General features: G+C 49.2%; 5 protein-coding genes across 8 annotated transcripts; 2 read left to right on the top strand and 3 right to left on the bottom strand.

The window, feature by feature from the left end:
• Nucleotides 1-1,617: 1,617 nt before the first annotated feature.
• PSMD2 (proteasome 26S subunit, non-ATPase 2) lies at nucleotides 1,618-10,897 on the bottom strand. Its single transcript, XM_036767301.1, has 21 exons — nucleotides 10,704-10,897; nucleotides 9,688-9,744; nucleotides 9,005-9,169; nucleotides 7,764-7,885; nucleotides 7,450-7,674; nucleotides 7,199-7,357; nucleotides 6,965-7,109; nucleotides 6,775-6,835; nucleotides 6,442-6,588; nucleotides 6,244-6,350; nucleotides 5,906-6,033; nucleotides 5,731-5,818; nucleotides 5,128-5,290; nucleotides 4,918-5,019; nucleotides 4,423-4,568; nucleotides 4,238-4,321; nucleotides 3,171-3,339; nucleotides 2,954-3,048; nucleotides 2,671-2,797; nucleotides 2,067-2,185; nucleotides 1,618-1,948 (listed from the first exon to the last, which is right to left on the bottom strand). The coding sequence occupies exons 1-21, from the start codon at nucleotides 10,893-10,895 to the stop codon at nucleotides 1,766-1,768; spliced, it is 2,784 nt and encodes a 927-aa protein (XP_036623196.1). The 5' UTR covers nucleotides 10,896-10,897; the 3' UTR covers nucleotides 1,618-1,765.
• Nucleotides 10,898-13,501: 2,604 nt separating this feature from the next.
• Nucleotides 13,502-63,428, bottom strand: LOC118856641 (endothelin-converting enzyme 2). 4 transcript variants are annotated; one of them, XM_036767050.1, is made up of 20 exons: nucleotides 63,254-63,428; nucleotides 57,812-58,095; nucleotides 45,158-45,244; nucleotides 42,688-42,823; nucleotides 37,792-38,013; nucleotides 34,042-34,166; nucleotides 33,725-33,871; nucleotides 33,504-33,569; nucleotides 24,252-24,440; nucleotides 23,537-23,679; nucleotides 22,784-22,898; nucleotides 22,110-22,220; nucleotides 21,869-21,967; nucleotides 20,545-20,622; nucleotides 19,903-20,006; nucleotides 19,611-19,721; nucleotides 19,365-19,432; nucleotides 18,321-18,511; nucleotides 18,062-18,157; nucleotides 13,502-14,689 (listed from the first exon to the last, which is right to left on the bottom strand). In XM_036767050.1, exons 2-20 carry the CDS (start codon nucleotides 58,001-58,003, stop codon nucleotides 14,513-14,515), a joined length of 2,457 nt encoding a protein of 818 aa, XP_036622945.1. In that variant the 5' UTR covers nucleotides 58,004-58,095; nucleotides 63,254-63,428; the 3' UTR covers nucleotides 13,502-14,512. The 4 variants fall into 4 exon arrangements, with proteins under 4 accessions (XP_036622945.1, XP_036622942.1, XP_036622943.1 ...); XM_036767047.1 differs by lacking the exons at nucleotides 57,812-58,095; nucleotides 63,254-63,428 and adding an exon at nucleotides 46,905-46,933; XM_036767048.1 differs by lacking the exons at nucleotides 57,812-58,095; nucleotides 63,254-63,428 and adding an exon at nucleotides 46,722-46,782.
• On the top strand, nucleotides 54,199-55,047 carry CAMK2N2 (calcium/calmodulin dependent protein kinase II inhibitor 2). Its single transcript, XM_036767051.1, has 2 exons — nucleotides 54,199-54,367; nucleotides 54,977-55,047. Exons 1-2 carry the CDS (start codon nucleotides 54,199-54,201, stop codon nucleotides 55,045-55,047), a joined length of 240 nt encoding a protein of 79 aa, XP_036622946.1.
• A 2,452-nt stretch (nucleotides 63,429-65,880) lies between the features above and the next one.
• On the top strand, nucleotides 65,881-69,572 carry ALG3 (ALG3 alpha-1,3- mannosyltransferase). The gene is made up of 9 exons (XM_036765840.1): nucleotides 65,881-66,091; nucleotides 66,784-66,883; nucleotides 66,989-67,136; nucleotides 67,651-67,811; nucleotides 68,239-68,359; nucleotides 68,572-68,777; nucleotides 68,892-68,968; nucleotides 69,069-69,213; nucleotides 69,298-69,572. Exons 1-9 carry the CDS (start codon nucleotides 65,881-65,883, stop codon nucleotides 69,467-69,469), a joined length of 1,341 nt encoding a protein of 446 aa, XP_036621735.1. The 3' UTR covers nucleotides 69,470-69,572.
• Nucleotides 69,573-69,866: 294 nt separating this feature from the next.
• VWA5B2 (von Willebrand factor A domain containing 5B2) lies at nucleotides 69,867-80,118 on the bottom strand. The gene is made up of 19 exons (XM_036768709.1): nucleotides 79,980-80,118; nucleotides 79,672-79,845; nucleotides 78,649-78,871; nucleotides 78,215-78,372; nucleotides 75,894-76,025; nucleotides 75,589-75,713; nucleotides 74,553-74,708; nucleotides 74,266-74,376; nucleotides 73,701-73,909; nucleotides 73,506-73,617; nucleotides 73,127-73,312; nucleotides 72,055-72,618; nucleotides 71,778-71,967; nucleotides 71,216-71,563; nucleotides 71,001-71,138; nucleotides 70,847-70,915; nucleotides 70,711-70,768; nucleotides 70,513-70,624; nucleotides 69,867-70,422 (listed from the first exon to the last, which is right to left on the bottom strand). The coding sequence occupies exons 1-19, from the start codon at nucleotides 80,116-80,118 to the stop codon at nucleotides 69,880-69,882; spliced, it is 3,747 nt and encodes a 1,248-aa protein (XP_036624604.1). The 3' UTR covers nucleotides 69,867-69,879.
• Between the last annotated feature and the right edge of the window lie 24,306 nt (nucleotides 80,119-104,424).

Raw genomic sequence — 104,424 nt, 5'->3', positions numbered from 1 at the left:
AACTGACCGGGTTATCAGTGGAAATGACACGAAAGAAAAGGCGTTCTTGTTGACCCTTCCTTTTGAAAGAGGGGCTGCACCCCTCCTCTGACTTGGCAGCTCCACCATTAGGATGGGGGCTTCTTGAGAACAGGGGCTGCACTTAGCTCAGTGTTTTGTACGCAGTAAGCACTAAATAAGCGCTTCATTCACATCCACAATGCTTTGCCCATAGTAGGTTGCTGAATGTCTGTGGGATTGGAAGAGTTGCAAACAAATTTTTAGTGTTAAGGTGGGTCAGAGGGTAAGAAAAGGAGGGGTCGGGGAAAGGCAGGGGCTGTTGGGGTGGTGGAGTTATGAAGACTCTCCTCAGACAAGTACTAGCTGTGCCACCCTGAGCAAGTCTTCACCCTGTTTGCCTCAGATTCCTAATCTGTAAAACGAGCTGGAGAAATGGCGAACCACTCCAGTATCTCTGCCAAGAAAACCACCGAGTGGTTCACAGGGAAGGCCAACTTCTGGGAACACTCCTTTCTGGGAAGAGACGATAAGGTTGTCCAGGGCACTAACACCAGAGGCTTACTCTTCTGCAGGTACCAGAGTTGAGTAGGGTTGGATCGAAATGGGGCATCAAGACTGCTGGCCAACAGTGACCCACAGAAATGGAGAAGGGGCTAAGAAGCCAAGCTTGCTGCTTACTTGGCCTCATTCTCTGTTTAACATTCCCATCACTTGATCTACACAAAGCACAGCAGGGAACCACAGAATCAGCACAAAGGGCTTGGAGGTGGGGGACCATGGATATAGAATGTAGCATATTGTGTCCAACACAAATCCATGTGTCGGCTGATTTTGCTGAGCTCGCACTTAATTGTTACAGGGGAAGGCTGCCTTGTACCACCAGGAGCAAAAGCAAAAGGCATCAATAAAACTTTTCTTTATAAAAACGTGAAATTACGGTGAAGAAAAAGGCCTCTGTGTAGCCCCATCTGTCCCAATACCCGTATGTTAAAGCACAGGCACATGCCTAACTCCTAAACACCAGTGGGCTTCCTTACTGTCCACCACACACTCCTGACTGATGTGGTTATCTAGTTTCTAATCCCACTGCAGATGAAGAACAAATTAGGGAGAAAAGGGGCTGCTACAGACATCCTGACAGGCAGCGCCTCTCTGGAGCTGAGTGAACAGCTCACAAGATCCCAAAAGGTACACACTCTGGGCCGTAGACATGGGCATGGGGGGAATGGCCAGCCAGCTCAGAGTCTAAGAAAATATTAAACTGTGTTCAGCACGTAAACTGGAATGTTGGGATGTAGACTCCTTTTCCATCCAAAATGGTAAAAATAAATGTTTCCTGCACCCTGGGGACCTTGTGTACAGAAGCTGCATTTACTTCTACATACACACAATTGTTCCTGGTAGAAAATAAGCTCTTTGAGGATACGTAGGAACAGTTTCATTTTCCTTTGTATGACCAAAGCTGACCAGCACCTGGCACTCAGTAATGAACTTAGGAATGCTTAGTGATTGAGGAGCTAAAGGAATAAACCCTCATTGAGCCAGAACACTCCTTCCAGCCTGTACCCAGGTACCCTCATTCCCCAACTGGCACACCCCAGGAAAAAAGACATTAACCAGAGGGCACAAGGGTCTTTAATTCAACATAGTCTTCTCATTCTGTAACAAAAAAAAGGAGGGAAAGCTTCCCCCAAAGGGCTGTTGGAGAGCCACCTATGGAATAGCCCCCCAGACTGAAGTCCAAGTTTAGGGCCCCCAGGGCCACTCAGAGATCATAGTTGGGGTTCTTCCTCAAGATTACAAAGCCCTCCAGGATAGGAGTGACCGGCAAAAACTCCTCGGTGGCTAGCTCAGCCCGTTCCCCATGAGCCAGCAACACTGGGGTTGTGTGCGTCTGGAACCCTGTGATGGTCTTGGGTTTCCCAGCCTGGCCCACCACATCCACTGCCTAAAGGGTAAAAAAGGAGAGATAAGCAGAGTCTCGGAGTAGTGAATCTAGTAACCCTCCTGCCCCTAAGAGCTCTGGAGCAATGGTTGCCATGCTGCAGCCGCTGAAGATCTCTCACCTGGCCCACACGGACAGACACTGGCAACGGCCGGAGCTCCTCATCAAAGGTGACCAGCATTCGGGGCTGCATGGCAGCCACCAATCCATAGAGCACATAGTGGGACTTGCCCAGAATAACTAAGAGAAAACAGCAGAGAGGCAGGTGACCAGCTTCCCCTCTCCTGACTCCTGAGCCCCCCTCTATGACTAACTCGTCACCCCCAGCTTTCCCCAACCCACCTCCTCACTCCCCACACTGCCTTATGCTCCCCCGAGCTGCCATTCTTTCTGCCCACTCTCTGCTTGCTCCCCTAACCCTGGGGCCATTGCCTGACTCTTGAGAGGTAGGGAAAAGTGACCTAAAACACCAAATACAATGGAATTAATGGCCAGTCCCTCATCCCCAGAAGACAGCCAGCCCCACTGTAGCCCAGCTAAAAGCAGAGTCTGGCCTGGGCGCAAAGGGTACAAGAGTAGCCCTAGAAAAGCCCAACTGTGGCCCACCTCCAACCCAACGGTCAGAATCTCAACGTCCAGGTGCCTCCAGAGGAGCCATAGCATCTTAGGAGAATTGCCCTGACACCGAATCAGCCTTTCTAGGACAATTCTGAGGGGGGACTCACTGTTGCGGACATCGAGGAAGGACACAAGCACGGTGAGTAGTCCAGCCACAGCAACCTGGCTCATAAGCTGCCGATCACTGTGGTAGGGGCAAAGGGTAAGGGTGCCCTTCCCCAGATGTGTCAAGCCCTGTTCAGGATATAGGGAAGGTCAGGACTGCAAGAGCGGTGCTGCCAAGCCCAGCCAGCCAGCAAGCCTGATGCTCCAGGCCCTTCGAGTACACCCCTCCCCCACCCCCCACCTCCCACCACCTTCAGGCCTCTTAGAGAAGAGCATCCCCCTCACCTGGGCCAAGCGCACCATGAAGAGATTGTTTGGGTCCTTGGCATGGTACTGGGCTAGCTGTCGCAACATGGCAGCCAGACGAGCATTGTTGGTACCTGGGAAGAAGAGACAGCAGAGGGTCTCCTGGGGGCAGGAATGCTGCACAGGGTGTCATTCCCCAAGCCAAGCCCAGATGTCCCCTTGTACCCAATACCTGCCCTTCTCTGCTAATACTCACCACTGCCCACCATGCCCATGGCAAATATGGAGTTATAGGACACCTCCGGGTCAGCATCATGGGAGAATTTGCTTAAGGTGTCCAAGATGTTGAGCCTTGGGTTGGAGACTGAGATCAGGGCCAATGCCAGAGGTACTGCCCGGCGCAGCGTGGGCTCCCCATACCTAAGCTGGAGAAGGGGGGTGTAAAATAAGTCAGGGGAGCTCGAAGAGAGAGCTCCCAGCCTGGGCACAACCACAGGCTCTACCAGTCTCAGATCCAAATGTTCTAGGGCCCTTGGGGGCCCATAGGGTGGAGTCGAAAGATAGGAGCCTGAGCTTTGCCATTTCTTGTCTCTGACCTGAAAGACCAAGCTCCCTCCTCCATAAAATGAGGAAGCTGGAATGACTGGTAGACAGGACAGAGTCCACTGTGATACATGAATGGAAAAGAGAGGAATGAGATGAAGAACTCAAGGAAAGGTAGGAAGACGCAGGAAGTAATTTAGAAAGAGGATTGGAGATCCCAAACCACAAGGGCCCTGCTGAGCACAACTATGTAAATAACAGCCACAAACTCTGCGAAATGCCTCAGGAAAGAAGTGCTCAAAGTAGAAGGAAGAATAAGGTAGCCTGGCCCGGAGGACAGCCAGCCAAAGAGGTCTGGGGCTTCACTACAGCCTTTCCCTCATTCCAGGCTGTGCAGGTGAATAGGTGTTTGGGACTCACTAAATTTAACAAGATTTTTATCATAAACCAAAGATAAACCCAAAAGCACTAGTCTAAATTGGGGTTCCTTAGACTTTTCCCACTCCCCGCCCCTTTCCACCCTGTCCTCACGTGGCCTGAGGGGATGCACAGTGCCAAGTGCCAAGTGCTTTGCATTCAGAACTGAGGCTGCAGTGAGGTTTCGGTGATGCAACATGCACAAATGCTGCCAGAAACACTCTGGATTCATCACACCTTTGATTCTGAATTATTTTTTGGTTGTCGCACATTCAGAAATCTTTTACTGGGGTCACGACCCACACTTTAAGAAGCACTGACCTAAATGACCCCTAGAGGTCTCTTCCTGGTCCTGCAACTCACCAAGTGACCGAAGGTGCGAAGAGCCATCTCAGCCCCAATCTCCTCCCCCATGGCAATAAGAGCAATGCCCAAGACGGCCACACCCTGGCAGAGAAAGGAGGGCACAGCACGGTGAGCCCTGGAGCCCTCACCACCCCAGGGGGCCATCCCACCCCAGGGGGCCCAGTCCTGTTTCCAGGCGCTACCTGGTGTGCCCCCATGTCAGCAGGGGCCTCTTTCTTGTCTTTGTCCTTCTTCTCCTTCTTGTCCTTGTCTTCCTCCTTGTCCTTAGAGTCAAAGTGCTCGCTGCAGATGTGAAGCAGCTGCTGGACTTTCAGCACGTTCCCTGAGCCTGGAAGATAAAAGAGAAAAGTGAGAAAGATGAGAAAGAGATGGTCCCAGCAGGGAAAGGCGATCAGGATGATCTTCCCATAAGGATTTAAGGTACATGAAGCTTCTATGATCCTCACAAGTGCAACCACCAGCCTCATTTTACAGATGAGGAAACTGAGGCAGGAAAAGGTCGAGTGACTTGTCGGGGTCACACACCCTGGTGTATCTGACTCCAAGCACAGCAGGCCATCTCCTCTACCAAAGAGAAAGGAGCCTCTATGGGAGAACTGTGAGAAAGGAAGGGATGTCAAAGAAAGCACACTCCATTTACTGAAAAGCAACGGAGCCAGGGTCGAGCCAACACACACCTGCATAGGCACACACATCCACAAGGGTGTTGGCGAAACTTCGGAAGGGTTCAGACACAACCTCCAGAGCTGCCAGGATGGCTTCGATGGCCTCGCCTTTACCTAAGAAAAAGAGGTGTTCAGGGCTCCCAGACTGCCGTTCACCCCAGCCTCCACACCCTCCACCTGGCCCTGAGGACCACTGGGCACACCCTAGGCAGCCCAGCTCACCAAGGTGGTTGAGGCCCAGTCCAAGGGGAAGCCAACGGGCATAAGTATCCTTGAGCTCAGTCTCGGACTTTTCCATGATGGTCTGCAGGATGGTGGACGTAACATCTCCATTGCAGGAACCCACAGCGATCATGCCACAGGCCAGGGCTGTGACACCTGCCACCTGGCAGAGAAGAGGGGTGGTCAGGTCAGGCTGCACAGTAAAATCCTCACTCACTGTCTGGTGATCTGACTTAAGGAGCCAGACTTCTTTCTTCCACCTTGGGGGAAGTCCTTCCCGTCCAAAACAGGCAGCTTCCAACCTTTAGAGAGCAGCCAAAAAGGCACTTTGCTTCTCCTGGAGCCTCAGTGTCCCAATCTCACCTTGGGATGTATTATGACTTCTTCCAAGGAACACTGAGGCTTCAGGCCTGTCAAAGCTGATCCAGGGACAAGAAACTAGGACTATACAAACCTGAACAAGGCCAGCCTAGAATCTAGACTGGCTTTGTACCAAAGGTTCTTATCTGCCTGTGCTTCGTTCCCACATCCCCGCCCCGCCATTCCCAGGTAGAGTCCCAGGGCTCAAAATAATTCTCCAAGGGAGCACCCCTCTAGACACACCTCCATGCTGGACTTGGAGTCTCCCATCACCGGCAACAGCAGAGTTAGGACATCCTCACGATTTGAGCCAGCATAGGCCAGGCCAAGCCTAAGAAAGCCAGAATGAATGCATCAGCCAAGGACTGGGCAGAAAGGGCAGCCAGAGGGACAAGTGAACTGGCACCAAGGAGCTTACCCAAAGATGGCACCAAGCCGCATGGTATTGCTATTATGTAGGACATAGTCTGAGAGCAGGGCTAAGGCTGGGTCACATTCATTTCGGACTCCTGAGTTCACAATGCCACAGGCAAGAAGTGCTCCTGACTGTGAAGAGAACATAGATTCCACTCTCTGGCCTGTCTTTCCCCAACTAATTCTAAGAAAAAACATGATCCCCACCAAATTCCACACTCCCTCGGTTTTCTTGGGGGTTGGGGAGGAGAGTATAGTTCACAGAATGTGACAAGCCATGCAGACCTCACCAGTGAGCAGTGGGGACGACACCATCACAGAAAAGGGGAAGTGACCTCTCACCTTGATGTAGTCCTCGGAGGAGTAGAGGTACTTATCAATCTGGGTGAGGCCCCCATCCACATCCCAAAGTAGGATCATACCCAGGGAGGCAGCTGCACTCAACATTCCTATGGCGGGAACAAAGCATCAGCCCACACTGGACCAGTGTCAAAGAACCTGGAGCAATGAAGAGGGGGCACAGGGAGTTCGTGATCCTACCATGATCCTTGTTCTTATACAGCCACTTGTTGCCATCATCTGTGAGCAGTTTATCCTGGCCAAAAGCCGCATTGACGAAGCCATTCACAAAGGAGGCAGCCAGGTTCATGCGAGCTGAGTCCACCTGGGAGCCACTGCCCCCAAACCCTGCACCAAAGAGGAGAGAGGAATGACTCCAGCTACTGGGCCTACGTCTGAGCCCACAGATCTGCTCTAAGTTTTATGGCAGGTCATTCTAAGCGGCCATTACTGTGGTGACCATGGCAGCAGTGGTTCTATAACCAAGATGGTCAGTGTGACTCAACGCCCCCAAACACCTCTATGGCTACTCACTGTTGTTTTCCAGGTGGGTTTTATAAATGTCATCAGGCACCTTGGGCTCCATGATGTCGAGCTGGAGAGCAAACATTGCACAATGAACTTAAAATCACATCCAAAACCAGGACAGCTTCCCTTTGGATCTTCCACCAAAGGGTAACTGGGGCCAAAAATAACTGGACAGAAGAGGAGCAGGGCGCCTCACCTCCCTGGCCAAGGCCAGAAAGTTGCTATTGAGCTGCACGTTGGACATGATCTCGGTCAGATCCTCATACTCTTCGACATCTTCACTCAGTTCCAGGAAAACCCCGTGCCGGCCCAGCATGAAGGCCATTTGCTTCTGAACCACTCTGGGGAAGAAAGCCGCCATATTTTCCCCATTTCCCAAGAACAGTCCTTAGACGACCCCACCCCCGCCTGCCTCCGTGGTCACACATACACATCCTTGCAGGAGGTGAAGATGTCTTCCACCAGTTCCATGTCATTGAGCATAAGGGCAAGGCGGAGGGCCTCAGGGAAGCGGCTGAACTTCCGGAAGACTCCCAGGGCGCAGCGTAGCAGAGCTGAGTTCTCGGGCTCTGGCACGTAACTCACACAGCTAGAAAAGAGAAAGCCTGTGGGCCTCCCTGAGCCCAGAGTTCCTGGCTGGGGCACCCCGTGTCCCCTCTCACAGCCCCTCCCCTCACTTACCTGGTGAGGTAGAGACAGACTTTGGCATAGGCATTATCGTCGATATCCTTCTCCAGCATGTCCATCTGCTCGATCTCCATGAGCAGGTCGCACGCCTCGTGCTCTGCATTGTGGGCCATGTTGTAAGGGACGATTTCCTTCACCAGGGTGAGCAGGGGCTCCCGCTGAGACTTCTCGGCTTCATCCAGCTCCTGCCACTCCTTGGCCACTTCGCCTGCCAGATGCCTGGTGGAGGCCCTGGTGTTAGTGGGGGAGGCCAGGCCGTCCCTCAAGAGACTCCCCTCAGCTCTCGCCGACCACTAACCTGCTCTTACCGAACATATTCGTGGCCCCAAGACGCCAGCTCTTCCTGAGAACCCACCAGTCGGTACTTTAGACATTCACGCTCCCCACTCATGGTCATGGCCAGAACAGAGATGATGTCGGCTGCAAAGCGCTGCAAAAAGACCAAGTCATGCTAAGCCTGAGCTGGGGAAGGCAGGTGGCCCAGAAAGAAGGCCGGCACAAAGGATAGGAGAAGAACAGCCAGCGATGCCTCATCCACGTGGTGGCGCCGCCTGGTGGCACATCAAGTAATAGACATGGTACCCAACCAAGTAAACACTTAGGTGCTGCCAACGTGGACTCAGACTAGCGGTCCCAACTCTGAATTGGGTAAAAACAGCACCAAAATGGAAGGTAAGCAGACAGAAGCCAGAGGGGAATGCAGAACAAATGCCACTGTCACACGGGTCTGTGCTTCTATGATCATCCTTTTAAATATGGGGTCTTAACTTGGGATCCGTGGACCCCATAGAAGTCTAAAAGGGACAAGATTTTAGGGCATCTGAACCATTTTTATTTTCACTAACTTCTAAAGGAAATTCAGCATTTCCTTCAATTGTTTAAAAATATGATTCTGGGTTTTTGGTTTTTTTTTTTGGAGGGGAGAAAGGCAGGGCAATTGGGGTTAAGTGACCTGCCCAAGGTGACATAGCCAGTCAGTGTGGCAAGTGTCTGAGGTCCTCCTGACTCCAAGGCACCTAGCTGCCCCTTAAAAACATGATTCTGAAAAGGACTGGTCTGTCCCTTGGCTTCTCCAGACACTGTCCAAGGTGGCCAAGGATACAGAGCAAGAATTCCAGTTTTACATGGACAGACCTGAGAATTTACTATTTTTCTCCTTATTTTTTCTGGTAACAGGATTAAGTTTGCAATAAAAATTATTTTTAATGCTAATACATTTTTGATGACTACAGTAAGAGCCTTTCATGGGCACAGTCATACTGATCCAGGGCCTGGATCCATGTGGCCTCATCTATACCCATGTCCTGTCACCAGCTCTAAACACAGAAAAGTCAGAAAATCAGAATCAAGACCCAGTCCTGACACTGAGCACACAAAAGGGTAAGACTCAGTTTTGCCATCCACAAACCGGGGCTGCTTGAACAGTGGTATCGAGTTCACCATATGATGGGACTGAAATCACTTGGTGAGCCTTCACATGCCATGAAGGGCTGAGCCACTCTGATGACTATGTGCCCTCCCTGACAGCCCCCTGGTCAGGGGGTCTCACCTTATTCTCCCCAGGCTTCATGTTCTCATAGATCTCCTTCAGCTTGCCATAATGTGGGCGCAGAAATTTAAGAGGCTTTGGCACCGAGGTCATGGAGGTTGTCGAAGAGCGTATCTGCCGCCGCAGCTCCTCCAGGGCTGGTCTGTAGAGGGATGTGTCCTTCTCCTGGTTGGGAGGAAAAGATATTTGGAGAAGGGTTCAGGTAAAAAGGAGCTACACTTCCTGCAAGATTTAACAGGAAAAGCTTAGGATAAAAATTCTTTCGTGTAGCCACACCCTCTCCTCAGGAGAGACCAAATGACATATTGAATGCCAAAAATATGGAAATATTTATATGTGACAAAGCAAAAATGGTAGATATACCAAATACAGCAACTATAAATCCATTAAGAAAAATCACAGCCACAAATTTGTAGACAGAAACTTGGACAGGAAGCCAGGATAAAAACATGTTTTTTTTTTGTTAAAGCTCATGTGTGTTTATATTTCTTCCCTTCGTATGGCCCGGCCTGATACTCAACAGTAATATTCCATTATTTCACAAGATCATCACTTGCACAGGCAAAGCAACCAAGTCACCAAGGGAGACCCAAACAATAAAAGGTGGAAAGCGCAGCAGGCAGGAGCCCGAGCTCTTCTGCACAGCAACAGGCGGGGGAGGGACGGGCGGGCTCCTGACTCACCCCGAGTCGCTCCACCAGCATCTCCAGTTCATCCTGAAGTTGTTTGTCTTCCTCTGACTGCAGCGGGAAACATGGGGTCAGTAAAGTCCAAGCCCTCAGCCTCTCTTCTCTCCAGACCCTCCTCCCCAGGAGGGCAGCATGAGCAAGTGTGCAGAGGACCTCCCCCATACCAGCATCTTACAACTCCAATGGGGGGGGAGGGGTACGACAAAGCAGGGAGGGGAAATGGAAGGGACTGGGGGGGAGGGAGGGGAGTGGGCACTGGACCTGAATTCAAACCCAACTCAAACAATGACTAGCTAAATGACTGTGATCCTGCCCAAGCCATTTAACTTATGTCTGCCTCAGTTTCTTCTTCTGTAAAATGGGGACAATGCTAGCAGCAATGGAGGGGGGAATGCCCCCAGCTCCAGCCTTGCGGCCACTCGCGAACCCTCCAAGCCTGTTGCGGGGGGAGGGGGAGGGAGAGCCAAGACTGTTACCCCTCCCCCAATCCCTGAGTCTCTCTTTCACGCCATAAGTCAACGACCCCGCTTTCGGGTCCCCGGGTGGCCTGAGGAGTGACCAGCAGGGAAGGGGTCCGGGCGCTCGGACCCCGGCTCTGGAGCCTTTCCTCTCCACCCTTTCCTGGGAAACACAACAAAGGCCTGGGTTCCAATCCTGCTTCTGTCACTGACTCCCTGAGGAAACTTAGGCCGGCCGCTTCCCTCTAGGCCTCAGTTTCCTCTTCTGTAAAAGAAGGAAGGCGGCCTCCAGGGCAAACAGGCCCCAAAACACCGGGGGACCGGGACAGGGACTGCGAAGCAAAGGCGCGGAGGCTGGGAATGGGCGAGCCGGCTGGGTTGTGGGCGGTGTGGGGAGGCAGCGGGAGGAAAAGGGGCCTCGAACGCCGCGTGCAGCCGGGCCGCGGGGTCTGGAGGGCCGTTGGGCGCCCGCCGGGCCCGAGGCCTGCGCCGGCCATGACTCAGCCCGAGGCCCGACCCGAGACTCAACCCGAGGCCCGGCCCACCGCTCACCAGCTCCTGCTCCTTCTCCTTGTCGCTGAGCTCCCGACGCTCCTTGCCTCCGGCCTTGTCGTCCGCGGTACCGGTGCCGCCCGGAGGGGGCTGCGGCTGAGGCGGCGGCGGCGGCGGCGGCAACACCGCCTTGTTGCGGCCGCCCGGCTCCATGGCGCGCTCTGCTCCGGCCGTCCCCCGCCGACTGCGCATGCGCGCGCACGCGCGCACGCGCCGTTTCGTCGGCATGCACGGCACACACGCACGGTACGCACGGTACGCACGGTACGCACGCCCGGACTACAAGTCCCACAAGGCAGCGCGCCGACCATGCTGAGACCACGGGTCTCATTACGAATGGGCAGGCTGGAGTTCTTGCCGTAGCACGTCGCTGCGCGTGCGAAAGGAATTTGGACGGGCTTGGAATGCATTCATTCATTCATTCTTTCATTCATTCATTCATTCATGAAATCCACCATCGTTAAGTGTCTGCTGCGTGCTAGGCACTCTGCTAAAACCAAATTTAAGGAAGGTCATTGACCGCTGAGTGGAAGATGGACAGGAGTGAGCAGAGATTTGAGGCAGGCGGACCCACCAGCAATTCTTGCAAGAGTCCAGGTGTGAGGTGACGACAGTATCAGAGAGAAGAGGTAAAACCAAGAGGACTTGGTAACAGACTGAAACAGAGGAGCGATACAGAGTGAGGAGTTCAAGGATGACCCCTAGGTTGGGATCGCAGCTGGCAGGACCAGTTGCGGAACCTCAGCAGCTACCAGAAAGTTTGGCAAAGGGGAAGGTTTGACAGGTAGGTCGGAGGACATCTCCTTTGTGATGGAGATGCAAGACTGGAGGATAGGAGAGAGGTTAGGCCTGGATATGCATAGAGAAGATCATTTAATCCACAGGAGCTGAGGAGACACTAAGTGAAATGGTGTAGAGGGAGATGAGAAGAGGACCCAAGGCAGAGTCCTGTGGAACACGCCAGGTTATCGGGCCTGGATGAAGATTTGACAAAGGTGACTGAGGAGAAGCAGTCTGAGTGGAAGGAGGAGAACCAAAGAGATTGAGGTCCTGAAGACCTAAAGAGAAGGGAACATCATGGAGAAGAGGGTGGTCAGCAGTGTCAAAGGCTACAGAGAAGTCAAGAAGGAAAAGGCCGTAGGATTGGGCAGTTAAGAGATCGCTGATAACTTTGAAAGGCCAGTTTCCGATGAGTGATGAGGTCAGAAGTGAGTGAGGGGAGGGTACCTATGGTAGATGACCTTCTCAAGGAGCTTGGCTACAAAAGAGAGGAGACATGCGGGGCAACAGCCCAAGTTGAGATACATCAAGGGAGGGCTTTTGGAGGAAGGGGAAGGTGGGACTGTGTTTGTAGACAGGGAGATACTGGCGGTAAGGAGATCTGCTGGAAAAGAAAGGATGGAGTGAGCTCCCTTGTGTGGGTAGAGAGCTTGCCTTGGTGACAGAAGGGCCCTCTTACATGTGAGACAGGGTCAAAGGAGGAAATGGTGGCTGAAGGCACCTGAGGGATGCGAGATGAGACAGAGGGGAGAAGAGGGAGCTCTCTTTGAATGGCCTCCATTTTTTAGTGAAATGTGAGGCAAGATTGTTGGTACAACCATTTTGGAAAGCAATTTGGAATTATGCAAATAAAATGATGAAACTGCCAGTGCCCTTGGACTCAGAGATTACATTCCTAGGCTTATCCTCCAAGGAGGCCATGCATGAGAAGGAATATTTATAACAGCATTCGTCATGAAAGCAGAGTTGAAAACAGAGTAGATGCCCATCCATTGGGGAATGACTAACACTGTGGTCCATGGAGGTAATGGAATATTCCTGTGCTGTAAGAAATGACGTGTGTGACAGATACAGAGAAGCCTGGAAAGAACAGCATGAACTGATGCAGACTGAGGTCAGCAGAGCCAAGAAAACAATATGCTCCGTAACAATGATACACACACACACTCAAAAGTGAATGTAGCAACATTAGAACTGGCATGACTCTAGTGAAGAAACGAGCAGACACCCCCAACCTACTACGAGGGCCGCACACTGTACATTTTTTCGGACTTTCTCAATGTATTGACCAATTGTGCTGATTTTTTTCCTCTTCTTTTTTTGCCTTTAAAAATGCTATTTGTATATGGGATGGTTCACTAAGAGTGGGAAGGATGCTGGTGAAAAATATGGAAATGTTAAAAAAAAAAAAACCAATACCAAAATACATCAATAAAGATTTATTGAAAAAGATGTTAGCTGAGAGGGTAAGGAAAGGGGAAGTTACTGGGAGTTTGAAGAGAGATAAAAAAAAGACTGAAAGAACCATTGTGGAAAGGGGGACAGGGAATCAATTAGGGCTTTACAGAGCAAGATTGGAAGTAGGAGTAGAGGACAAGAGACTGGAGAGAAGAAGATAGTGTAGATATAGACCAGTTCACTAAAGGGTCAAGATGTGGAAGGGAAGAGAGTACAGAGTGCAGGATGATGGCCCAGGAAAGAATGGTATAGATGGTAAGATCCTACAAGAGGGTTTGGAGTTGGAAAGACCAGTTGTGATCAGATAAGGGCATTTTGGAATTAATCAATAAAGAAGCAGTGCATTTGTGGGTGATGACAAGATCAAGGGTATGGCCACTTTTGTAATGGGAAGAATAAGTCAAGGAAAGGACTTTAACAGATAGCATGCCAGTGCCTAGAGAAGGACCTGGTCCAGAGGTGGGGAATCTCCACATGTGGCCGTCTAGGTCCTCGGGTGTAGCCCTTTGACTGAATCCACACCTTGAGGCCACAGCAAGAAAGAAGGCAGAAGCAGTCTGGATGATTTACATCTGTTTATTGGCATAGTGTCATTGTAGGACAACACTATCTTCTTCCCCTCCCACCATCAGTGTAAAAATAAACTCTGTCCCCCAAGGCCCCCCCACCCTCCTGCCTCTGCTGCCCTGTCCTCCCAAGCCTGGGGCCATAAGACACCGTTTTCTACATTCCCTCCTGTCCCCTTCCTCAGCACAGCTTGCTTCTGGTGGAGGCTCCAAAGGAAAGCTGACACCAGGGAGGGGAGACAGCAGAAGGTGGGAGTAGCCTCTCTAGGGTCAACAACCAGTACTGGGACGGGGTCTGAGTGGGGTCTAAGGACCTGAGACAGGGACTGAATGGAGACCCAGCCAAGGTTTGCCTGGGTTCCTGAGTAGGGGCAGTGCGTTTTCCAGGGATGCCAGAGTGCCCAGGGACCACTTTTCCATGTTACTTCAAACCTCTGAAATGTCACACATACCAAGCCCCAGTCCCTGCTGGATCAGATTGGGCCAGAAAATCAGTACCTCACTTCCCAGCAGACCACTCAGACCACCAGTGCAAGGGTCCCTCCAGTGGGTTAATGTGGAAGGGAAGGGGCCTAGGTCCCATTCCAGACAGATCCTATCAATCCCTGTGCTCTTTGTTGAGCTGCCCACTGGGTGGGCTTTGCACCCACTCCAGGATATCTAGGCTGGAAAACAGCCTGCTGCAGAAAGAGGGGGCAGTCACAGTGAATGACGGAGGGACTCACCTCCGACCAGTGGCACATAATGGTGGTTGAGGACAATGGGAAAAGACTAGGGACCTCCAGATATGACATCACAGTCAGCAGAGGGAAGCAAGGCCTGGGGTTTCACTTGGCTTTAGCTGCATCCTAATCTCTCAGGAAAGGACAGCCCAGCACGGCCACCCCTAACATCTGGCTCCCTGGCAGAAAGGCCTAGGGCCCCTGGGGAGGGGAAGGGGACTTGGGTGCCTTTGGACTTGGGCGCAGGGCAGGGCTGTCCAAGGGCACTGTCTGCCCTGGGCCCCTACCACACCTCGCAGAGTTGCCCAGGGTTCATGGGAGAGCCGATGGGGCAGTTGAAGTGTTGAAGGAAATCCCGGGAATTGGAGAGGGTTCCCAGCACTCGGAAGCGGGCAGGGCTGTGGGGGTCTGTCACCAAACCCTCATGTGAGCTCTCAGGGGTGCGCACCGAGCACCACACCTGTGGGTCAGGACAAACATACACATCTAAAGCTCTTCTGTCTTCCACTCAATGACCCTGCAAACAAGAGTCTTCCCTCTTCTTTCTAATCCTGTTCAGGACCCCTTCCCACTATCCCCCCTTCTGAGTCCTTGACCTTGAAATTCTTAAAATCCCAGCCTTGGTTTCCCATGTGTGGCACAATACAAAGAGGGCCAGATTTAGGGTTGGAGAAGCTGAGTTCCAAACCTGCTTCTTCCATTTACTCCCTGTATGGCTCCACTTTTATAAAAGGAAGAGATTAGATGAGCATCCTGATTTTAAATCTGTGATCCTGTAACCCAGCCTAATCCCATCCCCTTCCCTGGGGGGGTGAGGTCCAGGCTCCTGGGCAGGCCAGTGCCCAGGTCAGAGCTGGGATAAGGGATTCCAGTCCTTGGAACAAAGTCAGTCTGAGGTGTGTGAGGTGGTCCTGGGAGTCAAGATGTTTGCAGGATGCTGAAGGTGCTGGGCTTTGTAGAAAGCAGCCTGAAGCAGCCATCAGTGGCAGCTGTTGAGAGATTGGGGGTGGTCTGAGGGGGTCTGAGAGGGACAGTGGAGGGGTGTGTGTGTGATCTGGGTGCTGTTATTATCCACATTTTACAGATAAGGAAACTGAGGCAAATAGAAGTTAAGTGACTTGCCCAGGGTCACACAGCTAGTAAGTGTCTGGGGTCACATTTGAACTCAGATCTTCCTGACTCCAGGCCCAGCCCTCTCTATCACTGTGCTACCCAGCTGCCTCAGTGGGGTTCCAAGAGTAGGCCAGCTCCTCCTCCTGGGCCCATAGTCAGGGACTATCAGAGGAACCAGAAGAGGAGTCCAAGAGATAAAGTCTCTTCAGGAACAAGCACTGGAAGATGGGAGGGAGATGAGAGAGCGAGAGCAAGGAGCCCAGATTTAGAGCCAGGAAGAACCTTAGCAAGGTCCTCTGGTTCATTCCCTTCATTGTACACATGAGGAAATGGGCAGGTAGGTGCCACAGGGAATAGAACACCAGCCCTGGAGTCAGGGAACCCGAGTTCAAATCCAGCCTCACACACTTCCTTAGCTGCGTAACCCTGGGCAAGTCGCTTAACCCAAAATAAACAAAGAAAAATGTGAGGAAACTGAGGCCCAGAGTAAGAAAACAAGTTGCCAAGGTCAGAGGGCTCAGTGGAAGTGGAAGTTGAAGCAGAAGCAGAGAATGGGGGCCTCGGAAGACCCAAGTGAGAGTCTCCTGCTCCTTCGGGGGCAAGGGAAGACACTGAGGAAGAAACTCTAGCTTTGGAGTCAAAAGACCTGGGTTGGAATCCTGCCTCCTTATTACTTCTGCAGCTCTAGATAAATCACTTAACTCGTCCACGCCTCAGTTTCCTTAATTATAAAATGAGGTTGAGCTCCAGACCTCTGATTCTCCTTTGGATCCCCACACTCCGAGGTCAGCCACCAGGGACAGTCCCTTCCCCCCAGGGAGGCTGAAGTGGAGGGCCCACCGCCCAGGGAGGGAGTGGAGGCCTCTGGGACGCTGCTGTCTGGCTCGTCGTCCTGGACTCTCAGGTAGAAAAGAGCTGTTTCTGCCTCTGAGTCTAACTCTAAGCATTGAGCACTTCTGAAGCCCTGCTTTGGGCCTGGCATCCGGAGGCACATCACAGTGTCCTGAGAGCCACCTGGAAGCCAAGAAGATGGCCCTCGAGGTCAGGGACTTGGTATCCCAGAGCCCTGAGCTGGAAGGGGCGGGCTTGTTCACAGTTTCACAACTGAGGAGTTCCCTATGCCTGGCAGTCACAGCTTCAGCCATTTTACAGATGTTAGGAACTCAGGATAAAAACAAAAAAGAAACCCTGATCCAGAGTAAGGGTAATGTCGGGTGGTCTTCCCCTCAAGCTTCTTTTCCCTAGACAAGATTACCTAAAGTGGTGATAATAACCTAATCACATCTGTGTATTCTGGAGAACCTAGAATGATTGGCTCCACCCATGCCTTCACCTCCCGCCCCTAGGTTTAACTACCAAGGGACCTAGGAGGTGGTCCCACCCAAGCCTTCCCCCACCCCAGCCCCTACCCAATAGGCTTAACTACCATAGCACCTAGGATCTTGCCTCCTGCCCCTTCAGTTTCAAAGATATGGGAATTCAGATCTGAACTTTTGCTTGAAATGCCACCCCAGACTCTGGGTTAGATGGAGGAAAGTGGCAGAGTCCCAGAATAATGGCTGACCTTTGGAGAACTCTTTTCCAATCATTTTATTCTCTCAAAAGCTCTGAGAGATAGAGAGTGAACTACCCCCATTTTACAGATGACGAAGCTAAAGAAAGGAACTAGCAAAGCAGAATGTTTTTAGAAGGGTAGTGTATTTGTAAGGAATAAGCTTCTTCACGAGCCAGCCTGTGAGTTAGCAGAGAACAGACATAAGCCTCTGGTAGTGGGGGACTTGTTATTTCTGTCTTTGTATTTCCAGGCCCAACGTGGTACCTGTTTGGTAGGCATTTATACATGCTCTTGGACTCATAGAGACCACTGTTCCCATTTTATAGATGAGGAAAATAATAGGAGAAATGACTTACTTATTCAAGGTTCACACAGCTAGCTGGTAAGTGTTCAAGTGGGACTTGAACCCAGGACTTGGGACCATAAAGATCATAAATTTAGACCTTAGAGGGACTTTCAGAAGCCATCCGGGCTAATCCTCTTATTTTTCAGATCAAGAAACTAAGGCCCAGAGATGCCATGATTGTTCAGGGACATGGCGCCTCTCAGCATCTCTTGGTTCTTTTCACTATATCCACAGTTCCCATGCTGTGTGTGGCAGCCCCCTGATCGCCACCACCAAATAGTCAAGCTCCCAACCTAACTACTTAATAAACAGAAACGTTAGGCATTTCTTTTGGCCTGGGCGGGACATAAAAAAATTGCTGATCGACTAAGGACACTGTGGGCCAGGAAAGTTTGGGCACCTCTCCATGCTTAGGTCTGGTTAAAGGAGAGGGAGGAAAGGAAAGGGGGTTGGGGAGTGGGGTGACCTGGATTAGAATCCTGACTTCAAGTTGGTAGTTTTCCTACTCTATCAAATGAAGAGGTTGGATTTACTCATCTCTTCTCTAGACCTTGCTTGCTGCCCTCCAGAGGCTGGAATAATTTTAGGGTCTGAGAAGCCATGACTGCTGATAGGAGAGTCAATGGGCTGGGGGCAGGTTTGCTTTGGATTTCCCAGTTCTCTAGCCCAAAGTCTGCATGATCTGGTGGAGCCAGTTCCCAACCACCTTGGATCTTCTATCCACCATACTCCCAGCAAGACAGAAAGCAGAGGGTGACAGAGAAGGCAGGGAACAGGAGAGGACCTGGAGGGAAAGGCAGCCCTGGAGGTGGCTGTACCTGAGCGAATCCCACAAAGAAGAGCTGGTGGTTCGTGAATCCCACAGCCGGGAGGTGCTGCTCCTCCCCATGCTTCCTCAGCCACATCTTGTAAGCCTAGGACCAACCACAACCACACCCAGCATGCCATTTCCATCTCCGTCCCCTAAGACCATCCCTCCCCCACTGACCAGGCCTGCCTGTCACCCCATGGAGGGACACGCAGGGCAGTAGGCCTGGCTCCAAGGTGGGGCGGGGGGCGGGGGGGCCACTCACTCACATTATAGGCAGCCTTGAGACCCCCATTGTCAGCAATGTTCTCGCCTAACGTCTGCCGTCCATTGAGCCGCTCGCCATTGACCTGGTACCGTCCATACTGCTCCTCCATACAAGCTGTGTGGTTCTGAAATGCAGCCAAGGATTCATTCTGCCACCAAGGTCGGAGGTTCCCCTCTTTGTCATACTCCCGTCCTGATCAGGTCATGGAGATAAATAGATACATGTTCATTGTTGGTAGAATTGCAGATTTGCAGTATCTTTTATGCAGAATGATCTGGCAATACAAAGAAAGAGTTACAAAAATCATCATACCCCTTGACCAATAATTCCATTGCTGGGAAATTAACACAAAAGGATTATTTAAAGAAAAAAAGATGAGTTATTTGCTCAGATTTTCATAGAAACACCTTAGTAATTTTAAAAAAACACCTTAGAAGCAACTTTTAAATACTCAATAAAAGGAGAAAATTGTAACATATTAATTGAAAGTCACTAAGCCAGTTTAGTTCAAGTCAACAAGTAGTTATCAGTCACTTAATGATGTGCCAGGCACTGTGGCCAAGCTAGTAGGTTGCATTGTGTTTAGCATTTTAAAGTTTCTAAGATTTTTAAATTGGATTTGTAATTTCATTAGTGAGGAAACTCCTCCTACCCATAAAGCTCAGCACTTGCTCTGTTCTTAATAGCCTGAAGCACATGAAGTGTCATACCTACTATGTGTTAGAGGATGGATCAGAACCTATGTTTTTGCCCTACCCAGCATCATACCTAGTATATGTTAGAGGTGGGGCTTAGAACCTATGCCTTCCTGACTCCCAATCCAACTTTCTGTCCACTATGGCAAGACCTTTAATTCAAAATAGAAGGAAAGGGACCTGACCCACAGGGTCACTCCATCCTTAGGTCCCGATCTGAATTGCCCTGTGAAATGACAGATGCAAAACAGGAATGCCCACACTAGCCTTTACCCCATGCCCATGAAAGTGGAGAGATGTTACAATGGCTGAGCACGCCAGGCCAGCCAGCGACATCCTTGGGTCCCTACCTTGGTCATCAAAGGCATGTGTCAGTTCGTGACCCATCACCACACCGATGCCTCCAAAGTTCAAGGCCCTGAACGAGATCCATATGTGATCCATGAGGACCCTTGGGTCCTGGGACTTCAGTGCGCCTGGGCCCCAAGTCTTCCCCCCCAGACCCAGAGGCCCTGCTTCTGAGCTCCTCCTCTGTGCCCCCTACCATCCTCTCCCATGTCATCATCCAGTGCTCCCAGCCCCACCCCTAGGCTCACTTAGGGTGACTACGGGCGTAGAATGGGGCCTGCAGGATGCCAGCCGGGAAGACAATCTCATTCTTGGTTGGAAGATAGTAGGCGTTCACTGTCTGGGGGGTCATGCTCCATCTGGACAGGAAGGTATGAGAGGATGTGTTTCATTTGGGCAGAACCATAATGGTCTGGGCCCACCAGGTCATTCTCACCCCGAGATCTGTAGGTTCATTCCCTCTGCCCTCAAACAGCCCCACTCCCTGCTCCATGCCCAAACCCCTGCCCTTTTTCCCAGAGCCCAAAGGTTGACTCTCACTGGTCCCGATTGGGAGGCTTGCGAAGCTGATCAGCCATCACCTTGGCAGAAAAGTTGTACAAATTCAACATGTTCTGGAAGAAGGAATCTTCTGAAACTTCATACTAGGAGATAAGGAAGAAAAAAAAACCTGGACGTGAGCTACAATCTCCCACTTCCATGCCCTCTACCATGCCAAGAATGCCCTCCTCCTCCCCTGTGCCTCTCAAACTCCCCAGCTCCCTTCAAGGCTTAGCCAATGTGCTGGGTCCTAGGAGAGGTCCTTCCTGATTCCCAGGAGGGCTGTCCCTAGGTTGTTTTTTTGTTTTTTACTTATTCATCTGAGTCCCCCACCCCCACCCCAGGTTGAACATAAGCTCCTTGAGGGCAGGGTCTTTGTCTCTCCAGCATTTCTCTACCTTTTCTGTTTTGTCTTCTATCAGAATGCAAATTTCCTGATACTAGGGACTATCTTATTTTCTTGTATTTGTCTCTCCAGGGTTTAGCCCAGTACCTGGCATACAGCAGGAGCCTAATAAATACTTCCTGGCCATGACAGATGTAGTAGGGACCTTCACCAATCTGAAGCTTTTCCTCAGGGAATGGAGTATGTGGAGGACCCTGACTCAGCCTCAGGGCAAGATGGAGGCAAAGGGTACTCACACCATCATAAACATCGTCCAATTCTTTGGGGTCCAAGATGAAGTCAGGGAAGCCAATCATGTCGTAGATGGCATCAGCCTGGAGAGATGAGAATTCTAAGGGATCGAATTCCTCAGACCATTCATGCATTCAACAAACAGGTATTCGTTAAGCACCCTACTATGTGCCAGGCCCTGTCATTTGTACCACGTGCTAAGGACAAAAAGACAAAATTGAAACCGTCTTGGCCTCGCAGAGAATCTTTTCTACTGAGGAGCGATCCAACATGTTGAGAGGAGTGATTATTTAATAATTGTGTCTCTCAAACTTTTTAAACATCACAATATACGTAGACAAATAAAAATAAATACAAAGTGATGAAGGGGGCGGTATCAACAAAAGTCTTGGGTAGGAAGGAGTACTGCCATCCTGTCCTCTTGGGGTTCTAGCCTTGAGATCAGCCCCGAAGGGAGCTGAATATTTCAGGAGAGACACTGAGGAGACAGAGTGGACACAGGGAGCAGGAGGTGGGAGAGGAAGGTTTGCAAAGCAGCAAGGAATCAGTCAGGATAGAATGGAGAATCTGTGAAAAGCAATGCATCCCAGCAGATTGAACAGATCGGCTGGAGAAAGACCGTGAAAGGGCTTTCTATGCCAGATCAAGGATTTCGTATTTCATCCAAGGGGCAATTGGGAGCCAGTAAAGTTTCTTGAGAAGAAGAGTGGCACAGCCAGACAAAAGCACAAATGGCATTTGAGTAACTGTTGAGGGGTGGATGGGAGAGGACAGTGATGGAAGATAGGGAAGCCACTTAGGAGGCTACTGTAATCATCCCCATCGTAGAGACTTAAAGTAGCGGGGTAGAGGGGCAGCTAGGTGGTGCAGTGAGTAGAGCACCAGCCCTGAAGTCAGGAGGACCTGAATTCAAATCCAGCCTCAGACACTTGACACACTTACCAGCTGTGTGACCTTGGGCAAGTCACTTAATCCCAACTGCCCTTCCTCCCGAAAAAAAATAAAATAAAATAGGGGGATAGAGAGATGGATGAGAGATGTTTATTTAGAAGATAGAATTGATGAGAGTTGGCAGTTGACTGGATGAGGGAGGAGGAAGGCTTTAAATGGCTGAGAATGGAACCTGGGGTCCCAGGAGGATGGGAGTAACCTCTACAGAAAGAGGGAAGTCTGGATAGGAGCTGATTTGGAAGAAATATAATGAGTGTCTTCTGGACAGCTTGAGTGGCCTCAGGGACGTCCAGTCAGACAGCTCTAAGCCTCGCTCCCTCGCCCTCCGCACATTCTCCTCCACCTCAGCGTTCCTCCCCATCCCCAGCTGCTCCTTACTTTCTCCTTGGCCGCCTGCCGGGTCTTTTCATCCATCCAAACCAGGTGTCCCAGGGCCTCTTCAAAGGCTGCCCTTATCTCACTGATCATCCCCTCTGCCTAGGGAAGGGAGGGAAAAAAGGAAACAAGCCTGAGTCCAGGCCTCTGCCATTCCATCCTCTCCCACCCTTACCGCAGCTGGGCTGAGCAGAGCCCACTCCATTCCCAAGGATGAGGATGGACCAAAGGGCTGGACACTCACAATCTCTTTGCTCTCTCTGTCAAACATGGCCTTCACAAAAAGGGATCCCAAGGCAAAGCCGAGAGCGTCATCAGTGTTGGATATGCAGGTCTGCCACCGAGGGGTACAAGACTAGAAGGAAAAAAAAACCCAAAACAACAGTCCTTTCTCCAGCCTCATTTCCCAGGCTGAAAACTTCTATCTCTATCTCTAGGGCAGGGTGCCTGCCTTCTATGGGAGACCTGGATAACTTCTGCCTCTCTGAATGTGGCATCCAATGAGCTAACATATTTCTAGACCCCTCCTCCAAAGGTCATAGGATGGTAGAACTGTTAAAAAAAAAAAACAAGGCAGAGACCATGTAGTGTGGCCTTTCACTTTACAGATATGGAGGTCCAGAGAAAAAGAGAGAAAGACCTGAAAGTCTAAGTCAATGACAGATCCAGAAATCCCCAACTGGGAGTCTGGGATTGTTTCACTAGACTGTGCCATTGAGAGCAATGGCATGAGGCCCACCACCCCAATCAGGCCTCAGTAGGTACCGTGGTCTTGCTAGTCTTATCCACAGACCTCTCTCCTGCTCATACTTCCTTGGGGTCCACTGGCTCCTCAAATGTCTTTGCTTAGCTCCATATCAGGAAAGGAAGGGCCATGAATCCGGGAGTCAGGAGCAACTAGGAGACCCAAAATATCACCTTCTTAGTGCCGTAGAGGGTCTCCATCAGCTTCTCCTGTGCTGACTCAAAGCGCCGGTCCAGGCTGGAGGTGGTCTTCTGGACAAGGTTCCAAACCAAGTAATTGTTCAGAATGCTGGCAGACAAGAAAGGGGAGGAAGAGTGAAGGAGAGACAGCCAGGGACAATGGATGAGGGCTGGGCTGGGAAGCAGGAAGTCCTGGGTTCAGATCCCCCATCAAAACCTACTAAACTGTCTGCCTCAGTTTCCTTGTCTGTGAAAAGGGACAATGATTCCTCTGGTACCTCCTGAAAGGGTTGGGAGGATCAAGTGAGATAGCCTATGCAAATCCCTCCATAAATGTCAGCTCTTGGGGTTATCAGGGAACTTCAGCCTGTAGAAAGGAATGTGACTGCATCCATGCACAATGAGGCTGCAAAGTTCATCTGTGAGCAGATACAGGAGGACAAGTCCTCAAGACTGGGGGTGGCTACCAGTGCAGGAGAGTAACAGTCAGCACAAACCCCAACTCTGTCTCACATCCAGTACAGGCTGTGGGCACTGGGAGGAGGAAGGGGAAGGGAGCAGAGTATGTGCTGGGACAGCTCAGGCTGTGTTTGCCTACAACATCTAGGGTTTCTCTGAATTCCAAATTGGGTAGCCAGCTTCTGCACTGAGCTCAGGGACCCCCTGGACACACTATGCAGACGCATACACACACACTCGATCCCTGCTCCTGGGGTCTGTCCGCTGAGGGTCACCCCTTCCCCCCACCTTTTCTCTGTGCGATTGATGAGCTCAGACACCTGCTGCAGATAGTCTGTCCCATATACCACCACAGGCTCTGCATCTCCCAGCTCCAGGGGCGACAGGGCGAAAGACAGGAAATCCAACCACTCCACTGAGGGCGCCAGGGCCTAGGAGAGCCGTGGGAGAATGAGGTCAAGGAGCTTTTCCATCTGCCCTAAGCTCTGGCCAAGTCCTTCACCCAGGCCCTTCAGCTTCTGATGCAGGCCCTGAGAGCCTGTCCTGTTGCCATGACAACAGCATCTGGTTGCTTAGGAATTGCAGGGGGTGGGAGGGGAGGGAGGGATAGGAACAGTTCCGACATCCTCCCCCTCCCCCAGCACTACCTCAGAGTACAGCCACAGCGGCTGCTTAGAGTTCCCTCTGAGCACTGACCAGGCTAGGCCCAGGCAGTGGCCAGGGCAGAACTGACTGGTTTGATTTCTTTTGTGAAAGTCGGGAAGGGAAGCAGCTGATGGGAGGAGAGACAAAATAAGGACAGTAACCGAGGTCCTTAAATCTTGTGCCCCAGTTTCAGGGTAACGCCTGTTTTACTTGACTTGCTCAGAGCCCAGAGTCTGTAGGTGTCTCTTGGAAAGCCCAGCAGAGCGTTGTCATGTCAGGGGAGGAGGCTATAACTGGGAAGCCCCTCTGAGCCCTCTCCCAGGCCCCTCCCCATCTGCCCTTCCTCCAGCCTGCCTACCTGCAGCTCACCGATGCTCATCTTGTTGTAGATCTTCTCCTCGTCCCGCCGCTGATCCTGGGGTACCGTGATGTTGGCCAGCTCGGTTTCGAGTTCTATCACCTGCTGCATCTGCTCTCTTGTGGAGTCGGGGTGGCCACCTAGCAGAGTGCCTAGTTCCACCATGTAGTCCAGGTATGCGGTGAGCACCTGCCACAGTCCCCCAAGCAGTAACCATGGGAGGAGGTCCTGGGGACACCCTCCTGGCCTCCTTCCTGGTCTGCATGCCCCTAGCTGCTGAGGCTGATCTCCATTTCCAAAGCGCTCCCCTACCCACGGAGGGGGGGGATGACAGTGTGGGTCAGTGAAAAGCACTTTTTATTTGGAGTCAGAGGACCTAGGTTTGAACGTTAGCTCTTTGACTTTCTAGCTGTGTGACCTTGGCAAGTCCCCTGATTTCTCTGGGGGAAGGAACACAGTTCTTGGGTCAGGTCCCTGCTCTGCCCCTACCTGTGTAACCTTGAGCAAAGTCAAACCTCCCGAGGCCTTAGTGCCCTCAGCTGTAACATGAGGTGGGTGAGCAAGGTGGTCCATGATTTCCTTCCAGCTCCAGATTTAGCCTCTGATGGTCTCCTCACCTCTCAGTCCCCTTCTGCTTACCCATGCCTCCTGAGCCAGCCCAAACCTGCAGGGTCAGGGAATTATCTTCTCTAGCACCCTCAAATCCCCTGGCTCACTTGATCTTTCTTTTTTCTTTTTGAGGCAATCAAAATTAAGTGACTTGCCCAGGGTCACATAGCTAGTGTCTAAGGTTGGATTTGAACTCAGGTCCTCCTGACTCCAGGCCCAGTGTTCTATCCACTGTGCCACCCAGCTGCCCCCAGCTCACTTGATCTTTTGCCATATCTGCCTTGCCAGTCTCTGATCCTGAGGCAACTCAACCTGAAGTCAACCTTACCATCCATCCATTTGATCCAGTCCCACAATTGTGAAACTTTTATGATGGCTCAATGTCCCCCAGGCCTGGAATGTTCTCCTTCCTCACCCAGCTCCCTTTAGAAGCTAGCTCAGACACATGAGACCTACAGGAGACCATTTCTCTGGAGTTGCCTTGTGGTCTCTCTTACATGCTTATTTGTATGTGTACATGTATATGTGTGTGTATGTGTTGTTTCTCCTCTTCCTGCTGTAGAATATAAGTTCATTTCGAGCAGGGACTTATTTTTTTTCTCTAAGTATCCCCAGCCTGTACACAGTGCCTGGAACAAAGTAGGAACTGAAGAAATGCCTATTGATTGATTGATGGCTGGGTAAAGGGGAGCATTCAATTCAGGTGGGGGGGGGGAATGACAGGGTCGTAAAAAATATAATAATGTCAATAAAACATTTTAAAGGGCATAATAACAGTAAGTACTGGGTAAAATACCTTTAAAGTCCTTAAGGGTCTACAAAAGGATATAGACAGACAGACAGCCAGACAACCATCCAGCCAGTCAGCCAGACAGACAGACAGATTAGATAGATAGATAGATAGATAGATAGATAGATAGATAGATAGATAGATAGATGGATGGATGGGTAGGGGGATGGATAGATGGGTAAGACAGACAGACAGATGGACAGATGGATGAATGGATGGATGGATGGATGGACGGATGGACAGATGGATGGACGGATAAGATAGACATTCAGATAGACATAGATAGATAGATAGGTAGGTAGATAGATAGAGAGAGATAGATGGATAAGATAGACAGATGGACAGATGGACAGATGGATGCATGGATGGATGGAAGGATGGATGGATGGATAGATGGATGGATGAACAGAGGGACAGATGGATGGATGGATAAGATAGACAGACAGATAGACATAGATAGATAGATAGGTAGGTAGATAGATAGAGAGAGATAGATGGATAAGATAGACAGATGGACAGATGGACAGATGGATGCATGGATGGATGGAAGGATGGATGGATGGATAGATGGATGGATGAACAGAGGGACAGATGGATGGATGGATAAGATAGACAGACAGATAGATAGATGCATAGATGTGTACCTAGCTAGCTAGCTATGTGATGCTCACATCACAGACAGCTATGTATCCTCAGTATTAATGACCCTGGCTTTTCCTTTAGCTCTTAACACCAGTTGAAAGTTCTCTCCCATTCTTCCCAAGGATCACCCCATGGGCAAGGTGTCCATCTGGGCTCTGGTGTCCTCGTAGAGCCTGGCATCACGAAGATGCTCACATATGCCTCTTGCTAGCCAAAACTGAATAACTAAAAACATATTGCACACTCAGCAGTCAAAAATCCCAAATGGTAGATATGGGAGCAGTGAGCAGAGAACACCTTGCTCCCCATCAATTGCCATCCTGACACCCTGAAAAGGAGGGAGCCTCTCAAACACAAGTCAGAGATGGGACTTTTCCTGGACAGAAAAGGGACGGAAGGGAAGCCACCCTTTCCCTGCCATCTTGACTCTGACACCAACATGGAGTTCTCAGTTATCCCATTCCCTTCTCCAGCCCTCCTGAGGTCTCAGTGAGCTCTGCAGAATATCCTTCAACAAATCTTGGGTTGCACACCTAGATCCTGTGGGCCTTGCTTTGCTGTTTCTCCTAGTGCAGACTCTGAGAGGCCATGTAATTATTCATTATTCATTCGTTATCCCCTAGTGAGGATCCAAGGAGAGGCCTTGGCCAAATGTAGGGGCCCACACAGCTGAAGCTGGGAAACCCTCATTTTCTAGTAGTGTGACTGTGGGTAGATCATATCAGCTGTCTGGGCCTCAGTTTCCTCATTTGTAAGATAGTTGGACTAGTTCATCACCTAGAGCTGGAGGGAGCCTTGAGGCCTCCTCATTTTACAGATGAAGGAGCTGAGGCCCATGAAGGCTAAATGGCTTTCAGGTCTTCTTCACTCCAGGTCTGCCTAGATGATCTGCAAGATAATCCCCAAGGTCCCTTCAAGACCTAAATCTGGTATTTTTAGCAAACCTCTCATTCATCGCACACTGACTTTCCACATCAGCCACCTTCCTCAAGTTCTCCCCCCCATCTCTGTCCTCTCTTTGTTCAGACAAGCCAGTTTATTGAGAAGCTTGAGGTGATGCTTTAAGAGTTCTCTGCTTTCTTTTCTCTCTGAAAACATCTCTGTTGGTGTCCATCCCTTCACCGTACCCTTCCCCGTGAACTCCTCTCCCACCTCAAATCCTGCCACAAACACTTATCTCCCTTCTTTACCAAGACTGACTTGGGTGTCCCATCCCCTCCTGAACCTTGCTCCAGTGGGCATCCACTGTCGTGCAGTTTACTCCTCTACTCCATAAAATTCAACGTCTCCCTATTGCCTCCTGGACCAAATATATAAACTCCTGCTTAGCATCTAAAGTCCTTCCCAACCTGGCCCCATTCCACCTTTCCAATCTCATTATACATCCCTCCTTTCCGAACTCTACAGTCCAGCCAAATCAGCCTTCCTCACACAGGGCATTTGCCATCTCACTTTTGCCTCTTAAACTCCCTCATTTCCTTCAAAACTCAGCTCAAGAACAAGCCCTCCTGGATACCCACAGCTACCAGTGCTTCTGCCTCTAAATGTGCTTACTTTGTATATGAATATATACTAAAAGTAAAACAAGAATGTTATTGTTCAGTTGTATCAGCTCTTCATGACTCCATTTGCAGTTTTCTTGGCAGAGATACCAGAGTGCTTTGCCATTTCCTTCCCTGGCTCATTTTACAGCTGAGGAAACTGAGGCAAACAGGGTTAAGTGACTTGCCCAGGATCACACAGCTATTAATCATCTCAGGCTGTATTTGATCTCGGGAAGATGAGTCTTCCTGGACTCCAGGCCTAGAGTTCTATCCACTGAGTTAGCTGACCTACTTTGTATATATTTTGCACATATTCACACATGGACCTGCCATCTCCCTCACAGACTGTAAACTTCTTTAGGGTAGGAATGCTTTTTTTTGTTTTGGTTGGGCCCAGTATGCTGTTTTTATTCAGTTGTTTTGCAGTTATGTCTGACTCTTCATGACCCCATTTGGGGTTTTCTTGGCAAAGATACAGGGAGTACCATTTTCTACTCCAGCTCATTTTACAGATAAGGAAACTGAGGTAAACAGAGTGAAGTGACTTGCCCAGGGTCACACAGCTAGGAAGTATCTGAGGCTGGATTTGAACTCTGGAAGAGGAGTATTCCTGTGACTTCAGACCTTTACTACCTAGCTGCCCCTGGACTTGGTATTAGGGCTTAACAAATGCATCTTGACTGAATGATTGATAATTGGAAATTCATTATTCAATCTAACAAACATTTATTTAGCACTTTCTTGTCCCAAGGCTGTACTAGGCTGGAGAAACAAAGGCCAAAAATCAGGCCCTGCCTTCTAGGACGGGGAATTACTTTAGCATAAGCTTGTCCAGCTTGGCCAGATTCTAAAGAACTTTACCATAAACTCTGCTATCTCATCAAGCTACAAATCTGACCTCTCCCTTTCCCTTCAGCACCATAAAGTGGACTATCCTTCCTGACCACGCCAACCCACCTCAAGCCTTCATTATTCCCTTATTACTATGACACTCAAAAACCCTTCTGTGTATGGGCACCAAGTTAAGATAACCTGGAGAAGAGTCACAATGAATGCAGGAAGCAATCAAGACACCCAGAAGTTCACTGGAGGAAAACACCAAGAAAGCAACCAGAAATAAAAGCCATTCCCTCAAATATTTGGGCAAGCATTACAAGAGGTCCACATACAAAGAAGCCAATCTGAGCTCATAGGTATCACTGAGACCTGCCAGATGAAATCCAGGACTGGAATACGGGTGCCGCTACTTTACTCAATAGGATTAGGATGGGCAATTGTAGCATTGTCTATTAAGAAGATATAATCATGTGGGGAAATTCTGGAATTAGTAGAAAACGCTCAGGTCATGATCAATGGAAGGAGAGGCAGAAGAAATTTTGTTATTAGAGTATATTAGAGACCATCCGGGCAGAAGGAAGAAATAGACAAAGAATTCATCACGAACTGAGCATATATAGACTTGAATATATAGACTAGAATAATCCTAATAGCTAGCTTTTATATAGCGCCTACTGTGTGCCAGACACTGTGCTTTTCAAGCGCTATCTCATTGGATCAACCCTTCAAGGCAGGTGCTACTATGACCCCCATTTCACAGTTGAGGAAACTGATGAAAACAAGGGTTAAGTGACCTTCTCCAAGGTCATACAACTAAGAAGAGTCACACTCTGAAGCTGCATTTGAATTCAAGTCTTCCCTGACTTCAGGCCCAGCACTATCCACTGCGCCACCTAGTGATGGGGGCTTCAGTTATCCAGATAACAGAACTTTCAGTTCAAAGCAGAGCAGCTAATTTCTTGACTTTAAATAATGAAGTGAAGGGACCAAGGTAGTGGAGCAAATTCTATTTTATATCTGATTCTCAACAACACAGAGAAACTATTTACTGGCCAGTGTGCTGGGGTGAAAATGGGAGAACTTTGGGTGGGGGAAGGGAAAGTGAATGCTAACCCCTTAGGAGTTTGTAATATATATCAGTAAAGTTGGGTATAACTTGCCATGTGTCCAAGATTGGGGGAAATCAGGTTTCAAAGGGTTCAGGGGAAAGACAGTATCTCATGGAGCAAAATTCTCCAGGGTCAGTTAGCCTAGAAAGTATAGAAACTCTCAAGAATGAAGTTCTAGAAACATATATGGAAATCATTTTTTAAATTTTTTTTTGGAGGAGGGAAGGCAGGGCAACTGTGGTTAAGTGACTTGCCCAAGGTCACATAGCTAGTAAGTGTGTCAAGTGTCTGAGGCCAGATTTGAACTCAGGTCCTCCTGACTCCAGGGCCATTGCTCTACTCACTGTGCCACCTAGCTGCCTCCATGAAAATAATTCTGACAAGAAAAAGGGTAGTTGTCTAAAGATGTGGATACACAGGGAACTCTTCAAGCAACTTAGACTTTTGAAAATAAAATTTCATTGATACCTTTTGTTTTTACATCACGTACATTTTCCAAAGCATTGTTTCCTCTTCCCTTCCCAGAGAACCATCCTCCATGAGAAAGAATAGAGAGAAGGGGGAACAGCAAAAAAAAAAAAAAAAAGCCAACATATTTTTTAAAAGTACAACATTGTACTCAGTGTTCCACACACATCATCCTCCACCTTTTAAAAAGATCTGTTCACGGGCAGATAGGTGGCACAGTGAGTAGAGCACTGGCCCTGGAGTCAGGAGGACCTGAGTTCAAATCTGGCTTCAGACACTTGACACACTTAATAGCTGGGTGACCGTGGGCAAGTCACTTAAACCCAATTGCCCTACCTTCCCCCCTCCAAAAAAAAAGAGAAAAAAATAATTAAAAAAAAAGATCTGTATGGAAGGTAGAAACAAGAACAGGAAAATGGGAATGAACATAAAAGCATGGCTCAATTCTGTAACAACATTAGCTTGAGTCCTAGTGCTCAGAATAAAGTAAGGCTGGCAATGAAAGCTAAAGACAAAAAGGGGTATTTATTTGTTTTCAACCAATGTTTAAGGAAAGAAGAGGTTGCAGGAAGAGATAGGACCACCACCTGGGCTGGGTGGGATAATAGAATCCAGGGATGTTTTGCTTTGTTTTCTCTGCTAAGGAGAATGACCTTTGAGTTAGATTTATATACAATTAAGGAAATGAAAGAATAAAAATGGTAATCAGTACCCAACATAAATGAGAGGAGAGTAAGAGACTACCTACCTGTCACTACTGAATTCTTGCCCAGATGAAATATATTCTGGTATTCTGAAAGGACTGGAGATATGATTGTTGAGCCACCCTCAGTGATACTCGAAAAAAATAGGTTGGTCATTTATTGCAGATAAAAATGCCAGGGCGAATATGGACTTGCTTTGTTCCTCTTTAAAAATGCCTCTTACAGCACTCACTGTGCCCATCTTGTAATGTGATTTCTATGAGGATGTGAATGGGTCTTTCACTTCATTAATTACTGTAGCCAAATAATAAGGACAGTTTCATGTACCTGTTGAATAACTCAGTGATAGATGAAAGATCTGAGAGATTCAGGGAAGTAATGAAGGACAGGAGAAATATAAATGTTGTTTTGGTTTTCAAGAAAGGAAAAAGAATAATCTTCAAACTCTAGGTCAGACCATTAGACTTTGGTTTCTGGCAAAAATCTAGCACATATCATTAAAGGGATGGCTGGTGAACATCTAGAAAAGGAAGCAGTGATCAGAAGGTACCAGCTTGACTTCATCAAAAACAGGTCATGACAGACTAATCCCATTTCCTTTTTATTTTTTTTTACATCTAGCTAAACTGCTAGAGACATAGTTTACTGGGTTTTAGCAAAGCATTCGATAAAGTATTTCTATTTATTCTTGTGAGAGATGATTATATGATGAGATGGAATATATGGATTCAGACCTGGTTGAAAGAAAAGGCATTAATCATCCAATATTAAGCAGGATGGAAGTTTCCAGTGGAATGCCCCAAGGATCTGCTGTGCTGCTTAACGTTTTGCCAGTGACTCTGATAAAGGCAAGTGACACAAAGCTGGGGTGGGAAGGCCAAGAATAACTAAAGGAGATATAGCTTGGGGTGGGGAGAATGCTAACATCTAAAGGATCTCAGTAGGCTGGGGCATTGGGCTGAATTTTATAAGATGAAATTCAACAGGGATAAATGTCAACTCATACACTTGGGGAGGCATGATGAGACAGAAGGCTTCCTGAAAAAGATCTGAGTATTTCAGTGAACTCCAAGCACCATGTAAGTCAGCAACCAAAAAAGTAGGGTGATCATAGGCTGCATAGGCTACGATTAAGGAAGTAATAGTCCTTGAGTGCTGGTTAAACCACTTCTGGGGTACTCTATTCAGTTCTGGGTGTCAGGGTTTAGGAAGGACACTGATAAGCCGGAATGTTTGCAGAAGGCAGCCAAGAGGGTAAAGGGCCTTGAGTTCGGATTATTTAAGGATTGATCAAAGGAACTTGACTAATTTAGGCTGGAGAAGAGGAGATTTGGGATGGGGGTGGGGGGAAGGATGATAGAGAGGCTGGACATGGCACAATAGCTGTCTTAGAGTATTTGAAGGGATGTCTTATGAATGGATTGGACTTGGTCTCTTTGGTCCTAGAAAGAGCAATGGGAGGAAGTTTCAGAGGTAGATTTAGGCTTGATGTCATAAAAAGCTTCCCATTAATTGGAGCCATCCAGAAATGAAATAGGCTGCCTTGGATGCTAGTGGACTTATCAGAATTAGGATTAGACTCATCAGGGGTCTTTAGACAAAGGCTGCATGACCATTTCTCAGGTATGCAGTTGTGAGAACTTTTGTTTTCCAGGTATAATTTGGACAATAGCAGCTAGGTGGCACAGTGGATAGAGCATTGGGCTTGAAATCAGGAAGATTCATCTTCATGAGTTCAACTCTGACCTCAGATACTGCTGGCTTTGTGACCCTAGACAAGTCACTTGACCGTATTTGCCTCAGTTTCCTTATCTGCAAAAATAAGCTGGCGAAGGAAATGGCAAACTGCTCCAGTATCTTGGCCAAGAAAACCCCAAATGGGGTCACCAAGAATCACACATGACTGGAATGACTGAACACCAACAATGATTTGGACAAGATTAGGGATGAGGTCCCTTCTGACAGAGGGTCCTCCAAAAGAATGGAAGTTCCTTGACAGCAAAGACCATTTTGACTTGGTAGCCCCAGCACCTGGAACACAGTAGATACTTAATAAATACTTGTTGATGGACTCTAGCTCACAGTAATTCTGTGGCTGTGTCAGCTCTGCTCCTTTGGAATCCCTGTAGTACTAGACCATTCAAACAGCATTACTTGCTTTCTCCTTGATATCAGTCTTTTCCTCCCTTCTCCCAACCAGACTGTAAACTCATTAAGACACAAGATAGTGGGTTCAAATCCTGCCTCAGATACTCACCAGGTGTGTGACTTTGAGCAAGTCACCTCACCTTTCAAAGCCTCTCGTAAAATGAGGGGGTTGGGCTCCCTGGCCTTCATGGTCCCTTGAACCTCTAAAAATATAATATTACACATCTTGGCACCACTCAGAGTATCTAGGCCAGTGTCCCAAACAAAGCAGGGGCTCAGGAAGTGTTGGTTGATTGAATGAATGACAATAACCCAACTAAGGTGTTGCTAGGTGAGATTGCCCAAGCCCCCATGAACAGAGGAAACAAGAGAACAGGTGAAACTTTGGGGAGGCTCCTTACTTTCTCATTGGCTGTCCTGTTCAGGTAGTAATCCCTGGAAGGCAGAAAGAGACCAGACTGATCCACCTGTAGTAGAAGGGAAAAGGGTTGTCTTGGATGCCAGGGTGGTGAGGAGGAGGAACCCACAGAAGCTTTATTGTTATTGATCCAGAGATCCAATGGCACACTTTGTACAAGCAGGCTCCTCCCAGCCCATCTCTGGCACCTGCCCAGCCTCTCACCTGAATAACATTGCTGTTGGAGCTTTTGGCATCAGCGCTGACATAGACGGTGAAGAATGGGCTGGCCCGATAGGTCCCAGACACCATCTTTAAAACTTCCATGAAGTTGTCCTGAGCCCAGGGTCCTGTGATGTTCCAGCCACCAATCTAAAAGACAGGAAACCCAAGAGGGTCTCTGGCTCCTGAATCCTCTTTTTCCTCTGACCCTGGGTAGGAGGAAGGCCCTTCCAGGAAGGTCCTTCTGACCCTCTCTTTCTCCTCCATTTCTCCCACGAGCCATCCCCATGTCCTCATTCCTGAACTGGGTCCAGTCCCACCTTGTCAATGAGGTCTCGTAGGGGCTGGGCCCCCAGCTCTTCAATTCGTTGCTCCCGGAGGCAGGAGAGATAGTAACGTTGGGTCTTGCGCTCTGCCTCGCTAGTGGAGTTGAATGTTTCATTCTCTGTGTGTGGGAGAGGGCACCAAGTCACCATCCCCAGCTTCAAATTCTGCCTCAGACACTGACTAGCCATGTGACCCTGGGCCAGTTACACACCACCCCCCCAATCTTCTAGGCTCCCTTTGAGTTCTAGAGCTGGGATCCCATAATCACCTGTTTGCAAATATATCAGGGGGAGGGGGAACACATTGCCAATAACCAGGGATCTGGGTGAGGGGGCTGCTGCTGCCACTGCTCTGGGCCTCACCAGGCCATCACCCACATGGAGCTCTGGAGGGAAAGCAAGCCCTGGCTTCTTAACTTCCATCCAGGGAAGCCCTGTAGACTACCTGCATCCTACAAGATCTCTAGATACTCACTTCTCCATGACTACACATTCTTTCATCCGTTCAGTATTTTATAAGTCCCTGACTTGTACAAGGCTGCTGTGGAATATGGTGTAGAGAGCAGGTTTGGTGGCAAGAAGACCTGGGTTCAAATGCTACCTGATACTAGCTCCTTTATGTGTCTCAGATGACTTGAGCTCAAAAAGCTAAGCACCTACTATAGGCTAGGCACTGTGCTAGCACTGGACTCCTCAAGACAAAAGTAAATTAGTCTCTGCCCTCAAGGAGCTTAAGGTCAGTCTATCAGGAAGACAACATATAGGGGCCAGGTGCATGATCCATTAGTATGATAGATATAGAAGGGTGTGTATGTGTGCATGTGTGTGTGCAAGAGAGAGATAGGAGGGGGGGAGACAGAAAAGAGAGAGGGGGGGGGGAGAGAGAGAGAGAGAGAGAGAGAGAGAGAGGGGGGGGGGAGAGAGAGAGAGAGAGAGAAGGGGTGGAGAGAGAGAGAGAAGGGGGGGAGAGAGAGAGAGAGGAGAGAGGAGAGAGGTGGGAGAGGAGGGGGGGAGAGAGAGAGCAGGCAATTGGGGTGCCCATGGTCGCACAGCTAGTAAATGTCTGAAGTTGGATTTGTACTCAGGTTCTCCTGCCTGCAGGGTCATCACTCTATAGATATAGAAGATTGAGGAAAGTAATCCTCCAAGGAAAACTGAGGAGAGACATCTTCATCCTGCCCCCAACACACAGCTAAGCTCAGGGCTTCATCTGGGTACAACCCTAGGAAAGTCATTTAACATCTCTGGGCCTCAATTTCCCATTTGTAAAGGAAGGGGCTGGGCCAGCTGCCCTCTAAGGTCACATCTTGCTCTAGCTCCATAGAATCAATGCCCTTACAGCCGGGGGCATTGGAAAGGCCTCGTGGAGAAGGTGGCCCTGGAGCCAAATTCTAAAGGAAGCAGTGGCTTCTAGGAGGGACATAGGATCAGAGACTCTAGAGCTGGAGGCTGAAAGGGATCTCAGAGGTCATCAAGTCCAACCTCCTCACTTTACAGAAGAGGAAACTGAGGCCCAGAGAGGGGAAGGTGATTGGCCTCAAGTCAGACAGGTAGGAAGTGGCAGAAGCAGGGTTCAAACCTGGGATTCTTGTTCTTTCCACTGGACCACTGTTTCACAGTATTTATCTACTAAGTGATGAGTGGGTTGTGATCTGCACATACGGCACCGCACTCGGCTCTGGGGATACAAGGGCAGAAGGGGCAAAATAGTCCTTGAGCTGAAGGAGCTTAATTATATCAGCATATTTAAACAGGTAAATAAATAAAATAAACAAAAACAAAACAGATAAATACAATAAATATTTAGCCAGAGAAATACAATATTATTTGAGGGGGGAGGAAGCCCAAGCAGCCAGGAGATTGGGAAAGCCTTCCCATAGAAGGCGGCATCTGAGTGGATCTTTAAGATTCTGATAGGAAGAGGTGAGAAGGGAGTGGATTCCAGGCAAAAGTTTGGAGGTGGCACAGCAAATGCCAAGTTCTGAGAACAGTAAGTGGGTCAATTGCACCGGATGGTAGGGTGTGTGAAGGGAAGCGATGAACAACAGAGTTGGAAAGATGGGCTAGAGGAAGTTTAGAAAGGACTTTACAGACAAAGAAAAGGACTTTTGTGTTTTGTCTTAAGGGTACTAGGGAGCCACTAAGGGTTCTTTACCAGGTGAGTAACCTGGCAAAGGCACAGGGTTTGGGGAACAGCAAGAAGGCTTGTTTGGCTAAAATCTAAAATAAATGGAGAAGAGTACTCTGATCTAAGTCTCAAAAAGTGGTAGGAACCGTTGCTGGCCTCCAAAAGGAGACTCCATACAGACCTCTCCACCACTGGCATCCCACCAATTTCATCCCCTTCCTAGAATCCTAGAGGTAATGTGCCTTCGTGGAAAGAGCCTTGGATCTACAGTCAGAGCAAAAAATAACAGCCAACTTTTATATAACACTATGTGCCAGGCACTGTGCTAATCACTTTACAGATGCCATCTCATTTAATCCGCACAACAACCCCAGGAGGCAGGCACTATTGGTATTTCTGTTTTTCAGATGAGGGAATTGAGGCAGAGGTTCATTGACTTGCCCAGGGCCACACAGCTAGTAAAAGTCTGAAGCTGGATTTGAACTCAGGTCTTCCTGGCTCCAGGTGTAATGCTCCGTGCACTATGGCGCCACTAGCTACCTTCATTCAAACCTGGCTTTAACATCTCAGACCTTTATGATCCTGGGCAAACCACTTTGCCTTTCTGAGCCTCAGTTTTTGGAAAATAGATATGAGGCAGTACGGCGTAGCGGATAGAGAACCAGGCCTCCAAGTTAAGAAGACCTGGGTTCAAGTCCCACCTATGGTACGTACTCCCTGTATGACCCTCTCAGTGCCCTTAGGTGGCCGGCTCTCTAAGACTATTTTGAGTCGCAGAACAACTTGGTCCCAGATCTTTACTAGAGACGTCAGTCAACCATGAGGCCCGTTGGATGCGTTTGGCCCACAACACTCCCAAGCGCCGCTCAAAGCAGAATCAAAGATAACTGGGAAATAGTTAATGAAATAAAAATACGGCAAAGCATAGACATGTTGTTTTCTAAGTCAAAGCGCCTGCAGGGACCCAGTCTGACGCCTCCGGGCTGCGCCAAAGAAATCACTGTGAAATTTTAATAAAAGGAAATGGAGATGACAATTCTGGGCCGCCACGCGGCAGAGGGTACTAGTGAAGAAAGGGTTTTGTAATCCTTCGAGCCCTCTAGAAACAGAATAATTTGCTATTAGTATCGTAGACTGCTAACTCACAGCAGTACCTTGGACAGCACCCGATCCACTCTCGACTTGACAGAGAATAGGCCCGAAGAGGGAAGGGACTTGCCCCCTCAGCAAGGTCAGGGCAGAGAGGGCTCTTGAGCTCCTATCTCTTGCTTCCCAAGCCAAGGCTTTCCCCGTTGCTCTGTCCAGCCACTTTGGACAGCGCAGATCACAGATCAAGTGTTGGAAGAGAGGCTGTCTAGTCCAAGCCTCTTGTTTTAGAGAGGAGAACGCTAAGACTGGGTAAGGTAAAGCAGGTAGTAATTGTGAGATGAGATTTGATTACATACCAAAGTCTGTTCTGGCTGCTGTGCCATCAGGCTTTCTGTTGTGGGTTTTCCCTGGTTAGGTGGCTCTCCCTGCCTCTCTGTCATCACTAGGGTCCCCACCTGACTTTCCCTCTTTGAGGAGACCCTGGCATCTGGTATGACCCTCCCCCAGGAGTTTTTCAGGTGGCTTACCAAGTAGATGTTTCAACACAGCTTGATTCTGGTCCCAGAGACTGTTGAAGGTGTTCCACCTGGAGCGCCCATCAGGCAGTGGGTTTCGCCGCATCCAGCCACCACAGGAGAATTGGTAAAAGTCTTCACAGGGGCTCACCTCACGGTCCAGAGACTCCAGGATCTTGCCAGCCACTCGAATGCAAGCTTCTGTCAGGCAGGTGTTATTTAACGAGACTGTGGCTGAGAAAAGGTAAGGGAGAAAGATCTTCCTCTAACAAAGAATTAATGAAATCTTCTTTGATACTCAAAGAAGAAAGCAAGTAATCAATCAAGAAACATTTATTAAGCATCTACTTTGTACCAGGATCTATTCAAAGTCCTGGGAAAACAAAGACAAGTGTAACAGTGTCTGCCTTTAAAAATCTCATGGTCTTTCCATGATATATGTGCCATTCCACAATATGCACATGGAAAATTAAATAGCAAATATATAGTCATTTCTGAGGGAAGGCACTAATAACTGTGTGGGGTGGGGGGATAATCAGAATAGAATTCCTGCAGGAGGTGGCCCTTAAGCTGAGTTTTGAAGGAACCCAGGGAGTCTATCAAGCAAGCATTTATGTGTTAAATGCTGAGGAGAGAAAAAAGTGATACCCAGGAGTCATCCTCCACTCTTCCCTTTCCCTATATCCAAGATCCCACATGTAGTCAGTTCCCACCTCCTTGTAGTCTATACTCACAACACAGCCAGGCAGGTAAGACTCTCAGCACCTCTCACCTTGACTACTGCAACAGCCACTTCATTGGTCTCCCTGCTTCCAGTCTCTCTGCCCTGCCCCCCATCCATCCTGAACACCAGTGGTCAAATTGATACTCCTTTTCAAAAAATCTAAATATTATTTTATTTTCAGTTCTGAATTCTCTTCCTCCCTCTACCCATCAAGAAGGCAAGAAATACAATACCCATTGCACATATGAAGCCATGAAAAAACATTTTTCTGCATTAGCAATGTTCGAAAAGAAAAAGAAAGAGGAAAAAATTCTTTAACCTGCCCTGTGAGTCTATCAGTTCTCTATTTGGATATGGATAGCATGTTTCATCACAAGTCCTTTGGAATTGTGGTGAATTATTGTATTGAGCAAAGCAGCTAAATCACGGTTGATCACCATTGCTGTGTAAATTGTTGTCTTGGTTCTGCTCACTTCACTTTGCATCAATTCATATAGGTCTTCCCAAGTTTTTTTCTGAAACCATTGCTTTCATCATTTCTTACAGCACAGTAGTATTCCATCACATTAAATACCATAACTTGTTGTGTCGTTTTTTTTTTCTTTTTGAAGGCAATCAGGGTTAAGTGACTTGCCCAGGGTCATACAGGTCCTCCTGACTCCAGGTCTGGTGTTCTATCCACTATGCCACCCAGCTGCCCCAAATACCATAACTTGTTTAGCCATCTTCCAAATGATGGGCATCCCCTCAGTTTTCAATTCTTTGCCACCACAAAAAAGAGCTGCTATAAATATTTTTGTACATATGGGTCCATTTCCTTTTTCTTTGATCTCTTTGGGCTAACGGCCTCATAGCAGTATTGCTGAGTCAAAGGTTATTCACAATTTTATGGCATTTGGGGCATTGTTCCAAATTGCTCCTCAAAATGGTTGGATTAGATTACAGTTCCACCACAATGCTTTAGTGGACCTATTTTCCCACATGTCCTCCAGCATTTGTCATTTTCATTTTCTGTCTTCTTAGCCAATATGATATGTGTGAGGTGGTATCGCAGGGTTCTTTGCATTTCCCTAATTATTAATGATTTAGAGCATTTTTTTAATATGACTATGGGTGAGTTTGATTTCTTCCTCTGAAAACTTCCTGTTATTATCCCTTGTCCATTTATCAATTGGGAGATGGCTCTTATTCTTATAAATCTGGCTCAGTTCCTTGTATATTTGAGAAATGAGACTTTTGTAAAAAAAAAACTTGCTGCAAAGATTCTCTACACCAACCCTGTTTCTTGCTTTTCTTCTAACTTTGGCTATATTGGTTTTGTTTGTATTAAAACTTTTTAATTTTATGTAATCAAAATTATTACCTCCCATGAGGTCCCCCCTCAGTTAGTTATGAATTCTTACCCTATTCATAGATCTGATAGGTAATTTCTTCCATGCTTTGCTAATTTGCTTATGATATCACCCTTTGTGCCTAAATCATGTACCCCCTTTGAGGTGTTAGATGTTGGTCTGTGCCTAGTTTCTGCCAGGCCATTTCCCAGTTTTCTCAGCAATTTTGTCAAATATCTTTTTATCTGGGATCTTTAGGCTTATCAAACACTAGATTACTGTGCTCATTTACTTCGTATATTGTGTACCTTATCTAGTCTACTGATCAACCACTCTATTTCTTAGCCAATACCAGAAGGTTTTTATGATTACCACTTCGTAGTATACTTTGAGATCTAGTACTGCTAGTCCCCCCTTCCTTCACATTTTTTATTCCATTGATTACTTTGATATGCTTGAACTTTTGCTCCTCCAGATGAATTTTGTTACTATTTTTTCTAGCTCTATAAAGTAATTCTTTGATAGTTTGATTAGTATGGCACTGAATCAGTAAATAAATTTAGGTAATATTGTAATTTTTATTACATTGGCTTCGCCTAGCCATAAACAATTGATATTTCTCCAATGATTTAGATTTGTCTTTATTTGTTTGAAGTTTTTTGTAATTGTGTTCATATAGGTCCTGTGTATGTCTTGGTAGGTAGATTACCTAGTATTCTATATTGTCTACAGTTATTTTAAATGGAATTTCTCTTTCTATCTCTTCCTGCTGGGTTCTGTTGGTAATATATAGAAATGCTGGTGATTTGTGTGGGATTATTTTATATTCTTCAACTTTGCTGATGCTGTTAATTGTTTCAACTAGTTTTTTAGTTGACTCTCTAGGGTTCTCTAAGTAAACCATCATATCATCTGCAAAAAGTAATAGTTCTATTTCCTCATTGCCTACATTTACTCCTTCAATTTCCCTTTCTTATCTTATTGCTAGAGCTAGCATTTCTAGTACAATATTGAATAACAATGGTGATAATGGATATTCTTGCTTCACCTCTTATCTTATTGGGAAGGCTTCTAGTTTATCCCCATTACAGATAATGCTATCCATACTACTTATCATTTTAAGAAAAGCTCCATTTAATGCTATGCTTGCAAATCGGTATTTGTAAAACTCAGATCTGACTATATCACTCTAATGCTCAAGAATTTTTATTGGTTGGCCACCACTGGAGGATAACATACAAAGTCCTCTGGCTTCTCGAGCCCTCATAATCTGGTTTTAGCCTATTTGTCCACAATGATTACACCTTAATTTCTCTCACTTACTCTCACTTGTCTGGTACCTTAAGTACCAGACAAACTGGACTGTTTGAAGTTTTCATTTCATAACATTCCATCCCCTACCTCCAGGCCTTTGCTCAGGCAGTTTCCCATGCCTGGAATTCTCTCCCTCTTCACCTTTGCCTCTTAGAACCCCAACCTTGCCTCAAGGCTAAACTCAAGTGCTACCTCTTTCAAGAGGCCTTTCCTGAATCCCCAATTTATTAGTCCCACCTTTCAAAATCATGGTATATTTGTTTTGTATATATTCTCTATTCACCTGCCTATGAATTGTGTATATATTCCCCAAATAGAATATAAGTTTCTTGAGGGCAAGGATTGTTTCACTTTTATATTTGCATCTCTAGCATCTAAAATAGTTCCTGGCACAGAGTGGATGCTTAATAAATACTTGTTGATTGACTGGCTGATAGAATTTACACGCTGCAATCATAGACTCCAACCCTTTTTTTTAGTTGAGGAAAATTGAAACATTTTCCCCCAGAAAAATGGGAGGCATGGAGGAAGTCATAGATGTAAGGGAGCCATAAAGAGAGAAAACCTGGGAGGAAAGTAAGTCAGTCAATAAACATTCATTAAGCACCTACTATGTGCTAGGCACTATACTAAGCACTGGGGATACAAAGAAAGGCAAAAGAGGGTCCCTACTCTTGAAGGGTTCATAGTCTAATAGACAAGAAGGCAACCACCGAGGCAGGAAGAACTCAAGGACTTCTCTCAACCACCCCCCCCACCCCCACCACAACCATAGGGATTCCACCATGAATTCACTCCTTGGCTGCTTCCCTAAACTGAATAGAAGCGATCTTAGGAATGAGTGTCATAGCATTCAGAGCTAAAAGAGACCTTTGAGATTACCTAGGCCAACTTCTAGCATTTTGCAGGCTGGGAGGGGCCCTAAAGGTCATTCAGTCCCACTCCCTAATTTGGTAGAGGAGGAAAACTGAGGTTCAGAGAGTTAGGTGTCTTGCTCAAGGTCAGAAAAGTAGTTAAGTGACATGGCTGAGATTTGAAACCAGTCCTCTGACTTCACACCCAGCATGCTTTCTATTGTACCATATTGTATCCAGTGAATTGCCCAAAGTCACAAAATAACAAAAACTCAGAGTTGGAAGAGACCTCAGTAGCAACTAAGTATGAGAAAAGGGGTCTTTCCTATGACACCCCCAAAAAGTGATCCTCCTGCCTCTGCTTGAAGAGATCCAGGATGAAGAGCCCCCACCTCCAGAGGCAGCCCATATCACATAGGAATATTCCCAATTACTCATCCCTTCAACAAGCATTTATTGAGCACCTGCTGAGTGCCAGGTCCTGTCCTGGGCACTAGGCATTGCTACAAAGAGAAAGAGTGAAACCATTGCTGCTGCCCTCAAGAAGCTTACATTCTCCTTGAGAAGTTTTCCTTGGCACCAATCCCCACGATCATGAAGCTAGTAAGTCTCATACTGAGATTCAATGCCAGACATTTCCCAGGCAGGCTCCCAAAGAAGGGGGAGGAGCCGGGGGCTCCCTTACCTTGGCTGTACTGGACCCCCAGGGTAATGGAACAACCCAGGAGCAAGACACCCAGCAGCAGAGAGATGCCCATTAAAGTCAGTTCTAGCTGTGTTCGGGAGCCCAGGAGATGTCCTGACCTTTTTCTGAAGCCCACCTAGGGGGACAAAGTGGAGAGAGAGGGAGGGGCTATAAACTAGAATAATAATAATAATAGCTAGTACTTATATAGCACCTACTATGTGCCAGGCACCATGCTAAAGACTTTACAAATAGGACATCATTTGATCCTCACAACAATCCTGGGAGGCAGGCACTACTATTATCCCCATTTTACAGATGGGGAAACTGAGGCAGAGGTTGTGCCCAGGGTCACATTGCTAGTAAGTGGCCAAGGCAGGATTTGAACTCGGGTCTTCCTGACTCCAGATCCATTGCACAACCCAGCTGAGTGATGCTCTCAGCGTTGTGGTGCTCTAATGGGAACGGAGAACAGGAGATCAGAGGATCATTGGGCAAGAGCTAGAAGGCACTTCAGAGGCCATTTTGTCCCAGCTCTTTCACTTGACATGTGAGAAAACTGAGCCCAGGAAGGTAGATCTCAGCCTAGAAGGGGCCCCAAAGGTCATTCAGTCCCACCCCCTCATTTGACAGAGGAAGGAAGCTAAGTAGTGACTTGTTCGAGGTCATAGAGGTTATGAGCATCAGACATAGGATTTGAACCCAGGTCCTCTGATGTTATAGTAATCAGCCTTTCCCGTGAATAATGCTGATGGAAACCTAGAAAGGAAAGGAAGGTCAGAGGGCAGATACACCTAGTAACGGGAACCCTAACCTCTCTCATTTGTATGGTGCCCTGAGCTTTGCAAGGCACTTTATCTAACTGCTCTCGCTCGGTCTTCTCAGTAGCTGCAGGAGCTGGGTTTGGGTTTTTCAGTCCACACATGTGACTCCAAGAGTGCAGGGCACTTCCAGCATGGAAACTCCCTTCCCTGATGAAGCCCAGTTACTAATCTATAACTTAGAGACCTAGAGAACTGCTGGGGAGCGGGGGACATAGAAAGGTGTCCTGGTGTCACACGGCCAAAATGTGTCAGGGGGCAGGATGAGAACTGAGGTCTTCTGATGCTGATGTTGTGCCACCCTGCCTCATGGGCGATGCACTAAAGGGAATACTATAACTCTTTTTTTTTTGGAGGGGGGAAGGCAGGGCAATTGGGATTAAGTGACTTGCCCAAGGTCACACAGCTAGTAAGTGCGTCAAGTGTCTGAAGCCAGATTTGAACTCAGGTCCTCCTGACTCCAGGGCGAGTGCTCTACTCACTGTGCCACCTAGCTGCCCCTAACTCTTATAATACTATATACTGCTCTGTTTGCAAAACACTCATCACCCCATCTTGTGTGACTGCAATCATGATAGCAAAGTGTCAGCATGGTATCTTGGGGACAGGGCCAACCTTGCAGTCAGGTAGACCTGAGTCCAACTCTGATCCAGACCAAGTGTGGGACCTTGGGCAGTTATATCATAGTAGAATTAAATATTACAAGCAGTATCCCCACTTTATAGAGAAGTAAAGTCAGGCCTCCAGAACTTCAGTGACTTGCCCAAGGTCATACAGCTCCTGTCAGAGGTCAGCTTCTGCACTCTTCCCACCATACCCAGCTTCCCCTTCAAAGTGGATGTAACCTGAATGGGTAATTGTTCATTTTTTTTAGGTGGGGTGGGGGAAAGTCCAGCTCTGTGATTTCATTCACATAGAGAACTCCACCAACACAGATTTGTAGCTTAGCAGAAATGACTGGCACATAGTAGGTGCTTCACCAGTGTTGACTGATTGGAGTCTTAGAGCTTGCCTTGGGCACTAGGATGGCAAGTCGCTTGCTCAGAGTGACATAGCTGGTATGGATCAGAGTGCAGACTTGAACCCAGGACTTTCTAAATCCAAGGCTGGTCCTCTCCCCACTATACTCTGCTGCCCCGTATTTGTCATCAATATAGTCAAAATGAGAAGGTGTGGAAAATACTTTGTAAACAAGGCAGTATATAGATACCAACCCAACATTATTAATCAGTGGGGTTGATTCTGATCAGTGAACCACAAATGACTCCACCAGCCCATTTATGAAGTCTTGGCCTGCTGGCTTCTCACCATGAGCCTCAGGTTGGGGGCTGGGAGGGTCAGGCCAGCATAGTAAGAAGGGTTAGGAGACTCAGAATTGAAGGGACTTTGGAAGTCCTCAAGGCCAACACTCCTCATGTTACAGATGGGGAAACTGAGGCCCAAAGAGGTCACAGAATAAAAGCTCTGGAGCTAGGATCATGTGGTCCAGCCCGAAGGTCACACAGCTAGTAAATGTGTGAGCCAAGATTCCAGTTCCAGTCCACTCTATCTTCTTGCTTCCCATAACTAGAAGGTGAGCTGGGGAAAGGGAGCAGACTGCAGGGAGGCACCCTCTTTCCCACCCCGATCCCCCAATAGATCTTGCAGACCTCCATAGTCTCTGGAGAGGCAATGCCATCTGGTGAAAGCTCAGGGGCCTCATCATCTCGAAGAGTAGCCCGCTTATACTCCAACATCTGCAGGGATGTAGGCAGAGAAACACAGGTGTCAGAATGAGGGAGACTGTTGGCCTTCTCTAGGGGCCCCAGCTCCTTCTCTTCCATCCTCTTTGGATGGATCCCTAGCATGCCTAAGTCTGTTGCACTTTCTGTTTAACCAAAGTTCACTCGCTAAACATTCCTTATTTATGAGGAATGGTGGAGGTGGGGGGGGAAGGGGGAAACCTGCCCTCAGAGAGCTTCCAATATGGTAGTGGGATGGGGAAAGATAGAGGAGGAGATAATCCCTGACCTCATTGGAGCCTTTCAGGGGCTCTCTATGCACACAAGGGAACACCAGGACAAGCGTTCAAGAGAGGGGTCTACATTATTGGCAGCCTTTTCTCTTCCCCCAACTCTCCAACTCTTTCTCCTCAGATTACCTGTTTCAGAGTCCAAGGAAAAGAGGCCCCTCCGTTTCTCCCCCCACCCCCTTCCATTTCAAGTGCACCAGTCCCTCAGGACAGCTCCCTAGTGGACCTGGGCCAGGTCACAAACTAGGGCTGAAGATGTTCAGAGGTGGGAAAGGCAGGTCCCCTTCCTCCCCCTCTCCCACCCTCCCCCCCATTGCACAGCAGTTTGTTTGTTTTTGCTAGGGCTGCAGCCAACTCCCCTTCCGGGCTTCCCTCCGCATGAAGCTCCCAAGACTGCCTACTGGTTAACCTGGAGCAGGGCACGGGCTAGAGATGAGGTAGGGGTATGGACGCGGGATATACACTGTGTATTCACTGAAACTCCAGGCGGGAGGTGGGGAGGGCAGCTCCCTACCCCCACCCTAGTGGGGTTTCTTTGCTCTTCCCCTGTAGCTCACTCCCTCAATTGTCTCTTCTGGACACACTGGGGCTGGGGCCAGACGAGGGTTTAGTAAGGGAGGAGGTGAAAAGGTAGAGTTGGGCTTGGGAGCGCACCTCCTGCCCCCCACCCGTCCAGAGATGGCTGTCTACGTTCCGCTCTGCTCCCCTAATCTCTAGGTCTGGACAACTCCCTCATCCCATACTACCCCAGACCCAGGGGCTCAGACGCCCACCTCCCGCCCTCCTGCCTCCTTGTTTCTGGCTCCCAGTCCCGCACTCACGCCTCCGCCCAGCTCCTGCAGGGCCAAGCTCATGATGGGTTGGGGACGGGCAACTCCCCAAGCTAGGCTAGGCTACGTTTGGCGGCCCCCTTGCTGGAACTGTCCGGCCTGGGGCCCCGGCGCCTCCTCCTCCTCCACCCGCCATGGTCAAGGCCAACTCCAGGGGTAGTGGTGGCGGCGGCGGCGGCGGCGGCGGCGGCAGCAGCAGCAGCAGCAGCCGGCGCCACAGCCCCCGCCCTCCCAGGTTCTCTCCCCTTCCTGAGCGCCGGACCTGGGGGGAGGGGAGGGGACGTGGGAGGCGGAGCCCAGGAGGCTGGGGAGCACCCCAGCAGGGGGCTGGGAGGGAGGGCTGGGGGAAGGAGGAGGGCCCTGGACACAGACCGTTACGCCGGGGCTGCATTAGTCCCACTCCTCTGCCCACCAGTCCAGCAGAGGCCACCCCTGTCTGTGCCATCCGAACTCCAAGCGTCTTCTCACCCCTTCCATTCCCCAAGAAGCCACCCCATCCTTCTTCCCTCCCCTGAACCTCTGGCCCCCTCTCCCCTCCTGGGTGCACCCACTCACCCTGGAGAATCCTCCCAGGAGTTCAAGGTTCGCTGGCCACCACTCCGCCTTCCCCCCGCCCCCGCCCCCGAGTTCTATTGCCTGTTTACAGACGTCGGTCAGACTGGCAGATCCTCCCACAACAGACCTCACAATACCACCGCCACCAAAACAAACCAACAAACAAAACCACCGGGGTCTTCAGGCCAGTCCCGGAAGCGCCCACTTACCAAGCTGCTCATCGTCCCTAAGACTGGGTGGCCCATTCTCGACCCACCAACCCAGCTTACACACAAGAGGCTAGCACGCGGTACACTTGCCGTTGACAGTCTCACGTACCAAGTTCACCCATCCTTCTCTGCAGAAACAGCCCCGACAGCTTTTCTTTTCCGAGCCCCTTGAGAATGGCCACTGCCTTGGAAAAGGGTCTTGCCGGGGGTGTGTACACACTGGTACATTGTCTCACCTTTTAATTTCAATCAGCTGGAGCTTCTTAAGGACCTACTATGTGCTAGGCACTACCTTTTAAAAAGAAAGAGCCATGAACATTTCTTTGTGGAGGAAAGTAAAACATTTTATTTTTGGCTCTGGGAGGGTTTTTTAAGCATTAAATTTAAACCCAGTATTTTGATATCTATGTGAGCTCCAAGGAGAGCTGGGGCTTTCACTTTTTATTTGTATCCCCAGAACTGAGCACAGAGTATGGTATATACCACAAAGGCTTAATAAACGTTTTTATTTCTTTCACTCATTCATTCAATATGTTGAACACCTGAGAATGCTTGAAGCAGATAGGGCAATAAATAAACAGGTCTTGCCCTTCTAAAAGAATCTATTGTCCCCAAATTGGAGTTGGAAGGAACCTAGGAAATCATCTTATCCAAGGATGACTGGCCATGAATCCTCTCCTCCCAATCACTGGCTCGTGGTTATCCAGTCCCTTTACTAAGGGAGAAACCATGAGCTCTCCAAGCAGCACCTTTCATGTTGGGCTCACTCTAGTTTTTAGGAATGTTCCCTTTCCATCAAATCTAAACTTGCCCCTCTTCAACATCTCTGCTTGTTCCTAGTACTAGGGGACAAGCAGGATAAATCTAATCAGGGCAGCCTGGCAAATACTTCAAGACAGTTGTCTTGACCCCTCTCTGTCCACTTGTTCTCTTGTACAGCCTAAATATTCCTATTTCCATCAACTGATCCTTTCATTCAAGGCATAACCTCCAGTGCCCTCCCCTTCCACCACCACCCCCACTTTGGGACTCACTTCAGTCTGTCAATATCCTTCCTAAAAAGTGATTTGACCTCGCCCAAGGACAGGAGGGACTGTGTTCTCCCTCACTCTGGATAGTATGCTTCCCTAAATACTGCTGTAGAAGACCTAGACCTGAGTTCAAATCCTGTTTCAGTAGGTATTAGCTATGTAACACTACACCAATTATGTAATGGATAAGACAGTGGACTTGGAGGCAGAAGACTTGGATTCAGGTCCCTCTCAGGCACTCACTGTAAGTATGATTCTGAGCAAATCACATCACCTCTGTGGCTTAGTTTTCTCATCTGTAAAATGAATGGGTTGGACTAGCTGGGTTCCAAGTTTCCTTCCAGCTCTAAATCAATGATCCTATTACCCTAAGTCACACAATCTCTCTCAAGCTCAGTTTTCCCATCTTTAAAATGTGGATAATAATCTACCTTCCAGGGTTGTTATGAGGCTCAAATAAGATAATATCCATAAAGGATATTTTTGGTTTTGCAGACCTTACAGCCTTACATAATATTTGCCATGAATACTGCTCCTGACACATATGAACTTTGTGCCTTTGGACAGTTAACTTAATTTAGCTGTGCCCCAGACAACCAGAACTACAGAAGAAGTGAAGATCCTTGTTGCTAGAAAGACATGCCATGAGATCCCTTGTTCCCCTTCTCCATATGTTTAAACCACAAGGTCTACACTGGAATTTTGCTACTCCAGTGAAATTACAGATCCAGCTACTACAGCTGGAGACTGTGCATGGACATCTCTCTCCTGTCATTCCTTAAATAAGCTGATTTTGTTTTAATGCATTAACTGCATCTTTTTTTTTAACAAGGTACAAGAATTTGGCAAGGGAAGTCCAGGAGTTTGAATAATGACCCAGTTTATGTCCCCTTTCCCAGCTATTCTACTGTTCCCGTCTTTTCACAAATTGTTCCTGGCACAGAACACTCAGATGATGAAGGAAGGGCAATGGAGGACTCCATCTTTGTGGGAGGGAATGTTTTGTTTTCACTTCTCCTGGCCATTACTGACCATCTGGATGATTTCCAAACACTTAAACAGAAATATAGACTTAGAAATCTGCAAGGAGTCCCTGGAGTTTCTCTCAGGTTTCGCCATAAGTTCAGATTTGCCCTGCAACACATCATAGGCACACGATTTTCTGCGCTACTCATAATGATCTCTGGGAAAAAACATGCACAAAAAGATGAAGAGCCCCTGTTCTAGAGGGAGGCAGAGCAGCACAATGGATAGAAATAATGGCTTTGGAATCAGAAGACCTGGATTTGAATCCTAGTTCCACCATTTATTACCCAAGTGACCCTGGGCGAATCACCAAACCTCTCTGGTCCTCAGCTTCCTGATATACAAAATGAGGGAGTTAGACTTGCTGGCATTTCTTTTCTTTTTGAGGGGGGAAAGCAAGGCAATTGGGGTTAAGTGACTTGCCCAAGGTCACACAGCTAGTAAGTGTGTCAAGTGTCTGAGGCCAAATTTGAACTCAGGTCCTCCTGACTCCAGGGCCAGTGCTCTACTCACTGCGCCACCTAGCTGCCCCTGCTGGCCTTTCTTTTCAGTCTTCCAGCTGGCTTACAGTGGCTGTTTGTCATCCACAACCCTCCATCTCTCTTCTTTGGGCCTTTGGCTCTTTCCCATGCCATCCCCAGGAGGAATGATGCTCTCCCTCCTTATCTTCACCTCTTAAAATCCCCGCTCCCCTTTACAATTCCGCTTACTTGCTACTTCCTCCAGGAGGCTTTCCCCATACTCCAGCCTTCTCCTGTAAGGTTACCTTCCCATATGTGGTCTCCCTTATTAGAATCCAAGCTCCCTGAGGGCTGGAGATGTCTCCAATTGTTTTTGTATCTCCAGTAATTAGCACAATATATAGTAAGCCTTTAATAAATGCTTATTGATTGCTTCTCTGAGCGCATCCCCAGAGCCTATAACAGTACCTAGCACTTAATAAATGTCTTTTTATTGAAGGAACTATGGGCTATTATTATTATTTGAGGCTCAGAGGTTAAATGACTTGCCCAGAGTTACACAGCTAGTAAGTCAGGATTCAACAATGTTTTCCTGGCTCAAAGTCAGGCCCACTGGCCACTAGGACATGTTGATTGACTGGTAACAGCAAACCCCTGGCAAGATAAATTCTGACAGATCTCTTTTTAAAACCACCTTTTATTGATATCTTTTTGCTTTACATTACCTCCATTTCCCAATATTTCCCTCCCCATGTCCCTTACCAAAGAGATATCTCTTATAACAAAAGATGAAAAAGAAAAAAGTTTGGCAAAGCTAACCAATGTATCAAGTCCAATATTATATGACCTGTTCTACAGTCTCCCAATTCCAGAATGACCCTTTGAATCACTTGACTCTTTGACCTTTCCCACCCTAAACCGTCATCCCAATGTCATTTCTACATCTGCCCTCACCACTCATCTCAAGGGACCAGATGCTGCCAAAGGAAATTCCCAGCTGGATCCTGGGCACATTTTTGCCTTTGATTCTCTCAGATCAGCTGCAGGACAATCAATCCTTTCTTCCAGTTCTTACTTATTCTCTCATGTTCTTCAGGCTAGCTCTTTTAAATCTTCTCTTCTCCCTTCAACCCAACAACTCAACAGATATCATTCTCTATCCTACAGAGATGACTGAGGCCATCATCTGTCACGAGTCCCCTTAGTCCCCTCTTCCATTTGTTTAAGCTTTCTTGACCTTCATTGACTTCGCCCATATTCTATTCCTTCCATCCTCTCTCAAAATTGGTCCTTGGAGGTGTCCATGTTTTTACCTTCAGGATTTTCATCAATTATTCCCCAATACACTTTGCCCCCCATCCAGAAACCTCTTTCATAACAAAAACATAGTTAAGCTGACACCATGACTATTTTTTAGTCCTCTCTGAAGCCCATCTGACCACTCTCTCCTCATGGATCCTCTCTCCTGTTGGTTTTCCTGACACCAGTCTCTCTCTTGGTTTTCCTCCTACATTTCTGACTGTTCCTCCTCAGGCAATTTTGCAAGGTCATCATCGGTGTCTACTTATGATCATCCACATAAGCTTTAACTCAGGTCTTGTCCCTTCCTTGGCCTCTGCACCATAGATTTAGAGCAGGAAGTCACTTGGGAGATCATTTCATCCAACCTTCCCGCCCACACATACATTTTGAGATGAGCAAACACACCAATAAAGGATGTGTGACTTGCTCGGGGTCACATATTAATGAAAAGCAGTTGGACTGGTACTCTGGGGAAATGCAGTCTGTCCTTGGTTACCCGTATGTATTTAGATAGTTTATACATTCTCTATAGAAGGAAGCCAGCACTGGCCACTCTGTAGCAGCAAGGGGATGCTGGGGTGTTTCTTTTGAAGAGATACATGCTTTCCATGAGCTCTGGCCACAAATGAAGGCAGAAGGCTCAGAAATTGGCCACAGAGACTGAAGGGGGTGGGGCAGGACATAACCAAATGAATGATGAATTAACAAGCATTTACAAGGCGCTTACTAAACACTGGTGCAGAGCTAACTACTGCAAACACAAAAGAAGCTTAATAGGGAGCCACAACACCTGTAGGGGATTGGTGGCTAGGGTAAGGAGTTTTGGTCTGGGAAGCTACAGGGGTGGTGAATAGAACCACAGAGCAAACAGTCAGTATGTCTTGTCTTGAATGATCAGGAAAGGAAGGGCATTTAGCTGTCTTCAAACCTTCATGCCTCCTATTTTGGCAGAGAGGCAGTGACTACAGGTACAGAATAAGGCATACATTTTCAGACTTGGTTGTACTTGTTACACAAATGGGAAAACCATGAGAAAGTGAGATTGAGATTAAAAGAGAGAAAAGAAAATCAATTAAAAACTTTTTTATAAAGGGAAGACTTGGGTCAGTCTTCAGTAGACTCTTCCTAAATGTCACTGCTTGACTCCAAGTCAGAGCCAGCCACCAGCAGATAATAATGTCCTAAAATGGTCTCCCCTGGGCCAGTCTGTTTCCCCACCTAGTCTCCCATACTGCAGCTACTTCCTCTAGCTAATGGTGATTGCTCCCTTTTCACCAATTTGCCTCCTCCTGACCCAGCTTTCCAGAAGTGGGCTAAGTAGGAGACTGTGCTGGGGGACTTGGCCTGGCTGAGGCTCAGAGGGGCACCAGGCTCTGAGTGACCAGTGGTGCCCCAGAGGTTCCTGGGAGGCGCAGAAACTAGAGGGAGCTGGATTAACTTTGGCTCAAAGAAATGAAGAGAATCCCAGGGTCACACAGCTCAGGAAGCTTCAGTCAGGACTGGAGCCCACGGCTTCCAGCCCTCCACTTATTGTGGGAACCACAGAAAGGTTACAATGGTGGAAAGGGCCTTGGCTTTGGGGGTCATAGGACTTGGGTTCAAATCCAGACTCTACCTCTAAATAACTCCAGGCAAGCTCTAATTCTATGACCCTCTGATAAATGATTGAGTCTCCTTGAAATGGGGATCATGATGCCTGTCTTTCCCCTCCCCCTCCCCAGCCAGGGCTGGCAGTCGAAGATGAAAACAGAGTGGAGGGAGGAAGCGCTTCCTAGAAGCGTGTTCTTATTCTCTTCATCGTTTGTAATAGCAGCGGACCTGCGCCTGGGACACGGTGTATCTGCGTGTCCTAGGCAGCGGGACGCTAGGTGTGACGCTGGTTGGGAGGAGAAAGGCAGCGGGCAGGCAGGCAGAGGACGCCAGAGGCCTAGCCCCACGTGCACACCTTCGTGCCACGCATGGTAAGCGGTTCCGGTGACGGTGGAAAGAGATTGGGGTGGGGGAAGGGTGGCCGGGGAGGTGGGGGGAGGCCAGGGAAAGGTGGAAGTCACCTCAGGTGATGCGTGCTTCCAGCCTCTCCCCACCCCCTCCCCCACACCCAGCTCAATGAAACGGTGGCTTGGCGGTCTGAGTCCCGGTGCTTTGCCATTGAGAGAAATCCTCTCAACGGAGGGACAAGCAAGGATGGCCGTAGCTCACAAACGCTGAGGGCTGGGAGGGCTAATAGCCCCCCTGGTTTCTTGCCCCCACGTGGCCTCTTCACGATGCCTGGCGCTTACTTTGCCCGGTGCCCCCAGCCCAGCCCTGTCCCCAGTCAAGCCCCTGTCCCACTTAGCCCTAGCTAGGCCCTCTCTGTAGGGGTCCACGCCGGGGTTAGTCTGTCTGGACTTCAGCCGGCGGGGAGGAGGGCCGGGATGTTTCAGGTCCGAGTTAGGGCTGCGGCGGGGGATGGGGGGGACTGTGGCGTCAACGCGGCTCCCCAGCGACGCCCCCCCCCCCTCACCCTCGCCACCTATTATGGGGTTTGCACTCGGGCTAGGCCATCCGGGGCTCCCAGTCTCACAGTGTCCTTTCCCTTTCTGTGCTTCCACGATCCCAGTCTCCGGATCTCCCTAGCTGCGTGCCCCCACCAACCACAGCGGCCACCGGCCTTCCCTATCTGGCCCGGCCCCGCCCCGCCGAGCTCTGCCGCAGTCCGGCCTCTCATTGTTATTCCGCTCGCGCGCACACCGCCCCCTCCGCCTCCGCCTCCGCCTCCTGGGCTCTGCCGCGCCGTGCCCCCCACCTGCCTGCCCGCCCGCCCGCCAGCTTGCCTAGGCGCTCGCCAGCTTCTCAGTCCATTCAGACTGCCCAGCGGCCTGGGGAGATTGAGGGCTGCGAGGGGAGGGCACGGTAGCCCAGCTGCCCCTTTGCAGGCCCGGATGCTGCATGACTTCATCTTTCCGCCGGTTTTCCTTATGATGTAGGGCTCCCCCGGCCCCCGACTCACTCTGGACTGGGAGAAGGAGGAGGAGGAGAAGGAGGAGGAGGAGGGCTGGCGAGCAGGCGCGGCTCTCAGCTAGACGGCGGGCTGCCCCCCGGCTCCGCTCCGCGCTTCACACACACACAAACACACGCACACACACAGAAGCGCGCGCACACACGCGCGCACTTACATACGCACACACACGTAGATACACACACGCACAGAGGCACACACAGAGACACACACGCAACACACCCCACAGTGGTCCTCGCTCAGTCCTCCTGACAGCCAGACTGCACCATGTCGGAAATCCTCCCCTACAGCGAGGACAAGATGGGCCGCTTCGGCGCCGACCCGGAGGGCTCAGATCTCTCCTTCAGCTGCCGCCTCCAGGATACCAACTCCTTCTTTGCGGGCAATCAAGCCAAACGGCCCCCTAAGCTGGGCCAGATCGGCCGGGCCAAGAGAGGTAGGGAGGCCTGGGACCCACCCGCCTGACCCAGAAACCAGCCTCCAGCGATTCCCCCCCTCCCCGCCCCGTCAGTCGGCTCCCCATCCTATCCAACCCTATTGCATCCCCCAGGCTAGGCTGCTCCTGCCGCAGCCCCAGCCTCTCTCAGGGATAGGATCCTGGATCTGGGCAAGGGAAGCAGGGCACGCGAAGGGGTCCCCTCCCATCTGCAGCTCTGCGCCCTTCACCATCTCCCCAGTGCCCCCATTCCCTTTGCCACTCTCCGGGACTCCTGGAGCCCGCCTTCCCTAGTTAGGGAGCTGCAGCGATGGGAGGGACAGTAAGCTGAGCCAGGAGGTGGGAAGCCGAGCTGGGATGTTGGAAGCGAGCTGGGGGGCGGGGAAGAGCAGGGTTGGATGCGTTCGAGTCGGAAGGGAGAGCGCAGCCTGGGATGCTAGGGACCCTGGGTCGGCAGCTGGGAAGCGGGATACGGAGGGAGCTGGTGCTAATGGGCTGTCAGGCAGCAGAAGACAGCATCTATGGCTGCAGACACGGGGAGGGAGGGAGGGAAAGAGGGCTCCGAGGCCGCAGAGCCCGCGCGGGACTGAGGCGCTGCTTGTTCTGCAGTGGTGATCGAGGATGACCGGATAGATGACGTGCTGAAGGGAATGGGGGAGAAGCCGCCGTCGGGAGTGTAGACGCGCCGGCTTGGTCCGCGGGCTCCGGTTCCCGCCTCGGAACGGCCCGGAGCGCAGGACGGCGATGAAGCTGCCGGCGCCCCCGGCCCGGGCTCCCGGCCCAGCCTCAGCCCCAGCGGGCCGGGGCCTCAGGACCCAGCGGCTCCGCCCGGGCCGCCGCCGCTGCTCGCTGCTCCGGAGCTGTCCGCTTCAGCACCAAGGTGGCGGCGCGGCCCGGTCAGGAGCCCCTGTAGCGCCCGGCCCCCGGTCCGCCCCGCTCATGCACTTTAGGACTCGGGCCGTGGCCCCACCCCGCACACAGAAACGGACACAGAAACGCGTGGCGCCCGGTGCCACGGACATGTCATCGTCGCTGCTCATTCCCTGCGCCCTGTCCCGCACGGCCCCTTCCCTCCAGCGGGTTTGCAGCTAAGCAGCTAGCTGGACACGGGTCCCTCCGTGCCGCCCTTCCCAGGGACGTTTGGCTGCATCTTGCATGCATGAGCTTCCCCTCTGGAGCCCAGCCGGAGGGGGTCATCATCCTCTCCTCTCTCTTTCCCTGCGTCTGGCGGGTCCCCCATCCGCAGCCTCTTTCTAAGGTGTCTGCCTTAGCACATTTGTATTTTTATATCCGATTCTTTGTTTACTGGATCTTCTCCTAGAGCCCCCTTGGTCTGGGTCACAGGTAGTCCGCGCCTGGCGGATGGTCTCAGCCTTTAGGCGGTGACCTCGGGAACCCTTCCCTTTAACCTTGATCCCCACACGGCCAGTCTTTCCAGATCCTTTAGATGCGTTCTGGAGCACCGCCCCCCTCCTCAGGAGGGCTCCCATTGTTTTCCACCTTGGACCCCAACCCTCCCTGTCCCTGGGGAATGCACTGCCTCTGGGATGATGCCAAAGGGGCCCCAGGTATGCACCACTGTAAATGTCCCGTTCTGCCCCCACCCCATTCCCATCTTCACTGTACCAGGAGTTCGTGAATAAACACAGACCTGTGCATAGCCTGGCTGCTGCCTCTAACCGGCTTCGGCAACCCAGCTCTAGGCTCTAGCTTAGTAACGCACCTGCTCTTCCAGAGCTCAGGCAGGTTAAGGGGGGTGGGGCGAATTGATTGGTCAGGTAAGGAGGATGTCTCACCATAACGCCTACCCTGTTCTCAGCCCCCAGGTCCTTCAAGGCCCCCAGTGTCTGAGTCATAGTGAGTCATAGTGGATACTGGAACACCAAGCCATCTCAGCCTTGGAGCACTGGTTTAGCTTTCCAGTCTGTAGCTCTCAGAGGCCCCCACCAACCTCATAATAACAGACATCCACAGTTCTTTCTTTAAAAAGTTTGCTGAGGGATTTCCAGACATGATCTTAATTTGAGCCTCACAACAACCCTGTGAAGTGGGGACTCCAGTATTCCCATCCCCATTTTACAGATGAGCATACTGAGGACTGACAGCCAGGAGGTGTCAAAGACCAGATTTGGGCCTGACTCCAAGCCTCCTAAACTCTGTTACCTAAGTCATGATGAGGAGGGCAGAGTTTAAGGAACAACTTGTGACCCCACTAGGGACCTCACTCCGATTTCTTCCATGTTGTGGATGCAGACAGGAAGTCTTGCTGAGGAAGGGGCCCCCTGACCCAGAGAGAAGCCAGTGATTGCTAGAAGGGATATGGTGTACAGTGGGTAAGCTTGAGAATGCTGAGAGAGAAGGCCAAAAGTGGGGAAGCGAGATCCAGAGGGAGAACCCTGACTGCTTGTTGGGCCCCCTCTGGGGGTCGGTTAATGTTCCTGGGAGAGATCCCAATCTAGAGTCAGGATTTTAGTTTCCAAGGCAGCTGTGGTGGGGCAGAGGCAGCTCAGTGTGAAGCACCCACAGTCTCTTTGGACCAGAATCAGCCCTTAGAGCTCTATGGCACTGAGGAAGTCTTCCTTGTCAGAGTCTTGAAGAAAGCATGGTGAAGGTGGGGGGCTTGGGGGGGCATGAAGCCGGGCCCCCAAGGCTTGCTGTGCTGGACTCAGCTCACCCCCCTTGTGCATGAGGTAGAAATAGAAGTGGAACCCACTGCCGTAGGATGCATGGCGAAGAGACCAACCATAGTTGGGCTGGGCATAGTGCTGGGCACGAAAGTGGGGAGCCGCTGCTGTCAGTGAGATGAACCGGCCCTGAGGGGTCAGCACTCGACTCACCTAAAAAGGGTGGATGGACGAGCAGTCAGTGGGGTCTGGCTTTGGCTCTCTGAAAGCCGGTGGCCCCTCCCCATTCCTTCCTCTTCCTTTGCTAACCTGCAGGGATCTCCTGTTACCCTAGCCTCTCACCAAAGAGTTTCTCTGGGGCACAGAAGCTGGGTGGGAGGAATGGTGGCAATGGGGCTGACTCCCAAGTTAGGCACTCACCAGTCCCACCCTGTCCTACCTGTCAGATACAGGGCTGGGCCTGAACAACTGATGCCCCCATGGGTCTACTGCTATAGAACCAGTCCATTTGGCTCCAACCTCTCTCTAATCCTCTTCTTTTCTGCCTTGGAGTGCTGAGGAACCTCCAAGGTCATCACATCCTACTTCCCCACTTTACAGATGAGGACACTGAGGCCCGGAGAAGGGAAGGGACTGGCCTAAGGTTTCACAACTGTTCAACAGAAGGGTGAAACTTGAATCCAGGCACTGCGGTTCCTTAGCCAATACTCTCCTCCCCTTCACAGCCCTTGTCTGTTCCCCTTCCCATTCTGCTCCCCTCCCAATCCCTCCTAAGCGCTAGCCCGTTAGACCAGCACTGACTACCTCTGCCTAATCTCACCTCACTGAGAACTTCATCCACAGTCTGAATACCCTCAGGGGACACCGTCCAGGGGTCTCCTTCCCCAGCCAGCAGAGCATCCAGGGTACCCTTCTCTAGCACCACGTCAAAGGTGCTATTGGGGAAACTGAGAGCTCGGGCATCCATTGTCTCCCAGCGCAACATGGGCACATGGGCATAGCGATCCCGCATAGCGGTTATCACCACTGGAGAGTAATCCACACTGACCACATTGGGGAAGCCCCCACACAAAAGCTCATAGCTCAGGGCACTGTTCCCACAGCCTACAGGGGAGGAGACAAAAAGAGGGGAGAGGCAACGCTTACCAAGTCCTGCTTAGACCCTGGGTCCCTCTCAGATCCAAGCCTGACCCTTAGGGGGAGGGGGACTGGTCCCCCAAAGGCAGGTTCTTGGCCTGGCTCACTCCCTCTTCTGAATGGGAGGTCTCCAGCAGTCCTGTCTCTTAGGGATTAGGTTTCCTTTAATCAGCATTAGCCTCAGTAACAGGATCAAGGGATCAGCTCTGGGTATCTCCCTAATCCTCTGGAGGTTACCCCAGCCAGCCCTGATGGACAGCTTGGAGGGACTCAGGAAGAAAGAGAGTACTCAGCCCAAGAACTCCCTCAGCCTTCCTGTAGAAAGGAAGGCCTAGGGCAGAGGTGGCCTCAAGGCCAGATGTGGCCCTCTAGTTCAGCCCTCTGACTGGGGCCTCGAGGTTGCAGCTTCCCCACCCCTGCCCTAGGGGAAGCATAACCCCTCTATCTTCAAGTACTAGAGTGAGAGGGGCCTGCTCTGCAGAGCTCCACCTTCCAACCCCTCCCAGCACCTCCAGTCCCCAGGGGCTAATCCCCCAGCCCAATCACCGAGGGCCAGACAACTCCCTTCTGCCAGCCCGGGTCCCAGCTTTTATTAAGTGCTCACTATCCAAAAGGTGCTGAGCTAGGCACCAGGGATATAATAATACAGTTCTTACCCTTAAGGAGCTTCCAATCTACCACGTACAAAGCTAAGTAAATACAAAGTATGAGGGAAGGAAGAGTAGTAAGAAATTGGGGGGGGGGAGGATGAAGGGAGGGCCTTCACTGTAATAAGGGAATCTTGACAGGGATCTCAGAGGCTTTCAGACCCACTCCACCCCAAAACAGGATTCCCACAACATTCTGGACCTCCGGGGGCAGCTCTGACCATCTGGAAGTGTCTCCTTCAACAGAGCCCAATCTAAGCCTCTGCCTCTCTAGAACATCCTACCCTAGAACATACACTCAGGGGAAAAAATCCAGGAACACAAGGGGCCAGGGAACTTGGTAGAGTTATGGGAGGCAACTAAGACTTAGTATCAGAAAGACTCAGGTTCGAATCCTGATTCAGCCACTTCCAGGCTGCGTGACCGTGGCAAGTCACTTACCTTTTGGTGTCTCAGTTTCTCATCTGTAGGAGGGAGGTAATAATGGCACCTACCTCTCAAGGCTGTTGTGGGGATGGAATGATGTCAGTAAAGTGTCTTAAAGTGCTATATGGTGATGACAATGATGATGATGTTGGTAAGGATGGGCCCAGGAAGGAAGACGTGCCATAATGTTTCAGTATATGAGAGCGTTCCTGGACAGAAGGAAATGATGAAACTGGTCTGGAGGCTTGCTGCTACTGGGGCAGGGGTGATGGTAGGCCTTCAGCTACCCAGGCTGCAGTTGACATGCTCGCGCTCTCTCTCTCTCTTTCTCTGTCTCTCTCTTTCTGACAAAAGCAGGAGGGCTGGTAAATTCTTGACTCGAAGTAATGATGATAACCATGTATTTCAAAAGGTGGAAGAAATGAAGGAGGCTAGCTATTCTGGACCTGATTCTGACCAACAAGGAGAACCAGCAAGTCCATGATAGAGAAGAGAAAGAAAGCTGCGCCCAGCCTGACATGCACCAGCAATCTGGGAGGAGCAGGTTCCAAAAGACTGAAGAGAAAGCTGTGCAGGATCTAAAGGCCTCTGGTGCTACAGGGGACATTGGCCCATGAGGGAGGTAAGTGTTTAAAATGGAAACTCTCTGATGAGGAAGACAGGAAGCCACAAGAACAGCTGGTTGGGGCTACTCAGGAGGAGGCTAGGCATCCACAGACAGAAATACAGACTAGAATGGAAGTAAGGACAGGCAGTGCAGGATGGACACCCGAAGAGCCCAGAGTACAGTCCTCTAGGAATAAATACTTCCGAAAGCTCTAGAGCCAAGACTGGAAATACACGGACGCTTCAAAAAGCCTTTCTAAAGCTACCTTGAAGACAAGAGAAAGATCAAAGAAGAGCCAAGTCCTCTAAATAAAGAGGGATGAGGGGCTGATGAAACATGAGGATTAGAAGGCAGAACTACCAGACCTTCACTTTTTGCCTGATTTGTCTGCCAAGGATAATGAACTTCTGACTAAAATGAATGAAAAAATAATTAGTTAAGAGGTGACCTCAGAGTCAGGAAGAGCTGAGTTCATGCCCCATCTTTGACACATGCTAATAATAACAGCTAAGATTTGTGGGACCTTTAGGATTTGCAAAGCACTTTATGTAGGTTCCCTCACTTGATCCTCACAACGATCTCATAAAGTAATTGCTATTATTATCCCAATTTTACAAATGAGGAAACTGAGGCACAGAGCATTAAGTGACTTGCCTAGGGTGACACAGTAAGCATCTGAGGTAGGATCCTCAGGTCTTTCTGACTCCCAGGTCCAGCTACTCTATAGACCTAGTTGCCTCTCTTAGGGTCAATTGCCTCTGGGCAAATCCCTTCCTACTCCTGCTGGTGAGCTTGCGAATCTGTCTAGCCGAACAACTTTGGATCTGCACTGGTAGATGCACTGGTACCTGTTATAAGGAAGGAAACAAAAGGTCCAAACCAAAAATAATGGCTAATAAAGAATCCAAATGTAAGCCAGGTGAAGCTCTGACCAGGAAGTGTAATGTGTTCCAGTGACCAGGCAGAGGCAGACACAATACACAGGAGGGTGCTTAATGGCCTGATAGATGTGAACTGAGCCACAGGTCCTTGAAATGTCACAGGAGAGCAGCCACCAGACTGGAGAAGAGCAAACATGTTCCAATTTTCAAAGGCTCAAGAGTCTGCATGTGAATGATCTGGGGATATTAGGAAAGGGATGTGCTGCTCATGCCAGACTAGCCCAATTTCCCTCCCTCTCTCCCTGCTTCCCTTCTTCCTTCCTTCCCCCCTCCCTCTCTCTCTTCCTCCCTTGATGCTGTTACTAACTTGGTGTATCAGGGAGGTGTTATAGGCATCTTTTCAGGAAAAATGAGCCTCACCTGAATGGGGGTGGGAAGTTCCCATGCTGCTCCCCCCAAGCCTAGCTTTCAGCTTGTAATACATTCCATCCACTAAGCTATGCTCAAGAAGGCAGGAAGAAAGAAAACACCGGTGGGTCACAAACACCAGAGAGCTGAGCCACTCAAAGCCCAGAGAGAAGTCGAGAAATTTCTAGAAGTGACAAAGTATAGTGGGTGTGTGAGAACAGATGGGGAAACAAGAGGCCTGGAACAGCTGTTGGCTCACAAATTCAGAACTGGAAAGGCCCTCAGGGGCTGTCCGCAGCACCACCGCCCTGCACCTTACAGAAGCAAAAACAGAGGCCCTGAGGGGTTAAATGGCCACAGATCATCAGGGGTCTAAGCTGAAGCCGCCTTCCATGGTACCACGATGCCTCTCCTATACACAAGGCCCCAAGTCAATCTATTACTATTCCCCTTTCATTGTTATTCAGTCATTTTCACTCGTGTCCATCACCTTCAAGACCCCATTTGGAGTTTTCTTAGCCAAGATACTGCAGTGGTTTGCCTTTTCCTTCTCCAGCTCTCTTTCACTAATGAGGAAACTGATGCAAACAGGGTTAAGTGACTTGCCCAAGGTCACTCAGCCAGTAAGTATCTGAGGTAAGATTCATACCCAGTCCATGATATAGCATTTCTCTACTGCAAGACCAAGATACTCTCCACTCACTCCACCAAACTGCCTCCATAAGTAAAATAGGCTGCCTTCTTAGGTAGTGATTTCCCTGTCACTGAGGGTATTCAAGTCAAAGTTGGATGACCTCTTTTCAAGACTCTTGTAGTGGGGATATCTATTTAGGTACAATTTGGACCAGATGACCTCTGACTTCCCTTTCAAGTCTCTAGGCCTTCTCCAGATTAACCATCACCACTGCTTTCAACTGATCTTCGTTGGTCCTGATCTAGACTTTGGCTCCTACCATGCTGGTTCCCCTCATCCCTAAACTGGGAGGCCCACACCTGAACGGAGTTAGTTCTGCAGCTGGGGCCGGGTAGAGGGGCTCTCATTTCCCTTAAAGAGACTGGGTCAGTGGGGATGACCTCCCATACTTGAGCTAGGGTCCGATGGGTGTCTGCTTCTGCCAATGGAGCTCCCTAGGGCCTGACCTGAGGTAGATTACAAGTTTTTTTGTTGTTTTTTTTTTTACTGCCAGTACGTGGGGAGATTCAACCCAAAACTCTCAGCCTCCTTTCCCACCCCCCACACAAGCCCCTTCGATAGAACCACAACCCTTCCACCCCTCCCTGACTCCCCCGACTCCATTTCTCTGTCCCCCCTCAGTCTTGTCAGCCCATCTCCTTCCTGTCCTCCCCTCCCCTCCCTCCCAGACCACTCCTTAGTCTTTCCTACTTCCCTGACACCCCTTAGCCTCCTCCTTCCCTGGCCCCCCAACCTCCTTTCTCACTGACTTCCTACAATGCCTCTTCCTGCTTGACCCCCTCGAACTTCCCTTACTACCTGACCCCTCCCCCTCTTTGTTCAGTCATTTTCGGTCTGACTCTTTGTGACACCATTTGGGGTTTTCTTGGCAAAGATGCTGCAGGGGTTTGCCATTTCCTTCTCCAGATCATTTTACAGATGAGGAAACTGAGGCAAACAGGGTGAAGTGACTTGCCCAGGGTTATACAGCTAGTGTCTGAGGCCAGATTAAAACTCAGGAAGATGAGCCTTCCTGACTCCAGGCCCAGCGCTCTATCTGCTTACTACCTAGCTGACCCCCTCAAACCTCCCTTACTCTCTGACCCCTTAGCCCCCTCTCCCCTTTGGCCTCCCACAACTCCCTTTTCCCCTCACCCCTCCCTTAGTCCCTGTCTCCTTATCCCCTCCCACCTCTTCAACTTGGCCTCCAAACCAGCCCCCATCTAGCCCTCCCTTAGCCCCTTACCCCCACGCATCACCCCGATTTAACTTAGCCATGCCCGGACTGATGCACTAGCCAATCATATTTCCCTTAGCCCCGCCCCACTCGCTCAGCCCGCCCCAACTCTGCTTGGCTCCACCCCTTCAACGCGATCATTCAAATAACCTCGCCCCGCCACTTAGCCACTCCCCCTAGTTTACATAATCACCGCCCGCTCTCCCCGCCCCCGCCCGCCCGCCGGAAAGCCGTGCGGGGGCATACCCAACACTAGGATCCGATCCTCCGGCTGCAGCTCGGGCTCCAAGAGGTCCCGGAAGGCCTCGAAGTCGCCGAACCACTCATAGGGGGCAGTGTCCAGCGCGTGCCGGTAGCGCTCGTCCCAGTACTGGGCCTGTCGGTACTCGGAGTTCTTCTTGGGGAGCGGCGGCGAAGAAGCCATGCTCCGACTGGGGTGCGGTCAGCAGGCCTGAAGTGGGCAGTAGCCAATTGGAGAGGAGAGGAGGCGGGGCCTAGTCCGAGCCTTAGTCAATTGGAGTCAGAGACAGCGTTCCCGAGGCGGTACTTCTGATTGGGGCGGAGCCTAACCTACTGGCTTTCTATTGGGACTTGGGGCCTAGAGTCACCGCCTCCAGCTTCCGCCGACCCCCCCTCCTCCCCCCCCCCTCCCGCTTATTCATCAGAAACACGTGGAACTTCCGTGCTGTGATAGGTGCTACGATCACAAGCTGCCGGCTTGGAAACCGCTTCCTTTGCCCCTAGCTGCCGCTTCCAGCCGAGCACCGCCCTTCCCTAGAAAGTGACACGTACTTAAGAGCAGGGAAATGCAGGTGTTGGCGCTGGAGCCGCACTGCGGTCTCCAGAGTCAGTGAGCCAGCGCTGGTTTGGGCTTTAGAATTTTTCTATTATAAAAATGAGCAAAAACAGCTCTTGCCCTCGCATTCTAAACGAAGGAGAAATATGCAAAGGACTACGTACAAACAAGATCTAGAATTGCCCCTGCTATTTAATAGCTGTATGACCCTGGCAAAGTTCCTTTCTCTGTCTCTCAGCTTTCTCATATGTAAATTGAAATTCATTCATTCAGCAAAGCATCCATTAAGCACTTTTGCCTGACATGTAGTAAGGGCTTAATACATACTCCTTCCATGTATCTCTCCACCAATTTACATATGTAGCTATCGATTTAGGTATATCATTATTTATCCACCTATTTAGTCTATCTGTCGGTCCACGTGTTTCGATCTAGGGGTGCTACGAACCCCTAAATGCAAGGGTACAGGGCAGGGGTCTGCCTGGAATGAATTCAACCACTCAAGCCTACTTTCAGTCCAAGTAGGGACTTTATTGTAACACTAATAGAAGAGGACCAGACTCCCAAGGAATCTGCACTATTTGTGATGCCACTACAAGCAGGCCAAATTTTAAGAATCTGAGTCATTTAATGGGGTAAGATTGACACTTTTATACAGAAAGACTAGGAAGATCTGGATGGGATTAAGGAGTGTCAAGCTAATTAAGTAATCAAGGTGGGCTGGGGTAGGCCATATGCTTTAGGTGAGATGCCAGTGATCTGGGCTGCTGAAATGTGTGGGAAAGTTCAGGGACTGGGCTGCTTTCAAAGACATGGTCCTTTTAGGGGTCCAGGTTGCACCACCGCATCACATCCATCCATCTATCTATCTCATGCCAGGCCCTTCACTAAACACTAGGGATAAGAAGCAGTTCGATCCTTGAAAAAGTTGCTCAGACACTCAGGGGGCTGCAGAATTCCACTGCTGCTTCCAGTGAGATGACCCTATGGCCTGGGGCTCCTGTGTGCAGGGTTGTGATTTCAGCTTCCAGTGTATCCGAACCTGCTGCTTAGTCACTTACCTGTCATCACAGGACTTTGAGGTAGGTAAAAATGGTAAAATGGGTGATGTCTTTTGACTCATGGGTTAATTAGATATAATTGAGGCAGAGTTGCACAAAAGGGTGGCCTCATTCTCTCTTCCAGTCCAGTGGCAGGACTCACACAGGGTAAGCACTCACATGGAGGTCAGAAGAATTAATATAAGGACACTCTCAAGGTCTCTCTGGAGAACTTTGGAATTGATAGTGTGACATGGGAGACATTGGCATAGGACCGCTCAGCATGGCATGCCCACATCAGAGCAAAGCAGAATTGAAACAGTTCAAAGGAAACGCAGGATGTGCAAGTTGCATTCTGAGTTCATATTGGTCTGATCAGCCACATTTGGAGGCATTGTAACTTGACTCTAATGTAGTCATGTCATTTTGGTCCTCTTCCAGAACAAAGGACAACAACCAACCATGGATACAAATAAAAGCAGAAACCTTCTTGGTCCTCCAGGAACTCAAGGCAAACCCAAGATGCCCAAAGATGGACACTAATCTCAGGTGTCCCATCAAAAAAACGAAAGCTTCTGTCCTCCAGTGGTTCTTTCTCCTAGGAGAAACGCCATGGCCAGGTGCCACCAGGTAGGTCATAAAAGATGCCCTTCTGACAGCTGGGACGGGTCAGAGTGCTTGGGACCCGGGTACTGTATACATAACTGAGGGGACTGCACGTCATTTTGTCCAAGGACTGGTTATTTTTAAAACAAATGAGGAACTCAGGGCTCAGAGAGACTGAGGGGTCGCCTAAGGTCACAGAGCTAGCCCAGGGAAGGCAAACCTTGAACCCAGACCTACTCCACTTCCCACGACCGAGCTTGGGGAGGGAACTGAGCCCGGCCGGACTCAGGGCTGGGCCTTATAAGGCTCAGTAGGCGGGGCTCAGCCGGCCCGCGGCGCAGGCGCACTCAAAGGATGCACCGGAACCTCGAAGCGGCGGGCTCTGGTTTCCGGCGGCAGGGGAGGACCGCGTTAGGCGGCGCGCCGGGAAGATGGCGGCGGGGCTGCGGAAGCGGAGCCCGGCCGGGACCGGGGCCGGCTCCGGCGCGCGCTGGGGGCTGGGCCTGGGGCCGGCGCCGCTGAAGCGGGCGTGGCAGGAGCGGCGGCTGCTGCTGCTGGAGCCGCGCTACACGCCGCTCGTGGCCGCCTGCCTCTGCCTGGCGGAGGTGGGCATCAACCACTGGGTCATACGCAGGGTGGCCTGTGAGTGACGGGCGGGGAGGGGCGGGGCCTGGGGCGGAGGGGCGGGGCCTGAAGCTGGGCAGAAGCCTAGGATTGGGGAGGGCAGGCGCTCAAGGGGCGGGGCCTGAAAGTGATGGGGGAGGAGGGGCGGAGCCAAGGGCTGGTGGAGAGCTGCAGGGGTCCCGAGGAGATCTAGGTTGAAATCCTGCACCTAACCTTACCCGTTCGTGTCACCCCAGACAAGCCCCCAACCTCTCTGAGCCTCAGTTTCCCACATTTGAGAAATGGGGTCGATCATACTCTCACGACCCCCATATGGGGAAGATGTTTTGTCAACCCTAAAGAGCCGGAGAAATGAATCTCATTGAAGGACAGTTGAGGAAACTGAGGCCTGCCTGAGGGCGAAGAGGAGCTAAGTATGAGAGGCCAGGCCCTCCCGCTGGGGTGGGGGGAATTCTCGAGTCCTCGGGAGGAAAAGAGGGGGCCGCGGACCCCAGGATGGAGATGGTGGCAGGGCTCTGGATGGACGCCCCTGGTCTGCTCCGGGAGGGCTTTCCAAAAGAAGGCAGTTTCACGCTGCGCAGTCGTGTCTGAAATACGTTTGCCTTCTTCCCCTGCCCCTCTCTGGACCTCAGTTTCTTAGCCTGTAAAATGGAAGCCCCTCTCCTCTCCAAATCTGATTTGATGAGCTTCCGGTCTCCCTGTTCTCTCAGACACAGAGATCGACTGGAAAGCCTACATGGCGGAGGTGGAGGGGGTCATCAACGGCACCTATGACTACACGAAGCTCAGAGGCGACACTGGGCCCCTCGTGTGAGTCTGGGGGGGGTGAGAGGTGGGGGGCCAGCCAGGTGAGGGTGCGGTCCAGGTGGGCAACAGCTGGGACTCACTGGGCCTGTGTCTGCCCCCTCCCGCCAGCTACCCTGCAGGCTTTGTCTACATCTTCATGGGGCTGTACTACGCCACGAGCCGAGGCACCGACATCCGCCTGGCCCAGCACATCTTCTTGGGCCTCTACCTTGCCACGCTGCTGCTGGTCTTCCGAATCTACAGCCAGACAAGGAGGGTGAGGCCCCTGCCCCCCAATCTGAGACGGGCTGAGGATTCTTGGAGAGGCTTAGGAAGCTCCTTTGCTGCCAAGCTGGTGCAGTGTTCCTCTCAGCTCCTAACCCTTAATACCCAGGATTTGTGAAGCATTTAACAAAGTGCCCGCCCACACACACACACACACACATACATACGCACTTTGATATACATTCACATACGAGTATGCACTTCCACATGCACACACTCAAGACACACTTATATGTACACATGCACACACATTCACGAATACTCAAACTCATACACATGCGCACACACACACCTGTTTCACACACATACACACACGCCTCACATAGTCACACATATGCACTCTCCCACACACACTGCCACGTCACTGGGCTCTTATTGTAGAGGGGAGAACAGAAGCCCAGCAGGGGCAGGTGGCTGCCCTGAGGTTGTCCCGCTCATGTGCACTGGGAAGGGGTCTCTGATCTGGATGCATGACAGTCCTGACGCTCTTCCTGTCCCCCCTCCAGGTCCCCCCTTTTGTTTTCTTCTTCATGTGCTGTGCCTCATACCGGGTCCACTCCATCTTCGTACTGCGGCTTTTCAATGACCCTGTGGCCATGGCGCTGCTCTTCCTCAGTATTAACCTCCTGCTGTCCCAGCGCTGGGGCTGGGGCTGTGGCTGTTTCAGGTCCAAACCTATCCCTAGCCGAGTCCTGCCCACCTTCCCAGTCCTCTTCCCAGCCTCCCCCTCCTCCTGCAGGAGAGGGGGAGAGAGACCAGCTGCTTGGGGGGGCTTGGAGCCTGGGGAGCATGTCCCTGAGGCAGTGTTAAGAACGCTGGGCACCTTCCTCTCCTTCCTCCCACCCTTCCTGTCATCTCTTTCCCATCCTCTCCCATGGGCCTCAGGTCGGTTAGGGGATTAAGCTTCCTTCCAGTCCTTGAACAGAGCCCAGTGTGTATGTGCAGGGTGGGCTCTATGACACACATCCATGGGAGTTTGTAGGGAAAGGGCACCCTTAGCCAGCTGTCCATGCGGGAGGTGGAAGGAGGGCCCAGGAGGCCCCAAGGGCCCCAACACTGACTCCCAGTCTTTTCTCCTTGCAAATGGGCCCCAGTCTGGCCGTGTCGGTGAAGATGAACGTGCTGCTCTTCGCGCCGGGGCTACTCTTTCTTCTTCTTTCTCAATTTGGCCTCCGTGGGGCCCTTCCCAAGTTGGGCATCTGTGCCCTCCTGCAGGTACAGCACCTGTTCTCCTCTCAGTGACTGTAGCACTTCCCTGTGTTCCCTGTCTTCTGCCTCCTTGTTCTTCTGAAAGGAATTCCTTTCTGGCCTCCTCTAGACCAGCTCCTTTCCCACTCCACACCTAACAGTGGGTAAGCCTGAAGCCACCTTCAGGAGAACCCCAACTGCCCCTTGGATGGCCACATTGGCATTCTGTCTATCCCCAGGTCATTCTGGGCTTGCCATTCCTCCTGGAGAACCCGGCTGGCTATCTGTCCCGTTCTTTTGACCTGGGCCGGCAGTTCCTCTTCCGCTGGACAGTGAACTGGAGATTCCTGCCTGAGGCTCTCTTCCTGAATCGGGCCTTCCATCTGGCACTGTTGGCCGCTCACCTGAGTCTGCTGGCACTCTTTGCCTTCTGCAGGTGGCCCAGGTGCGCTTTTGAGGAAGGCCAGGGCTGGAGCCCCTGGGCTTCCCTTTGGGGGTGGGGTCATCGTTGGGGGTAAAGGAGGAAGAGGCGTTGGTCAAGTTAGTCTTCCCTCCCCAGGTCAGGAGAAAGCCTCCTGTCCCTCCTGAAAGAGCCCTCGAAGAGGAATCCCCCTGCCCGGCCCCTCACTGCTAATCATATCCTTTGCCCCATGGGCAGTCAGACAGAGGTGAGGGTTGGGGGTGGGGGTGGGGCAGGTGTGGCATCCCTCTCGCCCTTGGCCTTGACTGCCCACACAGATTGTCTCTGTGCTCTTCACGTCCAACTTCATTGGTGTCTGCTTCAGCCGCTCGCTCCACTACCAGTTCTACGTCTGGTACTTCCACACACTGCCCTACCTCCTGTGGGCGATGCCCTCACGCTGGCTGACACACCTGTTCAGGTAGGCCCCCACCCAGCATGGGAGGGCTGGCAGGGGTGGCTGAGGGATGCCTGCCTGCCTCCCTCCCCTTGTCCTCCTCCCCAGGTTACTGGTGCTCGGCCTCATCGAGCTCTCCTGGAACACCTACCCCTCCACGCCCTGTAGTTCCATGGCCCTCCACCTCTGCCATGCCGTCATCTTGCTGCAACTGTGGCTTGGCTCCAGGGCCCTCCCCGAGGCCTCTCAGACACTTCAGCCCAGCAAGAAGGCCCCATGAGCTCCTGCCACCCAAGGTTCCTCTGGCCTCCATCTCATGGCCCCGCCTCAGACCCTGGGGGTCCCTTTAAAACCACCTCTCCAATAAAGCTGGCCAAGCCCCAGCCCCGTGCTGTCTGCTTTCTGCTCTGTCAGCCTTGCCTAGACCCTCCAAGGGGCAGCAGGCCAGCCATTAAGGAAACGTGTGTGCATGTGGTCCTCAGAGGCACTTTATTGCAGCTGCCAGAGAGGATAGAGGCCTCTGTGAACAGCCCCCCAGGCCCCAAGGGGCAGCTTCTGTCTTAGAAAAAAGAAGTGGACGAGGGGAGGAGAGCAGGCACTTTCTGGAGTGGAGGAAGTGGGAGAGGCAAAAGGCCAGGGCTGGGCAGGGGAAGGCTGACCCTCAGAAGGGCCCCGGCCCAGTCTTGGCCCTCAGACGTTGGCAGGGCTGTAGCACAGCATGCGCAGTTGGAGGTTCTGGTCCCAGTGGCGGAGGAGCAGGAAGAGACCTCGGGCAGCAGCCTTGAGGGCAGCCAACTCTAGCTGGTCAGGCAGGCACTGGGCCCTCAGCCAGCTGTCGGCCTTGGCCGCCACCAGCTCCCACTCCCCAAAGGTGCCAGTGCAGCGGTGTTCCAGCCAGGCCAACGCGACAGCTGTGGCCCAGCTCCGGCCCCGCAGGTCAGGGCTCCCCGAGCCCTCGGCACCCTCCGAGGCTTCCGTGTCAGACCCATGCCCACTGTCCACCTGGCCCGGTCCCTCTGAGCCTGTGCTGGGGGACTGGCTGCCCGAAGCCGTCACCCTGTCCCCAGAGCCTGGGCCCAGGAGAGCCCACGGTGAGGAGGCAGAGGCTGGGCTGAGGGTGGCCCGGTGTGCCGGGAAGGGCGAGGCCCTGCACAGCCTCTCATGGGGGATCTGTACTGCCACGCAGAAGGGGCCGTCTAAGCAGAAGGAGCCAGCAGCTTCCTGCAGCCTCACCTGTGGCGGGGAGGGCAGGCTCAGGTGAGGGGGTGGGCCAGGCTCTGCCCCACCCTGCCAAGTTCCTCCCTTCCCCCTCTGTGCCCTCACCAATGGGAGGTAGTCAGAGTCACTGCTTCTCTTGGCACCATCCCCAGCCAGACTCCGGTTAGGCTCTGGGCTGTGGAGTCTTCGGCCAGAACCAAACCTCCTCCAGCTGAGCCTGGGGGAAGAAAAGGCAGTGGTCCCCACCTACACCCCTTTCACTGGTCTGGGGGCCCCCAGCTTGGGCTTCCCCCTTGCTTATACCTTGAACTGGTGCTGTTCTCGGAGTCCCGGGAGCTAGCCGAGGAGTTGTCCGCAAGCCCTGTAATGGACCGACAGATAAACCACCCATCCCCCCAGGCCCCCCAGTCTGGCTGTCTCACTTAACCCAGAGCATTACCCTCAGGGTGACCAGGGGCTTCAGGAGAGTCTGCAGAGGTGGCAGGTATTGGGGCTGGCAGCACTGACTCTGTAGAGAGACAAGAGGCCAGAAGAGCCCTGTAGTGTGGGCCAGAGTGGTCTGGGCTGAGTGAAACAGCTTGTGGAGGGGATACCTGATCTGTGAATTTGCAGTGCCACAGGGAGGGCCTCCCGGGTGATGGCATCCACAGCCACTGGGTAGGTGAACAGGGAGGTGGCAGCAGTAGCTTTGCTCGTCTGGAGGGCTCTGAGCCGGAAGCGGCGGATGGGACCTATGGGGCACACAACCAGGAGGTCAGAAGGGGTGGAAGCCTCCTTCCCCCATCCAGAGTGGCCCTTCTGTGCCCACCTGGCTCTGCCCCCTGCAGGGCCAGCTGCTCATTGTCTCGGACCACAGAGGCTGCCGTCAGCCGGTGCAGGGTTTGGTCCCATGCGTCTCCCCTCTCAGGAGATGGTGGCAGAGAATCTTCTGGGCTCCCTAGGAACGGCTCTAAGCCAGCGCCCACCTCCCAGCACACAGGCCTCCCATCCTGCAGTGCTCGGACTGCCACATGACACCGTGGGGGTTGGGGCAGGGGTGGAGGAGGTGGGGCTGTGGGGGAAGGGGCAGCCTCTTCTGCAGATGGTGAGGGGGCAAACATGAAGGGGGGCTCCACCAGCATGTCCCAATCCAGGGGTGTCGGGGAGAGCAGGTTTCCTACATGGGAATGAAGGAAGGAGGGGAGAGATTATGACGTTTAAAATCCCTAAGCCAGTGCAGCTTGGGAAGACAATGCAGTGATGTCCCCAAGGTCCCCCATAGCATGGTGGGGTCTTTATGCTTGGTCCCAAGCTATATGTCTGGGCAGTTTTCCTGTTGTTGGATCCCTTTTCAGGGGTACAGGTGAATCCCCACATACCCCATTTCTTACCTGAGTCATCCAGACTTCTGTGAAGCTGCTGCCTTTGCTCTGGGCTTTGTTTATCCAGCTGTCCACCCAGGGACTTGTTCCTTCTGGGGTGGAGAACAGAGTCCTTTTCACCCTGGGGGGTTGAGAGGCTGCGCCCTGTGAAAGCCGTTTTGGAAAGTTGGCCTGGCCTTTCTAGGGCTAGGGGTGGAGCCTGCAAAAAATGAGGTGACTGCTTGGCACCAAGCCAGGGTGATTCTTCCCTGCCTTCCATCCTACCCTGCCCTGGCTCTTGCCTCACCGTGAATGGGGCTGACAGGGGCAGTGGGCAGGAGTGACTGGTGGCAGCAGCAGCAGCAGCGTCTCCCCAAGCCAGGCTTCGGTGGCCCTGCTGAGAAGGGAGAACTGGGGGGACACTGTTCTCAGGAGAGCCAGGGCCCCAGGATCCTGGGGACTCACTGCTGCCTGGGGAGCCAGGGCCTGGCTCTGGGCTGGTAGAACATAGTGTCAGGACATACTGCTCACGGATGTAGGAGGAATGAAAGATCCGCCGCCAGATTGCTGCATCTGATGGAGGGTCTGGCCCAGGGTCAGTGACTGGATCTGTAGGGACATCAGCACCTGCTGGGAATATGGAAATGTAGGCCCCGAGCTTCTCCTTCCCTATCCCCAGTGGGCTTTCCCACCCACACTCACTCCTCTCCGAGTCCCCAGGACCATAGTGGCTGGAGTGCCCAGCAGAGGCCATGCCGGTCTCTTGGGGGTCTGTGGCCCCTGTTGCCTCAGTGCCGTGACTAGTGGCCGATGGCTCTTCTGGAGATGGGAAGACAGAGCCACCTGAGCTCCTCCATCCGTGCTCTTGACCCTGAGAAAGGAGCAAGTGTGAAGGCCTCTTCCAGCCTCCAAAGCAGTGAGCCTTGAATGCCATGTTAGGGAGGTCAAGGCCAGCAGCCCAGGAGCTGAGGGACCCTTTTCTATTTGGATTTACACATGCCTTTCACTTAGCTAGATTGTAAGCACCTTCACCAACAGAGTCTGGGTTCTGTGTAGCCTAGCCTAGCACAGTACCAGAGAATGCTAATGGACTGATAAGGAAAAGGGGCACAGGAAGTGGCTGATAGGGATACTGGAGGCCTGCTAGCCTGTGGGTCGTAGCCCCGCCCAGCCCAGTACTTACGTATCCTTTGTTTCCTCCTTGGAGTGTAAGCTCCTGCAGGGCAGGACTTTCATTTTTGTTTGGCATATAGTAGGTGCTTAATAAATGCTAGTTGCCTGAGATGGGCACTCCAACAAGATCCTGGCACCAAACCCCTGCTTAGTAGGGTATGGTCTGGCTCTCCCGTCTTTTCTCTGCCCCCAGATCTTGTGATTACCGCAGATGGTCGGGGTCGGAAGCCTTCCACACGGAAGAGGGAGCAGTAGCCAATCAGTCGGTCTCCTGGATAAAGCGTGGGGATCTCTCGGGGCGTCAGCATCGCCTCCACAGTGTCAGGCATAAACCAGTCCACAGAAATGTCACTCAGGGCCGGCTCCAGTGCAGTTCGAAGTGCCCTCACTAGCTGCAGGGATCCAGGGAGGAAGCTATATCACTGAGCAGGGGTGGGTCATAGCCCTCCACTTATCCAGGGCCCTTGCAGGGAGCCAGCTACCAAGTGCCAGGTTCACAGGGTAAGGGTGAAGAAAGGGTACGTGATGGCTGAGGCGGGGAAGTAGGGTGCGAGTAAGGAGTAGGCTCCCTCCCCTCAAACTCACCATGGGCTGCAACCTCTCCCCAGGATCCAGGAAGTAAGCACGACCCCGGCTGAGGGCAGACAGACCCCGGAGCAGCTGGCAGCAGGCAGGGTCCAGCGCGAAGGAGAAGCACCTGCAGATTGGACAGGAGAAAGGCGGACCCAAGTGACCCCAGTCTGATGGGCAGCTCAGCAGCCCTCAGCCCAAGATTCTTACCTGGCCATGCCTCCATGGTGTCTCATGAACTCAAGAGTATGGTGGGTGGCAGAAGCAGTAGGAATTGCAGCAGTGAGCAGGAACAGCTGTCGGGGGTGGCCTCGTTGCCCTGGCTGCTCCAGGGCCCATCGAAGCCCAGCCAGCACATCAGGCTTTTCCCATCCTGTCTGCAGCGCTTCAATGCCCTCACAGGCCAACTGTACAGTATGCTGGGGGAGTGAAGGGAGGAGGGCTGGGGCAGTGTCTCTGGAAGCTGAAGCCCTGGGTTCACACTCAGAGTTTGGGCAGGTTTGGGCAAACGTCTGTGTCTGTGTCTGTGTCCGTCCGTCCATGTCCATGTATTAGAGAGCTGTAAAGGACCTCACAAGCCATTTAGGTAATCCAACTTCATTTTGTGGGTGAGAAAACAGAGGACAAGGGAGAGTGTGAGCTGCTCAAGGTCTCACGGCATCAGAGGCATGAATTACTCAGCCCTGGGAGAAGAGCTGACCAAAAGTCCCTTGGGGTTCCCTGTTTGGGGGATTCAGGCAATGAATGCAGTTCTAGGAAGAAAGGTGGGACTCACATCGTTACAGGGTTGGCTGCCAGGGAAGAACGGGTGCACAGAGGAACCGAACGTAGCAATGTTGATGAGTGTCTGAGGCGGGAGAGACTTCACTGCAAGGAGAAGTGCTTCCTGAGGAGCAATTGCGGGAAGTGAGGGCCCCTGCAGGCCACCCACCGTGATGCTGGTGATGGTGGTCTGGGGAGCGGGGGCATTGATCTGCCTTGGCCAAGGCAGGAAGAATGGATAAGACCCAGCGTGCCCTCTCCCCACCCCCAGCTTCAGCTCTCAGCCCCATCCCCACTGGCCTTGTAAGTGACCCCTCGGCTGTCCACTAGGAAGAGAAACTCCCTCGTGGCTGAGCCAGGATCCAGGGAGCCTGAGCTCAGATCTGGACAAAAGCTCAGGACCAACACGGGGTTCAGGAGAATGTCCTTGTGGAAGCGACGCTGCAGGAACCACACCTAGACACCAGACAGCCTCGCTGAGTCACACCTTAGGGAGCCTGAGTCACACCCTAGGGAGCCTGGCCGGGGCCCCTCAGGGATGGGGACTCCAAGGAGCTCCACGCAGCTTCTGAAGGGGCAAGGAGCAGCTACCGGGTGCCCAGGGACCTTTAAGTAGTTCCCAGAAGGCTTTGCATATTCTTGTCCTTTTCCTGGGGCTTTCTCTTCATTAATCATTCAGCCTGTCGAGAGGCACCCCCATTTAGCTGCTCTAGAATGACTGTGACCTTCTAAGAGTAAGAAGGAAGGAAAGAGCTATTTCTGGTATCGGAAAACCAGCGGATGCAGCAGTGAATTTGGGGCCAGAAGGAGCGGGTTCAAATCCCACTTCAGACACTAATTAGCTGAGTGACCTGAGGCAAGTCCTAAGATCCCTCCCAGTCCTCAATCTGCGATCGATCCCTGGAGTGAGAAGAAATCCATCTCTGATTCTGTCATTGGCGGGAGAAACCCGGGGAGGACATGGGCTAAAGCCATTGCTTCCTCTCTGAGCTGTTTCCTTGTCTGTGAAATGGGATGATGTTTCTCATGTGCTTCCTGGATCTGCACTCTGTACAGAATGCGATCTACTTCCTGACTCCTCCAGGGATTCGGCCACTAATGACATGTTCTATATTATCTTTCTTCCCTTTATGACTATTTTTTTTTTGGAGTAGGAACTTTTTTTGAGTCAGCTTTGTTTCACGTGTTGGGATTGGAGTCATAGCTTACTACGGTCTCTGAAGAATGAAAGGAGCCAGGGTGTCTGATCTGCCCTCCCCCTCCTCCCCAGGATGCCTGATCTTCCCTACTCTCCTCCCCCCAAAGTGTCTGATCTACCCCACCCCGACCCTCTTACCTGTCGATCCCCATCACTGTCTTTTCGGAGGAGACGCTGGAAGTCCCTTCGGCTCCTCACTCGGGCCTCATACTCTGCCGCACTCAGACCACCCGCCTCCAGCATCAGGTGCGGTTGGTGAGGCTCTAGTGGGGATGGAATTTAGGATGGTGCCACAATAGGAGAGCTGTTGGTGTCCTCCTAACCACCTCCTTCAGCCCTGCTTCATACTGAAAGAAGACCCCAGGGACCCACCCCCAGCCTGACTCTGCAGATAGGCCAGCAAGTTGAACAGTGAGCAACTGCAGTCCCCTCCCAGCCCTCACCACTGGGGTGCAACAGGATCTCCAGAGCCCGGTCACAGGGGTGCCCTTCGGCCAGGGTGATACAGATAGTGGCTGCAGAACAGGCATGAGGTGGGGCATCTGCTCGGAGGGCATGGGAGGGACTCTCCAGGCCTGAGGAACAGAAGGGGAAAGGAGAGGGCAGGGGGTGGAGGCTGGAGAGGGGGAATCACAGCATCCCCCTTTCTGCTGCCTCAGCACACAAAGACAACTCCCTGGGAGTCAGTGAGGGATGCAAAGAACCTAAAGGCCCAGGATAAAGGATATTCACCTCACCCACTCAGGCTGCCAAACTGTAAACTCTCTGAGGGCAGGTACCATGTGTGCCTTTGCTTTTAACACTTACTTCCAGAATCTATAATCTTACTGTTGCAGCCCTGTGTGCCTCCCTCTGCTGATGCAAACTGAAGCCCTTTGGTGCTGGGACTAAAAATAGTTCATCTTCTTTGAGGAGCTGGAGTGATGAGCTGTCCCACCCATCCTGGGGCAGAGCCTCCGATGGAAGGGTGCACAGTTCAGCAAGAGATGAGACTTCCGCTTGCTGGGACCTGCCCCCCTTTGTGCTCAGCTGTCAGAGCCTTTGAGAACCCTGGGCCATCCCGAAGCTATGATGAGGTGTTGGAGAATAGCAGACCGCCCCTCCCTGTGCCCACCCCAGAACCAAGCAGCAGCAGCATTACAGACGACACCTTTGCAAAGCCCTTTGTGTACAGTGTCTCCTTCAGCGCTGGAGAGTCAATACTAATATTTTTATCGTTAGCCCCATTTGACAGATGGGGAAAGTGAGGCTCAAAGGTGAGGTGGCTAGTAAGTGTCCAAAGCTGGATTTGAACCCATATCCTCCTGACTCAACCCAACCTTCTCATGCACCTCCTCTATCTGAGCCTCTGTTCTGTGTTGGGGTTATTAAGATAAAAAACGATGCCAGGCCCTGCTCCCAAGGAGCTGACATTCAGCAAATGTTTGGATAATTGGCAGAGGATAATAGATCATGAGTTCTTAGGTTCAGACAAGAGAGCTAAATACTAGACCAAAGTCCTCACTTCACTAGTTAAGTGCTTTGCCCAGCATCATGTAGGAGACACAGATGGGAGAACTAGATGGGCCTGGCAAGCTTCTGGATCTTACTGCAAGATAGTTGTGGCTATGAGCGTGGGGGAGAGAATCTGACAGAAAGAGCAGAGTGGGAGGGAGCAGCGCCCACCTCTGAGCTCAGCCTCTGTCTCCTGCCACCCTGCCCGCTCCCAAAAATCTGGCAATGCTGAAAAAGTTCAGTTCTGTCCATTTGTCCATTTGCACTTTCTTGGTCCATCTATTCATGCTTTCATCACTTCATGCACGTCCATCCATTCATATGTTAGTCCATCTGTCTGCCCCACACCCATCTACTCATCTGCATCTCTGACCGTGATGTTCCCCACTCACTGAACTCCCCATTACCTTTAGGGTCCGATAGAAATAGACTCCTCTGGCATTTAAAAAAAAGCCTCAACACAGCTTTTGGGGTGTGTGTGTGTGTACATATATACACACACACACACACACACATTCCATCCTGCACTCTCTGGTCCAGACAAACTGGGCTCTTCCTCACGCAATGACTGCGCTGTCCCCCATTCTGGTGTTTCTTTTTCCCCCTCACCTCCATCTGTCAGAACGTCTTGCTGTCTTCAAGACTCAGCTCACATGCCTCATCTCACTCCTTTCCTTATCCTTCCCAGTTTGGGCAGCCAGGTGGTGAAGCAGACCAAATTCAAGGAGACCAGAGTTCAAATCTACCCTCAGATACTCACTAGCTTTAAGACCCTGGGCAAGTCACTTAACCTCCATCTTTCTCAGTTTCCTCAGCTGTAAAATGGGGTTGATAGTGCTTAGTGCAATGCCTGGCTCATAGTAGGTGCTTATCAAACCTACTAAGCAATATTACAAATTATACCCACGTGTATATTATGTCTATGTATACATACGCACATGCACATCAAATGTATTTGTATACCTACTTGACTCTTCTGTCCTTGAGGGCAGGGACTTTCATTTTGGGTTTTGTATCCCTAATACCTTGCACCTCGCCTGGCATGCAGTAGGTGTTTAACAAATGCTCACTCCCATTTCATGGGGCTTCTCAAGGAAGGAGAGGCTTTTCTTCTTGCTTCTTGTTTCTTGCTTCCTGCAGACTAGTGCCTTTCCACAGTACAGAGCTGGCTGGCTGGCAGGCTGCCTGACCCCAAGGACATCCCAGGGCAGAACAGATGCCTGGGCAGCCTGCTGCTCCCAATTGGCTATACCCAGTGAGAAGTACTCACCTGCCAACAGGCACGGTCCAGTCACCAGCATCTCAAAGGAAAAAGTGTATGGACCTGGGCACCGGGCAGGGCCACAGAACATGTCCCTGGGGGCTTGTGAGTCTTGCAGGGCAGGCCCCTCATCCTCAGGAGTGCCCACCCCAAAGCAGCTGGTGGGACTGGAAGGGATGAAGGGGGCCAAATCACTCTTAACCCTGCATGACTCCCTCCCACCCTCGTCCTGTCCCAACCCCAAGGAGCCAGGAGTGCCCATGGGAGTCAGGCCTCCACTCAGCTTCTCTCTAGCCTCCCCAGCAGTGCATCCCCATCACGTCCCCCTCCTGTGCTTCTCTGCTCCCTCTGGCTGTATAGCCCTTATTGTTACAATGGCCACCCTGACTTCCTCACCCCAGGGAGGCCCAGAGAAGCCCAGGCAAGGAGAGAGGGAGAATCACCATAGGCCCAACCTGTCGTCACAGAGGCCAGAGGGTCTGGCTGGGCTGGACTGGGCCAGGGGGGTGAGTATGGAGGGTAAGGCCACACGTATTGCCCCATCTGGCCGCGTGTGAAGCTCTCGGCTGCTCCTCAGTGACACGGTAATGGTCCCTTCAGGGGCGATGAGGCCTGTGGGCAGCACCAGTGTGGAGCGAGCCTGGGCTGGATGAAGAACCAAATGACCTGGGGTGGTGGGGTCAGAGATAAAAGTGGTCCTGAGGGTGAAGGTGAACCTTGGCTCAGTCAGCAGTGGGTAGAGGCTGGGGAGTGTCAGGCTCAGGGATAACAAGGGATGCCCTGGAACTGTGGGCTGGTAGTGGGTGGCTCTTGAGGAAGTGATGGCTCTTGGGAGGCAATGCTTTGGGAAGCTGATGACTGATCGTAGAGGGTAAGAGAGAAGGCGGCCAACCCAGTGGGCCACAGCTGCCCCAGAACCTCTGGCCTGGCCCACAGAGCCACTTCAGTTGTGTTTCCCCTTGGGCTCCTCACAGGAACAGTGGCAGAGCTGGGCTTGGACCCTAAATCCCCCAACTGCCCCTTTCCACCCACTATATCCAAGTGTCCCTGCTCTGGCCCACAAACTTATTCAGTTAGAAAAGAAATTCAGTGCCACAATCCAGCTGACTGGTAAGGAGGGGCAGGGCCACAGGGCTGACCAGGGGACCCAGTAGAAGGGGGCAGGGAGGAAGAGGTGGCAAGAGATGTGTTGGGAGGCTCCCAGCTAGGTGCCCTATCCCTGGAGGCCTCAGGGCACAGGATCGACAATTGGAAGGGACCTTCCTGACTGTCTAATCTAGCCACATTGTCTTACAGATGAGGAAAATAAGAAAATCTATGTCTCAGTGCTCTCTGGGCTTCTGAACTGCCATGTTGTGTCTCTGTGCTCATCTATATGTGTTTCCCTCTGTTCATATATCTGACCTGTGTGTGTCCAACTCTGTGTACATGCACCTGTCTCTGACCCTTTCTCTTCTCCCCCTCACCCTGGGCACAACGGCGAGGCAGGCCGGCCTCTGGACGCAGCTCCCGGCAGCAGGGCTCACTGGGGCTTCTGTGGCGGCTTTGCACCTGGAAGGAGACCCGCCTTCCTGCTGCTTCTGCCTCAAAGCCAGACACCACTTCAGCCTCTGCCTCAGCCAGTGGATATACAAACACCCCTGTAGTGATTGGGAGATTGCAAAAGGAGGACTGACCCATGCCCATTTGCCCTGCTCCCCCAGACTCTTCCAAGTCTACTGTACTTCCCATCCCCACTTGCCTCAGGTTTTTGGCCACCACACCTTTGTCTCACCTTCTACGGGCTCTGGTGCTGGGTTGTGGTAAGTGAGGTGGGCACTGAGGCCCAAGCAAGGGCCATTGGCACAGGCCCGGACCCGGGAATCCTTGAGGGGCAGAGGAGTCCAGGTTGATGGGCAATACAGGCCAGGCATGGTAGCCCTCCCTGCCTCTCGGCCTGGTCTGGCTCAGCTGTGGGGGCGAGGGTGAAGCGAAGCAGTGATGAGGAATGTACTCTAGAGACAGCGAGAGACTAGAGTTCCAATGGGGTTTATCGTGGGGAAGCTGTCCCTGGAGTTTGATGGGAGCCAGACCCTAGGAGAAGTTGCTAGACTGTGTGGAACTCGGGTGTTTCCTTGATCTCCATGGGTTGGAGGGACCTAGGCAACAGCCGGCAGGTGAGAAACATCTGCTTACCTGTTCTCCCCACCATTACCTTGGGAACTGTGAGAGGCCAGGAGCCATCTCCTGGTAACCAGGGACCACAGGGTTAATGATTAGCTAGAGAGAACAGGGGAGGAAAGAGGGGGAGGGAAGGCCAGATGGGCGCTGAGAGGAGGGGGTCCCCTACAATATCCTCAGGTCTCCAACCCCGCCCTGCCCCGTACCTGCCCAGGTCCCTCAGGGCTCCCAAGCGGCAGCCAGCTGTCGGAAGGGGAAGTAGGGGCCCGTTTAAAGGGGCTGTAGACTATTGGCCCAGATCAGCCTAGGGCTGGAGGGAGGGAAGGAAGGACTGGCGTTCCGAAACAGAGGCTACCAGTCAGCTGGATTGTCCCTCTGGGGCTCTTCTGGTCTCTACAGCGGAGGATATCAGCCCCGGAAGGGAAGGAGAAGCGGAGAAGAAAGAAGGGAGGGGCTGGTTCATTCATTGTTGTCTCGGGGGTTGCCAGAGTTGGAAAGCCGGGGTGGGGTGCGAATGGGGGCTAGGATTCCAGGAGAACGATAGCCCTGGTCATGCCTCTGCCGCACAGCAGAGCAGAGCTGATGGGGGGACCCAAGGACAGGACGTGGTGTGGACGCTCGCCCTCCCTCAGCAGCCCGGGACACCCAAGAGCTGAGAAGCCTCCGCGTGTGGGGTGCGGTGGGGGAGTCCTGGGGCCGGACGCTCCCAGTGCCGCGCTGGACCTGCCCTGCCTCTCCAGTCTCGCCCCTGCTGCCCATCCCCATCTCCCCAGCACCTCCCGAGCCCTCCCAACTGCGTCCCAACTCCGTCCCATCTCCAGCCCACCTCCATCCCCAGCCGCATCCCCATCACCTGGTGCTGTGCCCACCCGCCCGCTCACTCTCCAGGGCTGCAGCTGCTCTCCCGCGGGGCCGGCTCGGACTCCCTCGCCCCTCTCCCTCTCCCTCTCTGTCTCTGTCTTTCTCTGTCCCTGCAGAGCTCACGCTCGCCCTCCCTCCTCCCTCTTCTTGGATAATGCTTGGCCACGCCTCCGCCCCCATTCTCCGGGGAGACCCCAGACAAGAGGCAGGCGTGGCTCGCTACCCTTCCCAGACCCTCCTCTTCCCCTCCCCCTCCATCTCCCGGACCCTCCCCCTTCCCCTCCCAGCTTCTCCTGCCGCAGCGCAGCTGGGAGGTTGGCTAGCCCGAGGGCTCCCTGGGCCCAGTTCGCCTCCCGTCTCACCCTCCCTCCATCTGCTTTTGAGGTCCCAAGGATCCTGTACCCTAGAAACCTGGATCCCCACCCACCCCTCAACCTTGAGGTGAGACTGGGACGCACCCCTCCGTTCCCGTCTTTGCAGCGATCACTCACGATCTCATCCCTGGAGGCACCCTTCTCCTCTTCGCCTGAGCCTTGCCTTCCCCGGCATGCAACGCTAGCTCCCCCACTCTCACGGAGCTGGCCTACCCAGCCTCTCAGTTGGCTTCGCGTTCCCCTGACCCCCGCCCGCCTCCGGCCAAGCCTTCCATGGCAGAAGACCCTAGGGCAGGGCTCCTGGTGGCCAAGGCCCTCTTCTTACCAGTGAGGAAGCTGGGGCCCAGAGCGCATTTAGGGTAAGGGCTTCACCCAAGAATGCCCAGTGCCTTGTGGCAAAGCTAGGTCCAGGACTCAGGCCCCAGTGCTTCTGCCTCGGAGTACAAGGCTATTTAACTACAATGGCTGTAGTGAGCCTGATGAGGGCTCCCTGTCCTTGAGGCAAGAATCCTGCCAACTGCGGAGGACCCATACCACTGCCACTCACACAGCCCTAGTCCTGAGGGAGGATCAGAGGATGGGACTGGGGAAGGGCTTGCATTCTCTTGGGAAAGGTCACAAGTGGGCATCTAAACACAGGGCAGTTCTGGGGAGTGGGGAGTGGGGAGCAGGCATGGCCTCATGGTGTGGACCTGAGCCTTAAAGCTCAATATGCCCCCACCCCATTTCACAGATCGGAAAACTGAGGCTTGGACAGATGAAATGACTTGGGAGGCAGAGTGTTATGGTAGAACTCTTGCTGGACCTGGCATTAGAGGACCACTTACTGTCTATGTAGCCAGGGGCAACTGAAACTCAATTTCCTAGTCTGGTAAATGAAGGGGCTGGACTCATGGCCTCTGAAATCCTGTACACATAAATCTCTACTTGCCCCAGTGTTACAGAGACAGGTCACCTTTCTGCATATCTGAGGCCTAGAGCTGGAAAGGCCCTCAGAGGCCCTGGGGTCCACCCTTCTCATTTTAGAGAGGGGGGAAACTGAGGCCCATGGAGCTTAAATTTCAGTATCATGGGAAGATGGATGATGAACTTGAAGGGCCCTCTGAGACCATCTAGTCCAACTCCCCATTTTACAGATGGGGAAACTGAGGCCCACAAGAAGGAAGGGACTTGTTCAAGGTGCCCACGTGGTTAGCAGCAAAGGGGTACCAAAGAAAATAGCATGTATGTATAAAGTGCTTTGCAAATCTCCAAATACACTTCCAATGCTGTCATCATCATCCACGTGATGACTCCAGGGTCACTTCTCTCTCTGCTGTGCAACACTGCCAACTTTCCCAAATTCACTCAATTTTCTCAGCATTCTCTTCCTTTGGGGTCATAATTCTCACTGAGTCCCTAGAGGAAAACAGAGCTGATAAACTCACACAAGCCCTTTTCTCCTCAATGTTCTCTCCTTTCTGGGTTTTCATGGCACCACTTCCTCCTGGTTCTCCTCTAGTGCTGTGAAATAGGTAATACAAGAATTATTCTCCCCATTCAACAGGGAAAGAAACTGAGGCTCAGAATGACCTAGGGTCACGCAGCTACATGATCATCCTCTATTACTATTGTTGCTACGTATCTGCCCTGTCTTCCCAACTAGGCAGTAAAGCGCATCTAGGGTTAGGAGAAGAAGGAGCAGTATCCCAAATGCTATGTGTAGGAGCAGCGATTTTGAATTCACTAACAGCAAGATGCAGGAATCTAGCCTTCTAGCCATAGAAGGAAGATTTCCTGGGCACTCATTCTAGGGATACAGGCAGCTAGGTGGCGCCATAGTGGATAGAGTTCTGAGCCTGGAATCAGGAAGACTCATCTTCCCAAGTTCAAATCCAGCCTCAGACACTTATAACTGTGTGACTCTGGGCAACTCACTTAGCCCTGTTTAGCAGGAGTTTCCTCATCTGTAAAATGATCTGGAGAAGGAAGTGGCAAACCACTCTAGTATCTTTGCCAAGAAAACCCCAAATGGAGTCACGAAGAGCTGGACACGGCTGAAAAAATGACCAAACAACAACAAAAGCTAGGAACACTCAGCTAAGCAAGGCTAAGGGCAGGGCCAAAGAAAGATAGAGTGGCCTTTTTCATGTGAGTCTCACAAAAATACCTATGAATAATAGAGATGTCCCTTGGGGGACTATGAGCCAAGAAATGGGCATAGGAAATTGAGAAAAGAGCTGAACAGGGAACAGGGAGCAAGGCCTTCCCACGGGTGCCCTTGGTCTAAACTGGGTGGCTCAGACTACAAAGGCAGAGATTAGCAGTCTTGAGGTTGTCAAGCAATATGGGAGATAAGGCTAGCTCCTTCCTCCTCTTCCATCATCTAAATCTGAGGAGGGGTGTCCCCTCCTGGCTTATTTGATTTTCTCGACACTGTCCTTGGGCCTGCTTTTCCAAAACGTGTTTCCTGGTTTTTTTTTTTTTTCTCAGACTAAAAATTACTCCTTAGAATAACAGGCCATGGTTTTTGCCTGTCCCTCTCCTACTAAGGACCCTCTTCATCTCTGAATCCATACAAACATGGGCCAGGTTCAGTCCTGGGGGAATCTGGCACCTAAAGAGAAAGATCAGACTTTTTGTCTTGCATTCTCCAACTCTTTACCCCTCCAGTCCAGAAAAAATCACTTAAAGGTTAGATTTGACTCATATCTAGGGTCTCTTAAAAAAGGTAATGTTAAAAGGTACACACATACAATATAAGTCAGACACAGGGCAGCTATTTATTTCCTCTATACAAAAGAAATGCTAACACACATACATATGGACTCTCAAGCATGTACAGCAAGGGGCCATGTGTAACAAGGACTGTCCTCCATGTATAGCATGGGGGTGTCATTGTGTGGCTCACAGGAAAACATAATAGATATCTCTAACTTCTTCTCCCCCCACCCTTCTCCAAGGGAGACTTTAATTCTTGCCAGGAGAGGAAACAGGAGGTTGGAACCAGAGGCTGCTCTGCTCTCCTCTCCTCAGAAAGAGGGGATACTGGGCTAGAATGATATCGATCTATTCCCTTAAAAATGTTTATTCTAGAGGATATGATCAGGTTCAAGATATCTTCTGATCACTTTCACTACTGGGGGAAGCAGGAGAACCCCTAGCTCTCCACCCAAGGCTTGACCCCTTTCCTGCCAAATATCAGTTCCATAATGGACATATAACAATTATCAAAGAAAATCCATTTATGTGTACCAGTAGCAAAACAGAAATCAGAGAAGGTATACATAGGAGAAAATATACCAAACACTACAGAACAAAAGAGCTCTGCCATCGGGAGGGAGATAACTCAGCTCAACCAAGAAAGAAAGTCCTAGATCACACCCGGGGGAAATTTCCCAAAGTCTCTAGTGTAGCAAGCTGGGGATAGGGACACAGTGTGGGCATTGGGACTGCCAGCTCCTCTCATGTCTTCCTAGAGTCTTTTCCTTCTGCAGCCTGAAGTGTGGGTTGAACTTGTCCATCTTTCCCTCTTGAAGCTGGAAGCCAGAAGTACCTGAATCAACTTTGGGGCCTGAAGCTACTCAAAGCATGAAGAGAACTCAAGAGACCAAAGAGCTCTCCCCTCTCCAACTCTCCTCAACCTCACCCTGCCCTTCGCACAGGGCAGGGCACGGCCTTCATTTCCAATGAGGAGAGAGCCTCACACCAGTGAGACCAGGACTACACATACATTGCAAACAAAACAAACAAAACCCCCTTAAACATGACTAACTTATAACCATTACTATTCTCTCCTGGTAAAATTAAAACATTAGAACATGAGAAATTTTGTGAGGCAGCTGTAGTTTACCTTCACCTCAACTCTGCACTGTCCAAACAAGTTCCTCTAGGTCCTCACTCTCTGGGAAGCCAGACCAGGAGCTAGGCTCCTCTTAGTGCCAGTGGGTATCTTTCTCAAAAAAACATTGTAGTAACTATAGGGGGTACCTCTATAGTGAAGCCTGAGGGACTGAGGGACTGAGGGACTCAAGAGGTCTTTACCTCTTGAACTCACATTCAGGGCTCACATAGGTACATTTAATCCACCACAGGATCAAGTCACTTATGCTCAAATAAAGAAACACAAAACAGAAAAGGCAGCCAGAGGCCCAAAGTACAAGTCCAGGCTCACGTAGGATAACCCTGCTAGCTAGCTGCTGTGGGGGAGTAATGGCCATGTCTACTAGGATGGTGGAGTGAAGTGTACTCTCCTGTTCCTTTTCACCTCATGGAAAGTCAGAGGTAGAGAGACAGACAGAAAGAGAGGAGGAGAGGAGGGGAGGGAAGGGGAGGGGAGGGAAGGGGAGGAGAAGAGAGGAGAGGGAAGGAGAGGGGAGGGGAGGAGAGGGGAGATGAGAGAGAAGAGGAGAAAAGAGGAGAGGAGAGGAGAGGAGGGGAGGAGAGGGGAGGGGAGGGGAGGGAAGAGAAGAGAAAGAAGAGAATTGTCACCTGTTCTGGAGGGTAGAAGAGTAAGAGGAAAAGCTAGAGAGAGTCCAGTCTCTTGCTCTTCAATCTCCTAAGCTGATAGTGGCTCTTCTTGACTCAGTGGCCAATCCTTCTCCCAAGGGGAGAAGAGCAAAGGACGAGCCAAAGTGTGAAGCCCTTCAGGGTGGGCCGTGTTAGAGGAGCTCCACACAGTTTCCTTGGGGTGGGAGGCTCCAATCTCACTCCTGTTTCATCCACAGGAGTGTACTTACCTCCTGATAGCTCTTCCCTTGTCTATCCTTTCTTTTGAATAAGACACCACCATCCAGAGCCGTTTTTCAAGCACCATTCTTACCCCAGCAAAACTCAGTTATTGCTACAGGATCAACTTTGCTTCCTTGCCTAAGCTTGTCATCATTGGGCTTCTTCTTGTCCTTCTCCTTCTCCTTCTTCTTTTTCTTCTTCTTCTTCTTCTTCTTCTTCTTCTTCTTCTTCTTCTTCTTCTTCTTCTTCTTCTTCTTCTTCTTCTTCTTCTTCTCCTTCTTTTGCTTCTCCTCCTCCTTCTTCTTCATCTTCTTCTTGTTCTTCTTCTTCCTCGTCTTCTGCTTTTGGTTCTGCTTCTGCCTTCTTTCTGCTTCTACTTCTGCTTCGTTCTACTGTGATTCTTCTTCTGCCTACTGCTACTGCTTCTGCTGTCTGCTTCTTATGGTTCTGCTTCTTCTTCTGCTTCTTTGCTTCTTCTTCAGCTTCTACTTTTTTCTTGCTTCTGGTTCTTCTCTCCTCCTCCTCCTCCTCCTTCGTCTCTTCTGCTTTTGCTTCTGCTTCTTCTGATTGTCCTCCTCCTGCGCTTCTTCTTCTTCTTCTTCCTTCTTCTCTTCTTTCTTTCTTCTTTTCTTCTTCTTCTTCCCTTCTCTTTTTGGCACTTCTTCTCTGATTTTCTTCTGTTGCTTTCCTTCTGCTTCCTCTGCTTCTTCTCCTCTTTTCGTCATCGTCGTTGTCGTCTTCTTCTCTTCTCTTATCTTCTTCTTCTTCTTTACTTCTACTACTATACTACTACTACTATACTACTCTTCTTCTTCTTCTTCACCTTCTCTTCTTCTCTTCTCTTCTGCTCTGCTTCTGCTTCTTTTGCTTCTCCTCCTTATCCTTCTCCTTCTCCTTCTTCTCCTTCTCCTTCTCCTTCTCCTTCTTCTTCTTCTTCTTCTCCTTCTTCTTCTTCTTCTTCTTCTTCTTCTCTTCTTCTTCTTCTTCTTCTTCTTCTCCTTCTTCTTCTTCTTCTTCTTCTTCTTCTTCTTCTTCTTCTTCTTCTTCTTCTTCTTCTTCTTCTTCTTCTTCTTCCTCTTCTTCTTTAGTACAGGTTGGACACAAATAGTCCGTATGAACTTTTGGAGTGGAATTTGCTCTAAATTTGTGCATCTCATCTTTCTTTTGAGCTACTACAATTCTGCTTTGCTCATAGAGAGCACCATGCTGGGTCATTTTGGACAGTCCTGTGCCACTGTCTCCCATGTCCCATAACTGATTCCCAAATTCTTCAGAGAGACCTTGAGAGTCTCCTTGTTTTGCTTCTTCTTGCCTCCATGTGACTACTTGCTTTGTGTGAGTTCTCTGTCAAATAGTCTTTTAGGCAAACATACATTTGGCTTTCGAAAAACGTGGCCAGTCCCTCAGAATTGTTCCCTCTGCAGTGGAGTTTGAGTGCCTGACAGTTTAGCTCAAGAAAGGACCTCAGTGTCTTGTACCTTATCTTATCAGGTGATCTTCAGAATCTTTCTAAGTCGATGCAAATGAAAGTGACTCCATTTCCTGACATGGCGCTGGTATACACTGTCCAGGTTTCACAGTCATATAACAATGAGGTCTGTAGATCTTCAGTTTGGTACACAGCCTGACACTTCTTCCCTCTCACATTTTCCTTCAGAGCCTCCCAAACACTGAGCTAGCTCTGGCAATGTGTATGTCAACCTCATCCTCTATGGGGACATTTCTGGAAACTATACTGCCAAGGTAAGTGAACTGGTCCACAGCATTCAAAATTTCTCTATCTGCTGTGATGGATGGTTCCATGTATGATAGTGCAGTGCTGGGTGATGGAGAACCTTTGTTTTCTTGGTGTTAATTGGCAAGCCAGGATGAGCATAAACAGAAGAGAATTGATTCACACTCTATGGCATCTCAGCCTAAGGAGCTGCATTGAATGCACAAACATCTGAGAATAAAAAGCCTTGTAGCAACTCTCCCTCTACTTTAGTCTTGGCTTTTAGCCTTTTCAAGTTAAACTATTTCCTGTCAGTGCGGTAGCTGACCTTGATGTCGTCTTCATCCTTGTTGAAGGTATCCAACAATATCACTGAAAACATCATGCTAAAAAGCACTGGAGCAAGCACACAGCCCTGCTTCACTCCATTGGTGACTAGGAAAGCTCGAGAGGATTTTCCGTTATCCTGAACTTGTGCAAGCATGCTGTCACGGAACTGATGAGCTTGTCCACACAACCAAATTTTGCCATGATCTTTCAGTCTTCGTGACTAACAGTATCAAAGACAGATAGATGAACATTGTGTACAGACCTCTGTTCTGCTCCTGCAGTTTATTTCTCCTAGAGTCGTTGGACAGCAAACACCATATCAACCATTCCTTGGCCCTTTTCAAAGCCACACTGCTCTCAGGTACATGACCATCCTCCAGGTGAAGAATCAGCCTATTTAGGAGGACTATGGCAATAACCTTGCCAATAATGGCTTAGAGAGAGACCCACCTGTGATTTTCACAGGACCACCTATTTCATTCTCCTTTATAGAGATGGACAATGGAGGCATCCTTGAACTCCTGGGCCATGACCTCCTCTTCCATACAACCTGGAAGATTTCTTTTTTTCATTATTTATTTATTTTTTAATTCCATACTTTATTAGTTAATATTTTTTAGTTTTCAGCATTGATTTCCACAAGATTTTGAGTTACAAATTTTCTCCACATTTCTACCCTTCCCCCACTCCAAGACAGCAGATATTCTGATTGCCCCATTCCCTACTCAGCCCTGCCTTCTGTCACCCCTTCCCCTTCCCTCCATCCCTTTTCCCCTTACTTTCTTGTAGGGCAAAATAGATTTCTATGCTCCATTGCCTGTATATCTTATTTCCCAGTTGCATGCAAAAACAACCTTTTTTTGAGCATCTGCTTTAAAACTTTGAGTTCCAAATTCTCTCCCCTCTTCCCTTCCCACCCACTCTCCCTAAGAAGGCAAGCAATTCAACATAGGCCACACATGTATCATTATGCAAAAGACTACCATAAATAGTCATGTTGTGAAAGACTAACTATATTTCCCTCCATCCTATCCTGTCCCCCTTTACTCAATATTCTCCCTTGATCCTGTTGGACCCATTTCTTACACCACATTTCAATCCATTTATCAACAAGCATTTACTGAGTGCCTACTATGGGTCAGGAACTGAGCAAGGTGCTGGAAAATACACATACAATTATTATTATTAATATTAGTGATATTAATAATAATAACTGAAATTATTGCTCTCTTGGTGGGGGGATGGGGGAAGAAAATCAGGAACTCAAAATTATGTGGAACTGAGTGTTGTAAACTAAAAATAAAAGATCTTAATTATAAAAATAAATAAATAAAATGCACCATAATTAAAAAAAAGACGACCCGAGTTCAAATTCAGCCTCAGATACTTCCTAGCTGCTTGACCCTGGACAAGTCATTGAACCTCTCTGAATCCTCAGTTTCCTTATCTGTAAAATAGGGTGGTAGCATTTACCCCTCAGGGTTGTTGTGAGGATAAAACGAGATGAAATTTGTAAAGCACTTTGTAAACCTTGAAGCACTATATGAAAGCTATCATTATGATTGCCCTCAAGTGCCATCTTCAGCTTGAGACAGGCAGCACTTTCCTACATTGCCCTTTATTACCCTCTATGGTTTAAGAGGGAAAAAAAAAGAAAAAACCACTCAATGCCCAGAGATCCAATTTGAATAGCTTTTTAGATCCCAGGCTTAAGGGAACTACTTTTCACTGAAAGAGTGTTAGCATCCAGCCAAGGACCAGACCTTGTAAGCTCTGCAGATCCCAGGCTTAGCAGTGTTGTTGCCTAAAAGAGCCCAGCGTTCTTCAGGATATGCCTTCTCTTGGCTTCCCCTCCATATGCCAATGGCAAATGTTTGCTCACAGCAAAGGGCCCATTGCGGCATAGGCTGGCATTAGGAATCAGGCTCACTAGTTCATTTTCACATATATCTAAGAAGGCCAGAAGTATGATCATCATCTCTCAATGGATTTGGGATCTTATTGAAGTGGGCGTCTCTTACACCAGTGTGGCACACCTTACACCTCACCACTGTGGATCATGGCCCTGATCCCCATAAATTTCAGAAAACCTCCATTACAGATATTATACAGGATTTCTGAGGAGAAAGCACATCAGAAGCTTGAAAGAGAGTCTAACTTCCTAATATGCTCCCCAAGGAAAAGCAATAGCAATTCCCCGAAGAGCATAGCTGCCAGAAACCCTCAAAAGTTGGTCTTAGAAAAAACCCACTCGAAAAAATTTGAACAAATAAAGAAATGTTCTCTGGCACAATTAAAAAGTATCACAGATGAAAAGAAGTAGATGAAAAAGTAGCAGAAAAGAAATTACTTAAGTAACACCAGCAGAGGCACCAGGCACAAAGCTAGCATTTTCTCAGAAGAAGGTGAAATGCATAAGAACCAAAGTAAAGGAATTAGAGAAAGAAAATTGCCCAAAGATCATGAGATGAAGCAAAGAAGGAACTGAGTGTGACTAAGGAATGAGACAACCATGACTCATTAATTTAGAATCATTCATGGACAATTTAACAATTAATGTCATCAATGAAAAATATAATTATTTCATGGGGAGAGACAATGAAGGAAGCAAAAAAAAATGAAGAGAAATTGGTCCAGAAAATTATACACAGAACACACTAGTTTTCACAAAGTGAACTGGAGACAATTATTTTTAAAAAAATAATAAGAATCTGGAAAGATTTATTAAAGATCATAGTCTTGAACGAGAAACTAAAACCTTAGGGAGCCAGGCAGTGTTTTCATCTTTGATGCTAATTGAGGAAAAAGGCTTCAGAAGATTTGGGGATAAATAAATATTTACTAAGTGCCTACTATGTACCAGGGACTACACTAAGTGTTGGGGATATCAAGAAACATAAAAGATAGTTCCTGCTCTCCAGGTACTCACACACTCTAAGTAGGGAGACAGCATGCAAGCGATAGTGTACAAACAAGATACAGACAGAAGAAACTGGAAATGATCAACAGAGAAAGGCACCATAATGAGGAAAATGGGCAGGTAAGAATATGATTGGGATTTCTGGACTGTGGTTTAAATTCCAGGACTGACAGGCTCTTGGCCAGTGAGGGAATGCACCTACCAAGGGCTAGTGAGAATGTCTTTGCCTGAAATTTTGCAAATTTAATCATCAATTAACACCAATTTATTAAAGCACCTCCTAGGTGCCAAGCAATATTCTAGATGTTATGGCTACTAATAAAGAGTGAGATATTTCTTCCCCTCAGGAAGATCCCATTGGATTGGAGAGGGGAAACCCAAGTTCACTGATGAAGTGGATAAAGAGGATATATACAAAATAATGTGGAAGGACATTAAGACTGGGGGAAATAGCAAGACCTCTTGAAGGAGATGGGAAACCTTGGAGGGAGCCAGGGCTTCCACTGATGGTGGTGAGGCGATGAACTGGGGTGGTGCTTCAGTGTGCAAAGGGAAGGTGACAGACAGGAGAGGCATTATGGCAGGAGAATTGACAAGACTTGGCAACTTGAGAATGAAGTAGCACTTTACAAATATTATCTCATTTCATTCATATATTCATTGAAATGAGAAGACAGCCCCACCCCAATCCTTTGAAGAGGGTTGAGATCCATGGGTGTGGGACACTGAACATATTTCAGACATTTCCAATGGATTAATGGGTTTTGCTGATTATTTTTTCTCTCTAAAAATCTTATTTTTTACATAGGATGGTTCTCTGGAAAGGATACTAAGGAAATTCTTGGTGACATTAAAAAAAATCCACAACCCTATTCAGAATACCTATTGTGAGCTCTGAACAACCGAACACTTGTTACACAGCCTTACAGTACCCAGTACTAAACTAGGCTCTCTCCCTCTACCTCTTCTAAATCTATAGGACCAACAGAGACCCATTGTGCCTAGGAGGAGTTAGGCCACTGGACTCTGCACTCCATAGGATCATATGTCCTCATTCCCCCCCCCCCACACACACACACACACATATTTACATTATCCTTCTGTTCCCACCCCCTCCACTTTCTCTATGAAGTATAAACAACTTCCTGCCATTGCCTCTGGGAAGGGCGTATGAATGTACTATTCCATTTTTCCACTCACCATTTTTTTTTTTACTCTGGAGTGGCCACTCCCCTGTGTGTGTTCTCTCCCATCAGAAGGTAAGCTCTTTGAAATGCAAATTAAAACAGCCACAAACCCATAAGATTGGCTAAGATAACAATAACGACAAAAAAGAAAATCACAAATTTGTGAAGGTATAGAAAAATAGGTATACTAATGCATTGTTGGTGGAGCTATTCTGGAAAACACTTTGGATCTTGACCCAGAAGGCTATTAAAACTGTACATACAATTTGACCCAGCCATAGCACTACAGATATGTGCCCTACAGAGATCAAAGAAAGAAAAAACAGGCCCATATGTACAGAAATATTTAGAGCAACTCCTTTTGCGGTAATAAAGAGTTGGATTCCCCAACTGATAAATGGTCAAATGATACGAACAGGCAGTTTTCAGATGAAGAAATTAAAACTATCTATAGTCACATGAAAAAATGCTCTAAATCACTACTGATTAGAGAAATGCAAATCAAAACAACTCTTAGTACCACATCTCTCCTGTCAGATTGGCTAATGTGACAAAACAGGAAAATTATAAAAGTTGGAGAAGATATGGGAAAATTGGAACACTGATGCATTGTTGGTGGAGTTGTGAACTGATCCAATCATTCTAGAGAGTAATTTGGAACTATGACCAAAGAGCATAAAACTGTGCATACTTTTTAACCCAGCAATACTACTTCTAGGTCTGTATCCCAAAGAGATCAGAAAAACAGGAAAAGGACCCACATGTACAAACATATTTATAGCAGCTGTTCTTGTGGTGGCAAAGAATTGGAAATTGAGGGGATGCCCATCAACTGAGGAATGGCTGAACAAGTTGTGATATATGAATGTAATGGAATCCTATTGTGCTATAAGAAATGATGAACAGGATGCTTTCAGAAAAACCTGGAAAGACTTATATGAACTGATGCAGACTGAAATGAGCAGAACTAGGAGAACCTTGGGCATGGTAACAGCCATATTGTGTGATGATTGACTTTGAGAGATTTAGCTTTTCTCAGCAATGCAAGGACCTAGGACAACTCCAAAAGATTCATGATGGAAAATGCTCTCCACATCCAGAGGAAGAACTTTGGAGTCTGAACACAAATGGAAGCATACTATTTGCTTCCTTTTTCTTCGGTTCTTTTGTTTTGTTTCTTCTTTCTTGTGGTTCCTCCCATTGGTTCTAATTCTTCTTTACATCATGACTAATGTGAAAATGTTTAATATGAATGTATATGTAGAGTCTATATCAGATTGCACACCATCTTGCAGAGGGGGGAGAAGTGGGAGGGGAAGAAAATTTAAGACTCAAAATCTTATGGAAGTGAATGTTGAAAACTAAAAATAAATAAACTATTTTAAAAAATAAATAAAATAAAGAATTGAAAACTGAGGGGGTGTCCATCAATTGGGGGAATGGATGAACAAGTTATGGTATATGAATGTGAATGAATACTACTGTACTGTGAGAAATGAAGAAGGCTATGGTTTCATACAATCCTAGGAAGACTTGTATGAACAAATGTGCGATGCAAAGTGAAGTGAGCAAAACCAGAACACTCTACATAGTAAAGGCAATATTGTAAAGACAATAATCTTTGAAAGCCTTAAGAACTTTGATCAGTAGGAAAACCAACCACAACTCCAAAGGACTCAGGATGAAACACATTACTCACCTCCAGACCAGAACTGCTGGACTCAGAGGGCAGATTGAAGCATATTTTCTTCTATTTATTTCCATTTGTTGCTTTTTTAACGTAGTTAATGCAAAAATTTGTTTTGCACAACTATATATTTGCAATGGGTTTTGTTTTCCTTGTTTTCTCAATGAGTTGAGGAGGGAAGGAAAGAATTTAGATCTGAAAATAAAATAAATTTGAATTTAAAAAAGGAATATAAACTCCTTGACAGTAGGGGCTATTTTGCTTTCATATTTGTATTTCCAGTGCTTGATAAATATTTATTCAGTTATTCATTCATTCATCCATCCACCTGCTTCAGTTTGGGGTGTTGAGAACCCCAAAATGCAAGGGTACGGGAGTCTGCCTTGAAGGAATTCGATCACTGCCTTCTTTCAGTCAAAGCAGTGAGGTTTATTCGCGACAGCAATAGAAGTGGGCTAGATTCTAAGTGAATCTGCAACTTGATGGGGGTGAAATTGATACTTGTACACAAAAAGGACAGTGAAAGGATCTGAATGGGATTAAGGAGGGGTAAATAGTCTGGGGTGGGCCAGGTGAAAGCAGTGAAAGGACTATGAAGTAGGCTAATTAGGTGATCTAGATGGGATTAAGGAGCAGTCAGTATATGCAAGTAGTCTGGGGTGGGCCAAGAGCAACAGTGAAAGGAATGTCAAGTAAGCTAATTAAGTGATCTAGGTGCGCTGGCTTGGGCCAAGTGCTTTGGGCAGAGGCACCAGTGATCTGGGCTACTGAATGCATGGGAAAACTCGGAAATTGGATTGCTTTCAAAGACATGGTCTTTTCCTTTTTAGGGGCTCGGGTCCCATCAACCCATCACATCCATCCATCCATTCATTTACAGTTAAAGCAAGCTTTCCATAGGCCTGCCAGAGAAGAAAATCTCATCGTGGTCAAGAGGGAAATCCCCCAATGCAGATAACAGCACTAGGGGACCATACCTGATACATACATATTGGAGGGTAATGGCTGAGGTGAGGAAAGGATCTTGGGCCAGAGTAAATAATACCTGCCTATCTTCCCTAATCCTTCCCCAACCCAATCTTTTTGACCTTCCTTATTCTGGGGAAGAGCATTGCCATTCCTTGGGTAATCCATGTTTGTAACTTCTGAGTCCTCCTCCATGATCTTTACTCTCTCTCATTCTCCGTATCCAATCAAGTCTTGTCTATCTGACCTCTACAAAATCTTTTGTACTGTCCCCTTTTCTTCACTCACAAAACCAACCTCTCCCCAACAATCCTCTGCCCCCAGCTGAGGTTCTTATCACTTCTCAGCTGAACTATTTGGTAGCATCCCAACTGGTCTCCATGTCTCATCTCTCCCTTTTCCAATCTGTCCTCCAGGCGGGCGATCTATTGATATTCTTAAAGTGCACATTGGACCATGTCACTACTCAGTTCAAGGAGCTCTAGGGGCTCCCTGTGGCCCCTTGAATAAAATACAGATTGCTATATGTATTGTTAAAGTATTTTTTGCTTTATGGGAAGATCTTCCCCATCCACTAATAGGCCCATGTGACCTGCTTAAGTCACATGGAAGCCTAAGTCATATGAGCCTGGGTCATGAGGGTTGTGATGCCCTCTGACCCTGAAGAAGTGTATATATAGTTGGAGGTTTGCATTTTGCTTTGGGGCTCACTCATGGGAAGCGTGTTCCTGTGATGTAGCCAGATGAGACTCTGGGTAGCCATTAAGGAGACCCCTGGCTTTGAAAACCCAGATGTTGGTGCTTCTCTCTCTCTGGTAACTATGTATGTATTGCTATGGTCAGACAGCTAGCAGCCCTGTCTGTTGATTTGTGTTATTTGCTCTGTTTATATAATTTCTGCTTGTAATTTCTGTTTGTATTTGCTCTGAAGTTCAGGGTGTTGACTTTTCCCCTGAACTAAGTGAATGGCATATATATGTTTGATTAAAGTAAGATTGTTGACCCTTTAAAGTTGCTTTCCTTTTTAAAAGCAGATCAAAGAACCTGTCCTAGAAGTCCTCCTGTATGCTGGTGTTATTGGTCTTACACCTCCACAGCAGCTGCAAGCAACATTGTTGTTACACTGTGTTTGGCATTTAATACACTTCACTTGTTTGCTTCCAGTTTATCTTTCCAGGCTTTATTGTATATTATGCTCCTTAGGTAACTAGGTGGCGCCATAGTGCATAGAGTGACAAGCCTGGAGAGTCAGGAAGACTCATCTTACTGAGTTCATATGCGGCCTCAGACACTTCCTAGCTGTATGACCCTGGGCCAGTGTAATATTAATTAAGGTGGGACTTTTTTTTTTAACTGTTTTCTCTTTTAGAATGCTAAAGTGATCAAGTGCGTTTGATTAAGTCTTACTAGGTGCTAACCCCGGTGCCGCCACCCCCCACCCCCCCCCACCCCCCTTTGCTGATTAGGTGTGAAACCTTCAGGCCCTAAGAAGGGGGTATAAACTCAGAGGTTAGCATTTTGTTTGGGGCTCTCACTCACTGGAACAGTGTCGTGTGAACTAGAGGAGACTCTGGGGAGCCGTTGTTAAGAGCCGCTTAGCTTGAAAACCCAGATATTGGTGCTTCTCTATGTATTACTGTGGATAGACTGGTCTTGTGTTGTTTGCTCTGTTTATATTGTCTCTGTAATTTCTATTTGTATTTGTTCTGAAGTTCAGGGTGCTGGCTTTTTCCCCCTGAACTAAGTGAATGACATGTGTATGTTTAATTAAAGTGAGATTGTTAACTCCTTCAAGTTGCTTTCCTTAGAAAAGCAGATCAAAGAACCTGTGCTGGCAGCCCTCCTGTGTGCTAGTATTATTGGCCTTACACAGCCACAGCAGCGGCAAGCAACATTGTTACAGCAAGTCACTTCACCCTGCTTGCCTCAGTTTTCTCATATATAAAATGAGCTGGTTGGGGCAGCTAGGTGGCGCAGTCAGTAGAGCACTGGCCCTGGAGTCAGGAGGACCTGAGTTCAAATGCGGCCTCAGACACTTGACACAAGTACTAGCTGTGTGACCTTGGGCAAGTCACTTAACCCTAATTGTCCTGCCAAAAAAAAAGCAAAAAAAAAAAAAAGAGCTGGTAAAGGAAATAGCAAACTGCTCCAGTATCTATGCCCAGAAAACCCCAAATGGGGTCAGGAAGAATCAGACACACCTGAAAAATGATTTAACAACACTCTCCTTCAAACACTTAAAGGCCAACTGGCCTATTTGCTCTTTCCAGTACATGATATTCCATTTCCCATCTCCTTGTCTTTGCATAAGCTGTTTCCCAGGTCTAGAATGTTCTCTTCTTAACAAAGTCCCCCAGTACTGTTCAAGACTTCACGAGACTTTTCCTGATCCCCACTTCACCAGTACTTTTCCTCAATAATTATTTGGCATCAATTCCTATTACTTGGTGTATATACATACACACACATACATACATATATATATATATGGTATATGGTATTACTTGGCATACGTACCTATATAGACACATATGTATATATAATATATTTAATATCTATGTGTGTATGTACTAATACATATTTGTATTTACTTTTCTGCATTCCTGTTTCTCTTCCCCTCCCCCATACTATGTAACTGCTTTGAGGGCAAAATGTTTTCTTTGTATTGTGAGTACCTAGCCCATGGTGCTATCGCTGTTTAGTTATTTTCAGTCATCTGACTCTCCATGACTCCACTTGGGTATTTTTTGGCGAAGATGCTGGAGTGGTTTGTCATTTGCTTCTCCAGCACATTTTATAGATGAGGAAACTGAGGTAAATGGGGCTAAGTGACTTGCCCAGGGTCACACAGCTAGGAAGTGTCTGAAGCCAGATTTGAACTCAAGAAGATGAGTCTTCCTCATTCCAGGTCCTGTGCTTTATCCAATTCACCACCTAGCATAGCAAATACACACATATGTACATACATACGTACACACATACATACTTGTTGATTGATTGACTGCCTAATATCATACATATAGTATGTAGTAAAATCAGGATTCAAGTCCAGGTCTTCTGATTCAACATTAAGACCTTTAAATATGAGGAATTCAGACAAACCTAGGAAGATGCAAATAAACTAATGCTGAGAAAAGTAAGCGAAGTGGAGAATTTTATACCTGATGACTACAATAGGGCATTAAATGAAACCACCCCTAAAAGGCAGCCCTCAGACAGACTGACATGAGCAGTCTCAATCCCAGAGAACAGATGGTGGCCCATCCTTCCCTACTCCAAGTCTCTACTTCTCTAGGAGGAGGATTATGGGAGCGGAGTGTGGCATACACTGTTAAACATGGTCTTTATTGGTTTTTCTTTGCTATAAGAGGGTGTTTGGTGACATATTGGGAAAATAAACAACAAAAGGAAAACCATGAAAATGTGCTCCAAATCACTACTATTCCTAAAGCTGCATTAAAACTACTCTGAAATTTCAACACACCCTGAAAATTGGGAAAGATAACGAAAATGGGAATGCCCAATGTAGGTAGAATTATGAGAAGACAAGCATGCTCTATTGATGGTGAGAGGTCCATCCATATGGGATATAAGTTTGGGATTATGCAAGAAAAATAAACTGTCCATACCCTTTGATTCAGCAATGCCCCTACTGAGTTTATACTGACCACCATGGAGGTCAAAGACAAACAAACAGCCAGTTTAGTCCATACACATTTATAGTAATGCTTTTTGTGGTAACAAACACCTTGAACCAAAGTGGGTCCCTAATGATTAGGGAATAAACTAAGATAGGTGAATCCAATGGGATATTATCATGCAACAAGAATGACCGACATGAGGGATTGGGAGAAACATGGGTAGATTGTATGAACTGATGCAGAGACATGGAGAAAGCAATTCAGCAATCTACACAAAGATTGCAACAATGTAAATGAAAAGATTCAATAAAAAGGAAGTAGAATTCTCAGGAACCTGAAAATCATTGAAGCTTATGGAGAACAAATAATGAAATAAAGCTTCCCTATTAGGGAACCAAAAGGACAGAATATTGCGTACATTTCCAGACCACATCAGATTGGCTTAATGGTGTTTCTTTGTCAAAAGGGAATGTTCAGTCTGGAAGGAGATGGATGGAAATGATGACCATGTAAAGACAAAAGGCATCCAGAAAATGCATTTTAAAAGGACATTAATGAAATGCAAAAAAAAAAAAAAAGAGAGAGAGAGAGAGAACATTCAGCTGACATTGCTAATGTCTGTAATCAGGGAGGAAAGCCCTGGAAAGATGAGAAATTGAGAAAACAGAAATAGGGAGATTAAATCACAGCAAAGCAAATGCAAAAGGGAGTGTTAAAAGAAGATTCCTTCCCTGGCTGCCAAAATAGACTCCATCTTGTCCCATATCTCCAGACTCGCAACTCTCTGCATTCTACCTAAGATGATTAGTGGAGATGTGCCCTCAATGACCTTCACGCTGGCGCCATCACCAGTCATCGCTAATGTGTCTGGGGATAGATAGCATTTCTTCTCTCCTTAACCTGAGCTGAAAAAGGCATGGCGAAAGCAAAACATCCAACAGAAAATGCCACTGTCTATACAGCCGCCCCTCCTCAGCTTCTCATATTTGGTTCTGACCTCACAACTCTTGAGACTGCTCTCTACAAGGTCATTAGTTACCTCTCTTCACTGTCTTTTCTCAGTCATGCTCCTTGACCTACCATTTTTTCCTGGATTTACCTGGATATTCTCCTCTCCCTTGGCTTCCGTGAATACTGCCCTCTTCTCAACTGGCTTTGCTGGTTCACTGTCCTCATCCAATCCTCAAAGTGTAAAGCCCTCCCAAGATCCTTTCCAAGGCCTTCTTTTCTTCTCTCCCTCCTGTTTTCTCCCTTCATCCATCTCATGGATTTCATTACTGCCTCTGTGTTGATGACTTCCAAAGCTCTTCTGGCAAAGCTGTTGAGTGAGGGCAGATGTCATTGACCCCCTAAAGCTAAGAACTTCAGATCCAGATAGGCCTTGCAGAGCTCCTGCCTCTCCAGGTGCAGCTCTCCAGCTCAACTCAATGACACCATATCTTCACTCTAGGGGCCGGCTGGTCTCTCAGGAAGCCATCTGGGCTTGGCTTCATAGCACTGTTTTATGGCTCTTTATGTTTACAAAAGGAGAAGAAAAAAATGGGTCTAAGGTTGAAATTGGACTCATGCAATCTGTAGCAAGGTTATTAAAATCTCAGACTTTCTATTTGGCTCACCCCTCCCCTACACACAAACACACACACACACCGCACTGCACTGCACTGCACCACACCACATCACACCACACCACACCACACCACATACAAACCTTCCACTGAAGGAAAAACAGTCTTCCTCTGTCCCCTTTGAACAAATGAGGTCAATGGATAATTGGTCAAATGATAAGACCAGGCAGTTTTTGAGGAAAAAAATCCAAGCCATCAATAGCCGTATGAAAAGATGATCCAAATAATTAATAATTAGAGAAACACAAATTAAAGCAACTCTCAGGTTTCACCTTGCATACATTAGATTGACAAAAATGTTGGAGAGGCTTCAGGAAAGCCTGTTGGTAGAGTTATGAATTGATCCAGCCATTCTGGAAAACAGTTTGGAACTGTGCTCTCAAAGTCACTAAACTATGCATAAACCCTTTGACCCCACTCAGACACCATCATTAGGCTTATATTCCCAACAGATCAAAGAAGTAAGAAAAGGACCCATGTGTACACAATTACTCTTTCTGCTATAGCAAAGAACTGGAAACAAAGGAAGTGTCCATCAGCTGGGGAATGACTGGATACATCATGGAATATGAATGTAATAGAATATTATTTCACCATAAGAAATGGAAAAATTGTATGAACGGATGCAGAGTGAAGTAAGAACCAGGAAAATAATTTATACAGCAACAACATTGTAAAGAAAAATAACTTTGAAAGGCTTGTGAATTTTGGTCCATAAATACAGTGACCAGCTATGTTTCCAGAGAACCAATGATGAGGCATGCCATACTTCCAAACAGAGACTTGGGGTGCAGAATGAGACTTACATTTTTTGATATGGCCAATGTGGGAATTTGTTTTTCTTGATTGCATATTAGTTCAAAGGGCACTTTTTTCCTAATGCAGGGTGTGGGAAGTGGTGGAAGGGAGATAGGAGCTATAAGAAAAAAGACAGAAAGGGAGAAAGAGAAAGGAAGGAAAGAAAGAGAAAGGGGGAAAGGGAGAAAAGGAGAAAGGAAGGAAGAAAAAAGAGATGAGGAAAGGAAGGGAGGAAAAAAGAAAACAAAGAAAATAGGATCACTGAAACATTTTCAGATGCACAGAAGAGAAGAGAAGGAAGGCCCAAAAGAACTAAAGATGAGGACTGACAGCTTTGCAAGTTCCATGTTGAATTTATTACATATTCAAAAAAGAAAAGTAAGCTGTACTTTACAGATTTATGGTTTCATGTACACGGCTCTCTTTATGCTCTACCATGTATATAGAAATTCTCATTTTATTTGGTGTTTAAGCTCAAAATTTTTTAAAACCTTTTTAAAAAATTAAGGGATAGGATCTTTTTTTTCTCTGTCCTTCTCTATGCAATTCAATAATGAAGAACATAGTGAGTGTTTTGTTTGTTTGTTTGTTTGTTGGCCAGTGGGTTTGGAGTTCAGGATCTGGTGTTTCTATGTGTAGCTTAGACAGGGTGGGTTCCTCTCTCTTTACTTGGTATTGAATAATTCTCCTTACTTATTCTCACTCTAGGTTCTAAGACAGTCAAAGGATATGTTCTGATGTTTCCATATTAGTTGCAGAAATTGCAAAATCTTTCTCACTAATCATGTAGCTTTGAGCCTCAATCCTACTTCATTAAATTTTATTTATTTAATAAATGACACCCTATTTTCCATAAGCTTTTGCTCATCTTTCTCTTTATCTTTCTCTGTTCTCTGTCTCTCTGTCTCTGTCTGTCTGTCTCTGTCTCTGTCTCTGTCTCTCTCTCTCTCTCTCTCTCTTTTTCTCTGTCCATCTCTCTGTCTCTGTTTCTCTCATCTCCTAGGCTTAAATAAAGACCAAGGTTAATGTCGCTGCTATTTTATTAAGGATTTATCAATGACAAAATGGAGATACGAATGATTATTCACAGTGAAAATAAAAGTGAGGGTGAGTTCATCTCTAACCATCTCTACTGCTTCTGGCTTCCCCTCAATTAGAGAAATGGAACCAACATCTGGTTTTCTTAGGATAGCAATGGAAGCCTCTCCTGAAGAATTGGAGACAATCTACTCAACAGAAGGCAGGTTTGCAAGATAAAAGGTCATCTTAGCAAAGAAATTCCCTTCATTCTCTTTCTCTTTGTGCCTCACTCCATCTCATCTTTCTTTGGCCATGGGAGGGAAGTCATCAGAACCAAAGTGAGATGCTCCCACATACCTTATCAAATGCCCATTTGTGAGTCTTCTCAATTCCCAGGCCTCTTCAGGATATAACAGTGTCATATGTCTCTGTGGGAAGGCAAGTGAAGCTGATATTACTTATAATAACTAATTAAATAGTGGAAACATAAAATGCAATAGGGTAGGGAAATAAAACCTTGAAATACCAATTGATGCATCCAAGAAAGGACAAAAGAGAGCAGTGAAAAACTGAACTGGCAGCTGAAGACACTAGTCTTCCCTCTGAGGGCAGGAGGATGGAGGAGAGAGTCACTGGCTAGGCTTCCCTGCTCACATCTGGTCAGCAACCAAAGTCCTGACTTGTTTTCAGCTCCTGAACCAATCACCTCTGTGGTACATCTTCCCACCTTCACACTGGAATTGGAATGTGAGCTCCTGATTGGCAGGCTTTGTCTTTTGTCTTTCTTTACATCCCCAGAGCTTGGCACAGTGCCTGGCACTTAATAAATGCTCATTGACTACCTACTCTGTTCTGCCCCCTCAATCAGATCCACATGGTGACTTCCCTGAAGGTGCCCATCGTGGCATTCTCCTTCTTCCCGGAAGTCTGTTTAAAGGGTCAAGAATACAGGAACCTCAGGAACTCTGGACAATCTGCTCAATAGCAGGCAGGTAGGTTCCTTCCTACTACTCAGTTTCCACGGCAATGCTGCCGTGGTGGTTATGGTAAGAAAAGATTATGCTAGAATAAGTATCCTACAGTTAACTTAAAGAATCACTGTGGCCAAAATATTCATCATTGGCTGCCTGGTCAATGTCAAAAATATCTCCACATGGAGCAAGGCCTTGAATGGCAGATACACAGCTTTTCACCAGATACAAACCTGAAGGCTTTTGAGTTTAGTAGGATTTTTAAGTCCTTCTTGCCGGCAGAGCTTTTGAGAACCCAGGATCACCTTCATGCCATGATAAGACTTTGGAGTAGGATTTTAGTGGAATATATTCAGTTAAAAAACCAGAAATCAGTATTTTAAAATGATCAATATTTTAAAATTTAAAAAAATTAAATGACATCGTGACAGAATAAGTTTAGTAGGGGCAACTAGGTGGTGCAGTGAGTAGAGCACCCTGGAGTCAGGAGAACCTGAGTTCAGATCTGGCCTCAGACACTTGACACACTTAGTAGCTGTGTGACCTTGGGTAAGTCACTTAACCCCAATTGCCCCGCCTTCCCTCCTCCAAAAAACAAACAAACAGACAGAATAAGTTTATTAAGTCATGAGTTATGGGAAACATATATCAAGGGATTTCAGTTATTTTCCATCTCCTTCTTGTGTCTGTTAAGAACTAATGAGAGTATGTACAACAGAACCCCCAAACACGTAGGACCTCAGAGGTCATTTGGTCCAGTGCTTTTTAAACCGTGTGTCATGAGCCCATATGGGGTCCCATAACTGAAAGTGGGGGTCACAAAAACTTTTGCAACAGTAAAAGTTTCTCAAAGCACAATGGCCAAAAATTAATTAAAAATCAAACATGTAATGAATCTGGGGTGCTTCTGGAAGTGCTTGCCTGTGTTGGTTCCAAACACAAAGCATGCACACTTTGTGCTGCACTTGCCATCACGCAACACAACACCAATGAATGCTGCCAGAAAACCTTGGCTCAGATTCAAGACTATTATATGTTACAAACTGTAGTGTTTTTACTGTACATACAAAATCGTTAAATGAATTTTGGCTTGGGATTAGGACAGAATTTCCAACAATTTCTGAAATGACCCTAAACATACTTCTGCCATTTTGTACTCCGTATTTATGGGGAGCAGCACTGTCAGCATTGACTATTACAAAATCAAAATATCGATCAATGTTGAAAAATGTGGAAGATGCTCTATGTTCTGCAG

This window comes from Trichosurus vulpecula, chromosome 7, assembly GCF_011100635.1.
Source record: "Trichosurus vulpecula isolate mTriVul1 chromosome 7, mTriVul1.pri, whole genome shotgun sequence".
NCBI lineage: Eukaryota > Metazoa > Chordata > Mammalia > Diprotodontia > Phalangeridae > Trichosurus > Trichosurus vulpecula.
This window is presented reverse-complemented; position numbering and strand designations above follow the sequence as displayed.

What these genes read in the sequence shown, in the direction of transcription:
- PSMD2 (XM_036767301.1), bottom strand. Translation starts at nt 10,895, where the DNA reads ATGCGCAGTCGGCGGGGGACGGCCGGAGCAGAGCGCGCCATGGAGCCG. An exon ending in ACTCCAAGTCCAGCATGGAG is followed by an intron (nt 5,291 to 5,730) that starts GTGTGTCTAGAG and finishes CTTCTCTGCCAG; the next exon opens with GTGGCAGGTGTCACAGCCCT. An exon ending in CTTCCTCGATGTCCGCAACA is followed by an intron (nt 2,186 to 2,670) that starts GTGAGTCCCCCC and finishes GTTTTCTCTTAG; the next exon opens with TTATTCTGGGCAAGTCCCAC.
- CAMK2N2 (XM_036767051.1), top strand. Translation starts at nt 54,199, where the DNA reads ATGTCGGAAATCCTCCCCTACAGCGAGGACAAGATGGGCCGCTTCGGC. An exon ending in GATCGGCCGGGCCAAGAGAG is followed by an intron (nt 54,368 to 54,976) that starts GTAGGGAGGCCT and finishes CTTGTTCTGCAG; the next exon opens with TGGTGATCGAGGATGACCGG.
- LOC118856641 (XM_036767050.1), bottom strand. Translation starts at nt 58,003, where the DNA reads ATGCGGGATCGCTATGCCCATGTGCCCATGTTGCGCTGGGAGACAATG. An exon ending in GGCAGGCGGCCAAGGAGAAA is followed by an intron (nt 20,623 to 21,868) that starts GTAAGGAGCAGC and finishes TCATCTCTCCAG; the next exon opens with GCTGATGCCATCTACGACAT. An exon ending in GTCTCAAGGCTGCCTATAAT is followed by an intron (nt 18,158 to 18,320) that starts GTGAGTGAGTGG and finishes GGTTGGTCCTAG; the next exon opens with GCTTACAAGATGTGGCTGAG.
- ALG3 (XM_036765840.1), top strand. Translation starts at nt 65,881, where the DNA reads ATGGCGGCGGGGCTGCGGAAGCGGAGCCCGGCCGGGACCGGGGCCGGC. An exon ending in GCATCTGTGCCCTCCTGCAG is followed by an intron (nt 68,360 to 68,571) that starts GTACAGCACCTG and finishes GTCTATCCCCAG; the next exon opens with GTCATTCTGGGCTTGCCATT. An exon ending in CCGGCCCCTCACTGCTAATC is followed by an intron (nt 68,969 to 69,068) that starts ATATCCTTTGCC and finishes GACTGCCCACAC; the next exon opens with AGATTGTCTCTGTGCTCTTC.
- VWA5B2 (XM_036768709.1), bottom strand. Translation starts at nt 80,118, where the DNA reads ATGCCTGGCCTGTATTGCCCATCAACCTGGACTCCTCTGCCCCTCAAG. An exon ending in GCCTCGCCGTTGTGCCCAGG is followed by an intron (nt 78,872 to 79,671) that starts GTGAGGGGGAGA and finishes CCACCACCCCAG; the next exon opens with GTCATTTGGTTCTTCATCCA. An exon ending in CCTGCAGGGGGCAGAGCCAG is followed by an intron (nt 71,139 to 71,215) that starts GTGGGCACAGAA and finishes TGTGCCCCATAG; the next exon opens with GTCCCATCCGCCGCTTCCGG.